Source organism: Oncorhynchus keta, chromosome 9, assembly GCF_023373465.1.
Source record: "Oncorhynchus keta strain PuntledgeMale-10-30-2019 chromosome 9, Oket_V2, whole genome shotgun sequence".
NCBI lineage: Eukaryota > Metazoa > Chordata > Actinopteri > Salmoniformes > Salmonidae > Oncorhynchus > Oncorhynchus keta.
In genome coordinates, this window is record NC_068429.1 from 19524792 (window position 1) to 19668970 (window position 144179).

General features: G+C 42.7%; 3 protein-coding genes and 2 long non-coding RNA genes across 9 annotated transcripts in view; 1 reads left to right on the top strand and 4 right to left on the bottom strand.

The window, feature by feature from the left end:
- Window positions 1–14478: 14478 nt before the first annotated feature.
- LOC118373185 (electrogenic sodium bicarbonate cotransporter 1-like) lies at window positions 14479–110935 on the bottom strand. Of its 3 annotated transcripts, none has more exons than XM_035759268.2 (26): window positions 110479–110935; window positions 96434–96507; window positions 92817–92993; window positions 87422–87557; window positions 68027–68187; window positions 67696–67878; window positions 59191–59267; window positions 57662–57819; window positions 57382–57469; window positions 55843–55997; window positions 55507–55638; window positions 50677–50851; window positions 49365–49498; window positions 45719–45993; window positions 44992–45047; window positions 44435–44620; window positions 36976–37089; window positions 33438–33599; window positions 32919–33097; window positions 31412–31484; window positions 29631–29699; window positions 29178–29351; window positions 23193–23357; window positions 22091–22193; window positions 17631–17701; window positions 14479–17427 (listed from the first exon to the last, which is right to left on the bottom strand). In XM_035759268.2, the coding sequence occupies exons 1-25, from the start codon at window positions 110496–110498 to the stop codon at window positions 17661–17663; spliced, it is 3267 nt and encodes a 1088-aa protein (XP_035615161.1). In that variant the 5' UTR covers window positions 110499–110935; the 3' UTR covers window positions 14479–17427; window positions 17631–17660. The 3 variants fall into 3 exon arrangements, with proteins under 3 accessions (XP_035615161.1, XP_035615160.1, XP_035615158.1); XM_035759267.2 differs by having other exon boundaries at window positions 14479–17448; XM_035759265.1 differs by having other exon boundaries at window positions 14479–17701; window positions 110479–110934.
- LOC127931788 (uncharacterized) lies at window positions 65622–67685 on the bottom strand. Its single transcript, XR_008143018.1, has 3 exons — window positions 66568–67685; window positions 66191–66276; window positions 65622–66018 (listed from the first exon to the last, which is right to left on the bottom strand). It is a non-coding gene; the product is annotated as an uncharacterized LOC127931788 (long non-coding RNA).
- On the top strand, window positions 109684–113049 carry LOC118373186 (uncharacterized). The gene is made up of 3 exons (XR_004823372.1): window positions 109684–109820; window positions 112648–112714; window positions 112811–113049. It is a non-coding gene; the product is annotated as an uncharacterized LOC118373186 (long non-coding RNA).
- Window positions 113050–127023: 13974 nt separating this feature from the next.
- Window positions 127024–138768, bottom strand: dck (deoxycytidine kinase). 3 transcript variants are annotated; one of them, XM_035759264.2, is made up of 7 exons: window positions 138541–138768; window positions 138041–138156; window positions 134703–134896; window positions 129621–129768; window positions 129289–129404; window positions 127877–127976; window positions 127024–127388 (listed from the first exon to the last, which is right to left on the bottom strand). In XM_035759264.2, exons 1-7 carry the CDS (start codon window positions 138629–138631, stop codon window positions 127293–127295), a joined length of 861 nt encoding a protein of 286 aa, XP_035615157.1. In that variant the 5' UTR covers window positions 138632–138768; the 3' UTR covers window positions 127024–127292. The 3 variants fall into 3 exon arrangements, with proteins under 3 accessions (XP_035615157.1, XP_035615155.1, XP_035615156.1); XM_035759262.2 differs by having other exon boundaries at window positions 127024–127365; window positions 138041–138198; XM_035759263.2 differs by having other exon boundaries at window positions 127024–127365; window positions 138541–138765.
- A 737-nt stretch (window positions 138769–139505) lies between these two features.
- Window positions 139506–144179, bottom strand: part of LOC118373189 (MOB kinase activator 1B-like) — a 5854-nt gene continuing 1180 nt past the window's right edge. Inside the window, exons 2-6 of the mRNA XM_035759271.2 lie at window positions 143641–143807; window positions 142796–142889; window positions 142577–142710; window positions 142281–142444; window positions 139506–141882 (exon numbers count right to left, since the gene is read on the bottom strand). Coding sequence (XP_035615164.1) covers window positions 141805–141882; window positions 142281–142444; window positions 142577–142710; window positions 142796–142889; window positions 143641–143807 — 637 coding nt within the window. The 3' untranslated portion in view covers window positions 139506–141804. The remainder of the gene's footprint in view (window positions 141883–142280; window positions 142445–142576; window positions 142711–142795; window positions 142890–143640; window positions 143808–144179) is intronic.

Consider the following 144179-nt stretch of genomic DNA (forward strand, 5'->3'; position numbering starts at 1 on the left):
GCAGAGGGTGGTCTATAGCAAGCGGCAACGGTGAGAGACTTGTCGGTTGTGGCCCCCTCGTTCAGTTACATCAGCGGATGGATCAGCAGGGTAAACCAGGCCAATTGGCAAAATATGTATAGTGGCCAAATAAATATGTCCGAATGGCCTCTTAAGCCAAGAGTTCAATGTGCTTAAGATAGCTAGCAGGCCGCAGATTAGCGGCTGTGCGTTCAGGGGTCGTTAGCTGCTATAATTCCAGGTGGGGGGAAAAAAATATCATAATAAAAATGTTTACAAAATTTATAAAAAAAATAGGTTCAGAGCTTGCGGTAGGAATCCGGAGATATGGAGAAGAAAAAGTCTGACTAGCTCTGGTTTGAGTCGCGCTGTACAGACTGGTGGGAGTTGTCCCGGATAAAGGTAGCTGATGACCGCTAGCAAAGGATAGCTGACTGCTAGCTAGTGGCTTCGGAATGTATTCGATGGGCCTCGTAAGCCAACAGTCCGTTGTGCTCTAGACAGCTAGCATTCAGGGGACGTTAGGTCGGAAGGTGAGAAGGTTCAGAGCTTGCGATAGGAATCCGGGGATATGGAGAGAAAAATAGATCCGGTATGCTCTGGTTGAATCGCGTTGTACAAACTGGCGAGAGCTTTCCGAGCTAGGGGTTAGCTGATGACCGTTAGCTGGCTAGTTAGCTGGCTAGTTTATGTTGGAGAGATTCCAGTACTAGAGGCAGAGAAAAATACTTTAGAGAAAAAGCAGGTCCACACCACATTGGGTGAGGCAGGTTGCAGGAGAGTATTTTGAAGTAAGGGTTTAGAAAAATATAAAAAGATATGCAAAGAAAAATATATAAAAATGTATATACATGGGACACGACAAGACGAAGGACAAATACGTCTGACTGCTACGCCATCTTGGATTCAGGTTTGGTGGGTTTCTTCTCTCTACAGAATTTCAAAAGATCAATGTTCTTTCCAACATATGCTGGATATACAGAAATACATGTATGAGGCCTCTGAACATTGTGACCGGGATTAGTAGAAGTTAGAACCCCCACTGCTGTCTTCGGTCAATGAAACATGAGTTTAGCCCTACTTTTTACAGTCTATGGCTTAGACTAGTGACAAACTTGAGTTTGGGTTTGAGCTTATTTATTCTTGCTCATAGATAAACTGAAATGCAGAATTTACATTCCTAATAATTGCACATTTAAAATACATAACACATAATACGTGACATACAGTGACTTGAGAAAGTATTCACCCCCCATGGCATTTTTCCTATTTTGTTGTCTTACAACCTGGAATTAAAATGGATTTGTATCATTTGATTTACACAGCATGCCTACCACCTACCACTTTGAAGATGCAAAATATTTTTCATTGTTAAACAAACAAAAAATAAGACAAAAAACTGTAAAACTTGAGCGTGCATAACTATTCAAAGTCAATACTTTGTAGAGCCACCTTTTGCAGCAATTACAGCTGCAAGTCTCTTGGGGTATGTCTCTATAAGCTTGGTACATCTAGCCACTGATATTTTTGCCATTCTTCAAGGCAAAACTGCTCCAGCTCCTTCAAGTTGGATGGGTTCGCTGATGTACAGCAATCTTTAAGTCATACCACAAATTCTCAATTTGATTGAGGTCTGGGCTTTGACTAGGCCATTCCAATACATTTAAATGTTTCCCCTTAAACCACTCGAGTGTTGCTTTAGCAGTATGTTTAGGGTCATTGCCCTGCAAGAAGGTGAACCTTCGTTCCAGTCTCAAATCTCTGGAAGACAAACAGGTTTCCCTCAATAATTTCCCTGTATTTAGCGCCACCCATCATTCCTTCAATTCTGACCAGTTTCCTAGTCCCTGCCGATGAAAAACATCCCCACAGCATGATGCTGCCACCACCATGCTTCACTGTGGGGATGGTGTTCTCGGAGTGATGCGAGGTGTTGGGTTAGTGCCAGACATAGCATTTTCCTTGATGCCCAAAAAGCTACATTTTTGTCTCATCTGACCAGAGTAACTTCCATATGTTTGGGGAGTCTCCCACATGCCTGTTGGCGAACACCAAACATGTTTGCTTATTTTTTTCTGGCCACTCTTCCATAAAGCCCAGCTCTGTGGAGTGTACGGCTTAAAGTGGTCCTATGTACAGATACTTCAATCTCCTCCTGGAGCTTTGCAGCTCCTTCAGGGTTATCTTTGGTCTTTTTGTTGCCTCTCTGATTAATGCCCTCCTTGCCTGGTCTGTGAATTTTGGTGGGCGGCCCTCTCTTAGCAGGTTTGTTGTGGTGCCATATTCTTTCCTTTTTTTTATAACAGTATTTTTATCGGAATTTCACAATTTTCACCCAAATTAAGAGATACAACAACAAAGACAAAGCAAAAAACAGCACGCACTTACATACACACACATATATACACATATACATATACTGTACATACATACACAATCTTCTCTCACCCCATCCCCATTATTGCGGCACTTCTCTCACCCCATCCCCATTATTGCGTCTCTCAATACATACATTTTGAACAAACATACAAACAGAAATTAAACACAAAAGCTCAATTTAAACCAAGAAGTTAGGTTCAACAGTGTAATTCTGAAATACATAGATCACCACCATTCTAAGACAATCCTTGCAGCATAATAGCTGATATCTCAGGTTCTAGATGATTTAGATAAGGTTCCCATACCATGTAGAACTGATCTGTTTTAGAATACAATGTACATGTCAGATATTCCAGAGGCACCCATTCAAATAGTATCTTATGCCAATCTTTAATAGAAGGAACCTTATCACTAATCCACTGTAAGAGGATGTTTTTCCTCGCTGTGAAGGTAAGGATGTTGTAAAGCCTCCTCTTACCCACAGAAGTAACATGCCTACTAGGGAGACCTAACAGTAAAGAAACTGGGTCCAATTCTAGATCAACCCCTAGGATCTTTTCAATTTCTTGCAGAACACCAGACCAGTATCTTTGTATTTTGGTACATGACCATAAACAATATTTCCATTTTAAATAATGGATTTAATGATGCTCCGTGGGATGTTCAAAGTTTTGGATGTTTTTTTTACAACCCAAACCTGATCTGTACTTCTCAGCGTACTTCCGGGTTGGAGCGAGCGGTCGCATCGGCACTTCGCTCCGCAGGTAGTATAACTTTTTCATTACATTTCATTACATTTCATTATAGTACAACGGTTTCATTTGTCTAATCTTAGCAATTTCTTTTTAGCTAGCTACATAGCCGTCTTTGTATCAAAGATAATTGCATAATTATCGTATTTCGTCGTCCTAACGTAGTCTTCACTGCTATTTGCCCAGCAGCTAGCCAGCTAGCCAGCTAGCAAACGCCCACCGATTAGCAGCACTGTAGTAACTATTACACTCAACTGAACGACTTGATTAGTGTAGTGTTAGCTAGCTACATAGCTGTCTTTGCTGTCTTCGTATCCAAGATAATTGTGTAGTTTAGAGTGTGTAGTCTTAGAGTGATTATCTTAATTTACCGAGGTTAGCTAGCCAGCTATTTGTCGTCCTTAACATAGGAGACTCTGCTAGCTAGCCAACAGCTAGCCAACAGCTAGCCGACAGCTAGCCAACGTCTACCGAATAGGACTCAACAACCCGGTCGCATTCACAGGTAGTATCACATTTTCATTTCATTTCATTACAGTACAACGGTTTGATTTGTTTGATCGTAGCTAGCTACACAGCTAGCTACATAGCCGTCTTTGTAAAGATAATTGTGTAGTCTAGAGCGATTTTCTAGGTTGGCTAGCCAGCTATTGTCGTTCTTTTAACGCAACGTAACGTAAACAACACTGCTAGCTAGCCAGCTAGCCCCCGAATAGCAGCACTGCAGAAACTATTACACTCAACGGAACGACTTGATTAGTGTAGTGTCAACAACGCAGCCACTGCCAGCTAGCCTACTTCAGCAGTACTGTATCATTTTAATCATTTTAGTCAATAAGATTCTTGCTATGTAAGCTTAACTTTCTGAACATTCGAGACGTGTAGTCCACTTGTCATTCCAATCTCCTTTGCATTAGCGTAGCCTCTTCTGTAGCCTGTCAACTATGTGTCTGTCTATCCCTGTTCTCTCCTCTCTGCACAGACCATACAAACGCTCCACACCGCGTGGCCGCGGCCACCCTAATCTGGTGGTCCCAGCGCGCACGACCCACGTGGAGTTCCAGGTCTCCGGTAGCCTCTGGAACTGCCGATCTGCGGCCAACAAGGCAGAGTTCATCTCAGCCTATGCCTCCCTCCAGTCCCTCGACTTCTTGGCACTGACGGAAACATGGATCACCACAGACAACACTGCTACTCCTACTGCTCTCTCTTCGTCCGCCCACGTGTTCTCACACACCCCGAGAGCTTCTGGTCAGCGGGGTGGTGGCACCGGGATCCTCATCTCTCCCAAGTGGTCATTCTCTCTTTCTCCCCTTACCCATCTGTCTATCGCCTCCTTTGAATTCCATGCTGTCACAGTTACCAGCCCTTTCAAGCTTAACATCCTTATCATTTATCGCCCTCCAGGTTCCCTCGGAGAGTTCATCAATGAGCTTGATACCTTGATAAGCTCCTTTCCTGAGGACGGCTCACCTCTCACAGTGCTGGGTGACTTTAACCTCCCCACGTCTACCTTTGACTCATTCCTCTCTGCCTCCTTCTTTCCACTCCTCTCCTCTTTTGACCTCACCCTCTCACCTTCCCCCCCGACTCACAAGGCAGGCAATACGCTCAACCTCATCTTTACTAGATGCTGTTCTTCCACTAACCTCATTGCAACTCCCCTCCAAGTCTCCGACCACTACCTTGTATCCTTTTCCCTCTCGCTCTCATCCAACACCTCCCACACTGCCCCTACTCGGATGGTATCGCGCCGTCCCAACCTTCGCTCTCTCTCCCCCGCTACTCTCTCCTCTTCCATCCTATCATCTCTTCCCTCTGCTCAAACCTTCTCCAACCTATCTCCTGATTCTGCCTCCTCAACCCTCCTCTCCTCCCTTTCTGCATCCTTTGACTCTCTATGTCCCCTATCCTCCAGGCCGGCTCGGTCCTCCCCTCCCGCCCCGTGGCTCGACGACTCATTGCGAGCTCACAGAACAGGGCTCCGGGCAGCCGAGCGGAAATGGAGGAAAACTCGCCTCCCTGCGGACCTGGCATCCTTTCACTCCCTCCTCTCTACATTTTCCTCCTCTGTCTCTGCTGCTAAAGCCATTTTCTACCACTCTAAATTCCAAGCATCTGCCTCTAACCCTAGGAAGCTCTTTGCCACCTTCTCCTCCCTCCTGAATCCTCCCCCCCCTCCTCCCTCTCTGCAGATGACTTCGTCAACCATTTTGAAAAGAAGGTCGACGACATCCGATCCTCATTTGCTAAGTCAAACGGCACCGCTGGTTCTGCTCACCCTGCCCTACCCTGTGCTCTGACCTCTTTCTCCCCTCTCTCTCCAGATGAAATCTCGCGTCTTGTGACGGCCGGCCGCCCAACAACCTGCCCGCTTGACCCTATCCCCTCCTCTCTTCTCCAGACCATTTCCAGAGACCTTCTCCCTTACCTCACCTCGCTCATCAACTCATCCCTGACCGCTGGCTACGTCCCTTCCGTCTTCAAGAGAGCGAGAGTTGCTCCCCTTCTGAAAAAACCTACACTCGATCCCTCCAATGTCAACAACTACAGACCAGTATCCCTTCTTTCTTTTCTCTCCAAAACTCTTGAACGTGCCGTCCTTGGCCAGCTCTCCCGCTATCTCTCTCTGAATGACCTTCTTGATCCAAATCAGTCAGGTTTCAAGACTAGTCATTCAACTGAGACTGCTCTTCTCTGTATCACGGAGGCGCTCCGCACTGCTAAAGCTAACTCTCTCTCCTCTGCTCTCATCCTTCTAGACCTATCGGCTGCCTTCGATACTGTGAACCATCAGATCCTCCTCTCCACCCTCTCCGAGTTGGGCATCTCCGGCGCGGCCCACGCTTGGATTGCGTCCTACCTGACAGGTCGCTCCTACCAGGTGGCGTGGCGAGAATCTGTCTCCTCACCACGCGCTCTCACCACTGGTGTCCCCCAGGGCTCTGTTCTAGGCCCTCTCCTATTCTCGCTATACACCAAGTCACTTGGCTCTGTCATAACCTCACATGGTCTCTCCTATCATTGCTATGCAGACGACACACAATTAATCTTCTCCTTTCCCCCTTCTGATGACCAGGTGGCGAATCGCATCTCTGCATGTCTGGCAGACATATCAGTGTGGATGACGGATCACCACGTCAAGCTGAACCTCGGCAAGACGGAGCTGCTCTTCCTCCCGGGAAGGACTGCCCGTTCCATGATCTCGCCATCACGGTTGACAACTCCATTGTGTCCTCCTCCCAGAGCGCTAAGAACCTTGGCGTGATCCTGGACAATACCCTGTCGTTCTCAACTAACATCAAGGCGGTGGCCCGTTCCTGTAGGTTCATGCTCTACAACATCCGCAGAGTACGACCCTGCCTCACACAGGAAGCGGCGCAGGTCCTAATCCAGGCACTTGTCATCTCCCGTCTGGATTACTGCAACTCGCTGTTGGCTGGGCTCCCTGCCTGTGCCATTAAACCCCTACAACTCATCCAGAACGCCGCAGCCCGTCTGGTGTTCAACCTTCCCAAGTTCTCTCACGTCACCCCGCTCCTCCGCTCTCTCCACTGGCTTCCGGTTGAAGCTCGCATCCGCTACAAGACCATGGTGCTTGCCTACGGAGCTGTGAAGGGAACGGCACCTCAGTACCTCCAGGCTCTGATCAGGCCCTACACCCAAACAAGGGCACTGCGTTCATCCACCTCTGGCCTGCTCGCCTCCCTACCACTGAGGAAGTACAGTTCCCGCTCAGCCCAGTCAGAACTGTTCGCTGCTCTGGCCCCCCAATGGTGGAACAAACTCCCTCACGACGCCAGGACAGCGGAGTCAATCACCACCTTCCGGAGACACCTGAAACCCCACCTCTTTAAGGAATACCTAGGATAGGATAAGTAATCCTTCTCACCCCCCCTTTAAGATTTAGATGCACTATTGTAAAGTGACTGTTCTACTGGATGTCATAAGGTGAATGCACCAATTTGTAAGTCGCTCTGGATAAGAGCGTCTGCTAAATGACTTAAATGTAAATGTAAATGTCCTCAACTTTGTCCCTGACCTGTTTGTATTGCTCCTTGGTCTTCATGGTGTCGCTCGCTTGGTGGTGTTGCAGACTCTGGGGCCTTTCAGAACAGGTGTATATATACTGAGATCATGTGACAGATCATGTGACACTTAGATTGCACACAGGTGGACTTTATTTAATAACTAATTATGTGACTTCTGAAGGTAATTGGTTGCACCAGATCTTATTTAGGGGCTTCATAACAAAGGGGGTGAAAACATACGCACACACCACTTTTCCCTTTACATTTTATTCATTTTTTGAAACAAGTAATTTTTAAAATTTCACTTCACCAATTTGGACTATTTTGTGTATGTCAATTACATGAAATCCAAATAAAAATCTATTTAAATTACAGGTTGTAATGCAACAAAATAGGAAAAATACCAAGGGGGTGTCCAAGCCAACCTCTTTCAGGTAATAATTTAATGTAATAATTATCCTTATATTTATTTACAGGTTGTAATGCAACAAAATAGGAAAAAGGGGGGTGAACACTTTTGCAAGGCACTTTAAATAGAATACAGAACACTTGAAACATTACAGGACATTTTTCCTGATGGAAATTGGAATATGATTGGGAAAGCCATTTATGAGCTAGAGTTATTATACAGTCTGATAATAGAGGGCAGAGTGGCGTTTCACTGGCGATTCGTACAGGAAGTTATACAGGACAGTTGGTGGCTGTTTCTCAGGAGCCTGGTGGTGCAGTTACCTCTTTTTGGAGGGAGCAGGTTGTTCAGTGGATGGTCAAGAGTGTGCATGTCCTTCACCAGGTGCACTGCAGCCTGCTCTCACTTGCTCTGCAGTGACGGGAGCTGTGGTTGGACTGCTCCACCTCTGGAGATGATCCTCAAGGCCCTCCTCTGCACCTTGTCTAGTTGGGCCGGCTGCTTTTTACTGCATCCAACTAACAGCACTCCACCGTATTCCAGACAAGGGCTGTCCATTGTAGTGTAGACTGTGACCAGCATTTTGAGGCCTTCCTCCCAGACTGCTCCACATGTGTGTCACCACTGAGGTTAGAGTCTAGATGCAAACCAAGATACTTGGTTGTTGTTACCAATGATACTTCCTGTCCTCCTATGATGAGCGGTGCAGTTTGTGGATGGTCTCTAGCCAAACATGTCCGCATTTCCACAGACTTTTTCCCATTCAGGAGCATGTTGTTGGATGTGACCCACTGTTCCAGCGGCTTTGCCTCCAAGCTCATGGAAGTGTCCTCTTGGATGCTGGTTAATGGTATAGATCGGGACAGCCCTACATGGTCTGCATACCCAGTGTCCAGAGTGTCACTGAAAACAACTTTTCGTGTTGACATGTGAAGGGGAAACAGATATGGTGAAACCACGTCCCCTTGTGGCACACCAGAGATTACCTCTGAACAGTGGCTATATGTAAATGATTGGTCTATACTGCCACCCAGTGGTCATGCCAGGGACTGAAGACTCCAAGGCTTCAACATGGACTGCCGGGTGCATATATGCCTGAAAATAATATGAAACACAATTTGGACAATACCACAATCTTAAAATAATAAATGTAATCAATTTACACTCAAATAGCCTAATTAAACTTATATTGAGTACATAGTGAGGGGTGTGCAGAGTGAACCTTTAGGTGGATCTCATAGGCCAGAATCCACATCCCACTTCTCCTCTTTTTGTATCTCATACATGGCTGTCTCTTGTCTTTTGGTATCCATAAGCAAGATTTGGTTGAGACCAGAGATCAGAGAGGGACCAGAGAGACACCAGAGAGATCGGAGAGGGACAAGAGAGAGACCAGAGAGACCAAAGAGATCAGAGAGACCAGAGAGAGACCAGATAGATCAGAGAGGGAGGGACCAGAAAGAGACTAAAGAGACCAAAGGGTTTGGTGAGAGACCAGAGAGACCAGAGAGAGAGGGACCAGAGGGAGACCAAAGAGATCAGCGAGAGACCAGAGAGATCAGAGAGGGAGGGACCAGAGAGAGACTAAAGAGACCAAAGGGTTCGGTGAGAGACCAGAGAGATCAGAGAGGGAGGGACCAGAGAGAGACTAAAGAGACCAAAGAGTTCAGTGAGAGACCAGAGAGAGAGGGACCAGAGGGAGGTCAAAAATATCAGCAAGAGACCAGAGAGAGACCAAAAAGGTCAGAGAGAGACCAGAGATATCAGAGGGGGAGAGGGACCAGAGAGAGACCAGAGGGACCAGAGAGAGACCAGATAGATCAGCAAGAGCGGGACCAGAGAGAGGCCAGAGAGAGACCAAAGAGACCATAGAGAGACCAGATAGATCAGAGAGGGAGGGACCAGAGAGAAACCAGAGAGACCAAAGAGATCAGAGAGGGAGGGACCAGAGAGAGACTAAAGAGACCAAATAGTTCAGTGAGAGACCAGAGAGAGAGGGACCAGAGGGATATCAAAAAGATCAGCAAGAGACCAGAGAGAGACCAAAAAGGTCAGAGAGAGACCAGAGATATCAGAGGGGGAGGGACCAGAGAGAGACCAGAGGGACCAGAGAGAGACCAGAGAGACCAGATAGATCAGCAAGAGCGGGACCAGAGAGAGGCCAGAGAGAGACCAAAGAGACCATAGAGAGACCAGATAGATCAGAGAGGGAGGGACCAGAGAGAAACCAGAGAGACCAAAGAGATCAGTGAGAGACCAGAGAGATCAGAGAGGGACCAGAGAGAGACCAGAGAGATCAGAGAAGGACCAGAGAGATCAGAGAAGGACCAGAGAGAGACCAGAGAGGGACCAGAGAGATCAGAGAGGGACCAGAGAGAGACCAGAGAGACACCAAAGAGGGACCAGAGGGGCAGGATTAGTTTTCTCCAAGACATCTATGATATATATGCTGGACATACATAAATACTTGTACGAGGCCTCTGAACATCGGGGCAGGGATCAGTAGAAGTTAGAACCCCCACCTCTGTCTTCGGTCAATGAAACATGAGTTTAGCCACACATTTTTGCCATGTGGCAGAGACACATTTTTGCAATTTTATAACAAATGTAATTCAATTCTAATGATTTTGCCATGGGGAGAGATACTTTCTTTCAGTTGTATAGCTAATTTCCTTAAATTCTACATATTTTGCCATGACTTATGCCATGTTAATGATATCTGAGTGAGAATGACTAACAACATCAATGGGACCCCCCTGGAGGTCAGGGCCCTTGGGCACGTCGGTATTCAGCTATGATTACTACAACTTTAGATAACTTACCAATAAAAAATGTGTTAGCTGACATGGCTCATTGCGTGACTGTCAGTGACTGACAAAACAACATGTGATGGGGTGAGAGGGTGGGTGTTTGAAAGCTGGGCTGCTCAGACCCTTCCTGGCTGGAGAAGAACAACAGGCCTACTTTGACCTATCATATGACCAGGCTAAAGGCGACAAGGTGGTTAAGGCAGCGATTCTTGCCCGGAATGGCTACATCTTAATGTCCCGGTCTTGAAGTTCCAGGAATGGACCTTTGTTCGCGCCCAGTCAGTTAGGGCCCAGATGCACGACCTCATCCGGCTGATGAAGGCCTGGTTGCAGAGTGACCCTGCAGGGCCCTGCGTGGTAGAGAGAGTGAACCACTTCCTACAGGCCCTTCCCTATGATGCCAAGAAGGTGGCCAGGCAGGGCAATCCACAGTCCGTGGACCAACTAGTCTTTTAAAAACTAAATGAGATATCGAAATTTGACGCTTATCCTATGCCCCGTGTAGATGAGCTGATTGACCGCCTGAGCAACGCCTGGTATATCTTTTCACTGCAGACCCCACAGTGAGTATACAGCAGCATATTTGGATGGCGTGACTGTGCACAGCCCTAACTGGGAATCTCACCTGAAGCAGCTCAACACTGTCTTGGAGGCTATTCGCAGAGCAGGTCTAACCGCCAATGCAAAAAGATGCAGACTGGGACTTCAGGAAGCAGAGTACCTGGGTTTCACCATCGAGAGGGGCAACGTCAAACTGCAAGAGAAGAAATTTCAAGCCATCTGACAGTGGCCACAGCCCCAAACCAAGTCTCACGTAAAAAACCTTTGAGGGGCTAACCAGCTATTACTGTAAGTTCATTCTTAAACTATGCAACTGTAGCTTGTCATCTCACAGACCTGACCAAAATGACCCAGCCCAACGTGGTCAGGTTGACTGACAAAGCGAAAGAAGCCTTCCAGAACCTGAAGGAGGCCCTGTACTCCAGACCGGTCTTGGTGATTTTGGACTTTGGGAGAGAGTGGTGATCCAAACAGATGCCCTCGACACAGGGGTGGGAGCGGTCTTGTCCCAAGAAGTACGAGGGGAAGAGCATCCTATCCTATACATCAGCCAGAAGCTGTTGCCCCGAGAAACCAAATACTCAACAGTGGAGAAAGAGTGCCTAAGTTAAAGTACTACCTCTTGGGACGACACCTCACTCTGGTCACGGACCATACTCCTCTAGTCTGGATGTCCAGGAAGCAGGAAATCAACGATAGAGTGACCAGGTGGTTTCTCTCACTCCAACAGTATTGTTTCTTTGTTGTCCACAGGTCCTGGTCAAAACACGGGAATGGAGAAGCCTTGTCCCGTCACAACGCTCTGTGGACAGTGGCCGCCCGCCCGCCGGGTCAGAGCTGACGAGGGGGGTGTGTGACGGAGTGACAGGTTGGGTGTGTGAAGGCCGATATATTGCTAACAGTTGGCTCCATCTGCTGGCCCGGAAGAGGAAGAGCCTAATTACACACATTTGAATATAATTAGCTTGAAGGTTGGGTTGTGTCTGTTTTTCCCTGGCTTTGCCCAGATCTGTTTTTGGTCTGGAGCAGCAAGAGCTGATCTGCAGGGCCCTCCAACACTGGGAGGGATATCGATCCTAACTGGACGTTACTTGGCAGTAAGCCTGACCAAAGTAAGGACAAGCCTGTTGAATTTCTGTTTTCTTTTGTTGGAAAATACCTCGCCCTGCCTGTCAATTACAGTAGAGCCAACGTTCATGTACAGTGCCTTGCGAAAGTATTCGACCCCTTGAACTTTGCGACCTTTTGCCACATTTCAGGCTTCAAACATAAAGATATAAAACTGTATTTTTTTGTGAAGAATCAACAACAAGTGGGACACAATGATGAAGTGGAACGACATTTATTGGATATTTCAAACTTTTTTAACAAATCCAAAACTGAAAAATTGGGCGTGCAAAATTATTCATCCCCCTTAAGTTAATACTTTGTAGCGCCACCTTTTGCTGCGATTACAGCTGTAAGTCGCTTGGGGTATGTCTCTATCAGTTTTGCACATCGAGAGACTGACATTTTTTCCCATTCCTCCTTGCAAAACAGCTCGAGCTCAGTGAGGTTGGATGGAGAGCATTTGTGAACAGAAGTTTTCAGTACTTTCCACAGATTCTCGATTGGATTCAGGTCTGGACTTTGACTTGGCCATTCTAACACCTGGATATGTTTATTTTTGAACCATTCCATTGTAGATTTTGCTTTATGTTTTGGATCATTGTCTTGTTGGAAGACAAATCTCCGTCCCAGTCTCAGATCTTTTGCAGACTCCATCAGGTTTTCTTCTAGAATGGTCCTGTATTTGGCTCCATCCATCTTCCCATCAATTTGAACCATCTTCCACATGTTTGGTGTGTCTCCCAGGTGGCTTGTGGCAAACTTTAAACGACACTTTTTATGGATATCTTTAAGAAATGGCTTTCTTCTTGCCACTCTTCCATAAAGGCCAGATTTGTGCAATATACGACTGATTGTTGTCCTATGGACAGAGTCTCCCACCTCAGCTGTAGATCTCTGCAGTTCATCCAGAGTGATCATGGGCCTCTTGGCTGCATCTCTGATCAGTCTTCTCCTTGTATGAGCTGAAAGTTTAGAGGGACGGCCAGGTCTTGGTAGATTTGCAGTGGTCTGATACTCCTTCCATTTCAATATTATCGCTTGCACAGTGCTCCTTGGGATGTTTAAAGCTTGGGAAATCTTTTTGTATCCAAATCCGGCTTTAAACTTCTTCCCAACAGTATCTCGGACATGCCTGGTGTGTTCCTTGTTCTTCATGATGCTCTCTGCACTTTTAACGGACCTCTGAGACTATCACAGTGCAGGTGCATTTATACGGAGACTTGATTACACACAGGTGGATTGTATTTATCATCATTAGTCATTTAGGTCAACATTGGATCATTCAGAGATCCTCACTGAACTTCTGGAGAGAGTTTGCTGCACTGAAAGTAAAGGGGCTGAATAATTTTGCACGCCCAATTTTTCAGTTTTTGATTTGTTAAAAAAGTTTGAAATATCCAATAAATGTCGTTCCACTTCATGATTGTGTCCCACTTGTTGTTGATTCTTCACAAAAAAATACAGTTTTATATCTTTATGTTTGAAGCCTGAAATGTGGCAAAAGGTCGCAAAGTTCAAGGGGGCCGAATACTTTCGAAAGGCACTGTAGACCTATGTTATCACACCACAAGGGCAAGGCATTTTGACAACATACTGTAAGTAGTAACCTAGGGATGTTCTTTCACCCTACCCACATGTTTAGGCATTACATCTCATAGCGGGCTATTGATACTATAACTTTCATAGCATCATCCTTCACCCTTCACTATAGAGACACCTCTAATCTCAAATCATGCTTGTGGATAACGAAAATTTATGGGAACATACTATGTGGCTCTCAAGACCAAAGTAACGGTTAACTGTGGGTGAATGTCTTTTCCCTGGCAACAATGACAGTGTCCAGTACACAGTAAAAGATAACAGGTTTGAGTTAATTAGCCATTCATTCCATTCCTGTGATTCCAGTCACTATGCAGACTCGCTGCTGTGATAGGTCATTTTGATAATGCTTGAGAAAAGGCTGTCATGTTGACCTAATAGGCTAGATGCACACAAAACACAGCTTATCCATCCAAAGCATGTGTGGAGAGACTGGGGACCTTGCGTCTACTCTCTGCCTATTTATCGTACAGGAGATTAAGCTAGGCCTAATGCAAGACAAGTACATTCTTTAACTTGCTCACTTGGTTTCATCACTTCAATTATGTTTCTAATCCCAGTTAAACTGTTGACCCCATTGCTGGTCCATTTAGAATGCTATGACTCATTTATAACGTTTATGGTAGCGGCGTATCAACCAATTACAGCATCTGACCACCAGCAGTAGGCTTTATAAGTATTTTTGCAAAGAGATCAGAGCCCAGAGAAATATAAGAATTCATGTTTTCCAAGAACCTTTTTGAGGATAAGACATTTTGTGAATCCATGCCTGACTGTTACATTAGATCAAATATAAACATTTAATACAGACTGAAACCAACACAGAATAATTTTGTATGTGACTTTATTGCTGTCAATATGCATGTCATTTGAAAAATATGTCAAATAACTCACTTTAAGTAACATACTCATTCAAAAATAGTCTATACCAATTATTAATGAAATACCATAAATCTTACAGGTATTCATTTATCTTAAAGTATAGTTTTATTGCTTGAATATTTTGTTCTACGTTTTACAATAAACTGACACTGACACTCAGTGCTTGTGCTTGTTAAATATGAACCATGTTTGTAGATAAAGATTCTCAAATGTGTCAACGTTATTAAAAAGAAAAGTTTATAAAATTAGCCCCCTATGAATCAACAAATTTTACAGCAAAACATGGACTAATCCTAAACTTAGAAACCTAGAAAATGAATATGCTGTCAAGATATACAGACAACTAACATTTGCCCCAAGACAGATCAAGATGGGAGCTGGCATATTTGGGATAGAAAACATGACATCAATAGGGACCATGATTAAGAGTGTACCATCATTTTGACATTCATCACAGTTCTATCATACTTCAGATACACTTACAATACAATTTTTTTTTTTACATTATACCACGCAAGATTACAAATATAATTGTATTATATTATCGCTGCAGTATATTAGCTTTCATACACTCCTGTAAGAGTAGCATGAAGATAACAGCATAGATAAGAATCACAGTGAAAGTTTTGATTCATCTCATTTAATTGGCTGAGATGAATGCTTGAAGATGTTACAATTGAAATAATTTACAAACCCAGTAATCAGTAAGACCACATAACCAAAAGCTCTATCTTCAAGCCACTTAGAAACTGCAATTAGTCCAAATCCAGTCCAGGAATTTTTGCACAAGTAAATAATTTAAGCCTACATTTCTACAAGGGCTGCAATGCATCTGTGAGAGCTGGCAACCGAGAAAGCTGGCTGGTGGAGGAGATTAAATGTTGAATGGGTGTGAATGAATATTTGGTCATGGAACTTTGAAAAGCTGTACACTATATGCAACATTAGTTCTTGCAGAAATGCAAGACAAGTAAGTTGAATATTGCATTGTCTCACAGTGATTCTTCAATGATATCGTAGATCATAATCATAATATTATTTCATATCCTTAAAAAACACTTACTAAATGATCACTTCATTAGAAAGGTAATAATAAAAATGTTGCCCCACAGACAACTGGAAAAATTGTCATATTGTAAATACACGTAATTATTATTTCACTTAATCTCTCAGCGATATAATATACGTCACTGTTATTGCATTTATTTAAATGTGATACAAATAAAAATCTCAAATGAATTAGTTACAGAGCAAAAGAAACTCAGAAAGTGATACGGTAGAGATCCTGTGCTGTGCCCTTTCATGCAAATAATTCAGTATTAATGATGACAAATCATTACATAATAATAACGTGTTCATCATAGTGTACTTATAATGCCTGGCACCTACAGTACATTAATTAAGTCAAAGAGGTAGAGCTACAAATAAGTATATTTATATATTTCAATCCCTACTAGAGATAATCGTAGTTGGTGTCCTCCTGTCTCTTATTAAGCCGATAGGAACAACAGACGAGGGTTAATTCCACAAATTCAATTATAATTCCAAGTCAGTCGTTGGATTAAGAGATCATTAATTTCCTCTGAATTCCAATGTTAGGTCAATTAAAATATTTTCATTCCCAATTGAAATGATCCCCAACAATTCCCTCGGGCTTTAAGGCTGATGTCAGTGTTCAGATAGCCAAGTTATACTAGAAATATAGAAATACACGTTTAAATGATTTAAAACAAATCCTGCAGTCCATTTGACACTTTTTGCATTAATTATATTATCTGGGAAATGTACAAATATTGAATTGCAATTCAATTCAAAAAACATTTTCTTTCAATTCCAATTCAAACAGTATAATTCCAATTCAATTCCAAAACTTTAAAATTAGAATGTAATTCAACAGAAATTCTCCACTTCATGAGTGATTTCAAGAATTGAATTAGAAATTCTAATGACATTGCAATTGACCTCAACCCTGCAACAAACATAACTAATAGAACAGACCAATCAGAAAAGTTGATCAGTTTCATACACACTGGGAAGGAAAATAGCCAAACCAACATTTTGGTTCAAGAGCAACAAATATTTAGCATATATAAATATGACAATACAGGTGTGAAGGACACAAACACATGAAATCCAAAAAGGACACTATGGGCCTATGATGGACAGTTGAACATGAAATGATAATGGGATTTTTAAGTTTGATCTGTTCTGGCAGGCATAGAATAGGACAGTCAAGTCCAACTTCACAGCTCCATAAGAGTTGCATAATAAAGTGTGTTGTACTTAATTACCTAACAGGCATGAATTATGAATACATGAAGCATTGTATTAGTTTAAATGCTTTATAAATCATTAATACCATACCCAAGCAATGAATGGCTTCCAAAGAACTTCAGCGTTTTCCTTGGTGTAGAGCATGACCTCTACAGCAAATTAAGGATTTTCAAATGCAACCCCTCCCCCTCTCATACAAACACTTACATCTCCCCGTTTCACAAGGCTCCTTCCTATACTTCTCTTCTCAAAACAAAGACTGACTTCTGTCAGTTATCTTAAATTCAAAATATGTACTTCAGCAGGACATTTAAAAGAGAATTATAAAACAGTGCTACAGTATAAATGAGGCTGCTGTAGGGGTCTTTGTTTACATCCAAAATGGCATCTCATTCCTTACATAGGGCTCTGGTCAAAAGTAGTGCACTAAGAGGACAAGAGTAGTGCACTATATATGGAATAGGGTGCAATTTCAGATGCACTTTGTGCTGTGTTGATTAGTGCTGGTTTTGTTGGGTTGTTTGTGTTAGACTAGAGGGACATTTCAGATCCCGGAGACTAGTTTTTCCAGAAGAAACCATTGTCTTCTGGCTCCAGGTCGATTCTAATCTGAGGCACAGCTTTTTTTCAATAGATTCAGACAGAGATAGAAAGAGAAGAGAGGGATAAAGAGCGAGAGAGTGAGAGAGAGAGGAGACAGAGAGAAGGTAGAGAGATTGAACAACCATGACACGCTATACTCTATGACTGTTTGTCACACTATAGAAATCTGTGGGTGTCTGGGGGTATAGAATAAGTCACGCAGGCTCGCTCACACAGATACCTTGCTACAGTAGTGTGCTCAAAGTAGTCCTCAACATGGTGAGTGTTGGTCACGGAAAGACGACGGGGGTCCTAAGAGAGAAGACAAAACACACACAACATTAACAAGTTTCAGCCACTTAAATATTCACTCTCAAAATATCATCATAATTCAGACCAGGTCCAGCAAAAGAGGATAATTCGAGCAAGCGTTGCAAAGCCATGATGTTTCACGGTAGGAGCAGCTGTTAATTAAGCATTTATAAGCAGCTGTTAATTAAGCATTTGTAAGCAGCTGTTAATAGAACAATAAGAAAGGATTAGAAAAGTAAGCTCATCTGCGTTAGTGTGCAGAATACAGCTGGATGTCTGCAGAGTCAGAGAAAAGCGAGAGATGTGATCAAGACTCAAAGATGAGGTTAGTGCTTCACAAAGGGGAAGAGGGAGAAGGAGAGACAGAGAGAGAGATATACAGTGCCCATGGAAAGTATTCAGACTCCTTGACTTTTCCCACATTTTGTTACATTAGACTTCTTATAAAACTGTTTAAAAAAAAGATATCCACACACAATACCCCATAATCACAAAGTGTAAACAGGTTTAAGACATTTTTGCTAATTTAAGTCGGTTAGGACATCTACTTTGTGCATGACACAAGTCATTTTTCCAACAATTGTTTACAGACAGATTATTTAATTTATAATTCACTGAATCACAATTCCAGTGGGTCAGAAGTTTACATACACTAAGTTGACTGAGCCTTTAAACAGCTTTGAAAATTCCAGAAAAGGATGTCATGGCTTTAGAAGCTTCTGATAGGCTAATTGACATCATTTGAGTCAATTGGAGGTGTACCTGTGGATGTATATCAAGGCCTATCCTTCAAACTCAGTGTCTCTTTGCTTGACATCATGGGAAAATCAAAAGAAAGCAGCCAAGAAAAATTGTAGACCTCCACAAGTCTGGTTCATCCTTGGGAGCAATTTCCAAACACCTGAAGGCACCACGTTCATCTGTACAAACAATAGTACGCAAGTATTAACACCATGGGACCATGCAGCCGTCATACCGCTCAGGAAGGAGAAGCGTTCTGTCTCCTAGAGATTAACGAGACGCGTTCTGTCTCCTAGAGATTAACGAGACGCGTTCTGTCTCCTAGAGATTAACGTACTTTGGTGCGAAAAGTGCAAATCCATGCCAGAACAACAGCAACGGACCTTGTGAAGATGCTGAAGGAAACATGTACAAAAGTATCTATATCCACAGTAAAACGAGTCCTATATCGACATAACCTGAAAGGCCGCTCAGCAAGGAAGAAGCCACTCCTCCAAAACCGGCATTAAAAAAAACAGACTACGGTTTGCAACTGCACATGGGGATAAAGCACGGGGGTGGCAGCATCATGTTGTGGGGGTGCTTTGCTGCAGGAGGGACTGGTACACTTCACAAATTAGATGGCATCATGAGGAATGGAAAATTATGTGGATATATTGAAGCAACATCTCAGGAAGTTAAAGCTTGGTCGCAAATGGGTCTTCCAAATGGACAATGACCCCAAGCATACATCCAAAGTTGTGGCAAAACGGCTTAAGGACAACAAAATATAATTACAAGCATTTCATAAGTGTCAAAGGCTTTTATTGACAATTACATGAAGTTGATGTAAAGAGTCAATATTTGACCTGACCTAAGACAGGGAATTTTTACTAGAATTAAATGTCAGGAATGGTAAAAAACTGAGTTTAAGTGTAAACTTCCGACTTCCAACTGTAGTATTCAGACCCTTTGCTATGAGACTCGAAATTGAGCTCAGGTGCATCCTGTTTCCATTGATCATCCTTGAGATGTTTCTACAACTTGAATGGAGTCCGCCCGTGGTCAATTCAATTGATCGGACATGCAAAAACCAAGCCATGAGGTCAAAGGAATGGTCCGTAGAGCTCAGAGACAGGACTGTGTTGAAGCACAGATCTGGGGAAGGGTACCAAAACATTTCTGCAGCATTGAAGGTCCCCAAGAACACAGTGGCCTCCATTCTTAAATGGAAGAAGTTTGGAACCACCAAAACTCTTCCTAGAGCTGGCAGCCCAACCAAACTGAGCAATCGGGGGAGAAGGGTTTTGGTCAGGGAGGTGACCAAGAACCCGATGGTGTAGTGTGAATTTCCTGTATTACCAAATCATGAGAGAGCAAACCACACACTAGACAGAGTTATCATAAAGTCCATATTTAATTTTATTTATACACAACCCTGTGACTCTCAGATCAATTCAGTGTCTATAAATTAATTCTCTGAGAGTGCTTACACATTGCAACTGAGATCCTTTATAGCAAAGACACACATAGCCAGACAGCATTGGCTATAAATTATCGTTCAGCTTTGGTCTCCTAAACTATGTTCTTATCTCGCTCTTGGTACCACTCAGGACCACCTTACCTCATCCAATGGCATATATCAAATACACCCCCTCTTGGACAAGATCACAGAGAGACAGTGACTGGCACACAGACATTGTGGAGCCAAGAGATAATTGGTTTCCCCTCAATCATCCCTTCACATGGTTTAAAAGATATGTTTACATATGAAGACAAGCTTGACCTCTCCCCTTTCTGTGGCCCAAGTAACTGAACCCTGACAGAGAATAGATAACTGCAAACGTCCAACACTATAGTACAACAAAATACATTTTAAATGACAAGTATCTCACAAGCATATTATGAAAATAAAACATCTTAGCTAAATATGTGTAGTAAATACCAACTAATTCTGATTCTGCCACGACAATGGTCACTCTGACAGGGCTCTAGAATTCCTCTGTGGATATGGGAGAACCTTCCAGAAGGACAACCATCTCTGTAGCACTCCAACAATTAGGCCTTTATGGTAGAGTGGCCAGACGGAAGCCACTCCTCAGTAAAAAGGCACATGACAACCTGCCTGGAGTTCGCCAAAAGACACCTAAATTGACTCTCAGACTATGAGAAATTAGATTCCCTGGTCTAATGAAACCAAGATTGAACTCTTTGGCCTGAATGCCAAGTGTCACGTCTAGAGGAAATCTGGCACCTTCCCTACGGTGAAGCATGGGGTGGCAGCATCATGCTGTGGGGATGTTTTTCAGGGACTGGGAAACTAGTCAGGATTGAGGCAAAGATGAACGGAGCAAAGTACAGAGAGATCCTTGATGAAAACCTGCTCCAGTGCGCTCAGGACCTCAGTTCACCTTCCAACAGGACAACAACCCTAAGCATACAGCCAAGATAATGTAGAAGTGGCTTTGAGACAAGTATCTGAATGCCCTTGAGTGGCCCAGCCAGAGGCCGGACTTGAACTCAATCAAACATCTCTGGAGAGACCTGAACATAGCTATGCAGCAACACTCCCCATCAAACCGGACAGAGCTTAAAAGGATCTGCACAGAAGAATGGGAGAAACTCCCCAAATACAGGTGTACCAGGCTGTAGAGTCCTACGCAAGAAGATTTGAGGCTGTAATCGCTGCCAAAGGTGCTTCAACAAAATACTGAGTAAAAGGTCTGAATACTAATGTACATGTTATATTTCCGTTTCCTTTTCTTTTTTGTAATTATGGGGTATTGTGTGTAGATTGATGAGAAAAAATGTTTTTTAATCCATTTTAGAATAAGGCTGTAACCTAACAAAATGTGGAAAAAGTCAAGGGGTCTGAATACAAATAGAGAAAGAGCGAGCGAGACAAATAGAGATTGAGGGGGAAGGAGGCAAGAAGGTAAGAGAAACATTTCCAAGAAGGCGTTAGCAGCACTCATTAAGACTGCTTTTACACATAATACGTAAATATGTGTAGTAAATATCTCTTTCTCTTCACCACAGATGTGCAACTTTCCTGCTTACACTATCCTTACTTTACCCATGTGTGCAGTTATTAGCATACCGTAAATACACAGTACATAGACAAACAAAACAAGGATAGCTATTCAAACTATACAGGAGTTTGTGATCTAAACCATATTGCACATACTGTTGCACACTTGATTAATAAAAAGATTCACAAAAGTGTGGAACGCTGTCTACAAACGCTGTCTACTCTACTGGTATAATGGTAATTAGCATCAGAGAGTCATTGAGAGAATCTCAATTGCATATTCCTCGCGTCCTCTCTCCGCGCCTGCTTCTCAAAACCCCTTGGAAGAGAAGGTCAGAGGGGACGGACCTCTGGCTTCCTCATCTAATGGATTTTGAGAAGGAGGTGAGGAGTATGCAATTGAGATTCTCCCATTCTCTTTACACTATACCTCTCAGAGGGGGGTATGTGGTGCAGAAGTGTCCAACACTACCTAAAGAGGTGGCTTGGTAAAGAGATTTGAATCTAGATCCGTCTCTTAACACTACAAAATATGTGTTGTGGAACTGGTATGTGTTGTCAAAGAAGTATAGAGTAAAAAGGCTCTAAGCCCCGTACAGTTGTGGGTACGAGACCCCATGCAGTCTTGTTGTACTCACTGTCCGAGGCCTTATCCTTATTCCCCAACATGGGCTCCGTCTCCATTATATCCATGGAGATTTTAATACTGGGGATTTTGTCATTGTAGGGGTACTCAGGGGGCTGGAGGGAGAGAATAACAATTGCTATACTTTCTGCTACTTACTTCAACTCATTTAACTGGCAACTAACTACCTGGGTCATACTCATTAGGGCACACTATAGCAAATCATTTTGCAATGGAAAACCAAAACGGGGGTTTCTCATAAGTTCAGGTACTGTAGTCCCTCCCTGTTTCATTGTGTTTTCTTCTGTTTGGTACCTAATGAATACGACCCATGTATCTACTGTTATGGCGTCCAGTGGTGCGCCGTTTAATCAAACAAACAAGTCATTCATAATGTCATCCATGCTGTGTAATTATCATTTTACAATGTAGTTTCTACACAAATACCTGGTGATATCTGTACCATATGTATGTCCGTAGGAAAAGACAGTGCTCAGACAGACAGTGTTCATTTCAGTACCGTAACATAAAGTGTTAGCCAGTTCTCATTTGGAGAACAGTGTTCACAGAAGGGATTGTTTCGGATAGGAGGAGTGGTGTGACTGTTAGGAGGGAGGACAGGTCATGAGTTAAGCGTGCTAGTGTTCTACAAAAAGTAACATGCTACTGTTACCTCTACTGTTACCACTACTACTACTACTACTACTACTACTACTACTGTTACTACTGCTACTACTGTTACTACTACTACTGCTACTACTGTTACTACTACTACTACTGTTACTACTACTACTGTTACTACTACTACTGCTACTACTGTTACTACTACTACTACTGTTACTACTACTACTACTACTACTACTGTTACTACTGTTACTACTACTACTACTACTACTGTTACTACTACTACTACTGTTACCACTACTACTACTACTACTGTTACTACTGTTACTACTACTGTTACTACTACTGTTACTACTACTACTGTTACTACTACTGTTCGTACTACTACTACTGTTACTACTACAAATACTACTACAAGGTAGATCCCTTGGGGGAAACACATGAAATCAAGCAGACTGATCCACTTTCAATAAAGCCTCAAAATGACTTACAAAATCGATTTCACTGTCGATGCTTCCTTTCTTCTGTTTCTTCTTCCTCTTCTCGTCCTCCTTCTTCTTCTTGTCTTTCTCTGGGATGACGTCATCCAGGTAGCTGAGATCTTGCTGGGAGAAGATGTAGTCCATGGCCTTTCTGACTGCCACCAGGGCCAAGATCTGGAGAGACGGACACATACACGTCAGTGGGGATAGATAATGGCTACTATATACTGTGTTGGTGGGTACATGGCTGGATGCATTGTATAGTATTGTGTGTTTGTGTCTGTTAGTAACGGTTTCCACACTGCTTAAGTGAATGTGTCACTACTGTATTGTACACGTGTATGAATGGTTTATTATTGGCTCCTTGGTACATTTCATCGTGTAGGTGTACTTGTTTGTGTATGTCGGGCTCTCAGACACGTACCTGTGAGTGTGTGTCTGTGCATGCCTAGGTGTACTAAAACTCTAAACCACTTTTATTCTCCCCACAGAAACACATATAAGGCCCTCCCTCACCCTCCCTTCGGCAAATCTGACCATGACTCTCTTCTCCTGCTTCCTGTTTACAAACAAAAGCTCAAACAGGAAGTACCAGTGACGCGTTGAAGCAGTGATCCGATGAAGCAGACACGAGGCTACAAGACTGGGAGTACAGACTGGGATATATTCCAGGATTCTGCAAAAGAACAATACAGAAGGAAGGTGGAATCCTATTTCAACGGCTTCAATGCTAAACGTACTGTATGTGGCAGGGCTAGCAAACGATAACGGATTACAAATGGAAACCCAGCCGTGAGATGCCCAGTGATGCTCCAAATGCATTTTATGCTCGCTTCAAGGAAAACAATATTGAGTCCTGTTGTTCCGGATGACTGTGTGATCTCGCTCTCCATGGCCGATGTAAAACTTTTAAACAAGTTGACATTTTCAATCTCCATGTGTCCCAGTCTGTAATGTTTTAAACTGACCACCCATTGTCCCTGTTCCCAAGGACTCCAAGGTAACCAGGACCATCTACCTGTAGCACTCACATCTGTAATTATGAAGTGCTTTGAAAGGCTGGTCATGACAAAAATCAACACTATCATCCCAGGCACCCTGGACTCACTCCAATTCGCATATTGCCCCAAGATCACACAGATCCACAGATAAAGCAATCTCAACTGCACTTCACAGTGCCCTACCTGGACAAGAGGGGAAATAGCTATGTGAGAATGCTGTACATAGACTACAGCTCAGCGTTCAACACCATAGTTCCCTCCAAGCTCATTACCAAGCTGTGGACCTTGGGACTGAACACCTCCCTATGTAACTGGTTCCTGGACTTCCTGATGGGACTCTCCAAGGTGGTGAGTGTAGGCAACAACACCACTGCTAAGTGGACCCTCAACACACGGGCCCCTCAAGGGTGTGTCCTTAGTCTGTTTACCCACGATCGTGTGGCCACGCAAGACTCCAACACCATCATCAAGTTTGCTGAAGACACGACAGTGGCTGGCCTGATCACCAATGGTGATGAGAGCCTACAGGGAGGAGGTCAGAGACTTGGCAGTGTGGTGCAATGACAACAACCTTTCCTTCAACATCAGGAAGACTAAGGACTACAGGAGAAAGAGGGGATTGCATGCTCCCATCCACATTGACAGGGCAGTAGTGGAGAGGGTTGAGAGATTCAAGTTCCTTGGACCACCCCACACAGTCGTGAAGAGGGCACGACAGCGCCTCTTCCCCCTCCGGAGAGTGAAAAGATTTGGCATGGGCCCTCGGATCCTCAAAAGGTTCTACATCTGCTCCATCGAGAGCATCTTGACTGGCTGTATCACCGCTTGGTATGGCAAATGTACCACCAGACCACAAAGCTCTACTGAGGTGTGGTACAGACATCCCAGTACATCACTTGGGCCAAGCTCCTAGTCTGTCCATTAGACTAAGTTCACCGAAATTCTAAATTACATTGCTATAGAGACCTCTGAATATTCACTATTTTTAGGGTTCATACACCTTTTCCATGACCTCTCTATGACCTTTAACCAAATGTTCATGGCTAGTATTATAGCTCACATGAAAACATAAGCATTATTGACACTGGAAAGCTGCTGTGTCTGATCCCATGTAGACCTACCACCTCCTGCCATTGACCAAGGCACTTAAATCCCCACATAAAAATGCACTGTTAGTCACATGTTGTCAACATGTGGTCAACCCTCCATCTAGAGAGCACCTGGGTGTGAAGGCTTGGCTTTTGATCCAGCCCTGAAACACCCAAGTCTGCTTCTCAAGGTCCTGTCGACTAGCTGATGTTCAGGCTGCAATGGGGTTCGACCAGGGCATGAACAAAAGCCTGCACACCCAGTAACTATCCTGGATCCAGGATTGTTGCCACAGTAGATATAAAATATTGTAACAATACATCCAAATACTTTTGTCTTTTTAAAATGATTCCCTCATTCAATAAATCAGGGATCAAATGGCTAAGGTAGGCTACTTCAAAGCAAGGTATCTAACTAAACATGTTTATATATATATATATGTTTATATATATATATATATATATATATATATATATATATATATATATATATATATATATATATATATATATATATATATATATATATATATATACAGTGCCTTGCGAAAGTATTCAGCCCCTTTACTTTCAGTGCAGCAAACTCTCTCCAGAAGTTCAGTGAGGATCTCTGAATGATCCAATGTTGACCTAAATGACTAATGATGATAAATACAATCCACCTGTGTGTAATCAAGTCTCCGTATAAATGCACCTGCACTGTGATAGTCTCAGAGGTCCGTTAAAAGCGCAGAGAGCATCATGAAGAACAAGGAACACACCAGGCAGGTCCGAGATACTGTTGTGAAGAAGTTTAAAGCCGGATTTGGATACAAAAAGATTTCCCAAGCTTTAAACATCCCAAGGAGCACTGTGCAAGCAATAATATTGAAATGGAAGGAGTATCAGACCACTGCAAATCTACCAAGACCTGGCCGTCCCTCTAAACTTTCAGCTCATACAAGGAGAAGACTGATCAGAGATGCAGCCAAGAGGCCCATGATCACTCTGGATGAACTGCAGAGATCTACAGCTGAGGTGGGAGACTCTGTCCATAGGACAACAATCAGTCGTATATTGCACAAATCTAGCCTTTATGGAAGAGTGGCAAGAAGAAAGCCATTTCTTAAAGATATCCATAAAAGGTGTCGTTTAAAGTTTGCCACAAGCCACCTGGGAGACACACCAAACATGTGGAAGAAGGAGCTCTGGTCAGATGAAACCAAAATTGAACTTTTTGGCAACAATGCAAAACGTTATGTTTGGCGTAAAAGCAACACAGCTCATCACCCTGAACACACCATCCCCACTCTCAAACATGGTGGTGGCAGCATCATGGTTTGGGCCTGCTTTTCTTCAGCAGGGACAGGGAAGATGGTTAAAATTGATGGGAAGATGGATGGAGCCAAATACAGGACCATTCTGGAAGAAAACCTGATGGAGTCTGCAAAAGACCTGAGACTGGGATGGAGATTTGTCTTCCAACAAGACAATGATCCAAAACATAAAGCAAAATCTACAATGGAATGGTTCAAAAATAAACATATCCAGGTGTTAGAATGGCCAAGTCAAAGTCCAGACCTGAATCCAATCGAGAATCTGTGGAAAGAACTGAAAACTGCTGTTCACAAATGCTCTCCATCTAACCTCACTGAGCTCGAGCTGTTTTGCAAGGAGGAATGGGAAAAAAAATTCAGTCTCTCGATGTGCAAAACTGATAGAGACATACCCCAAGCGACTTACAGCTGTAATCGCAGCAAAAGGTGGCGCTATAAAGTATTAACTTAAGGGGGCTGAATAATTTTGCACGCCCAATTTTTCAGTTTTTGATTTGCTAAAAAAGTTTGAAATATCCAATAAATGTCGTTCCACTTCATGATTGTGTCCCACTTGTTGTTGATTCTTCACAAAAAAATACAGTTTTATATCTTTATGTCTGAAGCCTGAAATGTGGCAAAAGGTCGCAAAGTTCAAGGGGGCCGAATACTTTCGCAAGCACTGTATATATATATATATATAAAAAGGCTCAAATATGAATGTTTCAGGCGAGATCTATACACAGTAAGTTAGTTGTAAATTAGACTATTCTTAGAATGTTTTTTACGTTGTCACAATTACATGGCTACTGTTTAATAGAGGGGAATCCCAGCTTTCCAATGGTGCAGATTTATTTAGGCTCTACAGTGCCTAAATGCAGCTAAATGAATGCTTAGTTCGCTATAGTTAACTAGAGAGATAAGTGCTACTAGTTATGTTTTGAATTGGTGATCTAGTTAGTCTGTCTGTCATTATTGTATACCTGCTCTTTCTCCGCGGGCAACGACCCACTCACACTGGTACACTCGCAGCACCACAGACAGGAAATGAAGGGTCAAAACGATAATGCCTGATATGTAGTTTTATTATTGATTGATCTTATTCAAAAGTGTCCTTTCATGAATTACATTACCAACAATTATGAAACTAATTTCCATGACCTTACAAACCCTAATTTGACGACTTGGCACAGTGCATCATGCCATTCAGACTGGCGAAATCTCAAACAGCCTACTGTCACACACAGATTCACAGACTAGCAGTAAATAAACTGAAACAAAGCAGAATCAGTAAATGAATGTCCATTCTCCATTACTATTCAATGAAGATCCCGCCTTCATTCTGCTTTGATCAACCTTTTTTGCCTCGTGTGTGAATCTGGGCCAGAGATTGGCTATTTTGTTTTTATAGAGGAGCCGGGTACGCAATTCCTCAAAAATGTGCCGGTACTACGTTCCCGATCAGCTCAAGCCCAAGTCAAGCACTGGTCATAAGTTAATTAATGGTTACCTGGACTGTCTGCACGGACTCTATGCACATTTACAAAACTATACATTTATATACACACTATATGCACACACACACTACACTGACACCCTCACACATTCACTACATACGCACACACACACAAACATACTGACAACACAAACACACACACTTTTACCTTCATTTGCTGCTGCTACTCTGTTCTTTATTTTACTCTTATTATTATCTATTATGATGCCTAGTCACTTAACCATGCCTTCATGTACATTATACCTCAAATACCTTGCACCCTTGCACAACAATCTAGTACTGGTACTTCCTGTATATAGCTATTAGCCCTGCACATTTATCTGGTACTGGTACTTCCTGTATATAGCTATTACCCCTGCACATTTATCTGGTACTGGTACTTCCTGTATATAGCTATTAGCCCTGCACATTTATCTGGTACTGGTACTTCCTGTATATAGCTATTAGCCCTGCACATTTATCTGGTACTGGTACTTCCTGTATATAGCTATTACCCCTGCACATTTATCTGGTACTGGTACTTCCTGTATATAGCTATTAGCCCTGCACATTTATCTGGTACTGGTACTTCCTGTATATAGCTATTAGCCCTGCACATTTATCTGGTACTGGTGCTTCCTGTATATAGCTATTACCCCTGCACATTTATCTGGTACTGGTGCTTCCTGTATATAGCTATTACCCCTGCACATTTATCTGGTACTGGTACTTCCTGTATATAGCTATTACCCCTGCACATTTATCTGGTACTGGTACTTCCTGTATATAGCTATTAGCCCTGCACATTTATCTGGTACTGGTACTTCCTGTATATAGCTATTAGCCCTGCACATTTATCTGGTACTGGTACTTCCTGTATATAGCTATTACCCCTGCACATTTATCTGGTACTGGTACTTCCTGTATATAGCTCATTTTTTGTGTATTTTATTCCTGGTGGTACTGTTTTAACTCTGCATCGTTGGGAAGGGCTCATAAGCATATCCTGGTTAAGTCTACTTTACACCCGTTGTATTCGGCGCATGTGACAAATAAACTTTGGTATGTGTGTGTGTGTGTGTGTGTGTGCACGTGTGTTGCATGCTTAATCTTACCATGACAGGGAAGATGATTGCAGCGACAGTGGACTTGAGGACCCAGAGAAGGGCTAGGCAGAGGGCCTGTATGAAGGTGAACAGGTGGATACGACGCTGGGGAACGTGGCGCAAGTATATCAGGTCAGGCTGGTGCTTGGCTGGCATCAGGAGCAGCTGCAGCCGGTCCAAGAACTGATGGACAGACACAGTCGTACAGAAGTAAGGCCAGGATACATGGGGTGGGGAGCGACTGGCATCGCAGACAATATTATTGATGGGCTAATAACTAACAGGCATAGAGTTACAGACTCCATTTTGGCTCTATCTGAGTGTTCTTTGACTTACAGTTGTACAGAGGTAAGGCCCAGATACATGGGAGTGGATGCGGCTGGTGTACCATGTTGGTTAGCAGTGGACTAATATCACTAACGCCTAGAATTTCAGACTGCATTTTGGGTCAGAGTCACTCACCTGGACACCGTTGAGAGATGCCACTCCCATGTAAAGGAACACGCCATAGAGCACGGGCATGGGGATGAACTGGGAAGACAGAACAGGAATGGGTGAACAAGAGAAAGGTAATAGAGGCTGTATTTCCACAGAAATAATAACCAAAAAACAGCATTCCTCCCTTTTACTATTTTTTAGGGCTGATATGAAGTTAGGGTTAACCCTGTTTTCAATAACATCAGTGAGAGACAAATAACGATGCAACATGTCATCAAAAGTTAACTCTCCAATTAATCACTGGGATATACAGTATATACACATAGATAGGGTGTGCTACCTTCTAATGTTTTGCAAGTTTATAGTCGGTTAGTCTGCACCTCGTTAACATTTTTGGTGTATGTCGTTAGCTTCTACTAAATAACATGTTGTATAACAAAGCACAAATTTATTCTACGTAGAAGATGATAAATGCATTTACAGTCAGAACCAGCCTAAAATAGCAGTCTGTCGACATGGCCAAAGCACCTTATCTGGCATTACTAGAATGTGCTGTTACTAGAGTCGACCTGTCATGTGGCTGACCTCTGAACAGATCTGATAGAATGTGCTGTTACGAGAGTCTACTACAGTAGAAGCTTAAGATCTCATCTTCATTACAGATAGAGATATCCCCCAGGTAGTAGCGTCGTCTCTAGCTCTCTATTCTGGTCTTGTTGACCCATTACTCTCATGTGTTCTTTATTCTGATGAAATGTTCACATGATGTCTCGCTGTCTGCTAATATATATTATATATATAATGTATAGATCATGCATTCTATTGTACTTTTTTTTTTCTTTTACATTTTTATTTAAATGTAACCTTTATTTAACCAGGTGCGTCGTCCGGCCAAATCTGCCACCCTATGGGACTCCCAAGCACAGCTGGTTGTGATACAGCCTGGAATTGAACCAGGGTGTTTGTAGTGACGCCTCTAACACTGAAATGCAGTGCTTCAGACCGCTGCGCCACTCGGGAGCCTAAGTTGTACTAGGTACTGATTTATAGGTTTCCTGATTTTCTTTCTTGAGCATGTGACATATGTAATTATTATTTAAACAGAAGCCAGGTGTGGGTGTCTACCTATTACACTGATGGTGTGATTTCTGCCAAAACATTTATATTTTGTTTTTTACCTTTTTGGCATCATGACGACCAAATAAAATAATTTTGATTTTTGTATTTAAGCATCAGTTTTGGATCTTTATTTTCACTGGGTGGGTTTCCATCGAAGTATTCCTAGTTTTGATACCTACGCACCTGGAACTAACACTATTTGATAAAAAGGACCTTTAAAGAGCACAGACGGCCTCATCATTTATACTACCCTAAAGTGTCCACAAGGGGGAGTACCATTCCCACTCACTGTAAGGACAATGACAGCTTTTATATTTATCATGGTCAGGTTAACAAGAGAACAAGAAACCTGACTAACCTGCTCACTGAGCTGCAAACTGAGCCTAAGCCCCGATTCACATCACCTCAATTAGGCCACTCACTAATTGGATGACTACAATATTTCACAATTTGAATGAGTGATGGGATTTTCCACTAAAAGGGGAGGACAGTGATCCAGTAAGATTTAAAGGGAATGACCATGTCGATTTGTGGGTTAGATTCCCGCTGGGACCACACATATGATAATGTAAGCAAGTACTACTGTAAATCACCTTGGATAAAAGTGTCTGCTAAATGGCATATATTATTATAGATTTAAGGGAAATGAATAGGCAGATTTAAAGGGAACAGGTGTTTGAAGTTACCTTGAGGATAGGAGCCATGAAGACAGACAGTCCAGTCAGAACAAAGACAAAGACACCGGTCACTCTCTGCTCTCTGAGGTAAGAAAAAACATATTTCACCACATCACACTGACACCACAGTCAGTTTTCTCATTTTTCTGTCCAAACTATTGACCACTGTTCTGATATGACAATCAAATAACTTCAACATGTTCATGCTCGAAATGACCATTTGTTAGCACTGGTGCTACATGAAATTTAGCAGCACCAGAAAATACAATTAAATGTTTTTGTTGTTGATTGAGATAAATCTTATATTAGACCTATATGAATTCTAACTACTTTTGAAGCACATGTTGTGCCCTAGAAATGAATATCTAACACTTTAAAGACATTTGTTAATTATAAAAGCTCAAATGTTTATACAGTGTATATACACCTGTCACTGAAATTACAAAGTCATTTGTGGTATACTAGGTTTCTACATTGTCTAAAAGCCTTGTGTAAAATTGCACACTATCTCTTTAAAAACGTCAGGTTTGTGATGACTACATGCAAGAGATCTCATTCATTCAATTGCTATGATCATTGGTCTCCTGAAGAAGCTATCCCTTTTCCTTTCTGTGCCCCTAAATGTGTGGATATAGGTCTACTGGTGGTCACCAGGTTGTTAGCGGGTATTACAATGATGTTACATGACTTAAGTGTAAACAAATGGTTCATGACACACAAATAGTTTTAGAATGGCCCATGACATGGTTTATGAATTTTGAATATAAAATGCGGTCTCGGTGATCCGCTTATAGGAAGAAGGTAAAAATGCTGCGCCATATGGGTCGGATATTTTAAACATTTTAGTATTTTCGGACAACTTAGGACGTTGCACACCCTTGGCTGAATGCTGTGTGCAATATCCTAAGTTGTCAGAAAATACGAAAATGGTGGTAGAAAATGTTGTTTTATTAATTAAGACAGTACATATTTTCCCCAGTGTTTCATGGCAGCTCACCATTAAAGCTAGTTAACGAGGAAAATGATGCCTTTGCAGCCTGAATGGAGAATGCTTTATGTATGAGCCGGAAATGCACATCAATCCTAGATGATAGTTCAGATCTCCCGGCCACTATCGGCTTCGTGTTTTTACTCTAGGGCACTCGGAAACAACGGTATAGTGAAACCGTATTATTACAACATTATCTGGGAGATATTTTTTCTAGATGCACAGTGCTCCCAAAATAAAACTACTTTTGCGATCAAATTGGTGGCACTTTAGAGCCCTGTCTATGGGATTGTAAAATGTCATGAATCAATTTAAAACAAAACAAAAAACAGACCTTAGGTGGGAATGGCAACAAAGTGAAACTAAGGCCTTTGTAGGCTGCATGTGAAAGAGCCAGGAATCATTCTGCTCTGATAACTCTCTCCGCTCCACTGACCCTCTCTCCTCGCTTACCTCTCAACTCTCTAACTCCCTCCCTCCCACCCGCCCTGCTCACCTCCCTCCCCACCTCCCTCCCCGCTCACCCACCTGACACCCAGGAACTTGGGTTGCTCCCCAGGGGCAGAGCACTGAGTCTCCATCTTCAGAGAGTCGATGTGGGCGATGGAGATGACAGTAGCAGCCACGTACCAGGGCAGGCCCATGAAGGAACAAACGATCAGTAGTATTGCTACCCAGAACAGGTCCAAATGGTAGCCTGCCCCTTTCTGTGAGGACCAGGAGAGGAGAAGGTGTGTCAGTAACCACTAACCACAAGCAAACAGAGTCTAGTTCCTTTAACAAATTACTATTGATGTAACATCCAATACAAAGCGGTGAAACCCCCCCCAGAGCTCCCAATTCAGTCTCTACCCCTCTTCACCTACCCCCTAAAGCCATTTCTTCCCTCTTCTGCTGTGCCTCATTCTCTTATCTTAAGACATTATCTTATTTAATCTCCTTACCCCTCTGACCCAGTGGCCCTTCATCCCTCAATGTTCCCCTTCCATCCCTCCCATCCTCCCTTCCTCTACATCCACCCCTCCCTTTCCCCTCCATCCCCTCTACCTTAAGTTTGTGCTCCTTCCTGTTCACGATGACGGCGGTGATCTGCTGGTCCATGAACACCAGGATGGTGACCAGGAGAGCAGGGAGGGCTGCTGCCAGATAAACCCACCACGGGTTCCCTCCAAATGGGGGCACGAACCAGCCACGGTTGGGGCTGGTGGGCTGGGGACCAGGAGCAGAGAGACACAGCCAGTCAGATATATAGTAGGTTAGGGTGGATAAACACACAAGACAACAGACACACATCATCCTTGCCAAGTAAACAGTCATGGTTGCAGGATGTTGTTAGAAATGTAATTTTGTTGTTATAACATTACACTAACTCATGGAATATATTTTATATTACGGTTGCCCAGACAATAACCTAAAAAGTTACTACTTACTCTGTTCTCACAAATGACAGTAAGAAATGTGAAGGGAGGGTGACCACAAAAATGTGTGCGTAAAGTAGAGGTAAAGAATGTGATATATATTTTTTATTCTGGGGAAGAGGCTTCCAGTTGGGGGGGATTGGAGCAGAACGGGGTGGTTAACTTCAGAACCGATACTTCACCCCTCCTCACCCACACTCCCTCCACCACTTGAGACACCCTAGGCCCTCCATCACTTGAGACAGCATAGGCCCTCCACCACCCGAGACAGCATAGGCCCTCCACCACTCAAGACAGCCTAGGCTCTCCACCACTCAAGACAGCCTAGGCTCTCCACTACTCAAGACAGCATAGGCCCTCCACCACCCGAGACAGCATAGGCCTTCCACCACTCGAGACACCCTAGGCCCTCCACCACCCGAGACAGCATAGGCCTTCCACCACTCGAGACAGCCTAGGCCCTCCACCACTCCACCACTCGAGACAGCATAGGAGACAGCCTAGGCCCTCCACCACTCGAGACAGCATAGGCCCTCCACCACTCGAGACAGCCTAGGCCCTCCACCACTCGAGACAGCCTAGGCCCTCCACCACTCGAGACAGCCTAGGCCCTCCACCACTCGAGACAGCCTAGGCCCTCCACCACTCGAGACAGCCTAGGCCCTCCACCACTCGAGACAGCCTAGGCCCTCCACCACTCGAGACAGCATAGGCCCTCCACCACTCGAGACAGCATAGGCCCTCCACCACTCGAGACAGCATAGGCCCTCCACCACTCGAGACAGCATAGGCCCTCCACCACTCGAGACAGCATAGGCCCTCCACCACTCGAGACAGCCTAGGCCCTCCACCACTCGAGACAGCCTAGGCCCTCCACCACTCGAGACAGCCTAGGCCCTCCACCACTCGAGACACCCTAGGCCCTCCACCACTCGAGACACCCTAGGCCCTCCACCACTCGAGACAGCATAGGCCCTCCACCACTCGAGACACCCTAGGCCCTCCACCACTCGAGACACCCTAGGCCCTCCACCACTCGAGACACCCTAGGCCCTCCACCACTCGAGACACCCTAGGCCCTCCACCACTCGAGACACCCTAGGCCCTCCACCACTCGAGACAGCCTAGGCCCTCCACCACTCGAGACAGCCTAGGCCCTCCACCACCCGAGACAGCATAGGCCCTCCACCACTCGAGACAGCCTAGGCCCTCCACCACTTGAGACAGCCTAGGCCCTCCATCACTCGAGACACCCTAGGCCCTCCACCACTCGAGACCCCATAGGCCCTCCACCACTCGAGACACCCATAGGCCCTCCACCACTCGAGACAGCCTAGGCCCTCCACCACTCGAGACAGCCTAGGCCCTCCACCACTCGAGACCCCATAGGCCCTCCACCACTCGAGACACCCATAGGCCCTCCACCACTCGAGACACCCATAGGCCCTCCACCACTCGAGACACCCATAGGCCCTCCACCACTCGAGACAGCCTAGGCCATCCACCACCCGAGACAGCATAGGCCATCCACCACCCGAGACAGCATAGGCCCTCCACCACTCGAGACAGCATAGGCCCTCCACCACTCGAGACAGCATAGGCCCTCCACCACTCGAGACAGCCTTGGCCCTCCACCACTCGAGACAGCCTTGGCCCTCCACCACTCGAGACACCCTAGGCCCTCCACCACTCGAGACCCCATAGGCCCTCCACCACTCGAGACAGCCTCGGCCCTCCACCACCCGAGACAACATAAACTCTCCACCACTTGAGACACCCTAGGCCCCCCTCCACCGCTCGAGACAGCATAAGCCCTCCACCACTTGAGACAGCTTAGGCCCTCCACCACCCGAGACAGCATAGTCCCTCCACCACTCGAGACAACATAGGCCCTCCACCACTCGAGACAGCCTAGGCCCTCCACCACTCGAGACAGCCTAGGCCCTCCACCACTCAAGACACCCTAGGCCCTCCACCACTCGAGACAGCCTTGGCCCTCCACCACTCGAGACACCCTAGGCCCTCCACCACTCGAGACACCCTAGGCCATCCACCACCCGAGACACCCTAGGCCATCCACCACCTGAGACAGCATAGGCCCTCCACCACTCGAGACAGCCTAGGCCCTCCACCACTCGAGACCCCATAGGCCCTCCACCACTCGAAACACCCTAGGCCCTCCACCACTCGAGACAGCCTCGGCCCTCCACCACCCGAGATAGCATAGGCTCTCCACCACTCGAGACCTCCTAGGCCCTCCACCGCTCGAGACAGCATAGGCCCTCCACCACTCGAGACAGCCAAGGCCCTCCACCACTCGAGACACCATAGGCCCTCCACCACTCGAGACACCATAGGCCCTCCATCACTCGAGACAGCATAGGCCCTCCACCACTCGAGAAAGCATAGGCCCTCCACCACTCGAGACAGCATAGGCCCTCCAGGCCCTCCACCACTCGAGACAGCATCGAGACCCCATCCCTCCACCACTCGAGACAGCATAGGCCCTCCACCACTCGAGACAGCATAGGCCCTCCACCACTCGAGACAGCATAGGCCCTCCACCACTCGAGACAGCATAGGCCCTCCACCACTCGAGACAGCATAGGCCCTCCACCACTCAAGACAGCATAGGCCCTCCACCACTCGAGACAGCATAGGCCCTCCACCACTCGAGACAGCCTAGGCCCTCCATCACTCGAGACAGCCTAGGCCCTCCATCACTCGAGACAGCCTAGGCCCCAGTGAAGTAAGGTAAACTAAGATAAGGTAATAAAGTAAGTGATTGGTTCTGTGTCTGAGTTTCAGGATCTCGGCAGTGGTACCCTGGATTATATAAGACTTTAGAACAATGATTACATTACATATTATGTCTGCTTAAGACAAGGCAGCATTGTTCAGGCAGAGATCAGATTGATACACCAGTCCCTCTTGTGTAATTCTAGAAAACAATAGCACCTCAATCTATCAATCACAACCTGGACCAGAGTATACTACATACTCCTTTGCCTGTATTTGAATTTAAAGCCTTATCACTAACGTGAATGCATGTGTGAAACTGTGCACTATAGAACAAAATAAAAATAGAGGATTGTGGACATTATACAAGGTCAAAGTTGTAGAACAAGGCCTGTCTCAATGCTACTGTAATCCACCCAGGTTCTCACCTTGAATTCAGTTGGCACGATGAGCTTGGGTGTGTCCACTCCGACAAAGGCATCCACTCCACAGAAGATAACAATAGTCAGGATGATGGCAAAATCACTGATCAGCTTCCTCACCTACGGTACAATAGGGGGAGGAACATCATGTTGATTTTGACAGTTGACAGTTAGGCAAGGCTTTTGGCTGAGGCAATACAGGAAGGACTTCCCTTTTTCAATGTTACGTCCAGGGAAAGACTGAATGTACGTCACACAAAAAAAATTCTAAGGTGGAGCAGAATGTTTTTTAGCTAACCCATTATGGCCTGTGTAGTTCCTTTACTCATTGAGCTAATCAGGGTGTTCTAGCCATAATAATCACCTTTTCTCACGTTTCACATACATATACACTACCTGTCAAAAGTTTTAGAACACCTACTCATTCAAGGGTTTTTCTTTATTTTTACTATTTTCTACATTGTAGAATAAGAGTGTGCAAAGTTGTCATCAAGGCAATGGGTGGCTATTTGAAGAATCTCAAATATAAAATATATTTTTATTTGTTAAACAATTTGTGGGTTACTACATGATTCCATGTGTTATTTCATAGTTTTGATGTCTTCACTATTATTCTACAATGTTGAAAATAGTCAAAATAAAGAAAAACCCTTGAATTAGTAGGTGTTCTATATCTTTTGACCGATAGTGCATTCGGAAGGTTTTCCTACCCCTTCACTTTTTACACATTTTATGACATTACAGCTTTATCCTAAAATTGATTAAATCCGACCCCCCTCATCAAACTACAGACAATACCCCATAATGACAAAGGAAAAACAGATTTTACTTTTTTTAACATTTAAATATTACATTTACATAAGTATTCAGACAATTTACTCAGTACTTTGTTGAAGCACCTTTGTCAGTGATTACAGCCTCAAGTCCTGTTGGGTATGACGCTACAAGATTGGCACACCTATATTTGCGGAGTTTCTCCCATTCTTCTCTGCAGATCATCTCAAGCTCTGTCAGGTTGGATGGGGAGCGTCGCTCCACAGCTATTCTCAGGTCTCTCCAGAGATGTTCGATCAGGTTCAAGTATGGACTCTGGCAGGGCCACTCAAGGACATTCAGAGACTTGTCCCGAAGTCACTCCTCGGTCGTATTGGCTGTGTGCGTAGGGTTGTTGTCATGTTGGAAGGTGAACCCTCGCCCCAGTCTGAGGTCCTGAGCAGGTTTTCATCAAGGATCTCTCTGTACTTCGCTCTGTTCATCTTTCTCTTGATCCTCACTAGTCCCCCAGTCCCTGCCTCTGAAAAACAACCCCACAGCATGATGCTGCCACCACCATGCTTCACCGTAGGGATGTTTCCTCCAGACGTGACACTTGTCATTCAGGCTAAAGAGTTCAATCTTGGTTTCATCAGACCAGATAATCTTGTTTCTCATGGTCTGAGAGTACTTTAGGTGCCTTTTGGCAAACTCCAAGCGGGCTGTCATGTGCCTTTTACTGGTTTCCGTCTGGCCACTCTACTATAAAGGCCTGATTGGTGGAGTGCTGCAGAGATGGTTGTCCTTCTGGAAGGTTTTCCCATCTCCACAGAGGAACTCTGGAGGTCTGTTCTTGGTCACCTCCCTGAATAAAGGCCCTTCTCCCCCGATTGCTCAGTTTGGCCAACTCTAGGAAGAATCTTGGTGGTTCCAAACTTCTTCCATTTAAGTATCAATAGTCAATACATGTTAGAATCACCTTTGGCAGCGATTACAGCTGTGAGTCTTTCTGGTTAAGTCTCTAAGAGCTTTGCACACCTGGGTTGTACAATATTTGCAAGTCTTGCCATAGATTTTCAAGCAGATTTAAGTCAAAACTGTAACTCAGCCACTCAGGAACATTCACTGTCTTCTTGGTAAGCAACTCCAGTGCAGATTTGGCCTTGTGTTTTAGGTTACTGTCCTGCTGAAAGGTGAATTCATCTGCCAGGGTCTGGTGGAAAGCAGACAGAACAAAGTTGTCCTCTAGGATTTTGCCTCTGTTTAGCTCCATTCCATTTATTTTTTATCCCAATCCTTAACAATTACAAGTATCCTCATAACATGGTGCAGCCACCATCATGCTTGAAAATATGGAGTGGTACTCAGTAATGTGTTGTATTGGATTTGCCCCAAACATAACGTTTTGTAAAGTTAATTACTTTTTTGCAGTATTACTTTAGTGCCTTGTAGCAAACATGATGCATGTTAGGAAGGGTGCCTATATCTTTGTAGTGACTGTAGTTAATAACTTCACCATGCACAAAGGGATATTCAATGACTGTTTTTTCTGTCTGTTTTATCTTCTTCTCAAAACCTCCCTGGTCTTTACGGTTGAATCTGTGTTTGAAATTCACTGCTCGACTGAGGGACCAAACAGAAAATTGTATGAGTGGGCTACAGAGATGAGGTAGTCATTCACAATCATGTGAAATACTATTATTGCACACTATCCATGCAACTTATTATGTGACTTGTTATGCAATTTTTTACTCCTGAACTTTTAGGCTTGCCATAATAAAGGGGTTGAATACTTATTGACTCAAGACATTTCAGCTTTTCATTTGTAATTAATTTGTTTAAAAAAATAATAATAATTCCACTTTGACATTGTGGGGTATTGTGTGTAGGCCAGTGACAAAGAATCTAAATGTAATCCATTTGAAATTTAGGCTGTAATAAAACAAAATGTGGGGAAAGTCAAGGGGTGTGAATACATACATACATACATACATACATACATACATACATACATACATACATACATACATACATACATACATACATACATACATACATACATACATACATACATACATACATACATACATACATACATATATATAGTTGAAGTCGGAAGTTTACATACACATAGGATGGAGTCATTAAAACTCCTTTTTCAACCACAAATTTCTTATTAACAAACCATAGTTTTGGCAAGTCGGTTAGGACATCTTCTTTGTGCATGACACAAGTAATTTTACCAACAATTGTTTACAGACAGATTATTTCACTTATAATTCACTGTATCACAATTCCAGTGGATCAGAAGTTAACATACACTAAGTTGACTGTGCCTTTAAACAGCTTGGCACAATGACACCAAGCATACATCCAAAGTTGTGGCAAAATAGCTTAAGGACAATAAAGTCAAGGTATTGGAGTGTCCATCACAAATTCCTGACCTCCATCCTATAGAACATTTGTGGGCAGAACTGAAAAAGTGTGTGCAAGCAAGGAGGCCAACAAACCTGACTCAGTTACACCAGCTGTCAGGAGGAATGAGACAAAAATTCCCCCAACTTATTGTGGGAAGCTTGTGGAAGGCTACCCGATATGATATACAATTTAAAGGCAATGACACCAAATACTAATTTATTGTATGTAAACTTCTGACCCACTGGGAATTTGATGAAATAAATAAAAGAATTGTGAAAAACTGAGTTTAAATGTATTTGTCGTGGCCAAACGTTTTGAGAATGAGACAAATATAAATTTTTCACAAAGTCTGCTGCCTCAGTATCTTTAGATATTTTTGTCAGATGTTACTATGGAATACTGAAGTATAATTACAAGCATTTCATAAGTGTCAAAGGCTTTTATTGACACTTACATGAAGTTGATGCAAAGAGTCAATATTTGCAGAAACTGTGCTCTCGGAGGATGTGTTCGTACCATTCTTTATTCATGGCTGTGTTCTTAGGCAAAACTGTGAGTGAGCCCACTCCCTTAGCTGAGAAGCAACCCCACACATGAATGGTCTCAGGATGCTTTACTGTTGGCATGACACAGGACTGATGGTAGCGCTCACCTTGTCTTTTCCAGACAAGCTTTTTTCTGGATGTCCCAAACAATCGGAAAGGGGATTCATCAGAGAAAATGACTTTACCCAGTCCAATCTCTGTACAGCAGTCCAATCTCTGTACCCTTTGCAAAATATCAGTCTGTCCCTGATGTTTTTCCTGGAGAGAAGTGGCTTCTTAGCTGCCCTTCTTGACACCAGGCCATCCTCCAAAAGTCTTCGCCTCACTGTGCGTGCAGATGCACTCACACTTGCCTGCTGCCATTCCTGCTCTGTACTGGTGGTGCCCCGATCCCGCAGCTGAATCAACTTTAGGAGACGGTCCTGGTGCTTGCTCTTGGGCGCCCTGAAGCCTTCTTCACAACAATTGAACCACTCTCCTTGAAGTTCTTGATGATCCGATAAATGGTTGATTTAGGTGCAATCTTACTGGCAGCAATATCCTTGCCTGTGAAGCCCTTTTTGTGCAAAGCAATGCAGGTAACCATGGTTGACAGAGGAAGAACAATGATTCCAAGCACCACCCTCCTTTTGAAGCTTCCAGTCTGTTATTCAAACTCAATCAGCATGACAGAGTGATCTCCAGCCTTGTTCTCGTCAACACTCACACCTGTGTTAACGAGAGAATCGCTGACATGATGTCAGCTGGTCCTTTTGTGGCAGGGCAGTGGAAATGTTTTTGGGGGATTCAGTTCATTTGCATGGCAAAGGGAGACTTTGCAATTAATTGCAATTCATCTGATCACTGAAAAAACCTACACTCGATCCCTCCGATGTCAACAACTACAGACCAGTATCCCTTCTTTCTTTTCTCTCCAAAACGCTTGAACGTGCCGTTCTTGGCCAGCTCTCCCGCTATCTCTCTCAGAATGACCTTCTTGATCCAAATCAGTCAGGTTTCAAGACTAGTCATTCAACTGAGATTGCTCTTCTCTGTATCACGGAGGCGCTCCGCACTGCTAAAGCTAAATCTCTCTCCTCTGCTCTCATCCTTCTAGACCTATCGGCTGCCTTCGATACTGTGAACCATCAGATCCTCCTCTCCACCCTCTCCGAGTTGGGCATCTCCGGCGCGGCCCACGCTTGGATTGCGTCCTACCTGACAGGTCGCTCCTACCAGGTGGCGTGGCGAGAATCTGTCTCCTCACCACGCGCTCTCACCACTGGTGTCCCCCAGGGCTCTGTTCTAGGCCCTCACCTATTCTCGCTATACACCAAGTCACTTGGCTCTGTCATAACCTCACATGGTCTCTCCTATCATTGCTATGCAGACGACACACAATTAATGTTCTCCTTTCCCCCTTCTGATGACCAGGTGGCGAATCGCATCTCTGCATGTCTGGCAGACATATCAGTGTGGATGACGGATCACCACCTCAAGCTGAACCTCGGCAAGACGGAGCTGCTCTTCCTCCCGGGAAGGACTGCCCGTTCCATGATCTCGCCATCACGGTTGACAACTCCATTGTGTCCTCCTCCCAGAGCGCTAAGAACCTTGGCGTGATCCTGGACAACACCCTGTCGTTCTCAACTAACATCAAGGCGGTGGCCCGTTCCTGTAGGTTCATGCTCTACAACATCCGCAGAGTACGACCCTGCCTCACACAGGAAGCGGCGCAGGTCCTAATCCAGGCAATTGTCATCTCCCGTCTGGATTACTGCAACTCGCTGTTGGCTGGGCTCCCTGCCTGTGCCATTAAACCCCTACAACTCATCCAGAACGCCGCAGCCCGTCTGGTGTTCAACCTTCCCAAGTTCTCTCACGTCACCCCGCTCCTCCGCTCTCTCCACTGGCTTCCAGTTGAAGCTCGCATCCGCTACAAGACCATGGTGCTTGCCTACGGAGCTGTGAGGGGAACGGCACCTCAGTACCTCCAGGCTCTGATCAGGCCCTACACCCAAACAAGGGCACTGCGTTCATCCACCTCTGGCCTGCTCGCCTCCCTACCACTGAGGAAGTACAGTTCCCGCTCAGCCCAGTCAAAACTGTTCGCTGCTCTGGCTCCCCAATGGTGGAACAAACTCCCTCACGACGCCAGGACAGCGGAATCAATCACCACCTTCCGGAGACACCTGAAACCCCACCTCTTTAAGGAATACCTAGGATAGGATAAAGTAATCCTTCTCACCCCCCTTAAAAGATTTAGATGCACTATTGTAAAGTGGCTGTTCCACTGGATGTCATAAGGTGAATGCACCAATTTGTAAGTCGCTCTGGATAAGAGCGTCTGCTAAATTACTTAAATGTAAATGTAAATGTAAATGTATCTGATCACTCTTCATAACATTCTGGAGCATATGCAAATTGCCATCATACAAACTGAGGCAGCAGACTTTGTGACAATTAATATTTGTGTCATTCTCAAAACATTTGGCCGCGACTGTATATGTGTGTGTTCTATATGTAAATAAGTGTTAACTTATTGCACTATACAGTATCATTTAGCTCATAACTCCATAAATATAGCCATATTGTAAAGAAGTAGCAGGCATCTTCAAACACTGACTGAACCCACAGAAACCCCCTAAACCAGATACTGGACTCATGTTGTGCAATAACCAACAGTTCAAAGCCTTTACGATGTTCAACAGGGCCCTCCCTGGCCTGGCCTGGGTGATGGAGGAAAGCTACAGTGCATGGCCTCCTGGGAAAGTTCAGCCCTCCCTCCCTGTCCCTGCCATGGGGAAATGAATGAATGATATTTTAACATCTACGGTCCTGCCGGGCTGTACAGTAACAGCCAGCCATGCCGTGAGATGCAGAACAGATAAGGCAGTTGGCAGAGAGAGGAGCAACGAGCAGGGTGAAGTGAGCCTTGCTCTGGGCCTGTATTCAAAAGGCGTCTCACAGTCAGAGTGCTTATCTAGGATTAGGTCCCACCTGTCCATAGGATCTTAAGTTATTATCTAAAAGGCAAGGTAACTCATGTATTTGCGTGAATGAGAACAAGAGGAGGTGGGTAGATCTTCAATAGGCAAGACAGAGATGAGTACTACTTCTCATGTATCAGACTCTTCATGTATTTTAGGATTCATGAGGTGGAAGTGTAGTTGTTTAGTGTTGGTGTGAAGTGTGGGGTTAAACACAGCATCTTAAGCAGTTCGTCCACTAGGTTTGTGTGTTTTAGGACACTGAAGTGCAAGTGTAGGTGTGAGTTTGTTTGATACATAGCACCTTAAACAGTGTCAGAGAGTGACATCTGACTTTCCTGCTAAGACTCTCTTTGACATCAGAGCCTATCAAATAACCTGAGAATGTCACAGCAAGGAGGAGGGAGCAGGGGGGTATAGAGCGATGTGCTGTACATCATGAGAAATCGCAATGTAATAAAACCTGGAATACCAGCAGCTCAGTAGATACTAACCGGATCAAAGGGTCAGGGCTGTCGGGGGGGGTTCCTCTGAAGTAAGTTTCACTCCACTGAACCCAAACATGGCTCATGGAAATTCGCCAAATAAACATGTAAAGATATGGTAGGAACGTCATGCAGTAGGCATATGACTTCTGTACATCAATACCATCTGTATGCACTATAACCTGATTGTATTGTCTACACAATGTTGACGTTTTAATTTCTTTTGCCCTTTTGAAAAATCAACCAAACTTGGATCCTGAAACGTGATTGGCGGTCGGGGCTGTCGGTCACTCACAGTGGTGGGGAAGAAGCGGCTGAACTTAAACTTCTTGAGAGACATGGAGCAGGTGTAGGTCCCCAGGAAAAGGATGAATGACATCAGAGTGACGTCAGGGACGAAGCCACAGGCTGGACCAATCAGCTCGCCTCCGTACACCACACACTCCTTCTTGTCGAGAGACGCCCATGTGGCATTTACCGACTACGGGAGAGACAGGCACACACAGACAAAACCATTACCTCATTTGTCATAACTTCAGGTTCAAATGAATCAGTACATACAGAAGCTGCTAAAACCAGCCCAAAATGTTATTTCACAACATTAGTGAAATAAGCACCTTTACTATTGATTGAAATATTGATGTAATTTAAAATCAGGTAATGATAGTGTTCTCTATCAACAATGCGTCTGTATGGTTGATGGATAACACTGTCATAACCTAATTAACCCACACCAGCTCAGACACATTCCTGTCTGAGACACACTCAGAAATATAGATTTCCTTCAGACCTTCTTGTGACTGAAGAATATATGGCTGTCAGAGAAGAAATACTCCAGTGACTTCTGCTTACCAGATCAGCATTGTTTATCCAGGCAGAGGCGTCGATATAGAGACCCGTCATATTGCCTGGATGGAAACAAACAAACAGTGAGGTCTCCACAAAACCACTTTACCAGGCACTTGTCAAAACTATAATGTGCATTTTCCTCAAGCATATGCAGTGTTACCACAGATAGAACAAAGAGACAGATATTTCACTGGACATATAAATGTGAAGCATCCGCTTAGAGTTTCCACTCACTACCAAATATGGTAGTGAGAGGAAGCCTACTGGCTGGCAGTGGGAGAAGATGGAACGACATGGATTTTGGCCGACATTCTGCACATTTTCTCATCGATGAAACATTTGATCTCGATACAGTTTTCTGTTCCCAAAACTATAATCTGTTATGAACAGAGTGGACTAATGATATCTCTTAAGTGAACACAAACTTGGACCATGTGATTATCTCCAGTTTAAATATTGTGAAAAATTGTGTAATGTTTGCTTTCTGGACTGTTCCGAAAGCAATAGGAAGTGAGCTCACCGACTCAAAGTTAGAGCGATTTGAGAGCCCAAGAAACACAGGCAAAACCACAGATCCAGAAAGAGATTACATTTATATTGGCTAAACCCTCTTCGGTAGCTACACCCCTGTTGTCACCTGGACAGGCACACCTTAATCATTAGCACTTCCTTATTCGGTTTAAACTACAAAACTGCCAATGAGCTGCGAGCACAGTGCTGATAAGCGTACCGTCGTCCGGTGGGGGCATGCAGCGGCAGTCGTACATTGTGACATAGTTGGGGTCATAGTCAGCGTTGATGGGGTTGTAGTGGGCCAGCTTCAGCATCTTCTTGAAGGCATCGTAGATGAAGATGAAGGAGATGAGGGAAGAAAAGCCCTCCTCTGTGAAGCGTGTGAAGTACTTGACCAGGGAGCTGGCATCTGTGGCAACCAGCACCAGGCAGAAGAAGGCTGACCAAAGGCCGATCCACAGCCTGAACTCCAGGTAGTCAAAGTCATGGTCTCTGGAGGGGAAAGAGAGAGAGTGAAGGTACGACCATGGTTAGTTAGTCTAAGAGCAGGCCGATCCACAGCCTGAACTCCAGGTAGTTAAAGTCATGGTCTCTGGAGGGGAAAGAGAGAGAGTGAAGGTACGACCATAGTTAGTTAGTCTAAGAGCAGGCCGATCCACAGACTGAACTCCAGGTAGTTAAAGTCATGGTCTCTGGAGGGGAAAGAGAGAGAGTGAAGGTACGACCATGGTTAGTTAGTCTAAGAGCAGGCCGATCCACAGCCTGAACTCCAGGCAGTTAAAGACATGGTCTCTGTAGAGGGAGAGGTCGGAGAGATGGTAGAACCATAGTTTTATATTAATGGATTAACCTTTATTGAAACCGGAAGTCGCTTCTAAGGCACTTGGAAGTTTCTATCCATAAATCAATGTTTTCACAGCATGTATGCGTGTATCAGAGTACCAAAAGAAAGACTGATGGAGGCTGTAAATCCAGCTCACAAAGTAATAGAGTGTATGGCGGCATAGGGTCAGACCCGACCCGAGGAAACATGGCCCCCTCGGCTCATCGTTGATAGTTTCCATTCACGGTGTGACATTCAATGAATGTAAATGATTGATAATGGAACATAGCTAAGCCAGTGTTGTCTGTAATGTAATGCTAGAAGAGGGTCTACTCTCTGGGATGGCAAGAGAAGGTAAGGAGGAAGAGAAAGAAGAGAGAGAAGAAAGAGGAGAAGAGAATTCTGCTCTGGTCCGTGTGGGAGCAGGTCTGGACCGGTGATCCCATTCAGGTGAGGAAGTAGGAAGTAGGAAGTAGCGAGCAGGATGCATGGGAAATTGAGGGACAATCAGCCTGGCAAAGGAACTGAGGGCAGTTTGTTTGTTACTGTGAATACATTTACATTTAAGTCATTTAGCAGACGCTCTTATCCAGAGCGACTTACAAATTACATTTTTTGTTCAAGATACAAATACTTGACAGTGGCTAACGTCTGACTGCAGAAGAAATTCATATTGTTTATGTCTATCAGGAGTATTATTATACTGAACAAAAATATAAACGCAACATGTAAAGTGTTGGTCCCATGTTTCATGAGCTGAAATAACTGACCACAGAAATTGTCAATACGCACAAAAAGTATATTTCTCTCAAATTGTGCACAAGTTTACATCCCTGTTCGTGCGCATTTATCCTTTGCCAAGATAATCCATCCACCTGACAGGTGTGTCATATAAAGAATATCATATCAAGAAACTGATTAAAAAGCATTATCATATGATCATTACACAGGTACACCTTGTGCTGGGGACAATAAAAGGCCACTCTTAAATGTGCAGTTTTGTCACACAACACAATGCCACAGATGTCTCTAGTTTTGAGGGAGTGTGCAATTGGCATGCTGACTGCAGGAACTTCCATCAGAGCTGTTGCCCAATAATGTAATGTTCATTTCTCGACCATAAGCCGCCTCCAACATCGTTTTAGAGAAGTTGGCAGTAGGTCCAACCAGCCTCACAACCACAGAGCCCGTGTAACCACGACAGCCCGAGACCTCCTCATCCGGCTTCTTCCCCTGTGGGATCGTCTGAGACCAGCCACCCGGAGAGCTGATGAAACTAAGGAATATTTCTGTCTGTAATAAACCCTTTTGTGGGGGACTACAGTAACTACAGTAATTCTGATTGGCTGGGCCTGGCTTCCCAGTGGGTGGGCCTGGCTCCCAAGTGACTGCGCCCCTGCCCAGTCATGTGAAATCCATAAATTAGGTCTTAATGAATTCATTTCAATTGACTGATATCCTTATATGAACTGTATCTCAGTAAAATCGTTGAAATTGTTGCATGTTGCTTTTATATTTTTGTTTAACTAGATTTTTTATTAAAGGAAGCAGGAAGCCGGAGGTTGTCAATAGAAAATCAAGGTTCTACGCTGCCCAAAAAGAACACTATACACTTGTGGTTGGGGTTAGGATATGTGGTGGGCACCATGGTACCCTTGAGCCAGTTCCACATACTGTACCACTGGTAATCTCACAACAACAGTCCAACTCTGAAAACAAACAAAACATCTCTAGGACCATTATAGCTGCTAATTTGTTTTACTTCTATTGAATTCTCTCACAGACACATACACTGAGATTCCAAAACATTAAGGACATCTCCTCTTTCCGTGACAGACTGACCAGATGAATCCAGGCGAAAGCTATGATCCCTTATTGATGTCACATGTTAAATCCACTTCAATCAGTGTAGATGAAGGGGAGGAGACAGGCTAAAGAAGGATTTTTAAGCCTTGAGGCAATTGAGACATGGATTGTGCATGTGTGCTATTCAGAGGGTGAATGGGCAAGACAAAAAAATTTAAATGCCTTTGAACACGGTATATATAGTACAGTAGGTGCCTGGCGCACAGGTTTGTGTCAAGAACTGCAACTCAGCCGAGGTTTTCACACTGAACTGTTTCCGGTGTGTATCAAGAATGGTCGGAGAGAGAGAGAGACGGAGAGGTGAACAGACAGACGGAGAGGCGGCCAGACAGACGGAGAGGCGGACAGAGATGGAGAGGCAGAGTGACAGAGCAAGAGAGAGAGAGGGGCGGACAGACAGACAGAGACAGACAGAGACAGACAGACAGAGAGAGACAGACAGACAGACAGAGAGAGACAGACAAAGAGACGGAGAGAGACAGACAGACAGAAAGACAGAGACAGACAGACAGACAGACAGACAGACAGACTGAGAGAGACAGACAGACAGACGGAGAGAGACAGACAGACGGAGAGAGACAGACAGACGGTAGGAGACAGACAGACGGAGAGAGAGAGAGAGACAGACAGAGAGAGACAGACAGACGGAGAGAGACAGACGGACGGAGAGAGACAGACAGATGGGCGGACAGACAGAGAGAGACACAGACAGAGAGAGACAGATGGAGAGAGACAGACAGACGGAGAGAGAGACAGACGGAGAGAGAGACAGACGGAGAGAGACAGACAGACGGAGAGAGACAGACAAACAGGCAGAGAGAGACAGACAGACGGAGAGAGACAGACAGATGGAGAGAGACAACCCATATTTATGTTTATTTATTTTCCCTTTTTTTTACTTCGTTATAACACTATACATAGCCATAATATCACATTTGAAATGTTTCTACTCCTTTGAAACTTTTGAGAGTGAAATATTTACTGTTCATTTTTTATTGTTTATTTCACTTTTGTTAATTATCCAATTCACTTGCTTTGGAAATCTAAACATGTGTTTCCCATGCCAATAAAGCCATTTGAATTTAATTGAGTGAGCGAGTGAGAGAGCTGGAGAGAGAGAGAGATGAAGTATCAATATCTGTGGTGCTCAAAATGCAGGTGTAAGAGAGCTCACTTGCTGAAGTTGAAGAGGAGCCTTTCAAACACCAGTACAGGACCTGTGCTGCTGAGAATGGTGAGAGGCTGGCCACCCAGCAGACAGAATATGGCCCCCGTCAGTGCCGTGCCCAGGAAACTCTCCAACACACCCTGAAAGAGGAGAAGGACACAGATAGGCTGGTGAGTCAAAGAAACAGCATACAGATAGAGACACGCAGATGGATATGTTTGTCCCAAATCCATTGAAAGTGTTAGTGAGTGTCCTGGTGGGGTTAAAGGTCAAGGACACAGTAAACAGTGATGGTCACATTCCAACCCACTGTTGTATATGTTTAAACCAAATGGGACTGGACAGAGAGCGTTTGGTGGAGGACTGGCGGCAAGGTCTGGTTCCAAACTACTGTTCTGGTACCCTACCCTCACAAATAAAACGAAGCACATGGTAACATTTTTATCATCTAAAGAAATCCATTTAGTTTCTGTGTATGTATGGGAACTGGGAATTGTCAAGTGTGCAATTGAAGCTAACTACATCATGATATCAATCTGCTGATTCAGTGAGATCTCTATTTCCCCCCTCACACAGCTCCAGACACACAGAGAGCTGTTATACTGCCCCATCAGGACAGACAGCCCTGTTCAAGTTCACATTGTGACATCATGTGTTTTTACTAGGTGTCATTTACACAGCATATCCAGGCCTGGGTGGGAGACAGTGGACAGCTGGGATGCAGCATCAGAGCTGCGCTACCTGGAACACTGTGCTCCTGTGGCTTGAACAGTTAAGGCTTCTGGGAAAGGTCAGAGGTCAGTCGAGGGATTCCCTTCCCCTTCTCTCATGCAATTGGGAAGACGGGGGAGAGTGAGACGGGGCAGTGACAAGGCTATCTGAGTAATCTGGATCGGTGGTTATTTCCAGAGCAGCCAAATCCCCTGAGGCCAGCCCTCCCTGCGCTTGCCTTCCTTGACCAACACATCCGGGGGAGGCTGTGCTTGTTTTTAGGTTCAGGAGTTCTCTGTAATCATGTCACCTGGTCAGATCACATAGCAATAAAACAATATCTTCGCTGTCTGACAAAAACCTCTTATCTCCCAAACATAAACTTTTTAGGAAATTTTAAAAAATGGCCATATTTTACAATTAACAACCAACCAAACTTCAGAAGCTAATTTGAATACATGTCAGAAAGTATCCAAGTGCACACTATGTTATAAGGGTGGAGAATCGGGACACAGTCAGGTCTTTGCCCTTACTTACATTCACTTATACTGTTTTGCTCCTTTCAAATACTTCTGTCTTCAAGAAGAGAGAACAGAAAGAAACTCACCTGCATGTTTTCCGTAGCATCTCCTAGCAACCCTCCGAAGGTGATGGCGTTGGTCACGGTGCCCAGGTAGATAAACAGGATGGCGGAAAGCGACTGGATGTGTATGGCGTCGTAGAAATCACTGGCGAAGAACGGCAGCTTTCGCTTGATGTCCAGGATGAGGCCACCACAAAACCTTAACAATGAAAATGTGACAGTTACATTTATGCCACAAAGTCTTTATTTATGGTAAAATGATCTTAAGATGTAGCCTTGTAAAGCAGACGGATCCCTACGATCCCCATGCTGTTTTGGTGAGCGTAGCTATTTGTCTGATTTACGAGACTACTAAAGATGCTGTTTCATCACAAATCAGTGTCTGCACAAAGCATAACTAAAAGGCAACAGTAAACAGTGGCTTGCTTTGGCCACACACCTGAGGTGTTATTTTCTGAAATTCTTTCACCCTGAAGAAGGCACAGTGATGCCGAACCGTTGGTGGTTTACCCAATAACTTGCTGGGCACCTGTATATAGCGTGCGATAGCCTACAGTTTACTCGTTGTTAGTCAGCACCTCTAATAACTATTTTGGGTGTGAGCCAGCTCATGCTTTTCACTGGAATTCTTTTGTAACATGCGTAGTGTTACAGTGTTATAGCAAATCATTTTAACACTGTATTCCAATATCAGTGAGAGTTGAGGCCCTGCTGAGTAACATTTTGTCACTGTACTACATGTTGGTATCACAGGAGGTTGGTGGCACCTTAATTGTGGAGGTTGGGCTTGTGGTAATGGCTGGAGTGAAATGAGTAGAATGGTATCAAACACATGGTTTCCATGTGTTAGATGTCATTCCATTTACTCAGTGGGGACCCATCAAGTTTTGAGCCCCACATTTTAGCGACAAGAAATAAATAAAAAATAGATATGTATTTTTTTGGGGGGGGGTTTGCCTGTTTTGCGTGTTATTTTGGCATTAATACGTGTCACATATCAGTTTGCTTTCTGTGGTGGTGGAGCAGGCCAGCAGAAAATAGGAGCATTGCACTGTGATTGGCTCAGCATTGCACAGTGATTGGCTCAGTGATCTGTCACTCATGGGGACACTACATCACCCGCCTTTAGTAAGGGTAGACATCAAGAATGTGAGCCCTTTGGGTCCTGCCATAGACTTAGATTAGAAGTGCCCTTTCAAGAAAGCTCAAGATCATTGGCCACAGATAAAATCTATAGTAGCTTTGATTCGACTGGACTTACTTTCAAAATCTTAGCTAGCAGTCATTATCATGAATCAAGTCAACAATCTACAGGTAAATCCTTTTAAATCCTTGTCATATGAACAGAAATAAAGAAGAGAAATTATAGATAAAACGTATCGGTGCTCATCGGCCATAAACATCACACAACAAGTTGGAAATTGCAAATTCAACAATGAGTTGTTTGGAAGGAATCGGTGACAGTAGCTAACCTGGGAAGTACTCAGACTGAGAAAATACACTTTGAACGGTCATCCAACACGAAACCTTTCTCTTTCTCTGATGACAACATTTTCCAACGGAGGACCGCCGCGCACAACAAGGGGAGTCCAAAACGACAGGGAGATATGTATTGATATGTTTGTGGTTGTACCGTGGATGGAGATCTTTGTGGGCTATACTGCCTTGTCTCAGGATGGTAAGTTGGTGGTTGAAGATATCCCTCTAGTGGTGTGGGGGCTGTGCTGGCAAAGTGGGTGGGGTTATATCCTTCCTGTTTGGCCCTGTCCAGGGAGGGTAGTCCTCGGATGGGGCCACAGTGTCCTGACCCCTCCTGTCTCAGCCTCCAGTATTTATGCTGCAGTAGTTTGTGTCAGGGAGGGGGGCTAGGGTCAGGGAGATATGTTTGTTATATCTCAGGGAGATATGAATACTTCTCCTGTCCTATTCGAGTGTCCTGTGTGTAGAATCTATAGTGATAAGCGTTCTCTAATTCTGCCTCCTTCTCTCTTTCTTTCTCTCTCTCAGGGAGGAGGACCTGAGCCCTAGGACCATGCCCCAGGACTACCTGACATGATGACTCCTTGCTGTCCCCAGTCCACCTGGCCATGCTGCTGCTCCAGTTTCATACTGGCCTGGGCCCTAGGACCATGTCCCAGGACTACCTGACATGAGGACTCCTTGCTGTCCCCAGTCCACCTGGCCATGCTCCTGCTCCAGTTTCAACTGTTCTGCCTTACTATTATTCAACCATGCTAGTCATTTATGAACATTTGAACATCTTGGCCACGTTCTGTTATAATCTCCACCCGGCACAGCCAAAAGAGGACTGGCCACCCCACATATGCTCTCTCTAATTCTCTCTTTCTTCTCTCTCTCTCGGAGGACCTGAGCCCTAGGACAGTGCCCCAGGACTACCTGACATGATGGCTCCTTGCTGTCCCCATTCCACCTGACTGCTGCTGCTCCAGTTTCAACTGTTCTGCCTTATTATTATATCGACCATGCTGGTCATTTATGAACATTTGAACATCTTGGTCATGTTCTGTTATAATCTACCCGGCACAGCCAGAAGAGGACTAATACTGAGTGTATGTTGTGTAGTAATATGCCCCACATAGCCCGGTTCCTCTCTAGGTTTCTTCCTAGGTTTTGGCCTTTCTAGGGAGTTTTTCCTAGCCACCGTGCTTTTACACCTGCATTGTTTGCTGGGGTTTTAGGTTGGGTTTCTGTACAGCACTTTGAGATATCAGCTGATGTACGAAGGGCTATATAAATAAATTTGATTTGATTTGAATTTGATTATATGCCGCTGCATAAATGATGTAATATGCCAGGGAGATATGTATACTGTAGATAAGTAATACAAAGTGTATGTTGTGTAGTAATATGCCAGGGAGATATGTATACTGTAGATAAGTAATACTGAGTGTATGTTGTGTAGTAATATGCCAGGGAGATATGTATACTGTAGATAAGTAATACAAAGTGTATGTTGTGTAGTAATATGCCAGGGAGATATGTATACTGTAGATAAGTAATACAAAGTGTATGTTGTGTAGTAATATGCCAGGGAGATATGTATACTGTAGATAAGTGATACAAAGTGTATGTTGTGTAGTAATATGCCAGGGAGATATGTATACTGTAGATATGTATACAAAGTGTATGTTGTGTAGATGCCAGGGAGATATGTATACTGTAGATAAGTAATACAAAGTGTATGTTGTGTAGTAATATGCCAGGGAGATATGTATACAGGGAGATATGAATACTGTAGAGTAATACTGTAGATAAGTAGTAAAGTGTATGTTGTGTAGTAATATGCCAGGGAGATATGTATACTGTAGATAAGTAATACAAAGTGTATGTTGTGTAGTAATATGCCAGGGAGATATGTATACTGTAGATAAGTAATACAAAGTGTATGTTGTGTAGTAATATGCCAGGGAGATATGTATACTGTAGATAAGTAATACAAAGTGTATGTTGTGTAGTAATATGCCAGGGAGATATGTATACTGTAGATAAGTAATACAAAGTGTATGTTGTGTAGTAATATGCCAGGGAGATATGAATACTGTAGATAAGTCATACAAAGTGTATGTTGTGTAGTAATATGCCAGGGAGATATACTGTAGATAATACAAAGTGTATGTTGTGTAGTAATATGCCAAGAATACTGTAGATAATACATAAGTGTATGTATGTTGTGTAGTAATATGCCAGGGAGATATGATATAGATAATACAAAGTGTATGTTGTAGATAAGGGAGATATGTATACTGTAGATAAGTAATACAAAGTGTATGTTGTGTAGTAATATGCCAGGGAGATATGAATACTGTAGATAAGTAATACTGAGTGTATGTTGTGTAGTAATATGCCAGGGAGATATGTATACTGTAGATAAGTAATACTGAGTGTATGTTGTGTAGTAATATGCCAGGGAGATATGTATACTGTAGATAAGTGATACAAAGTGTATGTTGTGTAATAATATGCCAGGGGGGTATGTATACTGTAGCAAAAAAAGTAATACAAAGTGTATGTTGTGTAGGAAGTTGTTAGTAGCCCATGTGCCTCACCCTAATAATCTATTTTCTCCTCTTATTTTCGCCTAACGTCACTGTTCTGACTTGGTGGTGCTGCACATATAACCTGTTTTTCAGAAATATCATCATCTAATATTGTAAGAGGTTTCATTGTCTGCTTATTTTCACCCTTTATTTATCCTACGGCTCTGACTTGGTGTACAGGGAAAATACTGTAAGAGCAGCCCATGTTCTGCATTCTGTCGCTGTACATTTCAAAAATGCTGAACTCATAGTTATTTTGACTACATCCGTCGTCGCTCGCTCATTAATGTCTTAATCAAAATTACAGATTGCCTCTTATCCGCTCATTGTTCCCTTTATTCCATAGTTTGTACATCTCAATTGTCAGTAGAAACCGCATTTGTTTAAGCAAATCAGCCGTGTTTTTAAAAAAGGCAGTAAATGAGGCTGAATGAACTGTTTCACTGACAAGGCTCCGCTGATAGCCAGGTGTAGTGATGGTAAAGATTCACTCCATGGTGCTGTAAAGAAAGCTCTGCTGTTGGGAAAGTTTTATGTAGGCCCTAACAGTTTGTGGGCACAGTTTGTCACTGTTAAAGTGCAATTCATGTATGGTTTAATGCTGTGTAGTGACTTTGCTGGCAATTTTTTTTGCCCCACCAAGATTTACATGCTAAAAACCCCACTGCATTTACTCCATTATTATGAGCCATCCTCCCCTCAGCAGCCTCCTGGTTGGTATTGGCAACAGTTGAAGACTGCTCTGTTATTCAATACTATGCCATACGCTAGGCTAGTGGTAATGAGCAGTCTTTACTTTCCAGTGTTCATGAGCTCTTCTCCAACATGTCCATGTCCCCCTCCTCCTCCTTGACCCCCGTCATGTCCCGGCGTGTCCCCGTTCATCTGGGGGCCATCCCCTCCGCCTCCAGCATTATACTGGTTCTTCCTATACAGTCACAAACAGCAGGTTAGCCTACAGACGTCACTCTCCAACACAGTGTTGAAGGTTCATCACGAGCACCCAATATTGACATAACTTTCAAAACTGTCCAAGGAAATATGCACAATTTAATTAATTTTCTGGAACTAGGACAATTTACAGAATTATACAACTGTACTAGGACTAGAGGTGTGGGTGGCAGAGCTGTACCTCTTATCTGAGGAGGGCAGGGATTTGGGGGGTTCTATCCTGATGTCAGGGTCCCACTCCCCAGGAGGTAGGACGATAACCTCATCAAGGAACTCCTCAATGCCTGCCAGCAGGTCCTGTCTGTCCTTGGCCTTGTAGGCAATGTCATGGAACACCTGACCCCACACAACCGATCAGAAACCAAGGTAACATCAACACCAGCACACAACCAATCATAAACAATGTTAACATTAACAACAGCTATGTTACTTCCTTCCCCACATAACTAATCAAACCCACCGCAGGTCCTGTCTGTCCTTGTCATGGAACACCATACCACAACACAACCAATCAGAAACCATGTTAACATCAACACCAGCCAACAACCAATCATTTTTCACACTTGTTTCTTCCTCATATTGTGAATAATTGGATCCCAATCATTATAATTATCCCCAATCATAATCACTTCCAGATGGTGTGTTTATAATCACCATCTATATAAGCCATATGCCATTATATCTTATTGCCCCAGAGTATCTCCCTGTCAATCTCAGACACAGAGCGTTGGGCCACCCAGGCCAGGGAAGATCCCTCACAGCCACCTGAGGGTTTTGTTGAACTATAACTTAAGGTAATCCCGGGGGGGGTCCCTGTCTAATTCCAACAGTGTGGATAGAAGCAGGGTGTGTGGCTGGGACCTGTGGGAACGTGAGTCAGGTGCAGTATGGTTAACTGGAGGGGTACAGTCTCAGTCTGCTTGAAAATCAGAGACAAGGTTTGAATATTGCTGTCCATCAATGATTCCCGACCAAATGTACTTATCTTGAGCAATTTTTACAAAAACAATGGATATATGTTGCCCTAAGAATTGTGCAGATTTGTCAGAATCTTATTCAAAATGATTTACAGCTGTAATTACTGTCAAAGGTACTTCCACCAAGTATCAACTCAGGGGTGTGAGCACATACTCAATCAATTTTATTATAGAAACTGTTCTATACTTTTTCTTTCACTTTGAAAATGTCGAGCAGGTTCAAAATCAAATGATATTGTAGTTGTCACATGTGCCGAATACAAATGGTGGACTTTACAGTGAAATGCTTACTTACGAGCCCTTTCCCAACAATGCAGTTGAAATGTTTTAAAAAATTAACAAAATAACCATTTGAAATAGTAACACAAAATAACAATAACGAGGCTATATACAAGGAGTACCGGTACAGAGTCAATATGCTGGGGTACGAGGTAGTTGATTGAGGTAATTGAGATAATATGTACATTGAGGTAGGGGTAAAAGTGACCAGGCAATCGTGATAGATAATAAACAGAGTAGCATCAGCGTATGTGAAGAGTGTAAAAGTGTGTCTATTTGTGAGCGTGTGTGTGGCATCAATATGCATGTGTGTGTGTGTGTTTTGTGTGTGTGTGAATGTATGTAGGGTGTGTGTGTACATCTAATTGAATCCCCTTTTAGATAACATTTTAAGGCAGTGTGCAAGGGGTGTGTAGACTTCCACTAGCTACTGTATATGCGCGTTGGACACGATGGTAACGTACCTCATCAGACATGAGGGTGGCGATAGCTCGTCCGATCTCATGGTAGGACTTGGCTTTGCTTTTGGGCCCCAGCAGCACGAATAGGAACCTAAAAGGAGATGAAGAGAAAAGCAGAAGCATGTTCAATAAAAAGCCCAAATTGAATATAACTGGTGGTCACTAGTGGTTAAACTATATAAATATAGCATCAGCCTCTATGACATAGGAGATATCTATGAGAGAGATATGTGGTATATTCGGTGGATTTGCTAAGTTGGTTGTGGTGGTATCAGTAGGATACCTGGTAGGGACAGGGACCTCTGTCAAACCTCCCAACATGGCAGCCTGCTGCAGGCGGACAAACGCCACGAAGGGTGTGTCCAGGAAGTCCACCCCTCCGACCAGGACGTTAGACGCCTCGGCATCGCGTGGAAGCTTCTTCATCAACTTATTCTTCAGCTAAAGAGAGGGGGGGGGACAAAGATGGACAGAGAGAAAGAGAAAGAGAGGAACACGCACAAATATTGAGTGAGACAGAAAAAAGAGAAGGAAAGCAATGAGCCTTGACACACATTTGAGAGAAGTGGTGCTTGAAACGACTGTCCTTATCAAAGTAGTATGAGAAGAGCAGTAAAGGTACCGTAACAATGGACATTTCACATATCCCAAAGTTGTACACAGTTGCATGGATGAAATGGGGCAGCCGAGTACAGCCCGTCCCTGGCACATAGGCATTACATGCTGTATTGTGTGGCAACACCACTGCAGTTCGTATCTTTTTAGAAACAGATTAAAGCGTCTTTACCACTCTGTGAGTCACTATGACACAAGCGGTATGATTAACAAGACACAATAAAGCCCTTTCTGTTCATTGCTGTTATACACTTGAACCAGTCTACATAATGATATGTAATGAGAATGAGGTAGCAACAAAAAACATTAACCTCTGTGCAACTGTATACAAAAGAACAGGCCAGGTGAATGCATACGAGCCCTTCACTTTAGGTCAAGGGGAGACAGGGGTCCTAGTGGTTAGAGGCGCGAGCCAGCAACTGTTCGAATCCAGGGTCTGACGGGAAACAAAATCAGACAGGAAGTGAGCTGGAAACTGGAGGGTTGCTGGTATCAAATCCTAGATGAAATTGCCTGTCGTTGTGCCCTTGAGCTAGGCACTTAATCCCCACAACAACTGCTCCCCGGCGCCCAGTGTGGCAGACCCCTGCTCCAACCCGTATATGTATGTGTGTGTTGGGAGGGGTTGGGATACAGCAGAAGTCAAATTTTAGTTGAAACTTGTACAATTGACAAATAAAGTGATATTAATCTTAATCTCTTAATCTTAATAGACTGCTAAATTAAACCTAACGTCCAAGTGGTACACTGAGTACTTAGTCACAGTGAAATGCATAAAACTTAAGCAACCAGAGACCTCGGGTGTAAGGAGATGATTAACAAAGCAAGGCCTTGGTGTTTTATCAAAGACCAAATCAATTTGACGAATTAGCTACTGTTGTCCGTGTAATTCCAGGAGTTAGTTATTGTGTCTGTGTAGTTTCCGCAGGCTTCAGGAGGAGTGGTAACATTGTTACCAAACATTTGAGAGAGAGGGTCAGGGCTCTTATCGTCGTGTGTGAGGCTCAGACTTTAACAGTAGAGTGAGGCCGTGCTCTGGTTCCCACACACACGGTGTCGACTCCTTGACCCTGCATATTGTTACAGCAGGAGCTAAGATTTAGAGTGCCCGGGGAACAGCAATCGCTTCTTAAAGTTCCCGCTTAGATCTCTCTCTCACTCACACTCACACACACACACACACAGTTATATCCTCACCTGGTCTCTATCTGGTTGGTCAGAAAAGTCGTTGAGGCTGTTGGAGGTCAGGTTCCGATGGGCCGTGGCTGGGCTACCTGTGGGATCAGAGGTCAAGAGCTCAAAGACCAGGCCTGAGAGGGTTCACCAGGGTCGTGTTCATTAAGGCAAAAAACAGGAAAAAAATGCTTAAGGCCTTCTGAAACAGAAATTAGTGTTTCTTATTGGACCAGGCAGTCTTTCCCCATTTCAGTCTGTTTTCTTCATTTCGGTGCCTAATGAACACAATCCAGGGGTCAAACAAAGTCACAGGGATCAAAGGTAGATCGCAACTCCCAGAACAGACAGAGGCCCAGTTAGATTAGACTGATCTCAGAGAAGGAGATGAAGAGAAACAGAAGATGAAGAGAAACAGAAAATTCACAAGGCCTAATATAAATGTGGAAGGCAGCAAGGACTAAGTTAAGCTTTCGGGCTGATGCCAGCTGCAGTGGATCAGATGTACTGCCTGAAATCTCCCACTGCCGTGCCCTGTCTTTCACTGATCTGATGCCAACTGGTCATTCACTTGCACGGCAGAGCAGAGGGGGCACGGATAGTGTCTTATTAGTAGTCCATGATGGGGTTGGTGGGAGAGATAGACATTTTTCTTTAGCCTCTTTTAGCAAGCAGTATCAGACTCAGTGAGAAGGATGGCTTTACGTTGGAGTTGTGATTACCTATAAAAGTTGGTCAATAGCCGAGTAGCATCTACATTAGCTAATTGTTTGTTTGCTGTTTCTCTGGGCATGAAGGACTGTGACTTAGATGCTGTTTGATGATGCCCTTTTTTTGAAACATTAAAAAATGGTGGATTGTCATATCCCATGAGAATATACCTATGACAGTATTGTTTTCGGTCATCAAAGCTCATTTCAACAATATGAATGTGTGTCGCAAATTGTCTTGGCACAGACTATTGTGAAGGTATGTGTTATACCCTGTTATAAACTCTGTATATGAGTGTCATAACCCGCCTTACAAAAGTATCCCACACTAGGGTGCTATAATGCATTATAATCTGACTTAAATGGATCACATGTGCTGTAAGTGTTATAACCTGACTAACTGAGGTATCCCATGTGTTATAAATGTGTTCTGAACTAACTTACTAATGTATCCCATGTGTTATAAATGCGTTCTGACTTGACTTACTGAGGTATCCCATGTGTTATAAATAAATGCATTATAACCTAATTTACCAAGTTATTCCATGTGTTGTAAATGTGTTGACCTGACATATCCTGTTATAAATATATTATAACCTAACTTACCAAGCTATTCCATGTGTTGTAAATGTGTTGACCTGACATATCCTGTTATAAATATATTATAACCTAACTTACCAAGCTATCCCATGTGTTATAAGTGTCATGACATGACTTACTGACCTATCCCATATGTTATAAATGCATTATAACCTCACTTAACTAGTTATCCTCTGAACCGGTACTCCTGTATATAGCCCCACTATTGTTATTTACTGCTGCTCTTTAATTATTTGTTTTTCTTAACTCTTACTTTTTTGGGGGGTATTATCTTAGAACTGCATTGTTGGTTAAGGGCTTGTAAGTAAGCATTTCACTGCTGTAGTCGCCCATGTGACAAATAACATTTGATTTGATCCCATGTGTTCTGACCTGATTTACTGACTGACGTATACAATGTGTTTTAAATGTGTTCTGACCTGATTTACTGACTGACGTATACAATGTGTTTTAAATGTGTTCTGACCTGATTTACTGACTGACGTATACAATGTGTTTTAAATGTGTTCTGACCTGATTTACTGACTGACGTATACAATGTGTTTTAAATGTGTTCTGACCTGATTTACTGACTGATGTATACAATGTGTTTTAAATGTGTTCTGACCTGATTTACTGACTGACGTATACAATGTGTTTTAAATGTGTTCTGACCTGACTTACTGACTGATGTATACAATGTGTTTTAAATGTGTTCTGACCTGACTTACTGACTGATGTATACAATGTGTTTTAAATGTGTTCTGACCTGATTTACTGACTGACGTATACAATGTGTTTTAAATGTGTTCTGACCTGATTTACTGACTGATGTATACAATGTGTTTTAAATGTGTTCTGACCTGACTTACTGACTGATGTATACAATGTGTTTTAAATGTGTTCTGACCTGATTTACTGACTGACGTATACAATGTGTTTTAAATGTGTTCTGACCTGATTTACTGACTGACGTATACAATGTGTTTTAAATGTGTTCTGACCTGATTTACTGACTGATGTATACAATGTGTTTTAAATGTGTTCTGACCTGATTTACTGACTGACGTATACAATGTGTTTTAAATGTGTTCTGACCTGATTTACTGACTGACGTATACAATGTGTTTTAAATGTGTTCTGACCTGATTTACTGACTGACGTATACAATGTGTTTTAAATGTGTTCTGACCTGACTTACTGACTGACTGACGTATACAATGTGTTTTAAATGTGTTCTGACCTGATTTACTGACTGATGTATACAATGTGTTTTAAATGTGTTCTGACCTGAATTACTGACTGACGTATACAATGTGTTTTAAATGTGTTCTGACCTGACTTACTGACTGACTGACGTATACAATGTGTTTTAAATGTGTTCTGACCTGATTTACTGACTGATGTATATAATGTGTTTTAAATGTGTTCTGACCTGACTTACTGACTGACGTATACAATGTGTTTTAAATGTGTTCTGACCTGACTTACTGACTGATGTATACAATGTGTTTTAAATGTGTTCTGACCTGATTTACTGACTGACGTATACAATGTGTTTTAAATGTGTTCTGACCTGACTTACTGACAGACTGATGTATACAATGTGTTTTAAATGTGTTCTGACCTGATTTACTGACTGACGTATACAATGTGTTTTAAATGTGTTCTGACCTGACTTACTGACTGACTGATGTATACAATGTGTTTTAAATGTGTTCTGACCTGATTTACTGACTGATGTATACAATGTGTTTTAAATGTGTTCTGACCTGATTTACTGACTGATGTATACAATGTGTTTTAAATGTGTTCTGACCTGATTTACTGACTGACGTATACAATGTGTTTTAAATGTGTTCTGACCTGATTTACTGACTGATGTATACAATGTGTTTTAAATGTGTTCTGACCTGACTTACTGACTGATGTATACAATGTGTTTTAAATGTGTTCTGACCTGACTTACTGACTGATGTATACAATGTGTTTTAAATGTGTTCTGACCTGATTTACTGACTGACGTATACAATGTGTTTTAAATGTGTTCTGACCTGATTTACTGACTGATGTATACAATGTGTTTTAGATGTGTTCTGACCTGACTTACTGACTGACGTATACAATGTGTTTTAAATGTGTTCTGACCTGATTTACTGACTGATGTATACAATGTGTTTTAAATGTGTTCTGACCTGATTTACTGACTGATGTATACAATGTGTTTTAAAGGTGTTCTGACCTGATTTACTGACTGACGTATACAATGTGTTTTAAATGTGTTCTGACCTGATTTACTGACTGACGTATACAATGTGTTTTAAATGTGTTCTGACCTGATTTACTGACTGACGTATACAATGTGTTTTAAATGTGTTCTGACCTGATTTACTGACTGACGTATACAATGTGTTTTAAATGTGTTCTGACCTGACTTACTGACTGATGTATACAATGTGTTTTAAATGTGTTCTGACCTGACTTACTGACTGATGTATACAATGTGTTTTAAATGTGTTCTGACCTGATTTACTGACTGACGTATACAATGTGTTTTAAATGTGTTCTGACCTGATTTACTGACTGATGTATACAATGTGTTTTAAATGTGTTCTGACCTGACTTACTGACTGACGTATACAATGTGTTTTAAATGTGTTCTGACCTGATTTACTGACTGACGTATACAATGTGTTTTAAATGTGTTCTGACCTGATTTACTGACTGACGTATACAATGTGTTTTAAATGTGTTCTGACCTGATTTACTGACTGATGTATACAATGTGTTTTAAATGTGTTCTGACCTGACTTACTGACTGATGTATACAATGTGTTTTAAATGTGTTCTGACCTGACTTACTGACTGACGTATACAATGTGTTTTAAATGTGTTCTGACCTGACTTACTGACTGATGTATACAATGTGTTTTAAATGTGTTCTGACCTGATTTACTGACTGACGTATACAATGTGTTTTAAATGTGTTCTGACCTGATTTACTGACTGACGTATACAATGTGTTTTAAATGTGTTCTGACCTGATTTACTGACTGATGTATACAATGTGTTTTAAATGTGTTCTGACCTGATTTACTGACTGACGTATACAATGTGTTTTAAATGTGTTCTGACCTGACTTACTGACTGACGTATACAATGTGTTTTAAATGTGTTCTGACCTGACTTACTGACTGATGTATACAATGTGTTTTAAATGTGTTCTGACCTGATTTACTGACTGACGTATACATTGTGTTTTAAATGTGTTCTGACCTGATTTACTGACTGATGTATACAATGTGTTTTAAATGTGTTCTGACCTGATTTACTGACTGACGTATACAATGTGTTTTAAATGTGTTCTGACCTGATTTACTGACTGATGTATACAATGTGTTTTAAATGTGTTCTGACCTGATTTACTGACTGACGTATACAATGTGTTTTAAATGTGTTCTGACCTGATTTACTGACCGATGTATACAATGTGTTTTAAATGTGTTCTGACCTGATTTACTGACTGATGTATACAATGTGTTTTAAATGTGTTCTGACCTGATTTACTGACTGACGTATACAATGTGTTTTAAATGTGTTCTGACCTGAATTACTGACTGACGTATACAATGTGTTTTAAATGTGTTCTGACCTGAATTACTGACTGACGTATACTATGTGTTTTAAATGTGTTCTGACCTGATTTACTGACTGATGTATACAATGTGTTTTAAATGTGTTCTGACCTGACTTACTGACTGACGTATACAATGTGTTTTAAATGTGTTCTGACCTGATTTACTGACTGACGTATACAATGTGTTTTAAATGTGTTCTGACCTGACTTACTGACTGACTGACGTATACAATGTGTTTTAAATGTGTTCTGACCTGATTTACTGACTGACGTGTACAATGTGTTTTAAATGTGTTCTGACCTGACTTACTGATGTATACAATGTGTTTTAAATGTGTTCTGACCTGATTTACTGACTGATGTATACAATGTGTTTTAAATGTGTTCTGACCTGATTTACTGACTGATGTATACAATGTGTTTTAAATGTGTTCTGACCTGAATTACTGACTGACGTATACAATGTGTTTTAAATGTGTTCTGACCTGATTTACTGACTGATGTATACAATGTGTTTTAAATGTGTTCTGACCTGATTTACTGACTGATGTATACAATGTGTTTTAAATGTGTTCTGACCTGACTTACTGACTGATGTATACAATGTGTTTTAAATGTGTTCTGACCTGATTTACTGACTGACGTATACAATGTGTTTTAAATGTGTTCTGACCTGATTTACTGACTGATGTATACAATGTGTTTTAGATGTGTTCTGACCTGACTTACTGACTGACGTATACAATGTGTTTTAAATGTGTTCTGACCTGATTTACTGACTGATGTATACAATGTGTTTTAAATGTGTTCTGACCTGATTTACTGACTGATGTATACAATGTGTTTTAAAGGTGTTCTGACCTGATTTACTGACTGACGTATACAATGTGTTTTAAATGTGTTCTGACCTGATTTACTGACTGACGTATACAATGTGTTTTAAATGTGTTCTGACCTGATTTACTGACTGATGTATACAATGTGTTTTAAATGTGTTCTGACCTGACTTACTGACTGACGTATACAATGTGTTTTAAATGTGTTCTGACCTGATTTACTGACTGACGTATACAATGTGTTTTAAATGTGTTCTGACCTGATTTACTGACTGATGTATACAATGTGTTTTAAATGTGTTCTGACCTGATTTACTGACTGATGTATACAATGTGTTTTAAATGTGTTCTGACCTGATTTACTGACTGACGTATACAATGTGTTTTAAATGTGTTCTGACCTGATTTACTGACTGATGTATACAATGTGTTTTAAATGTGTTCTGACCTGATTTACTGACTGACGTATACAATGTGTTTTAAATGTGTTCTGACCTGATTTACTGACTGACGTATACAATGTGTTTTAAATGTGTTCTGACCTGACTTACTGACTGACGTATACAATGTGTTTTAAATGTGTTCTGACCTGACTTACTGACTGATGTATACAATGTGTTTTAAATGTGTTCTGACCTGATTTACTGACTGACGTATACAATGTGTTTTAAATGTGTTCTGACCTGACTTACTGACTGACTGATGTATACAATGTGTTTTAAATGTGTTCTGACCTGAATTACTGACTGACGTATACAATGTGTTTTAAATGTGTCTTGACCTGATTTACTGACTGACGTATACAATGTGTTTTAAATGTGTTCTGACCTGATTTACTGACTGATGTATACAATGTGTTATAAATGTGTTCTGGCCTGACTTACTGACCTATCCCATATGTTATAAATGCATTATAACCTAACTTACCTCGTTATCCAATGTGTTATAAATGTGTGGTGACCTGACTTACTGATGTATTGCATGTGTTATAACTGTGTTGTGACCTGACTTACTGATGTATTGCATGTGTTATAACTGTGTTGTGACCTGACTTACTGATGTATTGCATGTGTTATAACTGTGTTGTGACCTGACTTACTGATGTATTGCATGTGTTATAACTGTGTTGTGAACTGACTTACTGATGTATTGCATGTGTTATAACTGTGTTGTGACCTGACTTACTGATGTATTGCATGTGTTATAACTGTGTTGTGAACTGACTTACTGATGTATTGCATGTGTTATAACTGTGTTGTGACCTGACTTACTGATGTATTGCATGTGTTATAACTGTGTTGTGACCTGACTTACTGATGTATTGCATGTGTTATAACTGTGTTGTGACCTGACTTACTGATGTATTGCATGTAAATAATATATAATAATAATATGCCATTTAGCAGACGCTTTTATCCAAAGCAACTTACAGTCATGTGTGCATACATTCTATGTATGGGTGGTCCCGGGAATCGAAAACCCTGGTGTACAAGCGCCATGCCCTACCAACTGAGCTACAGAAGGTATAACATGTGTTATAACTGTGTTGTGAACTGACTTACTGATGTATTGCATGTGTTATAACTGTGTTGTGAACTGACTTACTGATGTATTGCATGTGTTATAAATGTGTTGTGACCTGACTTACTGATGTATTGCATGTGTTATAACTGTGTTGTGACCTGACTTACTGATGTATTGCATGTGTTATAACTGTGTTGTGACCTGACTTACTGATGTATTGCATGTGTTATAACTGTGTTGTGACCTGACTTACTGATGTATTGCATGTGTTATAACTGTGTTGTGAACTGACTTACTGATGTATTGCATGTGTTATAAATGTGTTGTGACCTGACTTACTGATGTATTGCATGTGTTATAACTGTGTTGTGAACTGACTTACTGATGTATTGCATGTGTTATAACTGTGTTGTGAACTGACTTACTGATGTATTGCATGTGTTATAACTGTGTTGTGACCTGACTTACTGATGTATTGCATGTGTTATAAATGTGTTGTGACCTGACTTACTGATGTATTGCATGCTGGAGCTTCGTTGGATCTCCTTTATCGGTTCCTCATGGCCAAGCGTGGTTGCATAAGGCACAGACTGGGGTTGGGACTGGGTGTGCAAGTGGGGAAAGGGCTGGGGGTGCTCATTGAGACTGCGTGCTTTAGTGCAGACAGAGAGAGACAGAGAGATGGAGTGACGGAAGAAAGGAAGGAACGAAGAAAGCAGGAAGGCAGGCAGGCAAAAAGTGAAGAGAACACGAGGGAATGTTAATCTGTGCAGGAGAGTGAGAGTACAGATAGAAGACAGAAAACTAGAACAATCTCACACTTCAAACTGCAGTACCATATTATTATTATTATTATTTAATGGCATCCAAGAAGTTATTGTCTTCTAAATAATTCAATCACATGCTTTATATTATAAAATGATATGCAAGTCGGAATATACTTTGGAGATAGTAGTATTTGGAAGAATAACAAAAACAAGTATCAACACTCAGGCATTAAAGAATGTTGCCAGTCACATTCACATTACTAGTTAAAACTATAGCCACCTAGATATATGTACCTGTAACATCTTTACTGCACTCAAATGATGGCATATAAAAGTTGAACATACACTACACCTATAGTATTGATGACCACCAGAGGAAAAAGGATGTGATTGGTAAAATTGATTGGGATAAGATAGGAATTAGGAGGCAAACAACAATAATAAAAAAGGCTGCACCAAACTGGCATCTACATTACCGTTCTGGTCTTGGTTGGAAAACAGCCTACTTGCACTGGACACTGTCTTGCCGATGTCAGCAAGCGAGCGCAGGTTGGACTTCTTGGTCTGGTGACGATGTTTCCGTAGCAACGTGTACATGACCTGATCCTTTAGCTCAGGCTTCAGCTGACCGATCTCGATCTGGCTGTCAGTGATCAGCTCTGATAGAGGATGGGGAAACAAGCAGGGGGAGGATAACAGAGAGACAAAAGAGGATGGAGAGAATGTCAATACTGAGGACGCTTGGTTTCAAAGTGCACAGTTTTGGGACGTTCCAATTCTAACTTATGGGAAGTATACTTGTCTTACCGACCACCTGTGGTAGAGTGGAGGCTTCCAGGTCCAGCAGGATGGTGCCTTTCTCAATGCAGGTCTTCAGCTCAAACAGACTGTGAAGGGACAATGTGGCCACGTGGGGCTTACTCCAACGCTCTCCTCCCTTCTCCACCTTCTCCTCAAACTTTATCCACCTAGAGAGAGAGGAATAGATTGAGACAGAGCGAAAGCATGAGAGGTGTGTGTGTGTGAGAGAGAGAGAGAGAGAGAGAGAGAGAGAGAGAGAGAGAGAGAGAGAGAGAGAGAGAGAGAGAGAGAGAGAGAGAGACCCAAAACGAGAGAGATAGAGGGAATAGCCTTAAGTTTGATTTAAAAATAATACTCATAATTACAACGATGCATGTGCACAGCAGGTCCTGCAAGGTACAGTAGGTCACATCACAATAAAGGTCTGTCGACAAAGCCTTTCATATCATTTCACTGCCAAATACGGGCCTCTGACAAAAGAAGACAAGGAGAATTTTCTTTTCTTTACAAAACAGCCCCTCTATGTTATTGGTTCATCACAGGTCATGAAAAATAGCAGCAGATGCGGGATGACACAATACAAATACTGGTAAGACTACTTTAAGGGTCCAGAGTAAATCATTTATAAGGCATTTACAAACTGTTTGCTCACCATTTAGTAATCATTACTCCCACATTTGTAAACATTAGTAAGTTAGTTATTCACACATGTATACTGTATATATTTCCTTAAACATCCTGTTTTGTGTTCTTACTCTTTTATCAGGTACTGCAGGAACATCTACCAATGGAATGCCCATATTTTTGGAGAAATTACAGTGGTCACTCAAACATTAATATAAAGTGTTTATAAAGCATAAATAGCACTAACTTTACATTAGGGACTGCAAAAACATTTTACTAATGATTAGTAAATGGTTTATTCATGCGGGAGTAATGATTAATAAATGGTGAACACACAATTTAAACACCTATTACAGACCCTTAAAATAAAGTGTTACCAAATTACTTTATATACTACATGTACAGAATGAGGGGGGGGATTGGACAGAAAGGCCTCAGAGACTGTCAGAAAACAACCTGTCCAGGAAGATATCACAAGATATCTGGGTTTTGAGGTTGGTTTCTGGGTCCTGAGGTTAAGGATATTTATTTATTTTATCTTTATTTAAGTCAGTTAAGAACAAATTCTTATTTTTAATGACAGCCTAGGAACAGTGGGTTAACTGCCTTGTTCAGGGGCAGAATGACAGATTTTTACTGTGTCGGTTCAGGGATTCAATCTTGAAACATTGCGGTTACTAGTCCAACACTCTAACCACTAGGGTACCTGCCCTGATATGTCCTGGGTTCTGAGGTTAAGGTTATGTCCTGGGTTCTGAGGTTAAGTTTATGTCCTGGGTTCTGGGGTTAAGTTTATGTCCTGGGTTCTGAGGTTAAGGTTGTGTCCTGGGTTCTGGGGTTAAGGTTATGTCCTGGGTTCTGGGGTTAAGGTTATGTCCTGGGTTCTGAGGTTAAGGTTGTGTTCTGGGTTCACTGAGGGAACAGAGCAGTGTTTCATCCAGATAAGAGTGAGCTAGTAGTTCACTCGAGGACACACTACTACCCTACGCACGCATTCATGGACACCAGGGGTTCCCAAACTGACAGTACTTTTGACAGTAATTCAGTCTGAAGGAAGTATGGTTTGAAGTGACTGAAATGCATGCATCAGAAAGATATAAGTTCAGAATATCATCAATATGTAACAATCCTCTTCCTGTGAATGACTGGACCAAAGCGCAGCGTGAGACATGTTCATGATATTTAATTAAAATTAGAACACTAGAATGAAAAATAACAAAGAGGAAAATGAACAGTTCTGTAAGGAAACTAACAATACAGAAATCACAAAACAGAAAATAACTACCCACAAAACCCCTGTGGGAAAAAGCTACCCAAGTATGGTTCCCAATCAGAGACAACGATAGACAGCTGTCCCTGAATGAGAACCATACCCGGCCAAAACAAAGAAATACAAAAACATAGAAAAGGGAACATAGAATGCCCACCCAAATCACACCCTGACCAAACCAAAATAAAGACATAAAAAGCTCTAAGGTCAGGGCGTGACACAATAATTTAGTATGAACCTCTTTTTCTCCCAGTTCGATTTAGTGTCTGACCTTTCCACTCTGTTCTATACCTCCGTGATTGGGTCATAATATTTTGTAGCCTAACCTGTAGAAAAGATAGCCACGCTTGTAGGAATAAAACACCGCTGTTTATTACAACTGCATCTAGCTCAATAAAAAAAAATAAAAAGAGTTTTAAAATCAGGCGACCCCCACATTGGGTCACGACCCCTACTTTGTGAAACACTAATGTACACACACAGTACATGTACATATGCATGCACACACAATCGCCCCTACTCAAGAATACATGTATACACACACACACGCTGCTGCCTTACTCACGCAATTCATACGGGAGCCGTTGCCTGGACTATAGCAGAGCACTGAAACGGGAAACACTTCAAGCTGAACTGTGTGTGTACTGGTGTTTTTGGATTTGAACACGATTTCCCAGAAACGCCAGCTCCATTGGTAGTCGTTTGGTCACAGCTGGGATGACAAAATCCGCTTTGGACTGGTTGCGGGAGACTGAGACCGAACTAGAGATGCGTGGATTGACTCATAACACGCAGTCCCCGCAGTTATAGCCACAGAGCCGGCAAGTTTAGGGTCATGAAATATTGTGTGGCTGAATGCCGGGTGGGTGGCGGTCAGGTTGAATAAAGAGAAAATACATTTAAACGATCATAACTGTATCAGAGAGAAAGACAATAGTTGAACAGTTTTGAACAAATTAAATTGTTTCAAAAGTAAGAAGAAGCGAGAGACAGAGAGAGAGACAGCTCTATTTACGTTGTTTTTATTTTTACTTTTACTTACTTAGCTAGCATCGAATGCAGCTGGCTAGTTTAGCCTACTCAAACAGAAAATGATGCTATGTTAGCTAGCTGGCTATCCAGCACTGGAACTCTTCCAAGTCAAGGTAAGCTTTTGGTTTTATAAATGTATTGCCACTGGGCCCACTAGTGTAACTGCTAAACTGCTTGCTGATGACTGTACACAGTACTGCATGATTGTAGTGGGTTTACAAACGTGTTCGTTCTAGTAGCTATGTTGGCTATGATGTCACAATGATGTAGGATGTGTGGGGTTAGCGGTCATGATAGGTTTGGGTTGAAAAGGTTTTTCACCTGGTCACAGTCAGCTATATATATATTTATTTAACTCAGCAAAAAAATAAATGTCACCTTTTCAGGTCCCTGTCTTTCAAAGATAATTAGTAAAAATCCAAGGACCTTCACAGATCTTCATTGTAAAGGGTGTAAACACTGTTTCCCATGCTTGTTCAATGAACCATAAACAATTCATGAACATGCACCTGTGGAACGGTCGTTAAGACACTAAAAGCTTACAGACGGTAGGCAATTAAGGTCAGTTATGAAAACTTAGGACACTAAAGAGGCCTTTCTCCTGACTCTGAAAGCTACAAAAAGAAAGATGTCCAGGGTCCCTGCTCATCTGCGTGAATGAACCTTAAGCATGCTGCAAGGAGGCATGAGGACTGCAGATGTGGCCAGGGCAATAAATTACAGTGTCCGTACTGTGAGATGCCTAAGACAGCGCTACAGAGAGGGACAGCTGATCGTCCTCACAGTGGCAGACCACGTGTAACAACACCTGCACAGGATCGGTACATCCAAACATCACACTTGCGGGATAGGTACAGGATGTTAACAACAACTGCCCGAGTTACACCAGGAATACACAATCCCTCCATCAGTGCTCAGACTGTCCCCAATAGGCTGAGAGGCTGGACTGAGGGCTTGTAGGCCTGTTGTAAAGGCAGGTCCTCACCAGACATCTCTGGCAACAACGTTGCCTAAGGGCACAAACCCACTGTCGCTGGACCAGACAGGACTAGCAAAAAGTGCTCTTCACTGACGAGTTGCGGTTCTGTCTCACTGGAGGTGATGGTCAGATTCGCGTTTATCGTCAAAGGAATGAGCGTTACACCGAGGCCTGTACTCTGGAGCGGGATCGATTTGGAGGTGGAGGGTCCGTCATGGTCTGGGGCGGTGTGTCACAGCATCATCGGACTGAGCTTGTTGTCATTGCAGGCAATCTCAACGCTGTATCTTACAGAGAAGACATCCTCCTCCCTCATGTGTTCTGCCATGGCCAGCGAAGAGCCTGGGGGGGGCATTCCCCCCAGAAATGTCCGGGAACTTGCAGGTGCCTTGGTGGAAGAGTGGGGTAACATCTCGCAGCAAGAACTGGAATCTCTGGTGCAGTCCATGAGGAGGCGATGCACTGCAGTACTTAGTGCAGCTGGTGGCCACACCAGATACTGACTGTTACTTTTTATTTTTACACCCCCTTTGTTCAGGAACACATTATTCCATTTCTGTTAGTCACATGTCTGTAGAGCTTGTTCAGTTGCTGAATCTTGTTATGTTCATACAAATATTTACACATGTTAAGTTGGATGAAAATAAACGCAGTTGACATTGAGAGGACGTTTATTGTTCCGCTGAGTTATAATATAATATTCAACCATGCTGGTCATTTATGAACATTTGAACATCTTGGCCACGTTCTGTTATAATCTCCACCCGGCACAGCCAAAGAGGACTGGCCACCCCACATATGCTCTCTCTAATTCTCTCTTTCTTTCTCTCTCTCGGAGGACCTGAGCCCTAGGACAGTGCCCCAGGACTACCTGACATGATGGCTCCTTGCTGTCCCCATTCCACCTGACTGCTGCTGCTCCAGTTTCAACTGTTCTGCCTTATTATTATTCGACCATGCTGGTCATTTATGAACATTTGAACATCTTGGTCATGTTCTGTTATAATCTCTACCCGGCACAGCCAGAAGAGGACTGGTCACCCCACATAGCCCGGTTCCTCTCTAGGTTTCTTCCTAGGTTTTGGCCTTTCTAGGGAGTTTTTCCTAGCCACCGTGCTTTTACACCTGCATTGTTTGCTGTTTGGGGTTTTAGGCTGGGTTTCTGTACAGCACTTTGAGATATCAGCTGATGTACGAAGGGCTATATAAATAAATTTGATTTGATTTGATTTAATATAATATAGAACAAGTAAAAACATAATAGACTGGGTATAATTCTTTTTTTTTTTTTTTTGCAATATTACCTACATGGAAAAACAGCTACCAAACGGACTTTAGCTAGCAAGCTAACTTGATAGCTATCACACTTGTGGATAAAACAGTGTAAAAATCGGAACATTGCTTTGACAAGCATTTGTAGTCCTTTGTCCTTCTTACAACACAATAACGTTAGGGTTCATGAGTTGCACTTCACTCGATCACATCGTTGTCATTGTAATCAACGTTCTACAGACACCGCAGCCATATTGATGTGGAAAAGTAGAATGGGAGCTAATCACTTTGAACGGGAGCAAACTATGAGTGTTTCGCCTAAATTACACTATAGTGGCCTGGAAACACCATAAGGCAATTATTTAGTAGGAAACAACCCTGCCGTCACCATCATGTCATCAAATTAACCTTATGTTGTCATTAGCTAGCAAAGTCCTGTTCAAAATAGCTAGCAACATTTGCTAGCTGAAATCCAGTGGCCTCCCCTCAATTTTAGCAAGCTAGCTAACATTATACTGAAACTAAAGTCAATCTGGCGATATCAAAAGTTTATCCTATTAATAATGTGCCCTATTTTGAAATGTCATCGCGTTTTTAAGCAACAGCAAGTAATCTGCGCCCATTGAGAATGCATGGAGTAGAATCCTCAGTTCGGAATCAGTTCTAAAATGAACAATCAAAACAATATTGTGTCGAAACATGCAACCGATTTAATGCCACGTTCAAAACAACTTGGAACTCTGAAATCTCCGACTTCCAAGCGTTCAAGACAACAGGGAACTTTGAAAGAAACCAGCTCCGACTGGGAAAAATAGTTTAGAACGGTCATCCAACTTGGAATTCCATCTTTCCAGAGCTCATGATTAAAACAAATTTAAAAATACTGAGTCAGAGCAAACGTAGCGAGCTAATACAGCCTGATACCAGTGCTGATGGAGGCCTAAAATCAGCATGTTGTTTGTGCAACAGTATATTTTAAATCAAAGAGGAATAGGAGAAGCATGGATATGTTGGCTATATGAATAAAGATTTAATGTAGCCAAAGATTATAGGGCCCCCTAGGAAACATGGAACATCACTTTGGTTCCTACCCTGTGACAATGACTCGTCCATGGCATTTTCATTCTTTGTCATGTCAAACACTGTATTCAAAGTGCCCACTGTTATTTATATTCTAACTATAGAATTATAAACATTCTATTTCCATGATTCCAAAAGTTCACCCAAGTGTTTTGATCTAAATCACAATTGCAACATTTGGTTAAATTTGGTTATTTTTGCCCATATCGTGGCAGTTGTGGAAATGATCTGAAATGAGTGAAGGAAATTATTTTAGGTTGAAGTTGAATTGAACAGTATAAAACAATCCGAAATGGAGAAAGACACATTAAAATAATTTAGAATATATATGTTGCCACCCCTAGGGTCACTCACTACTCATAAAGCAAATTTAGAACTTTTATTAATCAAAAACATAAAATACCGTTATACTGTCAAAAATACCATATGATATTTTGGCCATATCGCCCAGCCCTAGCTAGTAGCTGTTGAGAACCTAAGTGGGCATTCTGTGGGCACACTATACCTCTGTGAAGTAGAAAATGCAGCCTAATGTAAGCTAATCATAGACTGCACTGATATTAATTTCATCTGTAGAAGTGGTGATTTAGCTACATTGATTATCAAGATGTGTATTGATTGTGAAAGTGTGATACTCAACTCTTTGTACATAATAGATGATGTAGGCCTACTGAATATTACAGTTTGGTTTACATGTATTTTTCCCCGTACAAATGAGTGAGCAGGATAGAACGAGGCACCATCACTATAAGAACATGGACAACTGTTCTACAATTTACATTCCAGCAGTACCAACAGACGGCTCCAAATTCAGACTGCACCTTACAACACACAACTGCTACCATTTAACCACTGCACTAGTCTATTTATATATTACCAAGTATGTGTTTACATAACAGTTGACCACTTTCCACAAGTATACTGCATGTATTCTTTATCTGGATCCCAATTAGGAAAAATATTGGATATGGTGACATCTTTGTAAATCGTTTCTTTGTTATTTGGTCTGGGTGCAGTTCTCAACTTGAATGTTTTCCTTAGAGAAGGTTACAGAGACTACATTGTATTCTTGTTTATCTCCCAATAAACCTTTATCTGACTTGGTATTTGTAACCGAAACGACTTGTGCTGTATTTATACCAGGGTAGTCCATACGTCTTCCTGGATATCTGCCCTCAAGTAGGTAGGCTCATTTGGAGTGAAGACCTTTACATTTTCCCTTTTGTACATCGTTACAACACTGAATATATATACATAATGACATTTGTAATGTGTTTATTCTTTTGGAACTTCTGTGAGTGTAATGTTTACTGTTAACTTTTATTTATTTTACTTTTGTATGATCTACTTCACTTGCTTTGGCAATGTTAACATGTTTCCCATGCCAATGAAGCCCCTTGAATTGAATATTCAAGAAAAGTTTAGTTTAGTCAAATAAATCTAAAACCATTCCATAAAGTACAATATGCTAGGTAAATTATGAACAATTATGGTTTCCCACACAAGTTTATTGTTGTCCACACAAACGTCCCGTATTTACATATGATTCATGTGTTTGGTTTGTGTGTGTGTGACAGTCTTGTGTGTGGCACAGCGGGAGAAAGTAACCCAACCGACTCAGGCTAGTTACGATAACCTATGGCAGCAACAAGTTTGGCAATCATACTCTACCATCTGGTAGTGCCTGTCTTGACTTCATCAAATCGTTGTAAATAAGCTAGCTAGCTACAATAGCAAGCTAAGTTTGCTAGCTAAAGTAGCAAGGCTAACTTAGGTTATTTTGAGGCATACAACAACTCCATTCATATGAAACAAGACTACCTGTTGATTGATCATTGTAGCCTACTCCTCGTTTAGCCAATTTAATTTTTATTCAATTTTGCATTGATTAGAAACCTCCCACTTCACTTGCTACATATGGAACATCAGACTAGCGCCGCTTTGATTGACCAACAATAAATAACATGTTATGTGCGTCTTTTTTATGATAAAAACGGTCATAAAACGTATTATTAGAATGTAAAATGTCATGGTCTATCCTTGTAGGTTATGTAGCAAAGTCACAGCCTTTAGCATTTAAAAGCCAAAGCCTTTAAAAAAAATAGGCCTGTTTTGAAATATTTGTATGAGTACTCTGCCAAGGATATCGACTCTGCCGCTCGAGAATGCTTTTGTGGCTCAGTCGATAGCGCGCTGGACTTCGGGCTAGAAGGTCGAGGGTTCGAGACTTGCTTGCTCCCTGCCGTTTCATTACACTGGGGTCAGAAGTGATCGGACCATGCATCCACGACAGTGCATGTGCCCGGCCAGTGAGCGCGGTCCTATAAGACGTTGAGACGCAAGCTCTTTGAAAGGAGCGAGTAGTGTAACGACCCTGGGTCGCGCGGATATCGACTGCCACTTGAGCATGCTTTTGCGCACAGTCGATAGCGCGCTGGCCTTCGGGCTAGAAGGTCTTCGAGACCTGCTCCCTGCTTGTTACAATACTAACGTCCGTTCGGATATTCGAATATCCGTGCCGATCCCTAAAACCTACTGTTGGATAAACACAGCTCTCAAACAGAGAGAACATCAAGCACAGATGTGTTGTTATGAGTCCCTCACCTATATGATGTAGATAATATGACTTTGATATACCACAGCTGTGGGTGTTGGTGACAAGGGGGTTAAGATTAGAACGCCTTGAAGGCACAGGGTCAAAGAGGGTTAACTGTGTAAGACCATGATGAGTGACTATGATTTACTGACCAACTGACTGACTCTTGGACTAAAGGAAAGGGTCAGTGTGTGTTATATACTATAATTGTCCTCGAGGGTTAAATTTGACTGAACAGAGAGTGCTTCTGCTTCCACATAAGTACATCCAATCAATTGACACAACATACATATTGTGTGTGAGTGAGAGAGTTCTTTCTTTACAAAACAACCCCTCTATGTTATGGGTTCATCACGGTTCACAGAAAATAGAGGGGATGTGGGACGAAGCAATAAAAATACTTGTACATTTTACCTTTATTTTAATCAGGGAGTCAGTCATACGGAGATCAAGGTCTATTTTACAAATGAGCCCTGAATTACAGAAATTATAAACATCAATATCAATACAAAATGCAAGCTGAAAAAAAACACGGTCATATTGTTTTATTTTTAAACACGGTCATAAAAAAACGAACATTCATCAGTAATAAAGTCCTTAGTCAGCTTTTTGAATTGCCCTAGAGCAGTGGTCACCAAACTTTTCTGAGTCAAGATCACTTTCTGAGCCAGAATGCATGCCGAGATCTACCATTTTATTACGCATTACTTAAAAAGCACAAGACTATTCAACATTAACTAATTAAAAACAGTTCTGCAGCAATGAGGTTAGCGCAGTAGGCTATTTTTTCTACTGGAGTGATGGCCGGCATCTGATAGTCAGTCTGAGGGAGGGAGCAGCGGTGAGGCTGCCTCTCACCCGACTCACCGTCCCTTCTTTCTCCCACTCTCTGCTGAGAAAAGGGGACACAGTCTTCCAGCTGATGGCGAAACTTAAGTTCCACTGCATTACTTGTGCCTCACGCACCAATTAATGTTGTTACTCCTCTGACCAGGGAAAGTGAAATATTACTTGATATTAAAAAAAGACAAGCTGCAAATAACGCAAGCTTATCGAAATTAGGAGTTTATGGTTTATCAAACTGTTGAACAGAGTGTTGAACAGAGTGTTGACAGTGCTGAATATCAACTTAAACATGAACTTACTCAAAAACAGCAGCCCTGTATCTGTTGAGTCTCGCTCTAGTTATGGTTTTAAAAGTTTTGAAACCTCACATTATCAACTTCGCTGTGCATTCGAGGCTTAGTTTTACAGTCTATGGCGCTACGAAACTGTGCAGACACTGATCTGAGCTGATTGGCCAGTGGTAGGGTTATAGCTGCACTTGATGTGCTCTCTTGCCCTACCGGGTAGGCAGTGTTCTGCACTAACCGCCAACAGCGAAAAAAAAAAATATAGGAACGTAAGGCTTTATCATAGTTTTTTTTTAACAGAAATGTTTGATGATCGCCAAGGAATGGCTTGGAGATCGACCGGTTGGTACAAAAGCATCACATTTAAGAACATTTTGAAGATTGTTCCACAAATAAGGTACATGAAAACTAAAAGCTGATTTACCTAACTCAGTAAAGACCAATGGAATTTCCAGAGTTAATCATCCCTGAGACCAGGTGTGGCATGTCTAACGTTTAGTAAAGATGCCAAGTAACTTTTAAAGCAGTTACATGCAGCCTGGTCTAGGACAATTGAGGAAAGCCTCTGAATTCACAGTGAGTGAGCAACAGGTCAATGAAGAGGGCAGGACAATGTATTTTATCCATACAGTTAACCACATCATTTATAAACTAGGAAGGCAGCAGAGGCAAATGTTATGACCTGGTCTAAAACCCGACTGATGTACATTTAGAATACATTTAAAAGATCAGATTTAAGCTGAGAATTAATCAAGGATTCTAATATTTTAGCTTGGCAAGAAAGTTGAGAAACAGGTGGATTAATTATTTAGGTCACAAGGGTCACCACCTTTGAAGAGGGAGTACATGGGCTACTTGGGGATATTACCAGATAAAATCGTCAGGTTAAAAATATGTGTTAATGATTCAGCAACAAGGGGAGCAGAGAGCTGCAGCAAAAATAGATCAAGCATATCTGCCCCAGTGGATTTAATTTTTTTTTACATCAATCTTAAGCAAGGCATCTAGCACGTCACAGATAGTAAATTGTTCAAATGAAAACAAAGATTCTGTCGAGTCAGCTAGAGTCTGGCAGAGGGAAGAGCAGTCGATTGACTGACCAAGGTCAGTTAAACCACCGTTTCTCTCAAATATAAAGCCTTCAAGATAAAAATTATGATTAAAAGCATCAGTTATCCCATTTCTCAGTTATGATGCAATCAGAGAGAACATGCTTAGGCAGGGAAGAAGAGGAATTTGTACGCTTCAGTGCATTTACTGTTTTCCAAAATTGAGAAGGATAACCAGCAGAGTCAGAGCTTAAAAAGTAGCTTGATATAGCCTTCTTAAATCAAGATACTATCCGTTTCTCAATTGTCTGAAAGAATGCCAGTCCACTAGAGTCAGTCTTCCTTGCTTTGGCCCAGGCCTGATTTCTCATCTGAATGAGCACAGATAAATCCAAATAAAACCAAGGGTTAGATCTATCTTTAACTCTGAATTGTTAAAAAATGGGCATGTTTATTTGCCAGAGGAATAGATATGGAGAATACATTTTCTAGGGCTAATTCGGGGTCAGGAATACAGGAGAGTGACTAAATCAGAGTAGAACATGTCATGTAAAAACCATTGAGGAGAGAACTTTAAAAAAAAAAAAAGGTTATTTTCTTAATTAAACAAGAACTAGTATTTTGCTGTTTATCTTATACATACTATGGGCTAATAATCACTGATATCATATGGAAATACAGCATGATATTTATTTAGCTTATTAATAAGAATAGTTTTCACATTTAGCCAGGTGGGTTTTGAGATCAATTGAGTAAGATTCAAATCAATGCATATACTCTTAAATTGATCTGAGGCCAGGGATAGCCAACCCAGATTCAAATCAATGCATATACTCTTAAACTGATCTGAGGCCAGGGATAGCCAACCCAGATTCAAATCAATGCATAAACTCTTAAACTGATCTGAGGCCAGGGATAGCCAACCCAGATTCAAATCAATGAATATACTCTTAAACTGATCTGAGGCCAGGGATAGCCAACCCAGATTCAAATCAATGCATATACTCTTAAACTGATCTGAGGCCAGGGATAGCCAACCCAGATTCAAATCCATGCATATACTCTTAAACTGATCTGAGGCCAGGGATAGCCAACCCAGATTCAAATCAATGCATATACTCTTAAACTGATCTGAGGCCAGGGATAGCCAACCCAGATTCAAATCAATGCATATACTCTTAAACTGATCTGAGGCCAGGGATAGCCAACCCAGATTCAAATCAATGCATATACTCTTAAACTGATCTGAGGCCAGGGATAGCCAACCCAGATTCAAATCAATGCATGTACTCTTAAACTGATCTGAGGCCAGGGATAGCCAACCCAGATTCAAATCAATGCATATACTCTTAAACTGATCTGAGGCCAGGGATAGCCAACCCAGATTCAAATCAATGCATATACTCTTAAATTGACCTGAGGCCAGGGATAGCCAACCCAGATTCAAATCAATGCATATACTCTTAAATTGATCTGAGGCCAGGGATAGCCAACCCAGATTCAAATCAATGCATATACTCTTAAACTGATCTGAGGCCAGGGATAGCCAACCCAGATTCAAATCAATGCATATACTCTTAAACTGATCTGAGGCCAGGGATAGCCAACCCAGATTCAAATCAATGCATATACTCTTAAACTGATCTGAGGCCAGGGATAGCCAACCCAGATTCAAATCAATGCATATACTCTTAAACTGATCTGAGGCCAGGGATAGCCAACCCAGATTCAAATCAATGCATATACTCTTAAACTGATCTGAGGCCAGGGATAGCCAACCCAGATTCAAATCAATGAATATACTCTTAAACTGATCTGAGGCCAGGGATAGCCAACCCAGATTCAAATCAATGCATATACTCTTAAACTGATCTGAGGCCAGGGATAGCCAACCCAGATTCAAATCAATGCATATACTCTTAAACTGATCTGAGGCCAGGGATAGCCAACCCAGATTCAAATCAATGCATATACTCTTAAACTGATCTGAGGCCAGGGATAGCCAACCCAGATTCAAATCAATGCATGTACTCTTAAACTGATCTGAGACCAGGGATAGCCAACCCAGATTCAAATCCCCTAAATTGACAAACTTCGAGGATGGTTAAAGACTTGGATATAGCACCAATAGCATCCACCATGGCAGCAGGGGGGCTGTAAATCTTAGCAACAAATACATGTGTATTATGGACACATCTACATATAGAGGGTTCACCCATAAAAGTATTAATTAATTCAAGGTTTATACAAATATGTCCATTCCATAGAGAATTCTGTCAGAAAAACAATAGTCCAAACCGCATGCCTCTACCATATGGCTCAAAAGTTACATACATACAATTTACACAGAGAATGTTCATGTTCAGCATGTTCAGAGTGAATTGAATGTCATCACAGGCAAGCAGTAGTGAAAAGAACTTAAGTAAAAAATACTTTCAAAAGTACTACTGGAGTATCTGTACTTTACTATTTTTTACTTCACTAGATTCCTAAAGAAAATTATGTACTTTCTACTCCATACATTTTCCCCAGACACCCAAAAGTACTTGTTACATTTCAAATGCATAGCAGGACAGGAAAATGGTCTAATTGACACACATTTACTGTATTAAGAGAAAATTCTGGTCATCCATACTGCCTCTGATCTGGCGCTCACTAAACACATGCTTCGTTTGTAAATTATGTCGGAGTATAATTAAAACTAAATACTTTTAGACTAACTCAAGTAGTATTATACTGGGCAGCTTCCCCTTCAGTCATTTTCTATTAAGTTATCTTTACTTTTACTCAAGTATGACAATTGGATACCTTTGCAAGCATGATCAAAAAGTGGTCACTGCTCAATAAAACTATTTGGCTCTTGTTATTTCATCAAAACTGTCAAGTACAGTTTATATTAAGGTTATGATATTGTAGAAAACAATCTAATGATTCATTCTATGTAATTTACAATGAAAAAGGGCAAAGAAAACTCGCCTCCGACATCTAACTGCCCTACCTCGCCTCCGACATCTAACTGCCCTACCTCGCCTCCGACATCTAACTGCCCTACCTCGCCTCCGACATCTAACTGCCCTACCTCGCCTCCCACATCTAACTGCCCTACCTCGCCTCCCACATCTAACTGCCCTACCTCGCCTCCCACATCTAACTGCCCTACCTTGCCTCCATTTAGGCCCCTTGAGGGGAGAGAGGAGACAGAACTCAGGGACAATCACGTCTATAGGGGAGGGAGGAGACAGGCCTCAGGGACAATCACCTCTATAGGGGAGGGAGGAGACAGGCCTCAGGGACAATCACCTCTATAGGGGAGGGAGGAGACAGGCCTCAGGGACAATCACCTCTATAGGGGAGGGAGGAGACAGGCCTCAGGGACAATCACCTCTATAGGGGAAGGAGGAGACAGACCTCAGGGACAATCGCGTCTATAGGGGAGGGAGGAGACAGGCCTCAGGGACAATCACGTCTATAGGGGAGGGAGGAGACAGGCCTCAGGGACAATCACCTCTATAGGGGAAGGAGGAGACAGGCCTCAGGGACAATCACCTCTATAGGGGAGGGAGGAGACAGGCCTCAGGGACAATCACCTCTATAGGGGAGGGAGGAGACAGGCCTCAGGGACAATCACCTCTATAGGGGAGGGAGGAGACAGGCCTCAGGGACAATCACCTCTATAGGGGAGGGAGGAGACAGGCCTCAGGGACAATCGCGTCTATAGGGGAGGGAGGAGACAGGCCTCAGGGACAATCACGTCTATAGGGGAGGGAGGAGACAGGCCTCAGGGACAATCACCTCTATAGGGGAAGGAGGAGACAGACCTCAGGGACAATCGCCTCTATAGGGGAGGGAGGAGACAGGCCTCAGGGACAATCACGTCTACAGGGGAGGGAGGAGACAGGCCTCAGGGACAATCACCTCTATAGGGGAAGGAGGAGACAGACCTCAGGGACAATCACCTCTATAGGGGAGGGAGGAGACAGGCCTCAGGGACAATCACCTCTATAAGGGAAGGAGGAGACAGACCTCAGGGACAATCACCTCTATAAGGGAAGGAGGAGACAGGCCTCAGGGACAATCACCTCTATAGGGGAGGGAGGAGACAGGCCTCAGGGACAATCACCTCTATAAGGGAAGGAGGAGACAGACCTCAGGGACAATCACCTCTATAGGGGAGGGAGGAGACAGACCTCAGGGACAATCACCTCTATAGGGGAAGGAGGAGACAGGCCTCAGGGACAATCACCTCTATAAGGGAAGGAGGAGACAGGCCTCAGGGACAATCACCTCTATAAGGGAAGGAGGAGACAGGCCTCAGGGACAATCACCTCTATAAGGGAAGGAGGAGACAGGCCTCAGGGACAATCACCTCTATAGGGGAGGGAGGAGACAGGCCTCAGGGACAATCACCTCTATAAGGGAAGGAGGAGACAGACCTCAGGGACAATCACCTCTATAGGGGAAGGAGGAGACAGACCTCAGGGACAATCACCTCTATAAGGGAAGGAGGAGACAGACCTCAGAGACAATCACCACTACAGAGGAGGGAGGAGACAGGCCTCAGGGACAATCACCTCTATAAGGGAAGGAGGAGACAGGTCTCAGGGACAATCACCTCTATAAGGGAAGGAGGAGACAGGCCTCAGGGACAATCACCTCTATAAGGGAAGGAGGAGACGGGCCTCAGGGCAATCACCACTACAGGGGAGGGAGTAAAGCACTCCATTGAATTGTCCTCCAATAGGTCCCTAGTCCTTCAACCAACCATCAGTGCAGATAAAGTCACCATGTAAGACAATGATGTAACAATGTGCATTAACTAAGATTTAGTCATCTTTAATGTAAAACTGGAAACAGCTGGGGCCGTATGTATCAAGGGTCTCAGAGAAGGAGTGCTGATCTAGTGTAGGTTCAGGTCTCCCCTTGTCCATCTTAATCATTGCGATGTAAAATGCTAAATGGTTCCTAAATCAGCACTCCTACTCTGAGACGCTTGATACATAGTCAGAACCGCAGTCAGAAAGCAACCTGTTCAGGAAGAGGGATAGATCACATGGGAGGTCACAGAGGTTGTGTCCTGGGTTCTGGGGTTAAGGTTATGTCATGGGGTTCTGAGGTTAAGGTTGTGTTCTGGGTTCACTGAGGGAACAGAGCAGTGTTTCATCCAGATAAGAGTGAGCTAGTAGTTCACTCGAGGACACACTACTACCCTACGCACGCATTCATGGACACACAAACACACACATGCTACACACACACACTTCCTCCTATTCACGCATACATGTAAATACACACGCTACTGCCCTACTCAAGCAACTCCATATTGGAGCCAATCCCAGGACTTTAGCAGAGCACTGAAACAGGAAACACTTAACTGTAATGAAGATAAACACAGCTCTCGAACAGAGAGAACATCAAGCTGAGATGTTGTTAAATGTGTCCCTCACCGATATGATATTAGATAGTATGACTTTGATATACCACAGTGTCGGTGACAAGGGGGTTAACGTTACAAAGCCTTGGAGGCCTAGGGTCAAAGAGGGTTAACGGTGTAAGACCACGATGGTTGAACTGACCACTCCTTCTCTGAGATGCTTGTACTAAAGGAAAGTGTGTGTGTGTGTGTGTGTGTTATGATACAATATAGTTTATTGTCTCCAAGGGGGAAATTCGACTTTAGACAATAGAGAATGCTGCTGCTCCCACATAAATACATATAATCAATTGACACAACAACCAAAGAGTGTGTAATTCAATGCATGAGTGTGTGCACACATACACATAAAAGTATTTGGACACCACTTCAAATGAGTGGATTTGGCCACTATACATATCAGCCACCCCGTTGAGGACAGGTGTATAAAATCGAGCACACAGCCATGCACTCTCCATAGACAAACACTGTCAGTAGAATGGCCTTACTGAAGAGCTCAGTGACTTAACTTGGCATCGTCATAGGATGCCACTTTTCCAACAAGTCAGTTTGTCAAATTTCTACCCTGCTAGAGCTGCCCCGGTCAACTGTAAGTGCTGTTATTGTGAAGTAGAAATGTCCAGGAGCAACAACAGCTCAGACCCAAAGTGGTAGGCCACACAAGCTCACAAAACTGGATTGCTGAGTGCGGAAGTGTGTAAGAATTATCTGTCCTCGGTTGTGACACTCACTACCGAGTTCTAAACTGCCTCTGGAAGCAACATCAGCACAAGAACTGTTAGTTGGGAGCTTCATAAAATGGGTTTCCATGGCCGAGCAGCCGCACACAAGCCTAAGATCACCATGCGCAAGACCAAGCGTTGGCTGAAGTGGTGTAAAGATCGCTGCCATTGGACTCTGGAGCAGTGGAAACACGTTCTCTGGAGAGATTAATCATGCTTCACCATCTAGTAGTCCGATGGATGAATCTGGGTCTGGCGGATGGCAAAAGAACGCTACTTGCCCCAATGCATAGTGCCAACTGTAAAGTTTGGTGGAGGAGGAATAATGTCTGGGGCTGTTTTTCATGGTTTGGGCTAGGCCCCTTAGTTCCAGTAAAGGGAAATCTTAACGCTACAGCATACAATGACATTCTAGATGATTATGTGCTTCCAACTCTGTGGCAACAGTTTGGGGAAGGCCCTTTCCATTTTCAGCAGGTCCATATAGAAATTGCTTGTCGAGATCGGTGTGGAAGAATTTGACTGGTCTGCACAGAGCCCTGACCTCAACCCCATCAAACACCTTTCGGATTAATTGGAATGCCGACTGCGAGCCAGGCCTAATCGCCCAACAAGTCCCCGCAGCAATGTTCCAACATCTAGTGGAAAGCCTTCCCAGAAGAGTGGAGGCTGTCATGGCAGCAATGGGGGGGACCAATTCCATAATCATTAATGCCCATGATTTTAGAATGAGATGTTCGACAAGCAGGTGTCAACATACCATATAGTGTGTGTGTGTATACAGTACCAGTCAAAAGTTGACACACCTACTCATTTTCTACATTGTAGAATAATAGTGAAGATGTCAGAACTATTTTTTTTTTTTTTTTTTTTTTTACCTTTATTTAACCAGGCAAGTCAGTTAAGAACACATTCTTATTTTCAATGACGGCCTGGGAACAGTGGGTTAAACTGCCTGTTCAGGGGCAGAACGACAGATTTGTACCTTGTCAGCTCAGGGGTTTGAACTCGCAACTTTCCGGTTACTAGTCCAACGCTCTAACCACTAGGCTACCCTGCCGCCCCAACTATGAAATAACACACATGGAATCATGTAGTAAAGCTGCCTTGATGACACCTTTACACACTCTTGGCATTCTATCAACCAGATTCATGAGGTAGTCACCTGGAATGCATTTCAATTACCGGGTGTGCCTTGTTAATTTGTGGAATTTCTTTACTTCTTAATGCTTTTGAGCCAGTCAGTTCTGTTGTGACAAGGTAGGGGTTGTACACAGAAGATAGTCCTATTTGGTAAAAGATCAAGAACAGCAAGAACAGCTCAAATAAGCAAAGAGAAACGACAGTCCATCATTACTTTAAGACATGAAAATGTCAAGTGCAGTCACAAAAACCATCAAGCGCCATGATCAAACTGGCTCTCATGAGGACCGCCACAGGAAAGGAAGACCCAGAGGATAAGTTCATTAGAGTTAACTAATCCTCAAATAAATGCTTCACAGAATTCAAGTAACAGACACATCTCAACATCAACTGTTCAGAGGAGACTGCGTGAATCAGGCCTTCATGGACGAATTGCTGCAAAGAAACCACCACTAAAGGACACCAATAAGAAGGGCCAATAAACACCAGTAATGGACATTAGACTGGTGGAAATCTGTCCTTTGGTCTGATGAGTCCAAATTTGAGATTTTTGGTTCTAACCGCTGTGTCTTTGTGAGACGCAGAGTAGGTGAACAGATGATCTCAGCATGTGTGGTTCCCACCATGAATTAAGGAGGAGGTGGTGTGATGGTGTGGGGGCCTCCACAATCACCCGACCTCAACCCAATTGAGATGGTTTGGGATGAGTTGGACCGCAGAGTGAATTAAAAGCAGGCAACAAGTGCACAGCATATTCCTTCAAGACTGTTGGAAAAGCATTCCAGGTGAAGATGGTTGAGAGAATGTCAAGAGTGTGCAAAGCTTTCAAGGCAAAGGGTGGCTACTTTGAGGAATCTAAAATATATTTTGATTTGTTTAACACTTTTTGGGTTACTACATGATTCCATATGTGTTCATTCATAGTTTTGATGACTTCACTATTATTCTACAATGTAGAAAATATTCCAAATAAAGAAAAAACATTGAATGAGTAGGTGTGTCCACACTTTTGACTGGTACTGTACATATATATAAATAATAATTGAGAGAGAGAAAATCTCTCTCCTCACCTGGCTGTCTCCTTCCACTCCATCTCCTGTCCATCGACGGCCAGCAGTTCGTCCAGTTCAGTGAAGAGCTGAGGGGGCGGGGGGCCGTCATCCTCCTCACCCAGGATAAACCTTATCCTCTCTGCTGCTGCAGAGACTATGGGGAAAGAGAGCAGACAAGATGGATGGATGATAGAGAGAGAGACTTGACTGGTACTGTATATATATGTGAGCAATGCAGTAAAATATTAAGTGTTGACACCGCCGATCACTTATAAGAAAAGGAGAAAAAAAGTTTTGCAACACCTGTGGAAGTGATGGCTCTAAGAGGTTGTTAAGCTGTTATTTACCAGACTCTCTGAAGGAAGAGAGTTTCCTGTGGCCATTACTGACTGACTTAATTCAGAATTCTTTTCTGATGCAGTTGTAATGTTCGCATCTGCAATTCTACACATTTTGTCATGTAGCTGAGAACAACAACAAAAAATATGTTTTTAAGACAATGTTCTGCAATTCTATACATTTTGCCATGAATACTTTCTAATTTTAGCATCTCAGACTGTCTAGTTTTTATTTTGGTAATTGTTAGTTGTCGTGTCTTTGGCTATGCCGGATTAAGTGATATTTTTTTTTATTATTATTTTTTATTTATCTGTTATTTTACCAGGTAAGTTGACTGAGAACACGTTCTCATTTGCAGCAACGACCTGGGGAATAGTTACAGGGGAGAGGAGGGGGATTAATGAGCCAATTGTAAACTGGGGATTATTAGGTGACCGTGATGGTTTGAGGGCCAGATTGGGAATTTAGCCAGGATACCGGGGTTAACACCCCTACTCTTACGATAAGTGCCATGGGATCTTTAATGACCTCAGAGAGTCAGGACACCCTTTTAACATCCCATCTGAAAGACTGCATCCTACACAGGGCAGTGTCCCCAATCACTGCCCTGGGGCATTGGGATATTTTTTAAGACCAGAGGAAAGAGTGCCTCCTACTGGCCCTCCAACACCACTTCCAGCAGCATCTGGTCTCCCATCCAGGAACTGACCAGGATCAACCCTGCTTAGCTACAGAAGCAAGCCAGCAGTGGTATGCAGTGATATGACATGCTATTCTTTAAAATAATTTCTCTGTAATTAATATTACCTGATTAAGCTAATCAGATGAATGTAATTAACTAGAAAGTCGGGGCACCACAATAATGTTTATAGAGCTGTTATCTTCCGAATAAACTCTTAAAGACCTAGTAATCTTTTACATCAATAGCCGTCAATATTTAATCCATGCCTTACTTAGTCTCATCTGAAAGTTATAAATTCTTGGTGGGGGTCATATTTATGGGGCTCATAAACCTCCCCCATCAGGCCAATGTCATGATATAGTACACAAACATTATTATTTAAAAAATATATAGCTCCATTATCTCTACATACTTTGGATATGCTTTTAGTCATTTAAGTTTACACTTAAAACATTTGACTATCCCGAATGTTTTTGTTTTTTTAAACAGGAAAAAAAAGAAAAGTGGAACGCCTTTGCTAAATGAGTATAGGGGAAACACTGCTTCCTGACAACTAAGAAACACTCACACACCACACCAGAAAGGACTTAAGAGTTGTTTTATATAGTTCAGCAAATAATTATGAAATAGTTAGCTGTGGATTCAAAAGTAATCTTTTAATCCATTACTAATCACTTTGTGCTACATTGGTAGTAGTTGCGCTCTATAAATACAGTTTTCCGTTCTAGTTAATTATACTGATTTATTTTCTAGGACAACTTTATCCCATTCCATTAGGAGATACCCATATACAAAGAAATAATGCAAAAGTGCTCAAAATAAACAAAGAGGGGACAAATCCCAGAGTGAATATTTCAGACGAGACAAGGGGCCGACATAGATATATTTTTCACCTGCTCGTTGAACATCTCATTCCAAAATCATGGGCATTAATATGGAGTTGGTCCACCCTTTGCTGCTACAACAGCCTCCACTCTTCTGGGAAGGCTTTCCACTAGATGTTGGAACATTGCTGAGGGGACTTGCTTCCATTCAGCCACAAGAGCATTTGTGAGGTCGGGCACTGATGTTGGGCGATTAGGCCTGGCTTCGCAGTCAGCGTTCTAATTCATCCCAAAAGTGTTCGATGGGGTTGAGGTCTGGGATTTGTACAGGCCAGTTAAGTTCTTCCACACCAATCTCGAAAAAAATATTTCTGTATGGGCCGCTCTTTGTGCACGGGGGCATTGACATGCTGATTCCGGAAAGGATCTTCCCTAAACTGTTGCCACAAAGTTGTAAGCACAGAATAATCTAGAATGTCATTGTATGCTGTAGCGTTAAGATTTCCCTTCACTGGAACTAAGGGGCTTAGCCTGAACTATGAAAAACAGCCACAGAACATTATTCCTCCCCCACCAAACGTTCTTCAGGCATCAGCCAAATCGAGATTTATCTGTCGGACTGGCAGATGGTGAACGTGTTTCCACTGCTCCAGAATACAATGGTGGCAAGCTTAGCATTGTGCACGGTGATCTTAGGCTTGTGTGCGGCTGCTCAGCCATGGAAACCCATTTCATGAAGCTCCTGACAAACAGTTCTTGCCCTGGCGTTGCTTACAAGAGGCAGTTTGGAACTCGGTAGTGACTGTTGCAACCGAGGACAGATGATTTTTACACACTTCAGCACTCAGCGGTCCCGTTCTGTGAGCAGTTGTTGCTCCTAAATGTTTACACTTCACAATAACAGCCCTTACAGTTGGTCGGGACAGCTCTAGCAGGCCAAAAAAGTTGACGAATTGACTTGTTGAAAAGGTGGCATCTTATGACCGTGCCACTTATAAAAGTCACCGAGCTCTTCAGTTTGGGCCATTCTACTGCCAATGTTTGTCTATGGATATTTTATGGCTCTGTGCTCGATTTTATACACCTGCCAGCAACAGGTGTGGCGGAAATAGTCGACGCCACTAATTTGAAGGTGTGGCCACATACTTTATCTATACATACAGTACTAGTCCAAAGTTGACACACCTACTCATTCAAGGTTTTTTCTTTATTTTGACTATTTTCTACATGTTGCTATTGAATACAACTCTCAAGTGAATGGCTTCACACAGTTTGCCAACAATAACAGGATTATGTATGTAGTGTAGACTAGCAGGGTAGGTGTCTGTGTGTTTTGAGGTGGCAAGGTGATGAGGAGATTATGATAAAGTAGCAGGTACTGGCTGGCAGGGAGCCTTGTCACGGCCAAAGGAGTCCCCTGTCCCCGAGTCTGTCTAGTTCTGTTCCACTGCATCCAAACAGAGATGAAAACATTCAATTAAAAAAGCCAATAATGCATTGTTTTATTTCTGTGTGTCGCTGTTTGGATCGAAAACGTATAGAAATGTTACCGGGCAAATTAAGGGCAGACACTGACAGAGATGAGATAATATGGATAACAAATGTCCATCAAGAGTATCTCTATGGATACAACTCAATGCTATGAGGCTTCTGGCATTCTGGCTGTCATTATACAACACAGGAGATTGGTTAGGTAACCCAAAATAACTTGAGTTAATCACACACAGAAGTTCATTTTCAGCCATGTGTGATCAGTGATGGTTATTCTATGAGTCAACGTGAGTTATACAATTCCATAACTTTGAGATCTCGGTCTACCTCAACTTGCCTTCCTTTTAAAAAGTGTAGGCTTACTGATGGTCACTTCCATCCATGGGGACAGTAGGATTTTTCAACAAGATCTAACCTCCAGTGACCAAAACAGAGGAGAATTAAATCTCCTTATGTCCCCTAGGTCTCTATCACTGGAACACAACGTGATTGTCTCTTTACTGCTGTTAGGTCATCAACTTTGAGCCCCAAAGTAATAAAACAAACATTGAGGTCTATCAGTATGAACATGCTGGATTAGAGAAGCTGATGACTGTAAGCAGGGGAACTGCAGAGTCAAGAAGAACTGAATGAGTGACACGTTGCTTACGGTCTTTTGAATTATTGTGGTTTTGACACATCTCTATTTACATGGCACTAACAAAGTGTCACTGAAACAAGCTATGGAACAAGTCTACCGTGAGTTTCTGGGTTAGAGTTACGACAATCATCTCTACCCATTTATTCTCTGGTGCAGTACAGAAATAGCATCCTTGGATTGAGACTCGCAGCAACACTGTTGAGTGGTCTAGTGTGAACTAACAGCTAAAAGTAACACAGCCATGAACACTGACATAGTGAGGTTTGGTTAACAACAATGTGTTTCTAGGCAATACTAAGCCAGGGGAATTAGTTGCTCAGTCAGTAATGCTGTCTATGAATATTTTTCTAATGTCAACATACAGTATTCCAGTGCAGACAAACTGAGAAAACTCAGAAAGTTCAGGGTGACTTAGAAATGTCCTTGTTTTTGAAAGGAAAGCACATTTTTTGTCCATTAAAATAACATCAAATTGATCAGAAATACAGTGTAGACATAGTTAATGTTGTAAATGACTATTGTAGCTGGAAATGGCTGATTTTTAATGGAATATCTACATAGGTGTACAGATGCCCATTATCAGGAACCATCACTCCTGTGTTCCAATGGCACGTTGTGTTAGCTAATCCAAGTTAATAATTTTAAAAGGCTAATTGATCATAGAAAACCCCTTTGTTATTACAGCTAAAAACTGTGCACCGGGGCCTCCCACTCCTTTCTATTCTGGTTAGAGACAGTTTGCGCTGTTCTGTGAAGGGAGTAGTACACAGCGTTGTACGAGATCTTCAGTTTCTTGGCAATTTCTTGCATGGAATAGCCTTCATTTCTCAGAACAAGAATAGACTGACGAGTTTCAGAATAAATTATTTGTTTCTGGCCATTTTGAGCCTGTAATCGAACACACAATGCTGATGCTCCAGATACTCAACTAAAGGCATCCAGTTTTATTGCTTCTTTAATCAGAACAGTTTTCAGCTGTGCTAAAATAATTGCAAAAGGGTTTTGCAATGATAAATTAGCCTTTAAAAATGATAAACTTGGATTAGCTAACACAAGGTGCCATTGGAACACAGGAGTGATGGTTCCTGATAATGGGCCTAATTTAAAAAATCTGCTGTTAACAATGTCTACACTGTATTTCTGATCAATTTAATGTTATTTTAAATGGACAAAAAAATGGCTTTTCTTTCAAAAACAAGGACATTTCTAAGTGACCTGAAACTTTTGAATGGTAGGTAGTGTATAAAGATATTCAGGAGTGAAAAGTGATCAATTGACTGATTTGTTGATAATTCCCTTTAGTTGTAATTCACTACTTAATTCTATTCACTTGTTTCCAATGATATCATTGGTTGATAGATCCCTGGAACTATCTTGATGCGTTTTCACTGGCAGAGTTGCATGCTGGGTAGTGTAATTTGTGCTGTCATTACTCACTGAGGGGTTTGAGGATGTTGGGCGCTGCCTCGTCAGCAGTCTCTCCATCTGATTTGTCTCCCTCCACGTTGTCCGCCGGCCTCCCCTTCCTCTCCTTGTGGCTGGACTTGCGTCGGTGGCGCCGTCTCCGCTGGTAGCTCTTGGGCACATGCACACCAATATACACGGTGTGGTGACCTGAGGGAGGAAGAGGGGACACCATTCAAGGGACACAGGTCAGATTAGGACTACCATGCTGATCATTTGCATCAAATGGAAGAAATGCACAAAGTCAATGAATATCAGTTGGGTAAGTGAAACTGTAGAATAAATAAGGAGGATGGATTAGATATGATAAAGGGGAGGATTGGATGTCAAAGAATCCATAGTGATGTAAGCTTACTGACCAATATGGTGTATGTTCAGGTATTAATTAAGCGGTGGTGCATTTCTGTTAGGGAACAAAATTCCCGCGATAAACCTCACACGCGAATGCATGCAAGAGTCACAAGAACACGCGCACACACAGGCACACACACACTCCTACTGACTGATGATGGGCTATTTAGTCAGCTTGTTTGGTAAAATGTTTGGTCAGTTCTTTGTGCGTCAGGCCGTTTCCCTTGGGCCAATCAGGACGGAATCTGTCCTCATCCTGACACACGCTGAGGATGTAAATAAATGCCAACCACTTCCTGTCCATCAGCTCAGACAGGAAAAGGCTAAACTTATCCAGGAAGCCATTTCAGAGAGAGAGAGAGAAACAGAGTGCCACATGCTCCAGCTAACAGCTGTCTAACACACAGGCCAAATGTTCTGGGCTATATACCCAATCCTCATGCACTGGTAAACACTAATGTAGGTATTGGTTGGCATGGGTAATCTCCAGAACTCACACCCCACTCCCTAGTGTGACCTCTCACACATGCTACATGCCTGTATGTAGCCTTCACAGTGGATTTGGGAGGGTCGTGTAAAAGGAAATTTTACAGGCCGCTTGTCAATAATGTTCCTTATGTATTTTCATCTTATTTGAAACAAATATTATAAATATTATAAACTTGACTTTGCAAAGGTAACTTAAAATCAGAGTGCCAACTACACTGCAGAACAGGCTGTGTAAACAAAGAACGAACAGGAGTTTAACCAGGGGTCATTCACCAAAAGGCGACACCCATTCAAACATGAGGTTGGTCCTAACTGAGTGATTTCACATTCAATGTGACTGGGACTGGTATTTTTGGTTGTTGATTCTTCTCACTGTGTTGCTCCACGTGATGTGAAACCTGGGTTTGGGGTTTGTTTGAATTTTAACACAGAATCTCACAGAGGTGAGCTAGCTGGCAGATATGGCTGTGCACACACTGTCAATTATAACTCAAACATGACATGATTGTGTGTGTGTATGTATGTATGTATGTATGTATGTATGTATGTATGTATGTATGTATGTATGTATGTATGTATGTATGTATGTATGTATGTATGTATGTATGTATGTATGTATGTATGTATGTATGTATGTATATGTATATGTATATATATATATATATATATATATAGGTCAAAATGTGTGAAAATGTAGGAATGTGTGAGTGCACAAGTTTGTGTAAAAGTAAGTGTGTGTGTCACTGCAGGGGGATTAAAGTAGTAAACATCTTCATGTGGGGGCAGGCATTACGTGGCTTGATAAACCTGTAGTTATTTGCTCCACATCTTTATCTTCAATATTAATCCCTCCTATACTTCATCCTGAAATTAGAGCGAGACCTACAGAGAGAGAGTATTATAGCCTTCGGCAAATCAGATCACACCTCCATCCTGCTCCTCCCCCCTATAGGCAGAAACTTAAGCAGGAAGCACCTGTGGAGAGGACTGTTCAACTTTGGTCTGTTCCGGGTCGCTTCTGGGAACAGTATCGACGTATACGCAGACTCTGTGACGAAGTACATAGAGGCTGTTGTTCCTACTGTGACGATTACAACTTATCCAAACCAAAAACAGTGGATAGACGGCAGCATTCGCGCAAACCACCACATTTAACCATAGCAAGATGACTGGGAACAAGGACTTGTTCAAACAGGCCAGTTCTGACCTCCATAAGGCAATTAAAAAGCGGCAAAACGACAGTACAGAGACAAAGTGGAGTCGCAATTTAATGGCTCAGACACCAGACGCATGTGGCAGGGACTCCAGACAATCATGGATTATAAAGGCACAGCCAGCTACGTCTCGGACACTGAAGCCTTGCTCCTGGAAAAGCTAAACACCTTTTTCGGCCGCTTTGAAGAAAACATAGAGCCGCCGACATGGGCCCCCGTCGCTCACATGGGCCCCCGCCGACTGTGTGCTCCTGATCTCCGTGGCCGACATGAGTAAGACATTTAAGCCTGCCGGCCCAGACAGAATCCCAAGCCGCGTGTGCAAACCAGCTGGCCAAACTTTTAGTGGCCATGCAGAGAGAAATATTTTAGTTTGAAAGTTAATTTCCTGCATTTCTATACATTCTGCCATGGGGAGTACAGAAAATGTTGCATTTTTAAAACACGCTTTCTACAATTCTACACATTTTGTAGCATTGCCCCATTTTGACAGTCTTGTCTCATCTCTCCAACTCCCGTACTGGCATAGGAGAGGCGAAGGTCGAGAGCGGTGCGTCCTCCGAAACACGACCCAACTAAGCAGCACTGCTTCTTGACACAATGCCCGCTTAACCCGGGAGACAGCCACACCAATGTGTTGGAGGAAACACCGTACACCTGACCGTGTCAGCGTGCATGCACCTGGCCCGCCACAGGAGTCGCTAGAGTGCGATGGGACAAGGACATCCCTGCCGGCCTAACCCGGACGACACAATTGTGCACCGCCCCATGGGTCTCCCGGTCACGCCCGCTTGCGACAGAGCCTGGACTCGAACCAGGATCTCCAGTGGCACAGCTAGCACAGTGATACAGTGCCTTAGATCACTGCGCCACTCGGGAGGCTACATTTCCTGTAATTCTACCCATTTTGCCATGGGGTGGAACAAAATATTTGTAGTTTTAAAGCAAATTTCCTGCAATTCTACATATTTTGCCAAGACTTGTGATTATGATATCGGAGTGAGAGTAACCCAAAAAAATCTAATGGGGCCCACTTGAGGTCAGGGCCCCTGGTCTCATGGTCCCCGGTCAGTATTCAGCCATGATTACTGAAAGTTTAGATGGCTGGCTAGACTAATTTACCAATCTAAAAATTGTTAGCTGGCTAGACTATTTTACCAATCTAAAAATTGTTAGCTGACAAAGCTAATTGAGTGAATGTCATTGATTGACATAAGAGAAACTGCTGATGCACAACCAAATGTCGAACTTGCATATTCCACTATTCTAACTCTCAAACAGTAAGTTGAGACCCTGACTGGGGGATCTAGTGGCCAGGGGCCCTAAGCGATTGCTTATGTCGTTTATGCCCGGAGCCGGCCCCGGAGAGAGGTGGCGAAACATCAAGGGATGGAAGACAGAGAGGAGAAAGGAAATAGGTTGACTCCATGGAGTTGGTGCTTAAGAGAAATGAGAGGAGACATTATAGAATAACATTGTTAGCCAATCATTGATACAGCAGCCATCATGGATGTCACAGAGGCTCAGTGCTCTTACCTTCCACCTCCTCCTCATCACAGACATGTTTGACAAAGCATGCCCCTCTGTCCAGCACTGCCTCATCCTCCACCCTGCAGGAACAACAGGAATACTGTGAGAACGGGGGAATATACCTAGGACACTAGTAGAACGGGGGACTATACCTAGGACACTAGTAGAACAGGGAATATATCTGGAACACTAGTAGAACGGGGGACTATACCTAGGACACTAGTAGAACGGGGGACTATACCTAGGACACTAGTAGAACGGGGGACTATACCTAGGACACTAGTAGAACGGGGGACTATACCTAGGACACTAGTAGAACGGGGGACTATACCTAGGACACTAGTAGAACGGGGGACTATACCTAGGACACTAGTAGAACGGGGTACTATACCTAGGACACTAGTAGAACGGGGGACTATACCTAGGACACTAGTAGAACAGGGAATATATCTGGAACACTAGTAGAACGGGGGACTATACCTAGGACACTAGTAGAACGGGGGAATATACCTAGGACACTAGTAGAACGGGGGACTATACCTAGGACACTAGTAGAACAGGGAATATATCTGGAACACTAGTAGAACGGGGGACTATACCTAGGACACTAGTAGAACGGGGAATATACCTAGGACACTAGTAGAACGGGGGACTATACCTAGGACACTAGTAGAACGGGGTAATATACCTAGGACACTAGTAGAATGGGGGACTATACCTAGGACACTAGTAGAACGGGGGACTTTACCTAGGACACTAGTAGAACGGGGGACTATACCTAGGACACTAGTAGAACAGGGAATATATCTGGAACACTAGTAGAACGGGGGACTATACCTAGGACACTAGTAGAACGGGGAATATACCTAGGACACTAGTAGAACGGGGGACTATACCTAGGACACTAGTAGAACGGGGTAATATACCTAGGACACTAGTAGAACGGGGTAATATACCTAGGACACTAGTAGAACGGGGTAATATACCTAGGACACTAGTAGAACGGGGTAATATACCTAGGACACTAGTAGAACGGGGGACTATACCTAGGACACTAGTAGAACGGGGAATATATCTGGGACACTAGTAGAACGGGGGACTATACCTAGGACACTAGTAGAACGGGGGACTATACCTAGGACACTAGTAGAACGGGGGACTATACCTAGGACACTAGTAGAACGGGGGACTATACCTAGGACACTAGTAGAACGGGGGACTTTACCTAGGACACTAGTAGAACGGGGGACTATACCTAGGACACTAGTAGAACGGGGGACTATACCTAGGACACTAGTAGAACGGGGGACTTTACCTAGGACACTAATAGAACGGGGGAATATACCTAGGACACTAGTAGAACGGGGGACTATACCTAGGACACTAGTAGAACGGGGAATATACCTAGGACACTAGTAGAACGGGGACTATACCTAGGACACTAGTAGAACGGGGGAATATACCTAGGACACTAGTAGAACGGGGGACTATACCTAGGACACTAGTAGAACGGGGGACTTTACCTAGGACACTAGTAGAACGGGGGACTATACCTAGGACACTAGTAGAACGGGGGACTATACCTAGGACACTAGTAGAACGGGGGACTATACCTAGGACACTAGTAGAACGGGGGACTTTACCTAGGACACTAGTAGAACGGGGGACTATACCTAGGACACTAGTAGAACGGGGGACTATACCTAGGACACTAGTAGAACGGGGGACTATACCTAGGACACTAGTAGAACGGGGGACTATACCTAGGACACTAGTAGAACGGGGGACTTTACCTAGGACACTAGTAGAACGGGGGACTATACCTAGGACACTAGTAGAACGGGGGACTATACCTAGGACACTAGTAGAACGGGGAATATACCTAGGACACTAGTAGAACGGGGTAATATACCTAGGACACTAGTAGAACGGGGTAATATACCTAGGACACTAGTAGAACGGGGAATATACCTAGGACACTCGTAGAACGGGGGAATATACCTAGAACACGGGTAGAACAAGATACTATACCTAGAACATAAGTAAAACAGGGGAATATACCACTGTCAACATTAATTGATTCCGAAACATGTCCTCAGGACCACCAGCAGCCAGTCCACGTATTTGTTTAATTCCAACACGAGCACACCTGATTCAACTAATCAAGGGCTTGCTGATTAGTTACCACATTTGAATCAAGTGTGCTTGTACTGGAATAGGTCAGATATGTGGAAAGGCTGGGTCAGGGGGCCTCGAGGACCGGGTTGGGAAACACTGAGCTACATGATTGGATTAATACAGAGGCTGAAGCATTCTGAACAGGATGTGTGTGTCATCACACCAGGGACGTCGTTCAGCCCAAATCCCCTATTGTTATGAGGGTGACACACACACACACACACACAAAGCCTTAGTCCTCCATCTGGCTCACACTTGCTGCGTCTATCTCTCACTCTATCACCTTAGTCCTTATTTATGAGTCACGTGGGCTTCTTACAATGATCTGCCCTGGCTGTCAGGATTAGCCTAGCTTTACTTAGGAGTGAAACCTTCTCTGAGCACACAAATACAAACACACACACACACGCGGGAAGCCTCTCTACTACAGTTACCTGCAATAAGAGCCTAGTTACTAGATCAAGGGCACCGTGTTTATTTTGATCTGTTATGAGCCCTGTTGAAAAAAGTATATTATGCACACCACCTACCGTCTATATCCAGATACATGCAGAGAAAAGAAGAACATGAACAGATTGATTATCAAGCGAAGGTTATAAACACTCATTAGATTCCATGTAGAAGATCTCAAAAGAGAGTTATTTTATGCCCATGTACTCATTCTAAGGCAACAATGGAAAAGCCCTCCTGCTACAGGTAACCTCCTCCACTTCTACTAACCTGCTTAAGTTTGCAGACAACACAACAGTGGTAGGCCTGATCGACGACACCGACAACGATGAGACAACGATGAGACCTGGCCGGGTGGTGCCAGAATAACAACCTATCCCTCAACGTAACCAAGACTAAGGAGATAATTGTGGACTACAGGAAAAGGAGCGCCGAGCAAGCCCCCATTCTCATCGACGGGGCTGTAGTGGAGCAGGTTGAGAGCTTCAAGTTCCTTGGTGTCCACATCAACAACAAACTGGAATGGTCCAAACACACAGAGGCAGTCTTGAAGAGGGCACGACAAAGCCTATTCCCCCTCAGGAAACTAAAAAGATTTCGCATGGGTCCTGAGATCCTCAAAAGGTTCTCAGCTGCAACATTGAGAGCTTCCTGACCAGTTGCACCACTGCCTTGTACGGCAACTGCTCGGCCTCCGACCGCAAGGCATCACTGGGGCAAAGCTGCCTGCCATCCAGGACCTCTACACCAGGCAGTGCCAGAGGAAGGCCCTAAAAATTGTCAAAGACCCCAGCCACCCCTGTCATAGACTGTTTTCTCTACTACCGCATGGCAAGCGGTGCCGGAGTGCCAAGTCTAGGACAAAAAGGCTTCTCAACAGTTTTTACCCCCAAGCCATAAGACTCCTGGACAGGTAACCAAATGATTACCCTGACTATTTGCAACCCCTCTTTTTACGCTGCTGCTACTCTCTGTTCATCATATATGCATAGTCACACCATATCTACATGTACATACTACCTCAATCAGCCTGACTAACCGGTGTCTGTATACGGCCTTGCTACTCTTATTTTCAAAGGTCTTTTTACTGTCATTTTATTTCTTTACTCACACACACACACACACACACACACACACACACACACACACACACACACACACACACACACACACACACACACACACACACACACACACACACCTTTTTTTCGCACTATTGGTTAGAGCCTGTAAGTAATAATTTCACTGTAAGGTCTATATCTGTTGTTTTCGGTGCACGTGACAAATAAACTTTGATTTGAAGGTCAGGTCTGTTCCCATGAAACAAGTCTACATATTTACACCCATCCTATTTAGCAATCCAGCGTGCACATACACACAACCCCACACAGTTGTGCATCGTCCTGACAGACAATGGAGAAGGACAACATAAAATCAGTTCAGTTTCTGTTATTCACTCCATTCAGTTTTTATTGCCCATCCTTTTCATCGGAAGGCACAGAACCTGACTTAATAGAACATAATAGGACTAAGTTCTTGGATAGCAACTCTGCAGGTCTCAAGAAACACAATGCAACTCCATTGCCTTGGTCAGATACTCTTTCACATTCCCATGACTGACCAAACACAGCATGATGTCTATGAGAGAGTGTGTGGCTGTGCTTATACCTGCCCGATGTCCCGGGCTGGAAATTAATTATTTGCGGGATTTCTTCAGAGCAGGATTTCTACACACTCGTTACACAATGTTACACCATTAAAGCATGTGCATGCATGCATGTCCATGGTAATATGGTTCCTATTTGTGCATACTGATATATAGGCCTACTTGTGTATTTTGCCTAAAGCCATACGCCTGACAATGATAATACACCTGCCAGTCAGAGCGGAGAGAACAAAACAGTTTGTGCCAAAAGCCTTCTGCAGGACAGGTAAGTTCCTGGTGTATAAGGAAGCTCAGAGCTCATGTTTAGTTCCCTGTCCAAGCGTTGGATCACTTTGTGGGGCTACATGGCCTACAGCTCTACCCTGATCCCTCAGCCAGCTGGTTCTTCCTGGAGCAGGGAGGCCTATAGGAACGTAGCCCATAGCTGACTTTAGTTTCAAGACCAGATGTTTAGACCCCATGGAGAGCCAGTCTCAGTCAGAACCAAGAGCACAGGGAGAGGAGCAAGAAGTAGAAAGAGTAAAATATTAACCCGTAGGCTTAGGTTAACCAGAACACAAAGACAGTTTGCTCATTTTTCAGCTTTCTACCCCCTTCTTATTTTCTCTCTCTCTCCATCTTGCTGTTCCCCTTCTTATCATCCCTCCATCTCTAAGAAACATCTGCTGTTCTGCCCTTGAGCAAGGCAGTTAACCCCCAACAACAAGTGCTCCCAGAGTGTCCATGACGTGGACGTCGATTAAGGCAGCTCCCCGCACCTCTCTGATTCAGAGGGGTTGGGTTAAATGCAGAAGACACAGTTCGGTTGAATGCAGCCAGTTGTGCAACTGACTAGGTATCCCCCATTCCCTTCCCTCCAGCTTTCAACACAGATCATTAACTGTGACCAGCATCCCTCCTTCTCACTTTCCTCAGATTTTTTTTCAATAGAAAATGTACTTTAATTTATCAATAATAATCCAATATAGTCCTGTAGACATGTTCAAATTAGGTTTTTTTTTCGCAGATAAAGATGTGGTATTTAAAATTAAACTTCCAATATCCACCAGGAATACCCAGTTTGTTCCTTATTTCGAGTACCTTGGATGGCAAGGTAGGCTAGGGAATATTTACTTTCTCCTTTTACACTGCCCCACCCCGGGCCAGAATAAAGCTGCTATACAGTTTGTGGGGGGTTGCCTCTTGTTACACAAACCACTAAATAAGCAACAACAGGAAGGATACAACTTGTTCCTGAGACAGATAGCACCAACTAGCATCTCATCTTCATTTCCCCAGCAGAGGGACAGCCTTATCACATTATCTGGCCTTGAGATATGATTGGGGCCAGAGCATAACCATAACATTAAAGCAAAGCCCCAACATCAAACACACAGGGGAGAGGAGTAGCCTGGGGGCCTGGCGTTGTGCCATCCTGCCAAGCGCTGACAAATATTGGACTCTGACTCTCCTTTGGTTTTTCAGTCTTGAAGGAAAGAATGGAAAAAGAAGAAAGAATAGAGGAATGGTTGAGTTTCAAGAGTTGAGTGTTGAGCAGCATCAAAGCAGTCTTGAGTTTCATTGTAAAGTATAGTAGGGAGTGAAATGGAGGGGTTGTACTGTACTCCATCTTCATCTCCCACCATTCTCCTTGTCCTGTTTCTTATTCAGTCTCTCCAGGACAGTATGTGCCTTCCTGGTAAGAACAGTTACAGAGCGTCATCTCTGTCACACAGAGAGCATGCCATGGGTTCAGCCAGTCCCTCCAGGTTACTACATGCCTTCCAGGCAAACAGCTATAGAGAATCATCTTATAGTTGTCAGAGAGCCGGCTATAGCTTCAGTCAGTCATCCAGCCAGTCAGTCATTCAGTCAGTCATTCAACCAGTCAATCTCTCAAGTCCCTGAGGTGTCATTGGTGATGTGACAAAGTCAGCTCTTCCTCTGAGGCTCTGGGGCTCTGTTTAAGAACTTAGGGAAATGTCTGTTCGGACAGCTGCAGGCGCAGAGGGAGAGTGAGAGAGCCTTGGAATGTACAGGGTCAGGGTCATTCCTATTCACATTAACTAAAAAGATGAGGAAGATCTGGTTGGTGGTTTGAGAGGGTTTCTGAGAACCCTCTCTGAGTCCCAGAAAGCCACATTTCAACATTTTTAAGTTGTATGTTAAATCAAGCAATAATGGTCCAAGAGTGAATGAAGTTATAGTGGCTTATTTCCATCCTTTTATAAAAGCTTAAAAAGGATACACCCAGAGGAAGTTGCTGCCACTATTTCAACTTAATTTCCCATCCTTGAGAGGAAATGCACGTTTAGGTTCCACCGACAAAGAATGACAAAGGCTACTTGTTGATTGTCACAAATTGGGTGTCGGAATTTCCAAGTGGCATTGTTAAACATCAACAACCTGCTGTCAGTATAGCTAGCTAGCATGCTAACCTCATCAAGCTAAATGTTATCAGTTGTTGCATTTTACTACACCGTAATCAAAAAATTTGCCAGCTGGCTCTATGGCTGGTTCTGGAGCTGGATTTGTCATAAGTATTGATTTAGTGAAAACTTTGCCACAGATGGAAACCAATGGTCTCTTTGACTTCACCATTATTGTTATCTACAAAGTTTTGTCATCTTTCATAAATTGCAGCTGCGAATCCACCATAGAAATACTTAGGAATTCTAGGATGAAGCACTGGTAATATGGATAACTATTGAAAGATACAGACTAGCTAAAAAATAAATTAAAATAGAAAAATTATGAAATTATGAAATGTTCCTGGTTTAAAAAAAGTGGAAGGTGCAAAAACCCCTGCACCCCCTGAAAATAATTTGTATGTCATATCATAGGACAAGACACCACATTGACACTGATTTGCATGAAGTGGACACTTCGGTAGTCACTTCAAGCCCAAATATATAATTATTTGACTAAACTATAACTTATTGATTTAAAATCGTTGTGCAACACCCATTTTATTTTTTAAACCATTTTCAAATAAGGCTGTAACATAACAAAATGTGGGAAAGGGGTCTGAATACATGCACTGTACATCAACTTTAAAAAAGGCACATGTAGCCTACATATCAATACATACACAAACTATCTAGGTCAAATGGGGGAGAAGCATTGTGCCGTGAGGTGATGCTTTATCTGTTTTTTTAAACCAGGTTTGCTGTTCATTTGAGCAACATGAGATGGAAGGAAGTTCCATGCAATAATGGCTTTATATTATACTGTATGCTTTCTTGAATTTGATCTGGATTTGGGGACTGTGAAAAGACCCCTGGTGGCATGTTTGATGGGGTTTGGTGTGTCAGAGCTGTGTGTAAGTTGACTATGCAAACAATTTGGAATTTAACACAATGTTTCTTATGAAAGAAGAAGTGATGCAGTCAGCCTCTCCTCAACTCTTAGCCAAGAGAGACTGGCATGAATAGTATTTATATCAGCCCTCTGATTACAATGAAACGCTAGATGTCCCGCTCTGTTTTGGGCCAGCTGCAGCTTAACTTGGTATTTCCTTGCAGCACCCGACCGGACAATAATTAAGATAAAACTAGAGCCTGCAGGACTTGCTTTTTGGAATGTGGTGTCAAAAAAGCAGAGCTTCTCTTAATTACGGACAGATCTCTCCCCATCTTTACAACCATTGAATCTATATGTTTTTTGACGATGACAGTTTACTATCTAAGGTAACGCCACGTAATTTAGTCTCCTCAACTTGTTCAAAAGCCACACCATTCATTACCAGATTCAGCTGAGGTCTAGAACTTTGGGACTGATTTGTACCAAATATGATCCTCTAGACAGGTACAACATCTTTGACGGATCCAATCATGTAGCATTTCCTGTACATAGCCTTCAAGTAGCATTTAGTTTAGCATTCGCCATGATAGTCTTCTTCTGCACGCAGAGGGTGTGAAGGGGTGAGGCAGGGAGGGGAGGGGATGCAGCCGGTTCAAGTAACAGAGTGATGTGGCAAGGCTAGAATGAAGGCCCTAAGAGGGGGAGGGGGGAGAAGCGAGAGAGAAGAGTCATGTTGCAGCAGGCTCAATGCTGGGGATGGACGGGGTCATGGGACTAGAGCTCCTACCACACCAGGGGCCCCATATACCCCCAGGACAGCCACATAATCAGCCTGTGATGAGGTTTCTAACAGGATGGGCCTTATGGGGAACACTGCACAGGAATTCAAACCACAGGTTTTAAATGGGGTTCAAGTCCGGAGACTGAGATGGCCATTGTAAACATGTTCTTTTGTGGTCAATTAATCATTTATTTCTGGATTTTGATGTGTGCTTGGGGTTAGTGTCTTGCTGGAAGATCCACTTGAGGCCAAGTTTCAGTCTCCTGGCAGAGACAACCAGGTTTTTGGCTAAAATGTCCTAGTTGCACCACTGTTGTGCGTGGCTATTTCCATGTCATCTGACCATAGCGTCGGTTCCAATCCAAGGGATTAGCAAACCCCAAGCGTTTGCATTTGTTGATTCCTCTAAATAAAGGCTTCTAGAAAACCTTCCAAAGAGCCTATTGACATGGAGGTGATGTCTGATTGTACACGTGGGAAGTAGATGACCCGAAGATGCGACCAAGTTCCGGAATTCTCCAACTTTGGCCCTTGGATTTTGATTTTCCTCCTGAACCATCGTCCTCACTGTGTATCCTTTTAAACTTGGATTAGATAACACAACGTGCCATTGGAACACAGGAGTGATGGTTGCTGATAATGGGCCTCTGTACGCCTATGTAGATATTGCATTAAAAATCTGCCGTTTCCAGCTACAATAGTCATTTACAACATTAACAATGTCTACACTGTATTTCTGATCAAATTGATGTTATTTTAATGTACAAATATGTTTGCTTTTCTTTCAAAATCAAGGACATTTCTAAGTGACCCCAAACTTTTGAACTGTAGTTTATTTGCAAAACTTGCACACGCAACGTGGGCAGTCTGGTCAGCATGTTAGTCAAGGCCCACATCAGTGGCTCAGGGGGAAGAGCAGGTTGAGGACCATGATTGCCTGCACCCTGGCTTCCCTAGCTCTCTCACATGGTTGCTTTTGCAGTGTGCTTGGAAAAATATATTTGGGAAACTTACTAACAGCTCTAAAGGATTGTACAAAGACTATCTTTCCTAGTCGCTGTGCACTTTTAAGGGTGCACTATGCAGAAATAGCTCTGCTATTTGCTAAAATTAAAATAGGTCGCCCTAAAAATGGTCAAAGACCCCAGTCACCCCTGTCATAGACTGTTCTCTCTACTACCGCATGGCAAGCAGTACCAGAGTGCCAAGTCTAGGACAAAAAAGCTTCCCAACAGTTTTACCCCTAAGCCATAAGACTCCTGAACAGGTAATCAAATGGCTATTGTTCACCTAATACCTTTTTTGCACTATTGGGTAGGGCCGGTAAGTAAGCATACTACACCTGGTGTAAGTCTACTACACCTGTTGTATTCTACACCTCCAGTATGTCTACTACACCTGTTGTATTCTACACCTCCAGTATGTCTACTACACCTGTTGTATTCTACACCTCCAGTATGTCTACTACACCTGTTGTATTCTACACCTCCAGTAAGTCTACTACACCTGTTGTATTCTACACCTACAGTATGTCTACTACACCTGTTGTATTCTACACCTCCAGTAAGTCTACTACACCAGTTGTATTCGGCACACGTGACAAATAAACTTTGATTTGAATTTCAGTTTGTGACAAAACAAGGAAGTATATTGTAGAGAATCATTGTGCCATCTAAACCGCTATGATATATATATATCACCAAAAATAGAGAAACCGAAGACCAAAAACTAAATTTAAGAACGGGAAGTGTAGAAATAGTGCATTGAAGCAGTAGATCTGGGGCCAAGCTCCCTGCCACCCAGGAACGCTATACCAGGCGGTGTCAGAGGAAGGCACAAAAAAATTGTCAAAGACTCCAGCCACCCAAGCCATAGACTGTTCTCTCTGCTACCACACGACAATTGGTACCGGAACGCCAAGTCTGGTACTAACAGGACCCTGTATATCTTCTACCCCCAAGACAAAAGACTGCTAAACAATAGTGCTAAATAACTAGTCAAATGGAAACCCGGACTACCTGCATTGCCCTTTTCTTGCACTAACTCTGTCACAGCAACTACACACAAACACACACACTGAACTCTACCCAAACACTCACACCAACACCCACCCACACATAACATAAGCACACATGCATAATGATGCCACACAAACACTTTCACTCTCACCACATACACTGCTGCTACTGTCTTATCTATCCTGTTGCCTAGTCACCCCTACCTACAGTGCCTTCAGAAAGTACTCACACCCCTTGAATTGTTGTGTTACAGCCTGAATTTAAAATTGAGATTTTGTGTCACTGGCCTACACACAATACCATAATGTCAAAGTGGAATTAAGTTTTTAGTTTTTTTTTATAAATGAAAAGCTGAAATGTCTTGAGTCAATAAACACTCAACCCCTTTGTTATGGCAAGCCTAAATAAGTGCAGGTCTAAAAATGTGCTAAACAAGTCACATAAGTTGCATGGACTTATTCTGTGTGCAATAATAGTGTTTAGTTAATTATTCAAATATCATGTTAATCGCTGTACCCCACATATACAGATAATTGTAAGGTCCCTGAATCAAGCAGTGAATTTCAAACACAGATTCAACCACAAAGACCAGGGAGGTTTTCCAATGCCTCGCAAAGAAAAACATCTATTGGTAGATGGGTCAAAATAAAAAGCAGATTCTGAATGTCCCTTGAGAGTGGTGAAGTTATCAATACATCCAGTCAAACGGAATAGAGGTGAGCACAGGAAAAATCCTAGAGGAAAAGCTGGTTCTGTCTGCTTTGAAATAGTCACTGGGAGACAAATTCACCTTTCAGCAGGACAATAACCTAAAACACAAGGCCAGATATACACTGGAGTTGCTTACCAAGCCGACATTGTGCAAAGCTCTTATAGACTTACCCAGAACGACTCACAGCTGTTGTCGCTGCCAAAGGTCATTCTAACATGTATTGATTGACTCAGGGGTGTGAATACTTATGTAAATTATATATTTATGTATTTGATTTTCAATAAATTTGCAAAAATGTCTTGTTTTCACATTGTTATTATGGGGTGTAGATGGATCAGAGAAAAATATATATTTAATCCATTTTGAATTCAGGTTGTAACACAACAGAATGTGGAATAAGTTAACGGGTACTTTCTGAATGCACTGTTCATGTACATAGCTTCCTCGTCTTCCTCTATTACCTGGTTCCCCTGCACATCGGCCAAGTAGTACTAGTACTCCCTCTATATAGCCATGTTTTATTTTACTCGTTATTGTTATTCACTGTGTATTTATTCCTGTGTCTATTTCCATTATTTTTTATCTTTAAACTCTGCATTGTTGGAAAACGACCCTGTAAGTTAGCATTTCACTGTTAGTCTACATCTGTTGTTTATGAAGCATGTGACAAATAAAATTTGATTTAGGTTACAAAATCTAACCCGCATAGCACCTAATCAGCCTGAAGCGTCTGTCACTGGTTTCCTGTATCCGCTCTCTGAAGTAAAGACAACAGGAAACAACACACTGATAAATCCAGACAGTAAGTAGATGGGGGCTTACAAGTGACGCAGCAGTCTAAGGCACTGCATCTCAGTGCTAGAGGTGCCACTACAGACCTTGGTTCGATTCCAGGCTGTATCACAACCAGCCGTGATTGGTAGTCCAATAGGATGGCGCACAATCAGTGCCCACTGTTGTCCGGGGTAGGCCGTCATTGTAAATGTTTATTTATTTTTATTTCACCTTTATTTAACTAGGTAGGCAAGTTGAGAACAAGTTCTCATTTAAAATTGCGACCTGGCCAACATAAATAATAATTTGTTGTTCTTAACTGACTTGCCTGGTAAAATAAAGTTAAAATTTTAAAAATAAAGATGACATCATGACAGAAAAGAATGATTTCCCTGTCAAACATAATCCGATTAGTGGATTAGTCACTGAGAAAACAAAATATAAATAATGAGGAATCATATTTTTTAGTAAAGGTATTTTACAATGTGGTTCCTTGTCAAACTATGAAGCAATAAATGTACATTGAATGAGTATGGAAATGATTCACAAGGACATCACAAATGGCAATATATGTGACCAGATGATCTATTTTCCCTCACCCAGTTTCTGCTTCAGACATTTTTACCAGAATAAATCTACAGCATGAATGGATTACATATAATGTACAAAAAAACAAAGAGTATAATGTAATCTGGAGGTTTAGATCTAAGGAGAAAGAGCGTGTAGTTTAGAAACATATACAACCCATACAAAACTTTCCACCAGGGTGCATGTTCCTGAGAGGCAAGCGACGTTGGTTGGCTATACCATAGATTATCTATTATATTAACAAGAAAGTTGAGTGTCTGCTCTAACAACGAAAAGACATGTCCTTGAAGATGGAAGTAAGGCGGGAAGAGGCGAGATCAGGTGGGACCATTCTAGCCAATGAGAGGGCAGATATTCACGTGAACAACGGATAACGTCTATATAAAGTCGTTTTTTCCCCAAAGTTGCCGAAATGCCACGTTCTTCCACATATCAGTGCATTCATAACATAAACATAACGAAACTTCTATTGGATCAAATAAGCCTGACTTAGCAAATTAGCAATTAAATTTTTTGTTTTACAAATTCACTCATTGACCTTCATACAAAAAAATCTCACTTTGAGGTCTTATTTTCGTGGACAGATGTTAACCGAACGTAGAAAACGTAAAAATAATGCCTGAAACTAGATCCACGACACAGACCTCAAGGACAAGAAAAAACTACTTTGTTTTAAGGTTATCTTCTGTACTGTTCAACCAATCCAGTAAATGTGGAGGAGGAGTTACTATAGAGCGCCACCCTCTCGCCAAGTTAATGTCCAAAAGCGGAAGTCGTGTCACATACCTTTCTATTTCCCCTGAAAACCGGAACATCCGGTTGTTAGGGACTCAGCAGGGCGGAGTAAACGCTCTCGCTTTGCCTCTCCCGCTATACTTTCAAGAGAGGCCACACAGACCGAAGGAGAGTTACCACGTTTTGTGGTGTTGTCAATATTCAGACATGTATGTATTCATAAATTACTTCACCCTGACGAGCGATAACACTTGGCTCTAGAGTCTTATTTAGACACGTACAATCTAATTGATTGTGACAGGCTCTCGGAAAAGAAGATTATCGTGCACTCTCATGCCTCAGCCTTGGAGAAGCGGCGGTAACAGGCAGCTTATCCAGACCTCAATTGTGTATAAGATCTGTTAGCTACTGAGAATTAATCAATGTAGGGTGCTAAATAGTTAACGCGGCTAATTCGCTTTACCACAAGGCACCTTCCTTGAAAGGTTGTAATTGATTATTTCATAGTTTCCCCCTGTTTAAGGTTTCTCAAAAGGTAAACAATGCCATGCCATAGAGATTTTCCATGATGGAAGACTTTTGGCGACAAAATGGCTTTGCGTAATTACGCGTAGATTCCAGTATAATGGCCGTGGTTAGCGTGTGTTGAAATATGAACTCTATCCAAGTAGCTAGTATTAGGAACATCTGTTAACGTTACTCAGCAGTAACGTGATATGCTATTAAATTACCTCACTTCTGACCGGGACAATATTTGAAGCGCAACATGCCCAGTCCAACAGACACCACCAAAACCACATAAGGCGAGTGGAAAATAAATATTAACTTTAGGAAGTGGTCACACAAAAAAAACTGGTTCATACTCACTTGTTTTTATCGGTGCTCATTCTGCCGGAGTTTTGTCCAGCTTTTCCTCGGGGATGACTCCAGAAGACTGAAGCCGATGTCCCAATCGCCTTGCTCAATGAAAGCAAGAAAGTTGTTGAGATTTGTTTCAAAACAATGCGTACAAACTGTATTACACGAAACTATTTAGCAACGTTGGTCTCACTCCATTAAGCAACTCTCTCCTGCCTTTGAGAAGAAAGAATAAACTCTTAAAAGTTATTCAAATGCGTATACAACTATCTGGCAGTAATCAATGACATTTAATCGGTTCGACAACACATATAGAAACGGACTTTTAGATTATGTATACCGCGATAGCTTTTATCACACCATTCTAAGTAAATATTCGAAGTTTCGCGATCCCTTTCGTATTTCTCTGCGCTTGTCTGAAGAAGCTCTGAGTGCGGCGTGTCTTTTTCCATTTTTTAAAGTTCCATCCCTCTTTCAACGTCACGCCACAAGTGGGAGGTAGAGGTCAAAAAGTTAGAGATATTGGGCTCTGCTGGATTTCTAGTTATCACACATCTTTCCAATAATGAATTTCTCAGCAGCACGGTGTACAAAGAAACAAAAGTAAAGGTGAAACTGATGCGTAGGCCTATGTTTACCATATAAACAAATGAATTATGGGTCAACATTCCAAGGCCTATTGATAAGGCATAATTATAAATTGTGAAATCACCAAATTACATTTTTTTTTTACCCATTTTTTTTTGTTCTGGTTCATAAATATAGGCTAATGATTAATATATATGATTAATACATTTATCCACTACTATGAATTAGAAATTGTTATTTCTTTTTTTACTTTTTGGATTATGTGTATTGTTATTGTATCAGTGGAGGCTGGTGGAGGAGGATCTGGTTTCCATATGTGTGATACCGTTCCAGCCATTACAATGAGACTGTTCTATAGCTCCACTGCTAGATAAAAAATAAAAAAACTTTGTTTATCATTTTCAATGACTGTCTAGGAACAGTGGGTTAACTAGGGTAGCCTAGTGTTTAGAGCGTTGGATTAGTAACCGGAAGGTTGCGAGTTCAAACCCCCGTGCTGACAAGGTACAAATCTGTCGTTCTGCCCCTGAACAGGCAGTTAACCCACTGTTCCCAGGCCGTCATTGAAAATAAGAATGTGTTCTTAACTGACTTGGCTGGTTAAATAAAGGTAAAAAAATTTATTAAATAAAAAATGCCTTGTTCAGGGGCAGAACGCTAGGCTACCTGCCACCCCATATTACTATACTGTTGGAGCTAGAAACATACGCATTTTGCTGCAAATCTTTGTATGCGAATAAATAAACTATAACTGCACTAAACCACCTACACTCAAAGTTAATCTATATTTCATGGCCATGATAGGTCTATCATACAGGTACACATTTACACCTGACAGCCTCTTTTATTGTGTAGATTCACCGCCTGTCTGATTATCAACTAATTTCTAAGTAAATTGGTAATAACAGACTGGTTTGCAATTTAACACTGCCTGCGGCAGCCTATAAAGCTCAAAGACCCTCCAGACCAGGAAGTTAGTATAGCTCCATCTTCTAGGCATATGCTATGCACTTTAGGTAGGCTTTGCAGGGACCAACTGGGAATGTTTCCTCAAGGATCCCACAAAATGTCCCTATGGTCCTTCATAATGGTAGCCTATTTTTTTTGCCGTTCATAAAACATCCCAAATGACTACCAATGAAGAAATACATGTTTTTTCCCCCCTTTCTCATTCATATTGAAAAACACACAAGGCATGAAAGTGAAACCAAGCTATACAAACTCATTATAGTACCCATGCAGGTCAATACATTTAAAAGGCTTTAAAAAATAATATATACAAATGATCAGGGGCGCAACTTTGGTTTTAGAAGTGGGGGGGGGGGCATAATTATTACAATTTATTTTTTATCCAGTCAGATAGACACTTCCAACCGCCTAACGGACTGCTCGGAGGCGTCCGCATGGTCCTAAAGCACACCCTTGCCTCGTTTTGTATCACATTCCAATGATAAGACTGGGGGGGACAAAAATGCAATTTCAGAATGTGGGGGGGACATTCCCCCGTTCCCGTCCACAGTGCGCACCTGAAAATCATTGACATCATTAATTACAAAACGGCATCAAATACAGTGTCACTTTGTTTGACAGGTTCCACATCTCCTCACTGGCTCCCCTCCAGGGCAAACTGTGACGATGATCTGCTAATGTTTACAAGGTACTGAGAAACTCTTTGACCTTGATGAAAAGCACATAACAAGCTGTTAGCACATCATGAATAATGATATTAATGTGAGTGTAATTTGTGCTTCAGGTCAGTGCAAGTGTTTGATGTAGATACAATGTGGAGCAATGCTTGGATGTGCGAAAGGATGACAGTACTGCAACTGGACAGGAAGTAAAAGATTAATTCACATCAATAACCACATTTCCATCAGGTTTTTATTTGAGTAAAGTCATACCTTATTAAAAAAATGTGTTCCATGGTGGAATCTTTTTGTGTCTGTAAAATTAATTATGTGTGAAATGGCGGTGAAAACGCAGATATTGATATAATAAACATCATATGGAAGTAAACTTAGTGTCACGTGATGATATGGTGTGTGTGGTCCTCCTACTACAACTCCGGAAACCATGATGCTGCTTTACAATAAATATAGAGGGTCTTATTCTGGTGACATGATGATCGATGCTTGACTGCCTTTTGACCAATACAAATATTCTCGCTCTTTATCCATAATAATCTAATCATGTAGACTAGCTTACTGTACCAGCACAGCCTACCTGCACTGTGTCTGTGAGCTGTTGGCTAGAGCGCACGTGCCAAGACCAGAATAGGCACATTTTCTATTTAACTCAGCAGTTTTTGTGACAAAACTATCCGTTGAATTGAACTTTAGATTTTTATTCGATACATGAAAACTTAAGCAAAAAATTAAATTTTGTGCACTGTCATCATTTACCCATTTTTATCTGCAGCAAGTCCATTTGTCTCTTGGGCTCAAACTAGACATACAAATGCTCCTGTTGACTGGGCCTCTTTCAGAGCACTATGAAACCAATTTGCAGGATTGACCAGGAAATCCAAATCCGATTTATATCTAAATGCAGTCACAGAGAACCTAAACAACCATACCAAGTTCTGGAAGCGAATCAAATCAGTGTCAGGTTCTAATGTATCCTCTGGCTTTCCTGACCATTTATTAATGGTGGATTCTAGTGAAGTGAAGGATAAAGCTGATATTGTATGGGGTTTTTAACAAGCACTTCATATCTGCTGGCTCAATTTTTGATAATGGTGGGTCCCAGGCCTCTAATGTAAGCTCTGTTACAGTAAACTAAGATATAGGCCCTCATGTGAACCATTTTAACTTTGAGCCTGTTTCTTATGCTGAGGTCTATAAAGCACTAAAGGCAATACACACTAAAATGTCTGCAGGTCCAGACAACCTGGATCCCTACCTCTTAAAGGTAACAGCTGGTGTTAGTACTGAACTTGTGGCTCACATTTTCAACTTGAGTCTCTTGACCAATTCCCTACCCAGCATTTGGAAATCAGCTTATGTCCTCCCACTGCTAAAGAGTGGAGATCCCTCAGATGCTAATAACTATTGTCCTATCTCCAAACTCCCTAACCTGGCCAAAGTCTATGAATCCCTAGTGAACCCAGTTAAAAAACTTCTTAATTGAAAAGAACATACTGAGCGGGGTTCAGTCTGGCTTTAGATCGGGGCACAGCACCACAACTGCAGCTATGGCAGTGACAAATGACATCACTAATGCACTTGATAAAAAGCAGCATTCTGCTACTCTGTTGATTTATCAAAGGCATTTGATTCAGTTGACCATGTATTGTTTCTAGCTAGACTCAGTAACATTGGTCTCAGTGAAGGGGCAGTAAATTGGTTTAGGAACTATCTTTCTGACAGAACACAATGCGTATATGCTGACAATCACAAGTATAGCTTTCTTGAGATTAATAAAGGTGTGCCCCAGGGTTTCATTTTAGCTCCTGTGTTGTTTTGATTTGGGAAATGAGATGCAACCAGCAAAGTTGCATCTATATGCATATGATACAGTCATATATTCATGTGCTCCTTCTCTGGTTCTGTAATGAACACAATGAGAGACAGAGAGCTGGTTTGAAGCGCAGGGCGCAGCAGGTGTTTGATTGTAAAGGACAACAGAAGGAGGCAGGTAGCTGGGTCCAGGGGCAGGCAGAAGGTCATACACAGGGGGTCCAAAAAGGCTAGTAATGTCGTCCGGAGATCAGGCAATAGGTGATTACAGGAAATCCAATAGGCTACAGTACAAAAAGTAGAGTACAAACAGATCTACGTGTTTGAGAGTGCGAGTTGGAAGCCGGCGTTACAGGTTAAGGCTGTTGAAGAGCTCCAGTAATGCTTTTCAGTCACTGCAAGCCTTCCTTTATTGTCTACAACTGGTCTTGAATGTACAAAACATGTATGACCTTTACCAGAGCTCGTACTCAGACAGAGAAGGTTAGCATTTTCACATCTGGTGGCTTATCCATTGAAAAAGTGTCATCCTACAAATACCTTTTATATGGTTGGATGACAAGTTGTCCTTTAAAGTTCATATTGATAATCTTGTGAGGAAGCTTAAATTGAAATTGGGTTTTTACTTTCGTAATAAGGCTTGCTTCCCGCTTATGGCTAGAAAGAAGCTTGTTCAGGCGACTTTTCGCGCTGTAATTGATTATGGTGACTTGTTGTATATGCATGCAGCCTCCTCTGTCTTACAGAGATTGGACTCTGTTAATCATGCATCCTTGAGCTTTATTACAAAGGCCAAGTCACTCACCCACCATTGCACCTTGTACCAAATGTTTGGTTGGACCTCACTTTATATGCACATAAAGGCACATTTGTATGTGTTCATCTACAAAGCCCTTTTGGGTAAACTCCCTCTTTACCTATGTAGTCTGGTCTCCTTCACCACCAGCAGTTACCATACCCGGTCTGCTAGGTGGTTGCTACTTAAAAAGGCCCCCAGGACATTTACAGTATTAGGCAAGACTGCCTTCTCATCTTGTGCAACAGAGCCAAGGAATAGTCTACAATCCATGCTGCATCTAGATATGTTAGTGCCTCTGAATGAATTGACATTTTTGATGGGAGACTGTTACAGAGGAGTGTAAATGCTTATTGAGGCTGGATCATGTTGTTGAACTGTATTGTATTGTTGTATGTTTTAGTTCTGTAATGTATTGATAGTTGCTGCCTTCTTGAAAAATACTCTTGGTCTCAATGGGCTTTTCCTGGTTAAATAAAGGTTAAATAAATCAAACAAAATTTGTTATAATTCTACACCAAAATGTAAAATATTTCTGATTGAATGTAATAATCTAGTTAAGACATCCATAGTTAATAACAAAAAGAATGACATGTTCTTCAGTCATTATAATGCGATTTTTTCTGAGTGAATACAATTGCCCTTTTTTCCTTCTTTTTAGTACATATGTATTTAAAGTCTTCTTGTTTTTACCTGTGTGGTTTGTTTTGCGTTAGACATGTTTGATTTAGTGATGTAAATTGTTGATTGCTGCTAATTTGTATTAAAAAATGCAAGTCCACTTTGAGGAAGAAAAAAAACACTAGTCGAAGAATTCACATGTTTTCTTTATGTGGATTCTAGAATATTTGCATGAAAATCTGTCTCCAATGGAAAACAAGTTAGTGTGTGTGTGTGTGTGTGTGTCTAACTAATGGCCTTTTGTGATATCGGCCGTAGCATTGGTGTTTACTCTCAACATGAAACATTAACATTAGCAGCTCTTCGGGACTAATATCCATAAGTGAAACATATGTATGTAGCCATCTTTTGCTGTGGTCACGTACTAGTCGGTACGAGGAAATTCCGAAATGTACGACTTGCTAACTGGTTGTAGTTATAAACGTGCCACGTTCAACCAGTTAGCAAGTCGGAAATTTCAGTTTCCTAGTACCGACTAGCACATGAACGCGGCATTTATCAACATCCCTGTACTAACAGGGAAGAGTAACGTTGAAGCGTGTCACCTGTTCAGTGGCAACCCGTCATTCAGGGCAGGTTGGGCAGAGCCCCACCTGTTTTGAGCCCCACCTGTTTTGCATGTTATTTTTGCATTAATACGTGCCACATATCAGTTTGCAAACAATGTAAAAACAACAACAAATTAACATTGAGTTAATAAAGCCGCATAAAAATATATTTTTTTGTTTTTTGCTTTCTTGAGTAAGGCAGTTCTAAAATGCAGGTGTTTCAGCCTTGCTCGGTGTTCTGTCACTCATGGGGACAATATGTGAGAGCAAAATCTATGGGTAGAGCTAAAAACATTCAATCCCCTTGGGTGCTGCCATAGATTCATTGTTTTTCTTGGAAAACCCTTCTCATCCCTCTACCAATAACTTGACTGTAGTCAGTGATAACAGGATGTTTTTCACTACTGCCCTCCAAACAGCTTTCTTAACAAAAATACCAGCTAAATATAGTCACATCTATGTCCTTAGATGCGGGCTCCGCTGGATATGTAGTTACTACACATCCAACCAATAGTTCATTTGTCAGCAGCACGGTGTAAAAACACAAAAAAACTCATGGTGAAACTGATGTGTAGGCCTCTGATTACTTTCTAAACAAATTAATTATAGGTCAACATTCCAAGGCCTATAATAACTTAATATGAAATATTTAATAAATGTCCAATAAATAGGCCCTACCACACAAGTATTGTATTTTTTAGATAAATGACTGACAAATGTGATTAATAAAATATGTAATCCACTACTTTGAGTTAGAAACATAACTTTGCTATGCAGCACCTTATAAAGGGCTGGAGTAGCCACACACTTTTGGCAAACCAAGAACTCCACCAAATGTAACTGCACTAAACTGCACTCAAAGCTCATCTACAGGTAACAGACAAAAGGCAGACAATATTGACAATATTGAAAGTAGGGCTTCCACGCAGGTGTGGTTCCTGAGTTAATTAAGCAATTAATACATCCCATCATGCTTAGGGTCAAGCAGGGTAGCCTAGTGGTTAGAGCGTTGGACTAGTAACCGGAAGGTTGCAAGTACAAATCTGTCGTTCTGCCCCTGAACAGGCAGTTAACCCACTGTTCCTAGGTTGTCATTGAAAATAAGAATTTGTTCTTAACTTACTTGCCTAGTTAAAAATAAAGGTAAAAACACATGCCCTTATTATAAGGCAGGTGTGACAATTATGTTGGCTACCATGGCTAGAAAAAGAGATCTCAGTGACTTTGAAAGAGGAGACTCAAAGGAGCTTAGGGGGTTTAAAGGGTTGTGTCTCTCAGTCACCATATCTCAACCCAATTGAACACTTATGGGAGATTATGGAGCAGCACCTGAGACAGCATTTTCCACCACCATCAACAAAACACCAAATTATAGAATTTCTTGTGGTAGAATGATATTGCATCCGTCCAATACAGTTCCAGACACTTGTAGAATCTATGCCAAGACGGATTGTGATGGCCCAACACCCTATTAAGACACTATATGTTGGTGTTTCCTTTATTTTTGGCAGTTACCTGTAGTCGTGGAAGATTCAAAAGGAGGGTTGTGCTTGGAATCATTGTTCTTCCTCTGTCAACCATGGTAACGTGCAAGGAAACACGTGCCTTGTGTTTGCTTTGCACAAAAAGGGCTTCACAGGCAAGGATATTGCTGCCAGTAAGATTGCACCTAAATCAACCATTTATCGGATCATCAAGAACTTCAAGGAGAGCGGTTCAATTGTTGTGAAGAAGGCTTCAGGGCGCCCAAGAAAGTCCAGCAAGCGCCAGGACCGTCTCCTAAAGTTGATTCAGCTGCGGGATCGGGGCACCCCCAGTACAGAGCTTGCTCAGGAATGGCAGCAGGCAGGTGTGAGTGCATCTGCACACACAGTGAGGCGAAGACTTTTGGAGGATGGCCTGATGTCAAGAAGGGCAGCAAAGAAGCCACTTCTCTTCAGGAAAAATATCAGGGACAGACTGATATTCTGCAAAAGGTACAGGGATTGGACTGCTGAAGACTGGGGTAAAGTCATTTTCTCTGATGAATCCCCTTTCCGATTGTTTGGGGCATCTGGAAAAAAGCTTGTCCGGAGAAGACAAGGTGAGCGCTACCATCAAACCTGTGTCATGCCTACAGTAAAGCATCCTGAGACCATTCATGTGTGGGGTTGCTTCTCAGCCAAGGGAGTGGGCTCACTCACAATTTTGCCTAAGAACACAGCCATGAATAAAGAATGGTACCAACACATCCTCCGAGAGCAACTTCTCCCAACCATCCAGGAACAGTTTGGTGACAAACACTGCCTTTTCCAGCATGATGGAGAACCTTGCCTTAAGGCAAGGCAAAAGTGATAACTAAGTGGCTCGGGAACAAAACATCGATATTTTGGGTTCATGGCCATGAAACTCCCCAGACCTTAATCCCATTTAGAACTTGTGGTCAATCCTCAAGAGGCGGGTGGACAAACAAAAATCCACAAATTCTGACAAACTCCAAGCATTGATTACGCAAGAAAGGGCTGCCATCAGTCAGGATGTGGCCCAGAAGTTAATTGACAGCATTCCAGGGCAGACTGCAGAGGTCTTGAAAAAGAAGGGCCAACACTGCAAATATTGACTCTTTGCATCAACTTCATGTACTTGTCAATAAAAGCCTTTGACACTTATGAAATGCTTGTAATTATACTTCAGAATTCCATAGTAACATCTGACAAAAATATCTAAAGACACTGAAGCAGCAAACTTTATGAAAATTAATGTGTGTCATTCTCAAAAGTTTTGGCCACAACTGAATATTTCATGCACATGAAAGGTTTCTTGCCGGTACACATTTTCACCTGTGACAACCTATTTTATTGTGCAGATAACAGGCAGTTTGCTGCGAGGGCCCGCTTGATCAAGGCTCTTCACCGACTGTCTGATTATGAACTAATTTCCAAGTAAGTGGGTAATAACAGATTGGTTTGCAACTTAACACTGCCTGGCACCTTGCTCAGCCTATAGAGCTCACACTGACCCTCCAGACCGGGTAGTGAGTTCAGCTCTATCTTCTGGGCATACAGTATGCTATGCACAGCACTTCAAGTAGGCTTTGTAGGGACACAGGGAAGTTTTGTTTCCACTAGAATCACACAAAGCGTCCTTAGGTTCCCTCATTCTGATAGGCCTCAATTATTTTAGGCGTTCATAAAACAGCCCAAATGATTACCAATGAAGAAATACATATTTGTTCTTTTCTACACTTCTCAATCATATTCACAGTACATTTGTAATTGTTAAAATCTCAGTGTTAAGGTAAAAAGTGTGGTTTGTCAAGTCCTTCGCCATAGCAGTCATTCTGAATGCACGTTGTGGGTGATAAAATATTCAAATGATTGAATTTCCTCTCTCTGGCTGGATTCCAATAGGAATTACTATTCACTTCACATACCATAATATCATGATTTTGTCACACCCTGATCTGTTTAACCTGTCTTTGTGCTTGTCTCCATCCACTCCAGGTGTCTCCCAGCTTCTCCATTATCCCCAGTATATTTATACCTGTGTTCTCTGTTTGTCTCTTGCCAGTTCATTTTGTTTCATCAAGCCTACCAGCGTTTTTCTGTGCTCCTGTCCTTCTCTAATTACTGTTTTGACCATTCTGCCTGCCCTGAGCCTGCCTGCCATTCTGTACCTCGTCACACCAACCTGGATTACTGACCTCTGCCTGCCCTGAGCCTGCCTGCCGTTCTGTACCTTTTGGACTCTGCTCTGTATTACTGACCTCTGCATGCCCTTGACCTGCCGTTTGCCTGCCCCCTGCGTTTTGTAATAAACTTTTGTTACTTCAAAACTGTCTGCATCTGGGTCTTCTCCTGAGCCTTGACATATTTGCAGGTCGGATGTGGCTCAACAATGTTGAGGATAACTAGGCAATAATAACTAATGGCCTTATCAAATATATAACACATGTAGGAGAACTCTTGGCCACGGGTAGTGTGTGAACGCATCCAATCCCAGTGGCGGTCCGTCCTGTGCCCAAAGAGAGAACCAGAGGCCGCAATGTGCATTCTCCTGTGTAGCAAAAAGATACACCTCGGCTCTCCCGAAAGTTCCCATAGCTGGTGGACAATGTCGGGTTGTATGCGCTACTCGTCGTCTCGAGGGTCAAGGGCCTCCTCTTGACATGAGGTCCACCCCCACATTGAGGTGGTCCGGAATGTGGCACACCATCAATGAAAGAAGACACTTGGTGAGTCCATAGCCACAGTTCCTCCACCAAGGTGTGAAGAGCAGGAGATCTCACCCCACCTTGGCGGTTCACATAAGTCACTGTGGTCTGGTTGTCTGATCAAACCAGCACATGGTGTCCTCGATGCATGGGTGCGATGTGCCGTAGCTCCAACAAAAACTTTTCTAGTTCTAGGAGGTTGATGTGGCGTTCTGTTGGAGGCCACACACCTACGATTACCAGAGCTTGTCATGTTCCGCTCCATTCTGAGGACACCCAGACGCGTGAGATGAGTCACCAGTCGGGTCATGTGTACGATCGCCAGCTCTACTGATGGGGTGAGAACCAGCAGAAGGTCCAAGTATGCCAGAACCCTGACTTCCTGGCGATGCAGCGGTTCTATTGCCGCCTCCACGCATTTGGAAAAGACGCGAGGTGCTAGGACGTATCTTGTGTACTCGTATGCCACTCCTTGGAAAGCAAATCTCAGAAATTTCCTGTGATGCCGAAGCAACGGCACATGGAAGTACATGTCCCTCCAGTCGATGCTCGTGCAGAAGTCGCCCTGCTGGATATGCTCCAGAACTCGCTTTGTCGTGATCATGCAGAAAAGTCAGACTTGTTTAAAGCCCACAGATCCAGAATTGGCCTCACACCACCCTGCCTTATTTGGCATGAGAAAATAGGGTGAGTAGTGCCCATTGTTTCTCTGCTCTTGGGGAACTACTGTTACCACCTCCTTCACCAGAAGCTCTGCAATTTCCTTGTTCAGAACTGTAACCTTCTCTGGTTACGTCATCACCGTTTCTACAACAAAAGGTGGAGGGGGCAACTAAATTGAATGGCGTAACCTCGCCTCAGCGTCCGATCTAACCAGGTGGGCAGAGGACAGATTTAACGCCACTCTGAATAATTATCTGATAGCAGGAGAGCGCAAAGTCGAGGAGCGTTCAGTAGAAAAGGTCTGTAGTCCTCTATGGCCCTGTCGGTCGCGGCCCATTGGACTTTGACACAGCCCATGGGGACCCCCTTGAAAGAGAAAGGATACCGTGTTACCTTTTGTGTGAACTGAAGGAGTCGGAGTGATGACTACATCCGTAACCCAAGCGTTTGAGCCTGTCGAGAACAGTGTGTGTGGGCCCAATGCCCATACTTGGCATGATTGGAAGTGGAACCTGTAGTGCAGGGGCCGTAGAATAGCCATATGTGGTAACAAAGACGCTGTTTTACTAGACCTGGAAGGGTAATCACCATTGACCGCACTCCTGAGGGGGTCGTGGTGAGTGAGGGACAAACCCGCTCTACCCCTGCATCTGTGTGCATGAGAGGACCAGCTACAGCACTAGACGCGGAGTGAGGTAAGGATACCGGTGGTGGCAAGCCTTCTGAGCCGTAACCAAGAGAGAGGAAGGAACGTCATCATCTCTGGAAGAGCCCTCAGAACCTGAGAGTGAGTATAAAATGCTTGAGGGGACATGCACGCTGAAAAATGCCAAGTGTTTCCGCTGCACCTTGGAGGACAGCAGGGCGCGGCTATGGGCCCAAGCAAACAAATCACATGTGAGTCCATGAGTTCATCTGACTCTGGGGAAGTAGATAAAGGGCCTCATTGCCAAAATCCTGAAGTATCCTTTTAAAAGAGCTTTTGGTGGTGGCTTCTTGCTCATGATATATGACGCCGTTACTGGATCAATTTGGCAGGATCGTCTTGAGACTTATCTTGTCATGCAATTCCTCAGACAAATCTTCAGTCACTCTGAAGAAAGTGGGAGGCTGACTGTAGAGACACGCTCCTATATATAGGGGGAGCTGTACTCCCATTGGCTGGAGTGCATGCATAATTATTTTGTCAGGCTATTGGCTGCCTAGGCAGTGGGCTAGACCACGAGCAGAAAAGCCCCACGATATAGAACAAGCTGCACATAATGAATATGGATAATAGCGTCAGTGTAATTGGTGTGCCAGGTCAGTGCAAGTATTTGATGTGGACATGAGAGAGGATGACAGCACTGCAACTGGACAGGAAGTGCAGGACAAATTTCCATCCGTATTACTAATGGCTTTTTTCTGATATCAGGCATAGCATTGGTGTTTATCCTCAACATGAAACAGCTATAGTACATTAGCAGGCTTCATTTACATAAGTGAAACATTTGTGTGTGTGTGTGTGCGTGTCTTTATCTACTAATTAGGAAGACTTCCCGCATGACAACAAAACTTTAATCACCTGTTCTCATTCTGTACAATGGATTAAAGTGAGCTAAAATAAATTAATCTCTGCCTTTTTTGTTGAGTGCTTCAACTTCTTTCTGCCTCCTTTTGGAAGTTTTTCTTGGTAAGCCCATCTCATCCCTCTACCAATAACTCGACTGTAGTCAGTGATAACAGGATGTTTTCCACTACTGCCCTCCAAACAACACAAAAATACCAGATAAAGATAGTCACATCTATGTACTTAGACATACGGGCTCTGCTGGATTTCTAGTTATCACACATCCTTCCAATAATCCATTTGTCAGCAGCACGGGGTAAAACATGTATATAAATCTCAAGGTGAAACTGATGTGTTAGCCTATTTGTTTACTTTCTAAACAAAGGAATTAAAGGACAACATTCCAAGGCCTATTGATAGCCTAATAATAGCTTATTATAACATATTTAATAAATGTCCAATACATAGGCCCTACAACACATATTTTTTAGATAACGATTCTTAAATGTGATTTATTAAATTGAATAAAACTTAACTTAGCAATACAGCACTTTTTAAAATTGTTATTATATATATATTTTATATTTCCCCCCACTCCAGATACAAACTTATACATACAAACAACAACTTACAGAGGATCACAAACAATGACTAAATCTCATCTGCCCAGACCCGCATGCTCACACCCCTATCCCTAGTGCCTGCATTATTGTTTGCCACTTGGCCTTAAATTGTACAAATTCATTTTCTCGGTCCCCCATGCTATTTCAATAATAAATCATTAGATTTTTTAACGATACGTTAATGATGGCAGATTGATTGATTTTCACATTTTTAGTATAAGTTATTTCAAGATGAGTGATGAAAAGATAATCATCCAGCCCAAAGTGGAGGTGTCAAGATACCAATGAAACCTAGAGGTCAAACAGGGAAATGGTTCCAATCGTTTTTCCAACATTCAATTTTCCCATAAGAGGTTTCAGAAAACACCAAAAATATGGGCTGTGTTTCGTGTAGGCTTACCCTGGCATGACTTTTTGAAAACCATATAAATCTCTCTCAGACAAGGTGACATATATTCGGCTCTATTTACTCTGTTTCGAAAATGCTAATTAGTATCAAAGTAGACATCACGCAAGACTACAAATACCTGCAAACTCCTGCACATCATCTCTAGCTGACATCTTTGCTAACAGGTATTGTGTCAATTTAAAATTTGCACAAGACAGTTCACAGAATTGTTCATTTAAAGAAACGTAGCTTATTTATTCATTACTACATTTAGCTAAAATGAGATCGTTATAATCCAGAGATTCTTACCTTTGCCTCGATTCGGCAGACTCGTCCAAATCATCATGGCATTTGTAGTTTTTTATGATAGTCACATTAGCAACTAATTAGCATTTCATTTCGGGGGGGGGGTAAATACAGGCAAATATATTGATAAAAGCCACCTTGTCCTAGAGATTTATAAAAACGTCACGCCAGGGTAAGCCTACACAGATCACAGACCTTATTTTAAGTGTTTCTAAAAAAAAACTTAGAGAAAAAAAAATTGTGTAAAATGATTGGAACCATTTTCCTGTTTGACCGCTAGGTTTTATGGGTATTATGACTCATACTGTGGTACTCTATTGAGTATCTCACTACACCCCCATATGCATGTCTTAAAATATGCAGACAAATTAAAAGTACATTTACATTGTAATACTTCTGACAGCCAACTGTCTAGCTCCGCCCATAATTTTTGGACTTCATAGCGTTCCCAGAAAGCATGGATTACTGAGTCATTATTAGTTTTACACTTAAGACATGACTTTGCTGTAGAATGTGTGAATTGTGTCTCTTGTATAATAAATTCTATACATTTGTTTATACTGGCTTAATTTTTGTTAACTGTAATTTTGTTAGTTACGCTCGAGTTTTTGCTCGCCTGAGTTATACCTCATAAGCTGCAGACCATACGATTGACCAAGAGAGTATTAATTTATATTTTTCGTAGCTGTCTATTTACCAACACAAACCGATGCTGGCATTAAGACCACATTCAATGAGCTGTATAGGGCCATAAGCAAACAAGAAAATGCACATCCAGAGAAAGCACTACTCACTAGCTAAATGTCACACCGTGATCAGTTTCACCTGTCCTCGTGATTGTCTCCACCCCCTCCAGGTGTCGCTTGTTTTCCCCAGTGTATTTATCCCTGTATTTCCTGTCTCTCTGGGCCAGTGTATTTATCCCTGTGTTTCCTGTCTCTGTGCCAGTTCGTCTTGCATGTTTCCAAGCCAACCAGCAAGGACTTTAAACAGGTTAACCTTCACAAGGCTGTGAGGCCAGGCCAGGATGTGTACTCAGAGGATGCGCTTACGAGCTGGCAAGTGTCTTCACTGACATTTTAAACCTTTCCCTGACCCAGTCTGTAACACCTACATGTTTCAAGCATACTACCATAGTCCCTGTGCCCAAGAATGCCAAAAACCTGTCTAAATGACTATTGCCCCGTAGCACTCACATTTGTAGAGTTCAACACCATAGTGTCCTCCAAGCTCATCACTAAGCTCAGGACCTTGGGATTGAACACCTGGACTTCCTGACAGGCTGCCCGCAGGTGGTGAGGGCAAGAACACATCTGCCACGCTGACCCTCAACATGGGGGCCCCTCAGGAGTGAGTGCTTAGTTCCCTCCTGTACTCCCTGTTCACCCTCGATTGCCTGTCCGAGCACGACATTAATACCATCATTACCTTTGCTGATGACACAACAGTACTAGACCTGTTCACCGAAGACGATGAGACAGCCTATAGGGAGTAAATTAGTGTTCTGGCAGTGTGGTGCCAGGACAACAACCTCTCCCTCAACGTCAGCCTGACAAAGGAGCTGATTGTGGAATATAGGAAACTGAGGCTGAGTACACCCCATCCACATCGCCCTTAGATCCTCAAAAAGTTATACAGTTGCACCATTGAGATCACCTTGACGGGCTGCATCACCGCTTGGTACATTTAAACATTTCCTCTCTGTATTGTTGTGAAGTAAATCAATAAGCTTTTTACTGTTGTTTACGAAGCATGTGACCAATCAAATTTGATTTTAGAAAAGATCTGTGGTGTTGAAAGAGGGTCTCAAAGGAGCATAGGATGTTTAAAGGTTTATGTGTGTGTGCACATCTCAGTCACCATATCTCAACCCAATTGAACATTTATGGGAGACTCTGAGATAGCGTTTTCCACCACCATCAACAAAACACCAAATTATGGGGGCCTCCTGGGTGGCGCAGTGGTTAAGGTACTGCAGCGCCAGCTGTGCCATCAGAGTCCCTGGGTTCGCGCCCAGGCTCTGTCGTAACCGGCCGCGACCGGGAGGTCCTTGGGGCGACGCACAATTGGCCTAGCGTCGCCCGGGTTAGGGAGGGCTTGGTCGGTAGGGGTGTCCTTGTCTCATCGCGCACCAGCGACTCCTGTGGCGGGCTGGGCGGCCAAGGTGGCCAGGTGCACGGTGTTTCCTCCGGCGCATTGGTGCGGTTGGCTTCCGGGTTGGATGCGCACTGTGTTAAGAAGCAGTGCGGCTTGGTTATCGGAGGACGCATGACTTTCAACCTTCGTCTCTCCTGAGCCCGTATGGGAGTTGTAGCGATGATACAAGATTGTAGCTACTACAACAATTGGATACCATGAAATTGGGGAGAAAAAGGGGTCAAATTTTTAAAAAAAACCAAATATGGAATTTCTTGTTGCAGAATTGTGTCACATCCCTCCAATACAGTTCCAGACACTTGTAGAATCTATGCCAAGGCTCATTGAAGCAGCTCTGGCGGCTCGTGGTCCAACAAGACGCTTTCTGTTGGTTTTTCTTTTCTTCTGGCAGTTACCTTTATATTTCATGCACATGAAAGGTTTACCTTACAAGTACACCTTTTCACCTGTGACAACCTATTTTATTTTGTAGATTATAGGCTGTTCACTGACCCTCCATATATTAGTTGAGTATAGCTCCATCTTCTGGGCATATGCTATGCACTTCAGGTAGGGTTTACAGGGACTTTTTTTGTTTCCACAAGAATCACACAAATGTCCGTAGGTTCCCTCATACTGGCAGGCCTATTTTATTTGAGGTTTTCATTAAACCGTCCAAATGATTACCAATGATGAAATACATATCAATGTTTTCTCCCCATCTCATTCATATTGCTTAAATAACAACACCACACGCCATGAAAGTGAAACCAAGCTATACAAAATCATTATAGTACCCATGCAGTGAAATACATTTAAAATTCTTTAAAAATATAATATACAAATAATCAAAATCATTCATTACAAAAAAGGATGTCAGGTTCCACATGTCTCCTCACATCTGCTCCCCTTCAGTGCAGGATGTGATGGTCATCAGTTGTTTACAAGGTACTGAGAAACTCTTTGACCTGGATGAAAAGCACATAACAAGCTGTTAGCACACAATGAATATGGATTAGCGTCAATGTAATTGGTGTGTCAGGTCAGTCTAAACATTTGATGTGGACACAATATGGAGCAAAGCTTAGACGTGCGAGAGGATGACAGTACTACCACTGGACAGGAAGTGCAGGAACAATTTACCTCAATGTGTGTGTGTTTTACTAATTTATTTTTTGATATCAGTTGTAGCATCTGTGTTTACCCTCAACATTCAATGGCTACATTAGCAGCTCTTCAGGCCTCATTTCCATAAATTAAACGTTGAGTCTGTGTGTGTCTGGGTGCGTATCTTTATCAACATCCCTCTACTAATAATTCAACTGTAGTCAGTGATAACAGGATGTTTTTCACTACTACCCTCCAAACAGCATGTTTCAAAAATACCAGCAAAATATAGTCACATCTAGATACTTCTGAAGACACTGCTGCATTAAAAACAACCACTTTCCATGAAAAACAAATGGGCTGTATTCTTACCTTTTCCACCATGTCCGCACCCTTGACCTGGTCAACTTTGAAATCTTCGTTAACATCTAGCGTCAGAATGGGCACGTTATTCAAATACTTATACTCCATGCTGTGGGTCAGGGCCAAGAGGGAATGGGACATACGGTTAGTGACAACAACGCAAGACACACACACACACACACACACACACACACACACACACACACACACACACACACACACACACACACACACACACACACACACACACACACACACACACACACACACACACACACACACACACACACACACACACAGACCGCTTATGCAATAAACAACATATTTTTTACTCAGGTCAGGATTCTTGATGGTTGTTTCCTTGTTATTGAAAGGTTATTTCATTTAAAGCCTGGATCTGCAGTTGCTTTTCACAACAGAAGCTGATTGTGTTGAGAGAGAAAAAATAGAGTTTGATGGAAAAACAGGGGTTTGGCCCAGCCCTACTTTATTTCTTCACTCTCACAACAAAAGCATTGGGGCAGCTTCTGTTGTGAAAAACAACTGCGGATCTGAGCCCCGATCTGCAGTTTCTTTTCCCCACAGAAGCCGCCCCACTGCTTGTGTTGTGAGAGATACATTTTTTTGTTTGAACAAAAACATGTGGGTTTTGTCCAGCCATAGCCGCTGGACTGGGCTTGGGGAAAGGTGCGTTTTTGCGCTAAATCCCACTCACTCTAATGACCTTCATTGTCCCTCATATCCCCAAGCCAGCCCAGCGGCTATGGCTGGGCCAAAACCAATGCTTTTGTTCAAACTCTATTTTTTCTCCCTCACCACACAAGCAGTGGGGAGGCTTCTGTTGTAAAAAGCAACTGAGGGTTTAAGCAGAAATGGCTTTGTAAGGGAAGACATCCATCTTTGTAAGGAAATTCACAGCTCACAATAGACCTCAGAAACAAGCCTGTTTCCTGTCTCGTCCACCTTAATCTTGTTCCCACACTTCCACCCAAATGCATAAAGCCTGGTGGACCAACACATCAAACTTGGCCTCCCTCGTACACTAGCACACCACAAGCACAGAGCCACGACTCAGTCGTGTGATTCCCTCAAATTAAATGATGACATATACTTTACTCACTAGATCACTCCCATAGAATTTTATGGTCACTTCCACTAAGGCCAACTTTGAGTGGTTGATATCCCAGTCTTACATGTGATGTGCGCAATAGCCTGGATACGAGGTTACATCCATCTATAAAATGTAAAGGTTTAAGCTTTTTATTTAATGCTCCTACACACACATGCGCAGACACACATCCCTGCCTCAACCCACTCCCTTCCTCCCTCACAATACCAACACTCCCTTCCTCCCTCACAATACCAACACTCCCTTCCTCCCTCACAATACCACCAACAGTCCCTCCCTTCCTCCCTCTCACCACATGGTTTTGTGCTGCAGCCAGCTCTCGTGTTTGAAGTGAAGTTTCTCCAGGTACTCCAGTGGAATGCCCTGCTCCTCCTCTCTGCCTCTCCGATGCAGCCTCTCCATGCATCTCTACACACACACAAGGACCAGTGTAATTACATTGTTACCACACAGGTATAAGTGTACCTTAATTTAAATTTATTTTAATCTTCTTTTTAGCATGAGGTGTATTCCAGTACATTAAAAAACAATAGGCTACACTATATAATCAACTACAATGTAATTTAAATGTTTTGTACGGTAAGTTCCTGATGAACATGTAGTGAGGTCAAATTAGTTGCTGACCTCTGGTGCGGCTCGGAGGTAGATGATGCCATCCAGCTCGATGTGTTTTCCAAACTGTTTATGGAGCCAGCCGTGCCAGTCCTGGTAGATGGACCACTCTGTCTCGTTCAGACACTCACTCTCATACAGGTTTGCCGCAAAGATGTACCTGGAAACAGACCCAACAACAACAAAAATGTACCTGATTTCCCGTAGAGCATGGCGCTTGCAATGTCAGGGTTGTGGGTTCGATTCCCACGTTGGACCAGTATGAAAAAGGTAAGAAAATGTATGCACTCACTGCTGTAAGTTTCTCTTGATACGAGCATCTGCTAAATGACTGAAATGAAACCGACACAACAACAACAAATCTGTTTCTGGACACAGACACAACAACAACAAAGCTGTTCCTGGACACAGACACAGCAACAACAAAGCTGTTCCTGGACACAGACACAGCAACAACAAAGCTGTTCCTGGACACAGACACAACAACAACAAAGCTGTTCCTGGACACAGACACAACAACAACAAAGCTGTTCCTGGACACAGACACAACAACAACAAAGCTGTTCCTGGACACAGACACAACAACAACAAAGCTGTTCCTGGACACAGACACAACAACAACAAAGCTGTTCCTGGACACAGACACAACAACAACAAAGCTGTTCCTGGACACAGACACAACAACAACAAAGCTGTTCCTGGACACAGACACAACAACAACAAAGCTGTTCCTGGACACAGACACAACAACAACAAAGCTGTTCCTGGACACAGAAACAACAACAACAAAGCTGTTCCTGGACACAGAAACAACAACAACAAAGCTGTTCCTGGACACAGACACATAATCTTCCGGCGCCAACAGATGGCCACCTCGCTTCGCGTTCCTAGGAAACTAATGCAGTTTGTTTTTTTACTTGTTATTTCTTACATTAGTACCCCAGGTCATCTTAGGTTTCATTACATACAGTCGAGAAGAACTACTGAATATAAGATCAGCGTCAACTCACCATCAGTACGACCAAGAATATGTTTTCCGCGACGCGGATCCTGTGTTCTGCCTTACAAACAGGTCAACGGAATTGATTCCATGCAGCGACCACAAAAAACGACTTCGTAAAAGAGGGAAACGTAGCGGTCTTCTGGTCAGACTCTGGACACGGGCACATCGTGCACCACTTCCTAGCATTCTCCTTGCCAATGTCCAGTCTCTTGACAACAAGGTTGATGAAATCCGAGCAAGGGTAGCAATCCAGAGGGACATCAGAGACTGTAACGTTCTCTGCTTCACGGAAACATGGCTCACTGGAGAGACGCTATCCGGGGCGGTGCAGCCAACGGGTTTCTCCACGCATCGCGCCAACAGAAACAAACATCTTTCTGGTAAGAAGAGTGGCGGGGGCGTATGCCTCATGACTAACGAGACATGGTGTGATGAAAGAAACATACAGGAACTCAAATCCTTCTGTTCACCTGATTTAGAATTCCTCACAATCAAATGTAGACCGCATTATCTACCAAGAGAATTCTCTTCGATTATAATCACAGCCGTATATATCCACCCCCAAGCAGACACATCGATGGCTCTGAACAAACTTTATTTAACTCTTTGCAAACTGGAAACCATTTATCCGGAGGCTGCATTCATTGTAGCTGGGGATTTTAACAAAGCTAATCTGAAAACAAGACTCCCTAAATTTTATCAGCATATCGATTGCGCAACCAGGGGTGGTAAAACCTTGGATCATTGTTACTCTAACTTCCGCGACGCATATAAGAACCTGCCCCGCCCCCCTTTCGGAAAAGCTGACCACGACTCCATTTTGTTGATCCCTGCCTGCAGACAGAAACTTAAACAAGAGGCTCCCACGCTCAGGTCTGTCCAACGCTGGTCCGACCAAGCTGACTCCACACTCCAAGACTGCTTCCATCACGTGGACTGGGACATGTTTCGTATTGCGTCAGATAACAATATTGACGAATACGCTGATTCGGTGTGCGAGTTCATTAGAACGTGCGTTGAAGATGTCGTTCCCATAGCAACGATAAAAACATTCCCTAACCAGAAACCGTGGATTGATGGCAGCATTCGTGTGAAACTGAAAGCGCGAACCACTGCTTTTAATCAGGGCAAGGTGTCTGGTAACATGACCGAATACAAACAGTGCAGCTATTCCCTCCGCAAGGCTATCAAACAAGCTAAGCGTCAGTACAGAGACAAAGTAGAATCTCAATTCAACGGCTCAGACACAAGAAGCACGTGGCAGGGTCTACAGTCAATCACGGACTACAAGAAGAAACCCAGCCCAGTCACGGACCAGGATGTCTTGCTCCCAGGCAGACTAAATAACTTTTTTGCCCGCTTTGAGGACAATACAGTGCCACTGACACGGCCTGAAATGAAAACATGCGGTCTCTCCTTCACTGCAGCCGAGGTGAGTAAGACATTTAAACGTGTTAACCCTCGCAAGGCTGCAGGCCCAGACGGCATCCCCAGCCGCGCCCTCAGAGCATGCGCAGACCAGCTGGCCGGTGTGTTTACGGACATATTCAATCAATCCCTATAACAGTCTGCTGTTCCCACATGCTTCAAGAGGGCCACCATTGTTCCTGTTCCCAAGAAAGCTAAGGTAACTGAGCTAAACGACTACCGCCCCGTAGCACTCACTTCCGTCATCATGAAGTGCTTTGAGAGACTAGTCAAGGACCATATCACCTCCACCCTACCTGACACCCTAGACCCACTCCAATTTGCTTACCGCCCAAATAGGTCCACAGACGATGCAATCTCAACCACACTGCACACTGCCCTAACCCATCTGGACAAGAGGAATACCTATGTGAGAATGCTGTTCATCGACTACAGCTCGGCATTCAACACCATAGTACCCTCCAAGCTCGTCATCAAGCTCGAGACCCTGGGTCTCGACCCCGCCCTGTGCAACTGGGTACTGGACTTCCTGACGGGCCGCCCCCAGGTGGTGAGGGTAGGCAACAACATCTCCTCCCCGCTGATCCTCAACACGGGGGCCCCACAAGGGTGCGTTCTGAGCCCTCTCCTGTACTCCCTGTTCACTCACGACTGCGTGGCCACGCACGCCTCCAACTCAATCATCAAGTTTGCGGACGAGGCTTGATTACGAACAACGACGAGACAGCCTACAGGGAGGAGGTGAGGGCCCTCGGAGTGTGGTGTCAGGAAAATAACCTCACACTCAACGTCAACAAAACTAAGGAGATGATTGTGGACTTCAGGAAACAGCAGAGGGAACACCCCCCTATCCACATCGACGGGACAGTAGTGGAGAGGGTAGCAAGTTTTAAGTTCCTCGGCATACACATCACAGACAAACTGAATTGGTCCACTCACACAGACAGCGTCGTGAAGAAGGCGCAGCAGTGCCTCTTCAACCTCAGGAGGCTGAAGAAATTTGGCTTGTCACCAAAAGCACTCACAAACTTCTACAGATGCACAATCGAGAGCATCCTGGCGGGCTGTATCACCGCCTGGTACGGCAACTGCTCTGCCCTCAACCGTAAGGCTCTCCAGAGGGTAGTGAGGTCTGCACAACGCATCACCGGGGGCAAACTACCTGCCCTCCAGGACACCTACACCACCCGATGTTACAGGAAGGCCATAAAGATCATCAAGGACATCAACCACCCGAGCCACTGCCTGTTCACCCCGCTATCATCCAGAAGGCGAGGTCAGTACAGGTGCATCAAAGCTGGGACCGAGAGACTGAAAAACAGCTTCTATCTCAAGGCCATCAGACTGTTAAAAAGCCACCACTAACATAAAGTGGCTGCTGCCAACACACTGTCATTGACACTGACCCAACTCCAGCCACTTTAATAATGGGAATTGATGGGAAATGATGTAAATATATCACTAGCCACTTTAAACAATGCTACCTTATATAATGTTACTTACCCTACATTATTCATCTCATATGCATACGTATATACTGTACTCTATATCATCGACTGCATCCTTATGTAATACATGTATCACTAGCCACTTTAACTATGCCACTTTGTTTACTTTGTCTACATACTCATCTCATATGTATATACTGTACTCGATACCATCTACTGTATGCTGCCCTGTACCATCACTCATTCATATATCCTTATGTACATATTCTTTATCCCCTTACACTGTGTATAAGACAGTAGTTTTGGAATTGTTAGTTAGATTACTTGTTGGTTATTACTGCATTGTCGGAACTAGAAGCACAAGCATTTCGCTACACTCGCATTAACATCTGCTAACCATGTGTATGTGACAAATAAAAAATTGATTTGATTTGAACAACAACAAAGCTGTTCCTGGACACAGACACAACAACAACAAAGCTGTTCCTGGACACAGACACAACAACAACAAAGCTGTTCCTGGACACAGACACAACAACAACAAAGCTGTTCCTGGACACAGACACAACAACAACAAAGCTGTTCCTGGACACAGACACAACAACAACAAAGCTGTTCCTGGACACAGACACAACAACAACAAAGCTGTTCCTGGACACAGACACAACAACAACAAAGCTGTTCCTGGACACAGACACAACAACAACAAAGCTGTTCCTGGACACAGACACAACAACAACAAAGCTGTTCCTGGACACAGACACAACAACAACAAAGATGTTCCTGGACAATGACAACAACAAAGATGTTCCTGGACACAGACACAACAACAACAAAGAGGTTCCTGGACAATGACAACAACAAAGATGTTCCTGGACAATGACAACAACAAAGATGTTCCTGGACAATGACAACAACAAAGCTGTTCCTGGACAATGACAACAACAAAGATGTTCCTGGACACAGACACAACAACAACAAAGAGGTTCCTGGACAATGACAACAACAACAAAGATGTTCCTGGACAATGACAACAACAACAACAAAGGACAGATGAGAGTGGTGTGCTTAGAAGCAATGTTAGAGAACTATTTCCTTGGAAGTAGAACTCTAAACCCTATCCTTGGTATCATATCTTAGACCCTATCCAATCTAAGACGACATGTAACGTTATCAAGGTTGACTCTCCTGGTGAGATGTCCTGTTCATCCATACCTGTCACTGTAGACGGAGCGCTCGAAGAACTGCACAGGGTTCTCTGCCTCTCTGAGCTTCCCATTGGTGGATTTCATCTGGGCGCGGACCCTGCTCATGCAAGCGTAGGTCTGGAAGGTGTAGGCCCATCTCTCTGGCTTCTCATACACCATCTGCAGCACGTTACTACCATTCTTCTGGGACATGGTCAGCTCCTGGGGACAAAGAGGAGAAGGTGGGTTTAATACTGTGGCTAAGAGAGATACAGTACCATTAAGTGTACTGTATACCTGTGCACATCAAAGAATACCAACCACAGAAATACCACAGCAATACAGTTATAATCAAAGAGTTACGAATCAAAGAAAACGCCGCAGCCCGTCTGGTGTTCAACCTTCCCAAGTTCTCTCACGTCACCCCGCTCCTCCTATTTTCAATGACGGCCTAGGAACAGTGGGTTAACTGCCTGTTCAGGGGCAGAAGGACAGATTTGTACCTTGTCAGGGATTTTAACTTGCAACCTTTCGGTTACTAGTCCAACGCTCTAACCACTAGGCTACCCTGCCGCCCCATTTGCAGCCTCCGCTGGTGTGTGTGTGTGTGTGTGTGTGTGTGGTTGGTTAGGTGGTCCAATCTGACCACAGGATACGGAATGTGTTTCCAGTTTGGTCACTGCACACATAACTCATCATTCAAAACCTCTCTTCAATTTCGGCATGGGTGTGGTCAGTGTAAAAATTAAGTAGCAATTTCCAGTGGTGGATAAAGTACCCAATTGTCATACTTCAGTAAAAGTAAAGATACCTTAATAGAAAATGACTCAAGTCAAAGAGAAAGTCACCCAGTAAAATACTACTTGAGAAAAAGTCTAAAGTATTTGGTTTTAAACATAGTTAAGTATCAAAATTCTATGTAATTGCTAAAATATTATACTTTAAAACTATAAGTAAAAGTATAAATAATTTCAATTATATTATATTAAGCAAGCCAGATGGCACCATTTTCTAGTTTTTTAAATGTATTTACAGATAGGCAGTGGCACACTCCAACATCATTTACAAACGAAGCATGTGTGTTTAGTGAGTCAGCCAGATCAGAGGCAGTAGGGACGACCAGGGATGTTATCTTGATAAGTGCATGAATTTGACAATTTTTCTGTTCTGCTAAGCATTCAAAAGCAACAGTACTTTTGGGTGTCAGGGAAAATGTATGTAGTAAAAAGTACATAATTTTAATTAGGAATGCTGTAAAGTAAAAGTTGTCAAAAATATAAATAGTAAAGTACAGACACCCCAAAAAACTACTTCAGAAGTACTTTAAAGTATTTTTTACTTAAGTACTTTACACCACTGGCATTTCTCAATGAAAACATCCAAAGGTAGCGTGTCTGATTCTAATGGTGGTGGGAGAGTGTTGGGGATGGGCATAGTACTTATTCACCATGTGGTGTAACAATGTCAGAATACCTCTTGATATTACAGTGGACAAACCCAGCTGACTATGTAGAGGGACTGAAATAGTAGGACAGACATATTTGACATGATTGAACTGAAGATTGTGGTGGGGTGATGTATGTTGGGTGGGGCAGCCAGGGTGTAGTGGTGATCAGTAGTGGTGCCCTGCCCCGTCACCATACTCAGCTGTTCAGGGTGGGGGCCATCTTTCCCCTGGATGTCTATTCGAACAGACACTGACCAGTGCAGAGTGGGACAGATGGCAGCTGCTGTATTATTCTAAACACAGCACATACTGTACACACACACTAGACGAGGACAGTATGTACCGTATACAGGGGGATTTAGAATACCGTAAAAAAAAAAAAAAAAAATGAATAACAATAATTGGCTGTGGGGTTGCGTGCTATGCCAACGCTTAGAACTAACTATAAGTTCAAGTTGCACCGCCAATTCCTTGTTGCTAAAACTCAAATAGTTAGCCTAATTTCAGTTTGTGACAAAATAAGATAGTATAGTGTAGAGGAATCATTGTACCATCCAAACCGCTGTGAAATATACTTTCAATAACCAATAATATTGTTGTTTCAGCTGTTTGAAGCTGGTGTACAAACCAGAGAGTAAAAGATACAAAAACAAAACTTAAGAATGGGGAGTATAGAAATAGCGCACATAGAACATATCTACCGCTTCTTAGACTTGCTTTCAAGTAGAATACTAGGTCTATAACTCATATTTCTATGTGAATTTGGTAAGGTCACCCAAAAAGTTACATATTGCCACTTTAACTATCTACGATGTGACAAATAAATTATCTCCAGCTCAGGAATCCAGCTATGCACTTGGTTTGCTAACTTGCTAGATATGTGGCTAGCTTGCAAGATCACACTTCTAGGTTACTGCAGAGAATCTGCTCACGGTAAATAAATACATTTGGAAAGAAATAGCGCCCCTTGTATGCACTGCCGGTAATACTGTATACTCCCTTATGATACAGGAACGGTATGAAGGTATTAACATCTCGATACCCCCAACCCAAACACACACACTCACTCTCAATGCACACTGTCATACTAAGGGAAGGCATGAAACAGAGCTGTCTATCATGCCACAGAGCTATCACACACACAGAAAAATATGTATCGACACAAGATTTACATTTTAAATATCCGTACACCAGGGGTAGGCAACCCTGGTTCTGGAGTGACGCAGGCACTTAATTTTTTTATTTAATTGACAAAGGAAGACCAGAACTGTTCAATTTACTGTTGAACTGTTGAATCATTAAACTGATCAATGAGCCCAGTTGGTCAGGTGTGGTGCCTAGTTAGAACAATACCCTGCATTACCTGTGGCACTCCGTGAAGAGGTTTGCTTACCCCTGCCATACACCCTGACTAAATCCTTACTAGCAGCTGTCCCATTATGACAACATTCAGGGTTCCTCTCTGACTGGTTTCTCAGTTCATTCCTCCAGGGATTAATGTTATCTAGGTTACGTTCAAAATGGCACCCTATTCCCTAAATAGTACACTACTTACATGACTACAGCACTATGGGCCCTGGTCAAAAGTAGAGCATTACATAGGGAATAGGGTGCCATTTGGGACGCATCCCTAATCTAATTTCTGATCAATTCCTGGTGTTAGTAACTGGATAGAACTTTAAAACACTAGGGAGAGAGCGGATAAATAACACTCTCTTCCACTTATCTATAGGTCAGAAATATTCAGCCCTGATCCAGACATGTATGCATGAGACATGCAAGTAGTGGCCAATCTTACCATCTGAAGTTGAACTCTTTGCATGGGTTAGTATGTATACCGTCTCTGTGTGTGTTCATTAATCACAGGTCAAACTCATTTGAGGGATGGGTGAAAGTTCGGTCAGATAAGCATACTGTACCTCAAACTCGCTGTGTTGTGTTTGTACATTGCACCACCTGGCGATGGGTTCCGGCACTACTTCCCAGTCTTTGCTCTGCTCTTCCAGAAGGCGCACGAATGTAGATTTGCCCGCCGCTGCGGAAATGATACTGAAGTCAGTTTCCATTTCTCCGGCTGCTATACAATTTCAAGTTCAACCATATCAATATCTATTTACAATCTTTAAGGACATTTCAGTTAAAAATAACTACAGTATTGTGACTACATTTCTCACTAGAATAACACGGAAGCCTTGGTGCGTGACATTAAAATAAAATGACTATGACAATGTGTTTAATCTTTACTTATCCTGCGCATCAGCTAACGTTACATTATTTTATTTAATCAACGCTAGCGACAAGGCACGCTCTATAGTTAAACGTTTTAGTTACGAGTTAGCTAGGGACAGTATAGCAATTGTATTACTTTTAGCAATCCTACATCCAATTTGGTGACCAGATTAAACTAGCATTTACTTACCAATGTTGCCTTCTATTGAAATTCGTTTAGTCTTGTCCATAGTGTCGTTTAAGAGACTAGGACCTGCTCTCTTCGGCGGCGTGGGGGACATTTTTATTTGATGTTTTAGATATGTGGTCTATTTGTCATGAACTCTAAGGTTTCGTTTCAGCTTTCTGGACTGTATCTTCAATTCAGATGCAATTGGTTCAGATGGCGCGTTGTGGCTGAAACTGGCGGCAACAGCTTAGTCACACTGTAAGCAGCCTATCATGGGAGTTTCCTCAAGTCTGTGGTAGGAGGGAGATCGCCCCACCTACTATTTTACTGTTTGTTGCACCTCTGGTTATAACGATCCTATTCAACGAAGGTTTTATTTATTTATTTTACCAGGTAGGCTAGTTGAGAACAAGTTCTCATTTACAACTGCGACCTGGCCAAGATAAAGCATAGCAGTGTGAACAGACAGAGTTACACATGGAGTAAACAATTAACAAGTCAATAACACAGTTGAAAAAAATTGTCTATATACGTTGTGTGCAAAAGGCATGAGGTAGGCGAATAATTACAATTTTGCAGATTAACACTGGAGTGATAAATGATCAGATGGTCAAGTACAGGTAGAGATACTGGTGTGCAAAAGAGCAGAAAAGTAAATAAAAACTGTGGGGATGAGGTAGGTGAAAATGGGTGGGCTATTTACCAATAGACTATGTACAGCTGCAGCGATCAGTTAGCTGCTCAGATAGCAGATGTTTGAAGTTGGTGAGGGAGATAAGTCTCCAACTTCAGCGATTTTTGCAATTCGTTCCAGTCACAGGCAGCAGAGAACTTTTGGGATGATCAGTGAGATACACCTGCTGGAGCAGGTTGATCAATATGATTTGATCAACACGAGCCATAAACTACATGATACTATAGATCTACATTCTTCTCAAGACAATCGGTTAAGGCTACTTTATTTCCCACAAAATGTAGACAAAGAATCTGGTCAAAGAACACCTTTATTTCCATCATAAACAGCATTCAGTATTGTACAGTTCAGTAACTTTCATCACCCTTCATATTTACAACTCAGTCATCAGAATATACTCTTACAGCAAGGGGAATATACAGACAGGGGACCAAATTTTGCATGTGATGAACAAGCATTTTCTTGTTCTCAGAGAAGCAATGGCAGATGGCTTTGTTACTTTACCACCTTCTGATCAACACAATCATGTTCATTTTCTAAAGCTATGTCAAAATAACACATGATATAAGTAAGAAGGAAAATATGACATGGTGTAAAAGGGGGAAAAGAAACAACCTCTAAAAAGAGACCTAAACATTCTTTATAGACTTTCCAGCTACCAAAATATGATAAAGCAAAATCATGTCATTGTTGTATTTACAGTATGGATTTCATAGCAGAAGTTAGTTGCATCTCCATATCAAATCTTCGTGAAAAGATAGTATAAAATGGCATTTAAATATATTCCATTGTACTCATGTCTTACTGCATACTATAGTAGTAGGTCTATAGTTAAGTCCTATAACAGCAACATGTCTCAGTACCAATATCTATCACTTTAAAACACCACTACCTCTGAATAACACACAGAAAGAAAAGCATTTGCTCCCATCTGTATGAATGGAAAATAGTAAATTGTTTATACTTTGAAGAGTGGCATGACTATTATTGCATAGTAAACATTTTCATTTTGGATTCCATCCCTCTGCAGCACAGCAATACATTACTCAACAGAACTTACAAAAGGCATAGGAAATCACACTATTGAAAGAAGCATATGCTGACAGCACTGAATGTGCTGTTATAGTTTACTACGTGGCTCATCACTTTAGTAACATTATATGGGAAGATAATGCAACAGAGCCTAAATGACGTAGTTCAGTAGTTTCTAAAAGAGAAGAGACAGCATATTTGCCATAAAGGAAAAACATTCAGGCAAAGAGGTCAGGAAACTGTTCAAAGTGCTTCATGGCTGGTAAGACAAAGGGCAAGGGAACACCCCATCTTTGTTTACTAACTATGGTAGCCTGAGTACCAGTCTGTTTGTGCTATCATGCCAACTCTCGGTCACTGATTGTCATGCCGAACCTGTTTGACTTGACAATGACAGCAATGGAGAAGGCAAGAGCACAAACAGATCTGGGAGAAGGCTATAACTACAGTGCTCTTGGCCTCAAAGACAATATTTTACTTGTATACTGTATGTGGCCCATCAAATACAGCTTTTGCCATTACTGGTATTCTAACTGTTTAAACTACTGTAGTTGTATCTAGACCTGACTTGAAAACAGACCAAAAAAATGACCATATGTTGAGGCAAATTAAAACATGGACCCAAACCTCAGACTTACATTTCTCCATTCATATTAAAGATTCTCTTTTATAGCTACATAAAGTAACACTACAATGGGAATATCAGAAAGCCAGTGAGGGCAAATGTTCCCTTTGTAGCCACGAGAATGTTGTGCACTTCTTTTGTTGTTCTGTGGGAGAGTGAGTGTGAACTAGCCTCGTACTACCATCCTGAACTCGCAAGCTTACAGAAATATGTTTGCCTTCACTGACATATCTATGTACGCTCACAAGATGATGGTAGTACGAGGCTAAGCATGAACCATAAATCAGGCACTTCGAAATATCAACACTGATGGATTATACCAACTCTGTTTACAGTTTATCAATGGATGTTTGATGGGTTATATATCAACTCTTGTTTGGAGAGTTAGGTGAACTCTATTGGAGTTTTGGTTAGCCCACAAGCCATTTAATCCAGTCATCTTATTATACCAAGACTAGGCAATGGGGTCATTTCTTCAACCTAATGTAAGGAGTTTTGTTGCAGTTATCACCAATGTGACCAATACACTAAAATATTTGTACAATAATTATGTAGTCCTTTATTTCTTACATAGCCTCTATGTATGAAGTTGCCAACTATAGTGGTAGGTTTTGTAGAAGCATCTGATAAATATACACCAAATAGAGGACGCCAATAAATACCAGTGATTTCAGTTTTGGGGATCGGTCCAAATTAATGCAACCATAATGAGCACATACCAGCTCAGACAGTAGTATAGTACTCCCTCGTAGTCTAATCCCTTTGCCTATGACAGTGTAAGACTCTTCCTTACTTACCTGGCTTTCTTGCGAACATCTCCCCAAAGTTAGCGTATGCTGTATACACATAGCCAGTGCAGGGCAGGGTAGAAGGGACATCTGTGCAAAAATAATAGTAGACTACCATAGAGTTAAAAGGATAAGTCAGTCTGGGTTTATCTGGCCTTGGTGGTCAGTTTATCAATCAGCTCCTGGAGTGGAACCAGCTCTTTCCTGTCAATCAAGTTAAACTCCTGAAAGAGACAGAGGAAGACCTGGATTAAAGCAGGCGATTGCTACAGATTGGCAATGGATACATTGTAGATTGTAAAGCACTTTGAACATCTGGAAAAGTACTACATAAACCCAATCAAGTGTTACCATCTTTATGTCTCAGTCCTGCCGTAAAAAGGGTCATTGCCTCTAGTTCTTGGTCGCATACACTGAGGATAGCCTGGCTGCCACTGTTTGAGTCAACATCAAATGAGCTAGCTGAAGCAGATATCAAAAGACTGGAAACCAGGTATTTCCATCTTGAACTTTTAAATGTAGCCTTGCCAGAACTACACCATTACCAATAAGTGGTAGGCCTACTGCTGAAATAATAGCCTTGGGAACCAGACTACATTGATAGTGGGCTCCGGTCCAGTACCTGAACAAAGAAGATGAAGTGTTTGAAGGAGGTGTTGAGGTGGGCCTCCTCCTGCAGCTGCATCACAGAGTCAAAGTGTTGGTGGTAGATGTGGGCGTAGACCCTGAACAGGCGTTTCAGGATGGTCTTGGCCACAGACATAAAGTTTCGTCTGAACGGGACACCTTGAGTGCAAAGGTACAAAGTATATAGATTTATCAGGGTATAAAACAACTAAAGATAAATGGTGGTGTCGCTTCACTGGAAATGCAATAAGGACATGGTTATGGCGAAACATGATGGACATGAACTCATACCAATCTTAGATGGAAAGAGTGTCTCATCATCGAGCTGGTCCTGCACCCAGGTCATTAGGTAATCAATGTACTTGGGAGCTGAGCATTTGATCGGTTTCTTGATGTTGGTTCCATCTGCCCAATGATACTCATATCTACACACAAAAAAAGTTACATGAATGGCAATGTATTATTATGACATAGGCAGAAAGGCAAACAAGTCCACACACCCACACTTACTTAGGCCCAGCAGACATGACAGGACAGCTCTCTTCAGTGCAGAAGTCTGTTATGGTGCCATAAAGCATGTTGATCTGGTTGAAGAAATCTACAGCTGTGGACATAAAGAAATAACATGGACATGTGGCATTATGAGGAACATGTGAGCTGAGCTCCAGAGCATTTATATTCTCCAGACAACATTCATATAGAAGAAAATAAAAGTTAGTGTGGGATCTCAGATCTAGTGTATTGGCAGACATAGGGGACACAATAGCCCTCTCACACAATCATTCAGCCCTCCAGAGTCGCCTCTCCCGATAAGCAGACTAGTAGAAATTAAATCTTGCTCAGTGCCCCTGATTAGCTTGAGACGCCCATGCATCCCTCTCTCAAACACACATGACCTACGATGCACATTGAAGTCAGTAGAAGAGCAAAGTTCCACCTGTCAAACCATCATCGCCTACGAATACTGAGACATGAGAAATAGCAAATTGGACGTCCTTTTGCTAATCTCACAACAGAAACTCAGACAGCTTGTCCGCTGAATGATTGGGTTAGGTCATCAGTATGTGCCAGAGGAAGTGAGACATCCGCTGGATGAGTCATCCGTCTTGGTGGAAAACCAGAGACAGCAAAGAAAGCACCGCGAGGGGTGGACAATCTCTGTTTAACATTCAATGTAGTTTCTGGTCTGGAGTTTGTTAAAATTCTTCCCAGATACTAGGCCCAATTCTTCACTGGAAATTAACTCCTCAGCCTTGCAGACTGCTATTGAAAATGAGTAGAAACTTAGAAGGGGATCAAGATTTGACACTATGTTAGTGGTGTTAAGGGGATAGAGAAGTGGATGTGTTCCTTACTGTTAACTGCCACCCACTCGTTTAGGTCTTCCCCATCGGGTAGCATGACAGCCATGCGCAAGTTCCCACTGCCCAGTGTCGCCTCGGCATGTTTCAGCAGCTCATACTGATGAGATCCCTCCGGGATGTTCTTCTTGGGCTTGAAGGTCTTGGAAGACCGATTGCCACTGTGGGAGAAATTAGAATGGAAAGACAATGAACTGGACTAAGTGTGTGTTTCAAGTTATAAATGTCACATGCACAAAAGCACAGTGAAATGCCTTTCTTGCTAGCTCCAACCCCAACAATACAGTAGTCAATAACAAAGTAATACTAAAACTAACATGAGGTAGAACAAAAATATATAACACAATATAAAAAATAAGAACAAGCTCTAGTAAGCAAGCATTCTATATATAGGGTCAGTTCAAATACCATATTTACAATGTCTAGGGATACTGAATCGATAGAAGTAGAAATATATAGAGATAAGGTGACTAGGCATCAGGATATGATGTTTGTATGTGAGTGGGTGTGCATGTGTGTAAAGTCAGTATAAA

Coding starts and splice junctions, on each gene's coding strand:
- LOC118373185 (XM_035759268.2), bottom strand. CDS start 110,498: ATGAGCACCGATAAAAACAA. Junction 92,994..96,433: donor TGATGAGGAGGAGGTGGAAG/GTAAGAGCACTG, acceptor TTCCTCCCTCAG/GTCACCACACCGTGTATATT. Junction 44,621..44,991: donor GGATAAACAATGCTGATCTG/GTAAGCAGAAGT, acceptor TCTCTCCCGTAG/TCGGTAAATGCCACATGGGC.
- dck (XM_035759264.2), bottom strand. CDS start 138,631: ATGTCCCCCACGCCGCCGAAGAGAGCAGGTCCTAGTCTCTTAAACGAC. Junction 138,157..138,540: donor TTCAATAGAAGGCAACATTG/GTAAGTAAATGC, acceptor TCATTTCCGCAG/CGGCGGGCAAATCTACATTC. Junction 127,977..129,288: donor CTGCAGCACAAAACCATGTG/GTGAGAGGGAGG, acceptor CCTGACCCACAG/CATGGAGTATAAGTATTTGA.